At 45.3% G+C, this 129,154-nt stretch overlaps 1 protein-coding gene across 1 annotated transcript; it reads left to right on the top strand.

The window, feature by feature from the left end:
* Window positions 1–12,998: 12,998 nt before the first annotated feature.
* On the top strand, window positions 12,999–114,176 carry LOC148521180 (uncharacterized). Its single transcript, XM_088475545.1, has 15 exons — window positions 12,999–13,104; window positions 72,297–72,398; window positions 75,173–75,442; window positions 77,695–77,775; window positions 83,335–83,421; window positions 85,808–85,852; window positions 89,157–89,255; window positions 92,442–92,495; window positions 93,917–94,009; window positions 100,084–100,128; window positions 100,725–100,814; window positions 102,604–102,648; window positions 106,803–106,901; window positions 110,562–110,729; window positions 113,973–114,176. The coding sequence occupies exons 1-15, from the start codon at window positions 12,999–13,001 to the stop codon at window positions 114,104–114,106; spliced, it is 1,518 nt and encodes a 505-aa protein (XP_088331671.1). The 3' UTR covers window positions 114,107–114,176.
* Window positions 114,177–129,154: the final 14,978 nt, after the last annotated feature.

Raw genomic sequence — 129,154 nt, 5'->3', positions numbered from 1 at the left:
CCCATAACTGCATTCCAGGAGTTAGATATTGTTTCTTGTGATATGATAAATGTATACATTTTGTATGTTTTACACTTAACTTTAAATTCTGGGAATTTATTGACAGTGCATGGTACATTTTGTTACATGGTGCACATCCCACTTTGGTAGAAACCTTTAGTCCAAATCATGCCGGGATTGTCTCTCTCAGGAAGGGCAATTTTTACCAATTTGTTTTTAAGGTTATCTGCTTTTTTATAAATGAGTCATGATTGGAATGGGGATGGTAAGAATTTCCCAGAGATCTGACTAGCATCAAAAGTGAGTTCAATTTTCATCTCATTGTTGTTAAGGTATCTATAAAAATTACTCAGTTTATCTTTATCACCTTCCCAAACAAAAAAATGTCATCAATGTACCTATTCCAGGACACCAGACTTGCACCTTCCTCATTCCCAGAATACCATGAAATATTTGGCACATCTAGGAGCAAATCTAGTGCTCCTGGCTGTACAGACATTTTGGATCCAAAATGCAACCATTAAACTTTAATCACCAAAGAAAAAATAATTATTTAATTTTTTAATAAGAGTTGTGTCATGTAGGGATCATAGTTCTATTGTGCAAGAAATGACTTTGTGATATTAATACCTGATTGATAGGATCCTTACTCACCTTTGGGAGAATGTATATTGTAGGTACAGAGAGTTGTGTATATATAAAAATATTGTGCTACTTGTCATCTAAGATCCCTTCTTTATATTTGTTAATGAGTGTTTCACACAAAAATTTTATTAGAGTTTTAGGGTCTCCTAAATGATAAATATTTCCCTCCATCAATTGTCTATACACCTCCTCCTCTTACTTGACCAAGTTCATAACCACTACACATCCTCCTTTTTTATAGTTATGCTCAGATAACTGAGTTTTCAAAGCTTGGTTTATGGTCTATTGTTTATTATTCACCCAATTAAACTGACTATTTTTGCTTTTGACCATTTTAAGCATAAGATAGTCCCCACAGATGTCAAAAGCCTTTGTCCTTATACTTCCTCTTTTCTCCTCCTCTACCACAGTCCATGTTGAATGGTCATAATAGGTAAATTGGCTTCTGACAAAAAAATAACCCTACTGTGTATGTGAATACATGTGGTAGGGAATATAGATTAAATGACCAGGGAAAAGGGGAATAGGAGGATATAGTTTGAGCACAGGATCTAATATATAGGATATGATTAATCAAAGGAATAATGAATATCCACAATTATGAATATCAGACCCTAGTATGGGTATCAAAAAGAAATATTATAAAGTGTGGAGGTGCTCCCCATGAGAGTATAGATAAACGTAGTATGGGGAAGAAGAAGAAAACTCTCTTGTTTGGGGGCACTCAAATATAAAGGTTATAGTCAGAATAAAAAATAACTTTTATTAGATATGTATTAAAATACCAACAACAAGTCTAAGCCCATTACTTGATGGCCTTACTGTTGGAATAACAGCTGTGAATTGTCACCAGCAGAACACGAACATACATAGAACATAAGACAACATATAATACAATACTTGTCACAATTGTTTGAAGCTAAGTGAAATATTACCAATATGTCTCTAATTCTCTATCTCATACAGTATTGAGACCAATGTAAAACATTTTCTGGTTCAATGCCCTCATAATATCATCATAGCACAATGGCTAATCAAAATTGCAGCAGAAACATCCAAGGAAATCTTCTAGAAAAGAGTATGATAATGACAATACAATATTCAATATAAATTACGTAAGATATCACAGCACAATTCCACTGAACAGTAATTAAAGTAGTACAACGATAAGGGGGTCAGATGGAATAATAGCTGAACCTGCAAATATCAAAATAAATAAATCACAGGTTGTAGTGAGAGGCAGATCACACATAAGTCGCCTGCGATGCCACCCAGGTACTAGTGTAAAGTTATAGGAAAAGTAAAGCTACTCCTTTATATGGAGTTTACAGAATAGCAGCTGCTGCATGCCATTATACAACCATTGAATGGCATGTGAGCGTACTATAAAGGTACTCCCAGGGTAGGGAATAAGTATAGTGAGTATCTGCTGTTGGATTAAGTTAAAAAGAAGGTCCTGGTGTAAACATTGCAGGAACCTCTAATAGACGGACCCCAATGAGAGTGCTCATAGAAACAATAGTACTAGAAATCGTAATGGAATAAAATAACACAGCATAGGTTTGCGATCTGTGCTGCTGCCAGTCATGTACCAAAAGGTAGTGGTGAGTGGTGGGAAACCCAGATCGCATATGCAGTGATAAGAAAAAAGAATATGAGTGTAGCTGCACTATGGGTGTATTAGCCAATGGTTGTATAATGGCATGCAGCAGCTGCTATTCTGTAAACTCCATATAAAGGAGTAGCTTTACTTTTTCCTATAACTTTACACTAGTACCTGGGTGGCATCGCAGGCGACTTATGTGTGATCTGCCTCTCACTACAACCTGTGATTTATTTATTTTGATATTTGCAGGTTCAGCTATTATTCCATCTGACCCCCTTATCGTTGTACTGCTTTAATTACTGTTCAGTGGAATTGTGCTGTGATATCTTACGTAATTTATATTGAATATTGTATTGTCATTATCATACTCATTTCTAGAAGATTTCCTTGGATGTTTCTGCTGCAATTTTGATTAGCCATTGTGCTATGATGATATTATGAGGTCATTGAACCAGAAAATGTTTTACATTGGTCTCAATACTGTATGAGATAGAGAATTAGAGACCTATTTGTAATATTTCACTTAGCTTCACACAATTGTGACAAGTATTGTATTATATGTTGTCTTATGTTCTATGTATGTTCGTGTTCTGCTGGTGACAATTCACAGCTGTTATTCCAACAGTAAGGCCATCAAGTAATGGGTTTAGACTTGTTGTTGGTATTTTAATACATATCTAATAAAAGTAATTTTTTATTCTGACTATAACCTTTATATTTGAGTGCCCCCAAACAAGAGAGTTTTCTTCTTCTTCCCCATACTAGGGAATATAGATTGTAAGCTCCAATGGGGCAGGTATTGATGTGAACGACTAAATATTGTCTGTAAAGCACTGCATAATATGTGTGCGCTATATACAGTAAATGACTGTTAATAAATATAAATGACTGTTAATAAATAAATACATTTTTAAACATAAGTGCAGTGGATAATATACAGTAACACTAAATCTGATATTCAGAATTAAAGATACAGTAATATAGTAGATGCACTGGGCGCTGCTTAATCATTGGAATCAAAAGATGTATCTAAAAGGAATTAATAAATAAAAATGTGAAAACATTTCTGGTGTAGAGGTAAAAATAGAGCCTAATTTAAGTCTATTAAATAAAATGTACATATTGAACACAGTAGTTTCCATTATGGTTTGTGGATATATAATATTCCAAAGAAACAGGTTCAATTAAGTAGGATGAGTAGTACTATCTTCTATCCAATTATTACACCATGGCCACAACTTTTAGGAACATTTCATAGAAACAATATAATAAGAACAAACAACAGAGTGATTTAGTGATAGCGGAGAAACATGAATCTAACTTTCAAACAATGTCTTCCTACTTTCAGTTCTCCTTTTCTTCTATCCTCTATCAACTCTACAAGGTCCTTACAGAGATTTTTTTTTTTGATGACTCTCTTTGTTCAAGTTCCTTTCCTGCAGTGATACAATTTGCATTATTTTTTATATGTATTTTCTTTATATTTTTGTTTAACTCAGGGTGCTATGTATGGGAACCATTTTTTTTAAATCACGGTTTGTTTATTGAACAGTCTGCCTGATTCTGAGTCACTCATACATTTGAGTGCGGCTGCATCTAGAACTTTGTAGCAGATTGCTTGTGCGCCATAGCTGACATATGCATTTTTTGTACCTGATTCTGAGTTGGACACACCTTAAACATTTTTCCTTATTCATGAAATGGGCATTCCTGGGTGTCAACTGGGAGGGAACTAGGTGTAAGCATGGAAAATAACACGATGTAAACATGGAAAGTAACAATAGACGTAAACATGGAAAATAACACTAGGTGTAAACATGGAAAATAACACTAGACGTAAACATGGAAAATAACACTAGACGTAAACATGGAAAATAACACTAGACGTAAACATTGAAAATAACACTTGTTGTAAACATGGAAAACAAAACTAGGTGTAAACATGGAAAATAACACTAGACGTAAACATGGAAAATAACACTAGGTGTAAACATGGAAAATAACACTAGGTGTAAACATGGAAAATAGAAAAAAAAACCACTAGACGTAAACATAGTGTGTAAACTTGGAAAATAACACTAGACGTAAACATTGAAAATAACACTTGGTGTAAACATGTAAAAAAACACAAGACATAAACATGGAAAATAACACTAGGTGTAAACATTGAAAATAACACTTGGTGTAAACATGGAAAATAACATTAGAAGTAAATATGGAAAATAGTGTGTAAACTTGGAAAATAACACTAGACGTAAACATTGAAAATAACACTTGGTGTAAACATGTAAAAAAAAAAACACTAGACGTAAACATGGAAAATAACACTAGGTGTAAACATGGAAATTAACATTAGACGTAAATATGGAAATTAACATTAGACGTAAACATGGAAAATAACACTAGACGTAAACATTGAAAATAACACTAGATGTAAACATGGGAAAAAACACTAGACGTAAACATTGAAAATAACACTTGGTGTAAACATGGAAAATAACACTAGACGTAAACATTGAAAATAACACTTGGTGTAAACATGGATAACAAAACTAGGTGTAAACATGGAAAATAACACTAGGTGTAAACATGGAAAATAACACTAGGTGTAAACATGGAAAATAACACTAGGTGTAAACATGGAAAATAGAAAAAAAAACACTAGATGTAAACATAGTGTGTAAACTTGGAAAATAACACTAGACGTAAACATTGAAAATAACACTTGGTGTAAACATGTAAAAAAACACAAGACATAAACATGGAAAATAACACTAGGTGTAAACATGGAAATTAACATTAGACGTAAACATGGAAAATAACACTAGACGTAAACATTGAAAATAACACGGTGTAAACATGGTAAAAAAAACACTAGATGTAAACATTGAAAATAACACTTGGTGTAAACATGGAAAATAACATTAGACGTAAACATGGAAAATAGTGTGTAAACTTGGAAAATAACACTAGACGTAAACATTGAAAATAACACTTGGTGTAAACATGTAAAAAAAAACTCTAGACGTAAACATGGAAAATAACACTAGGTGTAAAAATGGAAATTAACATTAGACGTAAACATGGAAATTAACATTAGACGTAAACATGGAAAATAACACTAGGTGTAAACATTGAAAATAACACTTGGTGTAAACATGGAAAATAACACTAGGTGTAAACATGGAAATTAACATTAGACGTAAACATGGAAAATAGTGTGTAAACTTGGAAAATAACACTAGACGTAAACATTGAAAATAACACTTGGTGTAAACATGTATAAAAAAAACACTAGATGTAAACATGGAAAATAACACTAGGTGTAAACATGGAAATTAACATTAAACGTAAACATGGAAATTAACATCAGACGTAAACATGGAAAATAACACTAGGTGTAAACAGTGAAAATAACACTAGGTGTAAACATGGAAAAAAACACTAGACGTAAACATTGAAAATAACACTTGGTGTAAACATGGAAAATAACACTAGGTGTAAACATGGAAATTAACATTAGACGTAAACATGGAAAATAGTGTGTAAACTTGGAAAATAACACTAGACGTAAACATTGAAAATAACACTTGGTGTAAACATGTATAAAAAACACTAGATGTAAACATGGAAAATAACACTAGGTGTAAACATGGAAATTAACATTAAACGTAAACATGGAAATTAACATCAGACGTAAACATGGAAAATAACACTAGGTGTAAACAGTGAAAATAACACTAGGTGTAAACATGGAAAAAACACTAGACGTAAACATTGAAAATAACACTTGGTGTAAACATGGAAAATAACACTAGGTGTAAACATGGAAATTAACATTAGACGTAAACATGGAAAATAGTGTGTAAACTTGGAAAATAACATTAGACGTAAACATGGAAAATAGTGTGTAAACTTGGAAAATAACACTAGACGTAAACATGGAAAATAACATTAGGTATAAACATGGAAAATAATCAGTTTATGAGAGTGTTGAGGGCATAGTAGGTGCATAGCCGAGTTATGCCATATTCTGAGCTGAGGGGACGTCTATTTCAGACATATCTCTTACATCTAGCAGGTGGTAGATGTAAATGCCGATGATAATGAGGTTGGCTGTTCTCATGTATGAAAAAAGAGGGGCAGTGCGATATGCATGCATTTGGATGTACATATAGTCCAGAGGCATTTTATCAGAGGAGGGGCCATGTGTGTGATCTATGTGCCACCCCCTCGCACAGGCTCAGGTGCAGTGAAGACTCTGGCATTGTGCCAGTCTAAACCGACAATATCTGTAACGTGCATGCGCATATATCTGGGAAATTGGCATTGGCACCATATTCTTGGTAAATTCTTCAGCAGCGACAACAAGGTAAGTATATTTAATGGATGCTAGGTGCGTGGTGTGGGCTGCCCTTGACTCAGGGCATTGGCACATGCAGGGGGGTTTCTGAGTCCCCCTGACTGACAATAATCACAGTTTTGACCCATCGCAGCATAATGCTGTGACTTTAAGGGTATCACATTGATCTAATGTTGCAATCCACCTGGCTCCGCTCCCAACAAGAGCTGCAACATTGCATATTTCCTCTGAAGGTAAGTGTGTATATATGAAATCCTAAATATCAGAAATCTGAACAGGACCAGGTCAAGGTTTGGATCCACTTTAGTGACATGATTCGAACTGAGATCTGTTGCTGGTTCAGAACTTGGATTTAAAGACCGATCTTGAGTGTTGGAATCGGATATTTTAACTATTTTTATCGATTTTTATCCAAAACCAAAACACTTGAGGGTGGTTTTGCAAAACTAAAACATGAAGATAAACTCAGATCCAAAACTGAAACACGGGGCTTCCCGCACATGTCTAATATATATATATATATATATATATATATATATATATATATATATACACACACACACACACACACAGTACTGTGCAAAAGTTTTAGGCAGGTGTGGAAAAAATGCTGCAAAGTAGCTTTCAAAAATAGAAGTGTTAATAGTTTTTTTTTTATCAATTAACAAAATGTAAAGTGAATGAATAGAGGAGAAATCTAACTCAAATAAATATTTGGTGTGACCACCCTTTGCCTTGAAAACAGCATCAATTCTTCTAGGTACAGTTGCACACAGTTTTTGAAGGAACTCTGTAGGAAGGATGTTACAAGCATCTTGGAGAACTAACCACAGATCTTCTGTGGAAGTAGGCTTGCTCATATCATTCTGTCTCTTCATGTAATCCCAAACAGACTCGATGATGGTGAGATCAGGCCTCTTTGGCGGCCATATCATCACTTCCTGGACTCCTTGTTCTTCTTTACGCTGAAGATAGTTCTTAATGACATTGGCTGTATGTTTGGGGTTGTTGTCCTGCTGCAGAATACATTTGGAGCCAATCAGACTCTTCCGTGATGGATATGTTTCTGCCTGTATTTCTCAGCATTGAAGACAACATTAATGATGTCCAGAACCCCAACATTTGGTGAAATGCAGCCCCAAACCTGCAATGAACCTCCACCACAGTGGACAAGCTGAACAGAGCAAACGCAAGATTTAAGATATAAGGTTTAAGTCATATGTTGTGTCTTTCTTCCCAACTGACACAGATCTGAAAAGATGTAAAGAGCTGTTGGTAAGCAATTTGTCAGCTCAAGTGGCATGTGATGCAGCGATGGCTTCTCCTTCTATTTTTCCAGCAAGTGTATCTGCCGAGAAAAAACTAAACTTTCCCAAAAGACCCACTGGTGATTCAGATGAGTCAACACAAAACATAAACACTTTTTGGATGGATGCGCTGCAGATGATGTAACAGGGAGGAGATTCCTAGATAGTTAAGGTTCCTACCTCTACCTACTCTGGCTTTACAAAGGATACAGATGACTTGACAATTGTCTGGATTTGGGTAGAAATAATTCCACACATAAGTGGATTTTTTTGTCTTGTGCCCAGGCATGACAATGGGCTTTTCCTTATCATGGACAATAACTGTTTCTTCCACTGGTGCCTGATTTACACAAACAACATCCTCATCAACAACATCCTTATTAGCGTCAGCTAGACAAATATCCTGCTCATCCTGGTGCACTTCCACAGGAGCATCCTCGATTTCTATGTCAGCATGTTCACTTGTGCTTATATCATCATAAGAGGCAGAACCACTAGTCATAAATAAAGGCCAAGGCCTTAGCCTTTCCTTGCCACTTCATGTGGTGAAAGGCATAGTAACAATTTTATGTCTTACTGCAGCTAACTTTCCCTTTGATGTTTTTTTCTTTACCACTGTAAAAGATTGGTTCTTGATTTTAGATGCCCTGACTTATGCCCTGTATGCCTTTGGGCATCGGCTTTAGTAGATGATGTAGATGGACTAGAATCATCATGACTGGTGGCACTGGCAGCAGGTCCAGCACTAGTATGTGGTTCCTGCTCTTCTCTCAACTAATCATTTTCCATATCAACAAACATGAATGAACTGAAGTGGGGTACAGCACACATGTCAATTTGTACCAATTTTAAATATTACACAGTGGTATGAATGACCTACAGTGTCACAAGATTTTTTATGAATAAGAAAAGAATAACACACTGCGCTTCCACTTAGTGTCACAAGATTATTTATGATTAAGAATAACACACTGCGCTACCACTGACAGTGTCAAAAGATTATTTCTGAATAAGAAAAGAATAACACATTGTGCTGCCACTTACAGTGATGTCATCATGTTTTATATATAATGCATGTTATATAGCACTTTGTTGTGGTCTTGTAGTCAGCGTGTAGATCAATAATTTATTCATGATTGAGGAAAGAAGTGAAAAGTTGAATAATAGACTGCGCTACCACTTACACTGTCACAATATTTTTTATGAATAAGAATGACACACTACGCTATGACTTATAGTGTCACAATACGTGGACAATAAACTCCGGTTTGGCCAGCAGTGTCACCTAACAATAATAGTACAGGTAAGTTTCTAACACACAAAAAAAGTGTTATTTTTTTTACACTGGGGAAGAGCACCCCTGAATGAGGCAGCAGCCCCTTGATGAACAACACAGACAGCACCCCTTCTTTATGGACAACAAAGCACCCCTGCCGAGTGCGGACAGACCACCTGCAGAGTCACAATATACGTGGATGAAAAACTGCGGTCTGGCCGGCAGTGTCACCAAACAATAATAGTGCAACTAAGTTGCTAACACACACAGTCACGCACACACACACACACAAAAAGTACTTTTATTGTTTTTTTTACACTGGGGAAGAGCACCCCTAAATGACAGAGCACCCCTCCCCCCCGGGACAACACAGAACCCCTTTATGGACTGCAGCCCTGGACTGATGGACTGGACAACAACACAGCAGCAGCCACAGTAAACTGACAGGACAAGTGACACAGCAGCTGCAGCACCCACTAAAGGAAGCCCCCCTTTATATACTGCAGGCTAAGCCCCTTAATGGACAACACAGCAGCCGCCTTCAGCCCAAGACCCCAACTGGACACACACACTGAGTGACTGACTACACTTCTGCTAGCATCTCTCTCCACAGCTGGAGTGAAAATGGCGCCGATCGCGGGGACCTTTATAAAATCCAAAACCTGCGAGAATCAGACACGCGGGAGGATGATGTTTTGCCTCATTTTGACATCTGAGTCTCTCGGTGAAACCTCAAGCCGCGTTCGGATCTCGGTCCGGATCTCAAAGTTCGGGTGGGTCCGGTTCTCAGAGAACCGGAGCTGCTTATCTCTAGTCATAAGCATTCATTTTCCGATGAAAGTTCAGAAAATTCCCTCATTCAGACCTGTGTGCAACTGACGCCCAGTTTTGGTACTGAACTGAAGTGTGCAGCCCAAGACTCAATTATTTGGTTGGGATAGAGGACCTGATTCACACCTGCTCGCTAGATGCGGCCGCTCGCTCCCAGCGTATGGAAATTCAGCTAAGTGACATCAAGGCAGCCGATCGCACGACAAGACATAACCACGCCCACTATGTCTTGGTGAGCGATCACTTTGTGTTTACAGATGCCCACCAGCTTGTCTTTAGCCACCCACAAGCATATGTCATCTCCAGGAAGTATATACAACCATCAGAACATCGTGAACCATCGAATCAGACCTCAGCGCTTGTGGTTGACTGTACCCTACCGCAAGCACTGCGAGCACTTCAGTGTAAAAAACAACCAGTTGAGGTGTACTATGACGCTGCCTGTTAATTATGCATGCCTCTGAAACGGCGTTGAAACATCTGGCACGCCGGTGCGGCCGCAACTCCACTCCCCCGTTGGTACTGCCCTGCCGATGTTACCACCCACAAATGGCCTCTCCTGTCACTCATTCCACTGGGCTGTCATGGCAGGGCGAGCAAGCACATTCCGATCGCTCGTACTAGTTTGCGCACTGCAAACTACATGCATGCGCACATTAGCGAACATCGTCTGCAACGAGCGGCTGCTTGCTAGCGAGTGAGTCTGAATCAGGTCCACAGGCTGGTCCTGTTATCTCTGGAGGTCCTTTACAAGTAGGATATAATGATAGGAGCAGCGATGTTCAATTATAACTTATCCTAGTCTCAGCTGCTTCGTAAATGTTTATGGGCTTCATCACTTTTGCAGTTGGTGTTATTCTTTCCCTGAGTTTCCAGCTCTTTATCTGTCAGTAATGCAGATCTATTAAGGGGCCTATTCATCATCACTTAATATTCACAAAAGCAGGTGAAAAAGCAATTTTTCACCTGCAATTGTGAAAATTAAGTATTCGGGCCATTCATTAAGAAGGTAAAGCAGGAGATATCACAGATATACACCCCATACACTAGTATCACAGATATCTCCTACTTACCTTCTGTTTGCGGAATGGCCCGCTGTCCCCATACACCAGTATAACAGATATCTCCTACTTACCTTCCTCTCCCGGAATGGCCCGCTGTCCCCATACACTAGTATCACAGATATCTCCTACTTACCTTCCTCTCCCGGAATGGCCCGCTTTCCCCATACACTAGTATCACAGATATCTCCTGCTTACCTTCTGTTTGCGGAATGGCCCGCTGTCCCCATACACTAGTATCACAGATATCTCCTACTTACCTTCTGTTTGCAGAATGGCCCGCTGTCCCCATACACTAGTATCACAGATATCTCCTACTTACCTTCTGTTTGCGGAATGCCCCGCTGTCCTCACACACTAGTATCACAGATATTTCCTTCTTACCTCCCGTTTGAGGAATGACCCGCTGTCCCCATACAATAGTATCACAGATATCTCCTACTTACCTTCCGTTTGAGGAATGGCCCGCTGTCCCCATACACTAGTATCACAGATATCTCCTACTTACCTTCCGTTTGAGGAATGGCCCGCTGTCCTCATACACTAGTATCACAGATATTTCCTACTTACCTTCCGTTTGAGGAATGACCCGCTGTCCCCATACACTAGTATCACAGATATCTCCTACTTACATTCCGTTTGAGGAATGGCCCGCTGTCCCCATACACTAGTATCACAGATATTTCCTACTTACCTTCCGTTTGAGGAATGACCCGCTGTCCCCATACACTAGTATCACAGATATCTCCTACTTACCTTCCGTTTGAGGAATGGGCCGCTGTCCCCATACACTAGTATCACAGATATCTCCTACTTACCTTCCGTTTGAGGAATGGGCCGCTGTCCCCATACACTAGTATCACAGATATCTCCTACTTACCTTCTGTTTGAGAAATGGCCTGCTGTCCCCATACACTAGTATCACAGATATCTCCTACTTACCTTCCGTTTGAGGAATGGCCCACTGTCCCCATACACTAGTATCACAGATATCTCCTACTTACCTTCCGTTTGAGGAATGGCCCACTGTCCCCATACACTAGTATCACAGATATCTCCTACTTACCTTCCGTTTGAGGAAAGGCCCACTGTCCCCATACACTAGTATCACAGATATCTCCTACTTACAGAGCTTGACTGAGGGAGCATTCGCCATCTTCAGATGGCGAATACCCCCGCTTGTGGATCGCTACCCGCTCTTCCCTATGGGATCCCTCCGCCCCTGTCCAGCAGTGAAGCCGCTCGCGGGGGCAGCTGATTTCACATCAGCTGCCACTGCGCCGGAGCAATGCTGAATTGCTCCGGTGGCCGTGGCGAGTTATAATGTTAATTATCGGGATCCGTTCGGACCCCGATAACTAACATCATGAATAGGTCCCTAAATGTGGCTGGAATTCAGAATGAAGACCTATAGATTGTAAGCTTGCGAGCAGGGCCTTCCTACCTATATATCTGTCTGTTATTACCCAGTTTTGTTCTATTAATGTTTCTAATTGTAAAGCGCAACGGAATATTCTGCGCTATATAAGAAACTGTTAATAAATACAAATAAATAAGATCTGCCCATGTAAGTACACAGGTCCAGGCACATTTACAGGAAAGCTGCAGCACTTTTATTATTTTATTGCAGGATCCCATTAGATTCTTGAGGACATCTGTTGGCATCCTGTGCACGGATTGAGGGGCGCAGGAATTAGGAAGAGGACTCTGGTTTTCTAGAAAAAAAAAAAACATTTCCAAACTTTTTGAGAAACTTAGAGAAGAGACAAATGGAACCTTTTAAGTTTCTCAATTCATGATTTATGCAGACTACAAAGAAACTATTTTTGCAATGTGCTGAAATCGTCATGAAACCGAAAGGGTGGAGGGCACCATAAATATCAGATCCTCTTGTGGTTTTGGGCTGAAGATGGAAAATCCAGGTTGTGTTCAGCTAGATGAAGAGACTAAGGACAAGTCGCTAATTTGGGCAGAGAGTATGGCGGCTTCTGAGATGTCTACATTCGAATTGAACGGTATCTATGAATTCACCTTGTGCGAGGGAGTATTATTAGTAGTAATGGGATGTTCTGCAGGACTCTGAAGGACAATGTGGCCAATGTTAGGTGGTTGGTGGAGGTGAGTATGGGGTCTGACATTATGGTGGAGTTATAGGGGTATATTTACTAAAGTGCAGGTTTTAAGAAGTGGAGATTTTGCCCACAGCAACCAATCAGATTCTACTTAACATTTATCTAACACTTTATAGATTATAATAGCTAGAATCTGATTGGTTGCTATGGACAACATCTCTACTTCTAAAACCCTGCATTAGAGTAAATATACCCCATACCCATAGCCTCTACTATTGCTCTTGATACCGGGATTTTGTATTTGGCTGTTTCTTAGATAGTTTTGGGGAAGTGAAAGGACACGACATAGTGTGTTTGCTGGTTACATATAAGGAATATAAAATCTAAGTATATATCTGTGGTATCTGTTGTGGATGCAGTGATTGTCCAGTGTTATTCATGAGCCACTTGTACCAGTCTGTGAATACCCAGGCACATCTGTGTACTAGGGTGCCAGCCTCACACACGTCCCATGGCATTACCACTATCACTGCTTTGGAGCTTTAACACACTTGACAAGTAACATAATTTTCTCAAGTGGCAATTCCAATAAATCTCTGGAAAACATTTAAAGAGGCTCTCAAGCATTACACTGTGTTTTTTATTTTATTTTAAATATTCCCATTACTAATACAGATGTGTCCTCACTCGTCTTTGCAGCAGTAACTCCAAACAGCCCCTCTTATCGCTCCTGGGCCCATGTGAGTCTGCTATTTACAGAAAATGCGTCTGAGACACAATGTGCCATGAGAATGCGCTGATTAATATGATATGCGACACTTATATCTGTGTACAGCTGAGTTTCTCAATCTGCATGCTAAGTGCGACAATGTAGCATCCGCAGCTTTTTTCCACGCCAAGTTCCGTTTACAGATTTAGTTGCACACAGATATACAAGTGTCACATATCAGATTAATCCGTGCAAACTCCTATATACAGACTCGGGAGCACACAGATATACAGGTGTCACATATCACATTACTCAGCGCAGGCTCCCATATACAGACTCAGAAGCACACAGATATACAGGTGTCACATATCACATTACTCAGCGCAGTCTCCCATATACAGACTCAGGCGCACACAGATATACAGGTGTCACATATCCCATTACTCAGCGCAGTCTCCCATATACAGACTCAGGAGCACACAGATATACAGGTGTCACATATCCCATTACTCAGCACAGTCTCCCATATACAGACTCAGGAGCACACAGATATACAGGTGTCACACATCACATTACTCAGCACAGTCTCCCATATACAGACTCAGGAGCACACAGATATACAGGTGTCACATATCACATTACTCAGCACAGTCTCCCATATACAGACACACAGATACACAGGTGTCACATATCACATTACTCAGCACAGTCTCCCATATACAGACTCGGGAGCACACAGATATACAGGTGTCACATATCACATTACTCAGCGCAGTCTCCCATATACAGACTCAGGAGCACACAGATATACAGGTGTCACATATCACATTACTCAGCACAGTCTCCCATATACAGACTCAGGAGCACACAGATATGCAGGTGTCACATATCACATTTCTCAGCACAGTCACCCATATACAGACACACAGATATACAGGTGTCACATATCAAATTACTCAGCACAGTCTCCCATATACAGACTCAGGAGCACACAGATATACAGGTGTCACATATCAAATTACTCAGCACAGTCTCCCATATACAGACTCACAGATATACAGGTGTCACATATCACATTACTCAGCGCAGTCTCCCATATACAGACTCAGGAGCACACAGATATACAGGGGTCACATATCACATTACTCAGCGCAGTCTCCCATATACAGGCTCAGGAGCACACAGATATACAGGTGTCACATATCACATTACTCAGCGCAGTCTCCCATATACAGACTCAGGTGCACACAGATATACAGGTGTCACATATCACATTACTCAGCGCAGTCTCCCATATACAGACTCAGGTGCACACAGATATACAAGTGTCACATATCACATTACTCAGCACAGTCTCCCATATACAGACTCAGGAGCACACAGATCTACAGGTGTCACATATCACATTACTCAGCACAGTCTCCCGTATACAGACTCAGGAGCACACAGATCTACAGGTGTCACATATCACATTACTCAGCACTGTCTCCAATATACAGGCTCAGGAGCACACAGATATACAGGTGTCACATATCACATTACTCAGCGCAGTCTCCCATATACAGACTCAGGAGCACACAGATACACAGGTGTCACATATCACATTACTCAGCGCAGTCTCCCATATACAGACTCAGGAGCACACAGATCTACAGGTGTCACATATCACATTACTCAGCGCAGTCTCCCATGTACAGACTCAGGAGCACACAGATCTACAGGTGTCACATATCACATTACTCATTACTGTCTCCAATATACAGGCTCAGGAGCACACAGATATACAGGTGTCACATATCACATTACTCAGCGCAAACTCCCATATACAGACTCAGGAGAACACAGATATACAGGTGTCACATATCACATTACTCAGCGCAGTCTCCCATATACAGGTGTCACATATCACATTACTCAGCGCAGTCTCCCATATACAGACTCAAGAGCACACAGATGTACAGATGTCACATTAATCAGCGCAGTCTCCCATATACAGACTCAAGAGCACACAGATGTACAGATGCCACATATCACATTACTCAGCGCAGTCTCCCATATACAGACTCAAGAGCACACAGATGTACAGATGTCACATATCACATTACTCAGCGCAGTCTCCCATATACAGACTCAGGAGCACACAGATATGCAGGTGTCACATATCACATTACTCAGCGCAGTCTCCCATATACAGGTGTCACATATCACATTACTCAGCGCATGCTCAGCGCAGTCTCCCATATACAAACTCAAGAGCACACAGATGTACAGATGTCACATATCACATTACTCAGCGCAGTCTCCCATATAAAGACTCAGGAGCACACAGATATACAGGTGTCACATATCACATTACTCAGCACAGTCTCCCATCTACAGACTCAGGAGTACACAGATATACAGGTGTCACATATCACATTACTCAGCGCAGTCTCCTATATACAGACTCAGGAGCACACATATATACAGGTGTCACATATCACATTACTCAGCGCAGTCTCCCATATACAGACTCAGGAGCACACAGATATACAGGTGTCACATATCACATTACTCAGCGCAGTCTCCCATATACAGACTCAGGAGCACACAGATATACAGGTGTCACATATCACATTACTCAGCGCAGTCTCCCATATACAGACTCAGGAGCACACAGATATACAGGTGTCACATATCACATTACTCAGTGCAGACTCCCATATACAGACTCAGGAGCACACAGATATACAGGTGTAACATATCACATTACTCAGCGCAGTCTCCCATATACAGACTCAGGAGTACACAGATATACAGGTGTCACATATCACATTACTCAGCACAATCTCCCATATACAGAATCAGGAGCACACAGATATACAGGTGTCACATATCACATTACTCAGCGCAGTCTCCCATATACAGACTCAGGAGCACACAGATATATAGGTGTCAAATATCACATTTCTCAGCGCAGTCTCCCATATACAGACTCAGGAGCACACAGATATACAGGTGTCACATATCACATTACTCAGCACAGTCTCCCATATACAGACTCAGGAGCACACAGATATATAGGTGTCACATATCACATTACTCAGCACAGTCTCCCATATACAGACTCTGGAGCACACAGATATACAGATGTCACATATCACATTACTCAGCGCAGTCTCCTATATACAGACTCAGGAGCACACAGATATACAGATATCACATTACTCAGCACAGACTCAGGAGCACACAGATATACAGGTGTCACATATCACATTACTCAGCACAGTCTCCTATATACAGACTCAGGAGCACACAGATATACAGGTGTCACATATCACATTACTCAGCGCAGTCTCCTATATACAGACTCAGGAGCACACAGATATACAGGTATCACATATCACATTACTCAGTGCAGTCTCCCATATACAGACTCAGGAGAACACAGATATACAGATATCACATTACTCAGCACAGTCTCCCATATACAGACTCAAGGGCACACAGATATACAGGTGTCACATATCACATTACTCCGCACAGTCTCCCATATACAGACTCAGGAGCACACAGATCTAAAGATGTCACATATCACATTACTCAGCGCAGTCTCCCATATACAGACTCAGGGGCACACAGATATACAGATATCACGTTACTCTGCACAGTCTCCCATATACAGACTCAGGAGCACACAGATATACAGATATCACGTTACTCAGCACAGTCTCCCATATACAGACTCAGGAGCACACAGATATACAGATATCACATTACTCCGCACAGTCTCCCATATACAGACTCAGGTGCACACAGATATACAGGTGTCACATATCACATTACTCAGCGCAGTCTCCAATATACAGGCTCAGGAGCACACAGATATACAGGTGTCACATATCACATTACTCAGCGCAGTCTCCCATATACAGGCTCAGGAGCGCACAGATATACAGGTGTCACATATCACATTACTCAGCGCAGTCTCCCATAAACAGGCTCAGGAGCACACAGATATACAGGTGTCACATATCACATTACTAAGCACAGTCTCCCATATACAGACTCAGGAGAACACAGATATACAGGTGTCACATATCACATTACTCAGCACAGTCTCCTATATACAGACTCAGGAGCACACAGATATACAGGTGTCACATATCACATTACTCAGGGCAGTCTCCCATATACAGGCTCAGGAGCACACAGATATACAGGTGTCACATATCACATTACTCAGCGCAGTCTCCCATATACAGGCTCAGGAGCACACAGATCTACACGTGTCACATATCACATTACTCAACGCAGTCTCCCATATACAGACACACAGATACACAGGTGTCACATATCACATTACTCAGTGCAGTCTCCCATATACAGACTCAGGAGCACACAGATATACAGGTGTCACATATCACATTACTCAGCGCAGTCTCCCATATACAGACTCAGGAGCACACAGATATACAGGTGTCACATATCACATTACTCAGCGGAGTCTCCCATATACAGACTCAGGTGCACACAGATAAACAGGTGTCACATATCACATTACTCAGCGCAGTCTCCCATATACAGACTCAGATGCACACAGATATACAGGTGTCACATATCACATTACTCAGCGCAGTCTCCCATATACAGACTCAGATGCACACAGATATACAGGTGTCACATATCACATTACTCAGCGCAGTCTCCCATATACAGACTCAGATGCACAAAGATATACAGGTGTCACATATCACATTACTCAGCGCAGTCTCCCATATACAGACTCAGGAGCACACAGATATACAGGTGTCACATATCACATTACTCAGCGCAGTCTCCCATATACAGACTCAGGTGCACACAAATATACAGGTGTCACATATCACATTACTCAGCGCAGTCTCCCATATACAGGCTCAGGAGCACACAGATATACAGGTGTCACATATCACATTACTCAGCGCAGTCTCCCATATACAGACTCAGGAGCACTCAGATCTACAGGTGTCACATATCACATTACTCAACGCAGTCTCCCATATACAGACACACAGATATACAGGTGTCACATATCACATTACTCAGCACAGTCTCCCATATACAGACTCGGGAGCACACAGATATACAGGTGTCACATATCACATTACTCAGCGCAGTCTCCCATATACAGACTCAGGAGCACACAGATATACAGGTGTCACATATCACATTACTCAGCACAGTCTCCCATATACAGACTCAGGAGCACACAGATCTACAGGTGTCACATATCACATTACTCAGCACTGTCTCCAATATACAGGCTCAGGAGCACACAGATATACAGGTTTCACATATCACATTACTCAGCGCAGTCTCCCATATACAGACTCAGGAGCACACAGATACACAGCTGTCACATATCACATTACTCAGCGCAGTCTCCCATATACAGACTCAGGAGCACACAGATCTACAGGTGTCACATATCACATTACTCAGCGCAGTCTCCCATATACAGACTCAGGAGAACACAGATCTACAGGTGTCACATATCACATTACTCATTACTGTCTCCAATATACAGGCTCAGGAGCACACAGATATACAGGTGTCACATATCACATTACTCAGCGCAGTCTCCCATATACAGACTCAGGAGAACACAGATATACAGGTGTCACATATCACATTACTCAGCGCAGTCTCCCATATACAGGTGTCACATATCACATTACTCAGCGCAGTCTCCCATATACAGACTCAAGAGCACACAGATGTACAGATGTCACATTAATCAGCGCAGTCTCCCATATACAGACTCAAGAGCACACAAATGTACAGATGCCACATATCACATTACTCAGCGCAGTCTCCCATATACAGACTCAAGAGCACACAGATGTACAGATGTCACATATCACATTACTCAGCGCAGTCTCCCATATACAGACTCAGGAGCACACAGATATACAGGTGTCACATATCACATTACTCAGCACAGTCTCCCATATACAGACTCAGGAGAACACAGATATACAGGTGTCACATATCACATTACTCAGCGCAGTCTCCCATATACAGGTGTCACATACCACATTACTCAGCGCATGCTCAGCGCAGTCTCCCATATACAAACTCAAGAGCACACAGATGTACAGATGTCACATATCACATTACTCAGCGCAGTCTCCCATATACAGACTCAGGAGCACACAGATATACAGGTGTCACATATCACATTACTCAGCACAGTCTCCCATATACAGACTCAGGAGAACACAGATATACAGGTGTCACATATCACATTACTCAGCACAGTCTCCCATATACAGACTCAGGAGTACACAGATATACAGTGTCACATATCACATTACTCAGCGCAGTCTCCTATATACAGACTCAGGAGCACACAGATATACAGGTGTCACATATCACATTACTCAGCGCAGTCTCCCATATACAGACTCAGTAGCACACAGATATACAGGTGTCACATATCACATTACTCAGCGCAGTCTCCCATATACAGACTCAGGAGCACACAGATATACAGGTGTCACATATCACATTACTCAGCACAATCTCCCATATACAGAATCAGGAGCACACAGATATACAGGTGTCACATATCACATTACTCAGCGCAGTCTCCCATATACAGACTCAGGAGCACACAGATATATAGGTGTCAAATATCACATTACTCAGCACAGTCTCCCATATACAGACTCTGGAGCACACAGATATACAGATGTCACATATCACATTACTCAGCGCAGTCTCCCATATACAGGCTCAGGAGCACACAGATATACAGGTGTCACATATCACATTACTCAGCACAGTCTCCCATATACAGACTCAGGAGAACACAGATATACAGGTGTCACATTACTCAGCACAGACTCAGGAGCACACAGATATACAGGTGTCACATATCACATTACTCAGCGCAGTCTCCTATATACAGACTCTGGAGCACACAGATATACAGATGTCACATATCACATTACTCAGCGCAGTCTCCCATATACAGGCTCAGGAGCACACAGATATACAGGTGTCACATATCACATTACTCAGCGCAGTCTCCTATATACAGACTCAGGAGCACACAGATATACAGGTATCACATATCACATTACTCAGTGCAGTCTCCCATATACAGACTCAGGAGCACACAGATATACAGATATCACATTACTCAGCACAGACTCAGGAGCACACAGATATACAGGTGTCACATATCACATTACTCAGCGCAGTCTCCTATATACAGACTCAGGAGCACACAGATATACAGGTGTCACATATCACATTACCCAGCGCAGTCTCCTATATACAGACTCAGGAGCACACAGATATACAGGTATCACATATCACATTACTCAGTGCAGTCTCCCATATACAGACTCAGGAGCACACAGATATACAGATATCACATTACTCAGCACAGTCTCCCATATACAGACTCAGGGGCACACAGATACACAGGTGTCACATATCACATCACTCAGCACAGTCTCCCATATACAGACTCAGGGGCACACAGATATACAGGTGTCACATATCACATTACTCCGCACAGTCTCCCATATACAGACTCAGGAGCACACAGATCTAAAGATGTCACATATCATATTACTCAGCGCAGTCTCCCATATACAGACTCAGGGGCACACAGATATACAGATATCACGTTACTCAGCACAGTCTCCCATATACAGACTCAGGAGCACACAGATATACAGATATCACGTTACTCAGCACAGTCTCCCATATACAGACTCAGGAGCACACAGATATACAGATATCACATTACTCCGCACAGTCTCCCATATACAGACTCAGGAGCACACAGATCTAAAGATGTCACATATCACATTACTCAGCGCAGTCTCCCATATACAGACTCAGAAGCACACAGATATACAGGTGTCTCATATCACATTACTCAGCGCAGTCTCCCATATACAGACTCAGGTGACACAGATATACAGGTGTCACATATCACATTACTCAGCGCAGTCTCCAATATACAGACTCAGGAGCACACAGATATACAGGTGTCACATATCACATTACTCAGCGCAGTCTCCCATATACAGGCTCAGGAGCGAACAGATATACAGGTGTCACATATCACATTACTCAGCGCAGTCTCCCATAAACAGGCTCAGGAGCACACAGATATACAGGTGTCACATATCACATTACTAAGCACAGTCTCCCATATACAGACTCAGGAGAACACAGATATACAGGTGTTACATATCACATTACTCAGCACAGTCTCCTATATACAGACTCAGGAGCACACAGATATACAGGTGTCACATATCACATTACTCAGGGCAGTCTCGCATATACAGGCTCAGGAGCACACAGATCTACAGGTGTCACATATCACATTACTCAACGCAGTCTCCCATATACAGACACACAGATACACAGGTGTCACATATCACATTACTCAGCGCAGTCTCCCATATACAGACTCAGGAGCACACAGATATACAGGTGTCACATATCACATTACTCAGCGCAGTCTCCCATTTACAGACTCAGGAGCACACAGATATACAGGTGTCACATATCACATTACTCAGCACAGTCTCCTATATACAGACTCAGATGCACACAGATATACAGGTGTCAAATATCACATTACTCAGCGCAGTCTCCCATATACAGACTCAGATGCACACAGATATACAGGTGTCACATATCACATTACTCAGCGCAGTCTCCCATATACAGACTCAGATGCACACAGATATACAGGTGTCACATATCACATTACTCAGCGCAGTCTCCCATATACAGACTCAGATGCACAAAGATATACAGGTGTCACATATCACATTACTCAGCGCAGTCTCCCATATACAGACTCAGGAGCACACAGATATACAGGTGTCACATATCACATTACTCAGCGCAGTCTCCCATATACAGACTCAGGTGCACACAAATATACAGCTGTCAATTATCACATTACTCAGCGCAGTCTCCCATATACAGACTCAGGAGCACACAAATATACAGGTGTCACATATCACATTACTCAGCGCAGTCTCCCATATACAGGCTCAGGAGCACACAGATATACAGGTGTCAACTATCACATTACTCAGCGCAGTCCTCCAATATACAGACTCAGGAGCACACAGATATACAGGTGTCACATATCACATTACTCAGCGCAGTCTCCCATATACAGGCTCAGGAGCGCACAGATATACAGGTGTCACATATCACTTTACTCAGCGCAGTCTCCCATAAACAGGCTCAGGAGCACACAGATATACAGGTGTCACATATCACATTACTAAGCACAGTCTCCCATATACAGACTCAGGAGAACACAGATATACAGGTGTCACATATCACATTACTCAGCACAGTCTCCTATATACAGACTCAGGAGCACACAGATATACAGGTGTCACATATCACATTACTCAGGGCAGTCTCCCATATACAGGCTCAGGAGCGAACAGATATACAGGTGTCACATATCACATTACTCAGCGCAGTCTCCCATAAACAGGCTCAGGAGCACACAGATATACAGGTGTCACATATCACATTACTAAGCACAGTCTCCCATATACAGACTCAGGAGAACACAGATATACAGGTGTCACATATCACATTACTCAGCACAGTCTCCTATATACAGACTCAGGAGCACACAGATATACAGGTGTCACATATCACATTACTCAGGGCAGTCTCGCATATACAGGCTCAGGAGCACACAGATCTACAGGTGTCACATATCACATTACTAAGCACAGTCTCCCATATACAGACTCAGGAGAACACAGATATACAGGTGTCACATATCACATTACTCAGCACAGTCTCCTATATACAGACTCAGGAGCACACAGATATACAGGTGTCACATATCACATTACTCAGGGCAGTCTCCCATATACAGGCTCAGGAGCACACAGATATACAGGTGTCACATATCACATTACTCAGCGCAGTCTCCCATATACAGGCTCAGGAGCACACAGATCTACACGTGTCACATATCACATTACTCAACGCAGTCTCCCATATACAGACACACAGATACACAGGTGTCACATATCACATTACTCAGTGCAGTCTCCCATATACAGACTCAGGAGCACACAGATATACAGGTGTCACATATCACATTACTCAGCGCAGTCTCCCATATACAGACTCAGGAGCACACAGATATACAGGTGTCACATATCACATTACTCAGCGGAGTCTCCCATATACAGACTCAGGTGCACACAGATAAACAGGTGTCACATATCACATTACTCAGCGCAGTCTCCCATATACAGACTCAGATGCACACAGATATACAGGTGTCACATATCACATTACTCAGCGCAGTCTCCCATATACAGACTCAGATGCACACAGATATACAGGTGTCACATATCACATTACTCAGCGCAGTCTCCCATATACAGACTCAGATGCACAAAGATATACAGGTGTCACATATCACATTACTCAGCGCAGTCTCCCATATACAGACTCAGGAGCACACAGATATACAGGTGTCACATATCACATTACTCAGCGCAGTCTCCCATATACAGACTCAGGTGCACACAAATATACAGGTGTCACATATCACATTACTCAGCGCAGTCTCCCATATACAGGCTCAGGAGCACACAGATATACAGGTGTCACATATCACATTACTCAGCGCAGTCTCCCATATACAGACTCAGGAGCACTCAGATCTACAGGTGTCACATATCACATTACTCAACGCAGTCTCCCATATACAGACACACAGATATACAGGTGTCACATATCACATTACTCAGCACAGTCTCCCATATACAGACTCGGGAGCACACAGATATACAGGTGTCACATATCACATTACTCAGCGCAGTCTCCCATATACAGACTCAGGAGCACACAGATATACAGGTGTCACATATCACATTACTCAGCACAGTCTCCCATATACAGACTCAGGAGCACACAGATCTACAGGTGTCACATATCACATTACTCAGCACTGTCTCCAATATACAGGCTCAGGAGCACACAGATATACAGGTTTCACATATCACATTACTCAGCGCAGTCTCCCATATACAGACTCAGGAGCACACAGATACACAGCTGTCACATATCACATTACTCAGCGCAGTCTCCCATATACAGACTCAGGAGCACACAGATCTACAGGTGTCACATATCACATTACTCAGCGCAGTCTCCCATATACAGACTCAGGAGAACACAGATCTACAGGTGTCACATATCACATTACTCATTACTGTCTCCAATATACAGGCTCAGGAGCACACAGATATACAGGTGTCACATATCACATTACTCAGCGCAGTCTCCCATATACAGACTCAGGAGAACACAGATATACAGGTGTCACATATCACATTACTCAGCGCAGTCTCCCATATACAGGTGTCACATATCACATTACTCAGCGCAGTCTCCCATATACAGACTCAAGAGCACACAGATGTACAGATGTCACATTAATCAGCGCAGTCTCCCATATACAGACTCAAGAGCACACAGATGTACAGATGCCACATATCACATTACTCAGCGCAGTCTCCCATATACAGACTCAAGAGCACACAGATGTACAGATGTCACATATCACATTACTCAGCGCAGTCTCCCATATACAGACTCAGGAGCACACAGATATACAGGTGTCACATATCACATTACTCAGCACAGTCTCCCATATACAGACTCAGGAGAACACAGATATACAGGTGTCACATATCACATTACTCAGCGCAGTCTCCCATATACAGGTGTCACATACCACATTACTCAGCGCATGCTCAGCGCAGTCTCCCATATACAAACTCAAGAGCACACAGATGTACAGATGTCACATATCACATTACTCAGCGCAGTCTCCCATATACAGACTCAGGAGCACACAGATATACAGGTGTCACATATCACATTACTCAGCACAGTCTCCCATATACAGACTCAGGAGAACACAGATATACAGGTGTCACATATCACATTACTCAGCACAGTCTCCCATATACAGACTCAGGAGTACACAGATATACAGGTGTCACATATCACATTACTCAGCGCAGTCTCCTATATACAGACTCAGGAGCACACAGATATACAGGTGTCACATATCACATTACTCAGCGCAGTCTCCCATATACAGACTCAGGAGCACACAGATATACAGGTGTCACATATCACATTACTCAGCGCAGTCTCCCATATACAGACTCAGGAGCACACAGATATACAGGTGTCACATATCACATTACTCAGCACAATCTCCCATATACAGAATCAGGAGCACACAGATATACAGGTGTCACATATCACATTACTCAGCGCAGTCTCCCATATACAGACTCAGGAGCACACAGATATATAGGTGTCAAATATCACATTACTCAGCACAGTCTCCCATATACAGACTCTGGAGCACACAGATATACAGATGTCACATATCACATTACTCAGCGCAGTCTCCCATATACAGGCTCAGGAGCACACAGATATACAGGTGTCACATATCACATTACTCAGCACAGTCTCCCATATACAGACTCAGGAGAACACAGATATACAGGTGTCACATTACTCAGCACAGACTCAGGAGCACACAGATATACAGGTGTCACATATCACATTACTCAGCGCAGTCTCCTATATACAGACTCTGGAGCACACAGATATACAGATGTCACATATCACATTACTCAGCGCAGTCTCCCATATACAGGCTCAGGAGCACACAGATATACAGGTGTCACATATCACATTACTCAGCGCAGTCTCCTATATACAGACTCAGGAGCACACAGATATACAGGTATCACATATCACATTACTCAGTGCAGTCTCCCATATACAGACTCAGGAGCACACAGATATACAGATATCACATTACTCAGCACAGACTCAGGAGCACACAGATATACAGGTGTCACATATCACATTACTCAGCGCAGTCTCCTATATACAGACTCAGGAGCACACAGATATACAGGTGTCACATATCACATTACTCAGCGCAGTCTCCTATATACAGACTCAGGAGCACACAGATATACAGGTATCACATATCACATTACTCAGTGCAGTCTCCCATATACAGACTCAGGAGCACACAGATATACAGATATCACATTACTCAGCACAGTCTCCCATATACAGACTCAGGGGCACACAGATACACAGGTGTCACATATCACATCACTCAGCACAGTCTCCCATATACAGACTCAGGGGCACACAGATATACAGGTGTCACATATCACATTACTCCGCACAGTCTCCCATATACAGACTCAGGAGCACACAGATCTAAAGATGTCACTATCATATCTATACTCAGCGCAGTCTCCCATATACAGACTCAGGGGCACACAGATATACAGATATCACGTTACTCAGCACAGTCTCCCATATACAGACTCAGGAGCACACAGATATACAGATATCACGTTACTCAGCACAGTCTCCCATATACAGACTCAGGAGCACACAGATATACAGATATCACATTACTCCGCACAGTCTCCCATATACAGACTCAGGAGCACACAGATCTAAAGATGTCACATATCACATTACTCAGCGCAGTCTCCCATATACAGACTCAGAAGCACACAGATATACAGGTGTCTCATATCACATTACTCAGCGCAGTCTCCCATATACAGACTCAGGTGACACAGATATACAGGTGTCACATATCACATTACTCAGCGCAGTCTCCAATATACAGACTCAGGAGCACACAGATATACAGGTGTCACATATCACATTACTCAGCGCAGTCTCCCATATACAGGCTCAGGAGCGAACAGATATACAGGTGTCACATATCACATTACTCAGCGCAGTCTCCCATAAACAGGCTCAGGAGCACACAGATATACAGGTGTCACATATCACATTACTAAGCACAGTCTCCCATATACAGACTCAGGAGAACACAGATATACAGGTGTTACATATCACATTACTCAGCACAGTCTCCTATATACAGACTCAGGAGCACACAGATATACAGGTGTCACATATCACATTACTCAGGGCAGTCTCGCATATACAGGCTCAGGAGCACACAGATCTACAGGTGTCACATATCACATTACTCAACGCAGTCTCCCATATACAGACACACAGATACACAGGTGTCACATATCACATTACTCAGCGCAGTCTCCCATATACAGACTCAGGAGCACACAGATATACAGGTGTCACATATCACATTACTCAGCGCAGTCTCCCATTTACAGACTCAGGAGCACACAGATATACAGGTGTCACATATCACATTACTCAGCACAGTCTCCTATATACAGACTCAGATGCACACAGATATACAGGTGTCACATATCACATTACTCAGCGCAGTCTCCCATATACAGACTCAGATGCACACAGATATACAGGTGTCACATATCACATTACTCAGCGCAGTCTCCCATATACAGACTCAGATGCACACAGATATACAGGTGTCACATATCACATTACTCAGCGCAGTCTCCCATATACAGACTCAGATGCACAAAGATATACAGGTGTCACATATCACATTACTCAGCGCAGTCTCCCATATACAGACTCAGGAGCACACAGATATACAGGTGTCACATATCACATTACTCAGCGCAGTCTCCCATATACAGACTCAGGTGCACACAAATATACAGCTGTCAATTATCACATTACTCAGCGCAGTCTCCCATATACAGACTCAGGAGCACACAAATATACAGGTGTCACATATCACATTACTCAGCGCAGTCTCCCATATACAGGCTCAGGAGCACACAGATATACAGGTGTCAACTATCACATTACTCAGCGCAGTCTCCAATATACAGACTCAGGAGCACACAGATATACAGGTGTCACATATCACATTACTCAGCGCAGTCTCCCATATACAGGCTCAGGAGCGCACAGATATACAGGTGTCACATATCACTTTACTCAGCGCAGTCTCCCATAAACAGGCTCAGGAGCACACAGATATACAGGTGTCACATATCACATTACTAAGCACAGTCTCCCATATACAGACTCAGGAGAACACAGATATACAGGTGTCACATATCACATTACTCAGCACAGTCTCCTATATACAGACTCAGGAGCACACAGATATACAGGTGTCACATATCACATTACTCAGGGCAGTCTCCCATATACAGGCTCAGGAGCGAACAGATATACAGGTGTCACATATCACATTACTCAGCGCAGTCTCCCATAAACAGGCTCAGGAGCACACAGATATACAGGTGTCACATATCACATTACTAAGCACAGTCTCCCATATACAGACTCAGGAGAACACAGATATACAGGTGTCACATATCACATTACTCAGCACAGTCTCCTATATACAGACTCAGGAGCACACAGATATACAGGTGTCACATATCACATTACTCAGGGCAGTCTCGCATATACAGGCTCAGGAGCACACAGATCTACAGGTGTCACATATCACATTACTCAACGCAGTCTCCCATATACAGACACACAGATACACAGGTGTCACATATCACATTACTCAGCGCAGTCTCCCATATACAGACTCAGGAGCACACAGATATACAGGTGTCACATATCACATTACTCAGCGCAGTCTCCCATTTACAGACTCAGGAGCACACAGATATACAGGTGTCACATATCACATTACTCAGCACAGTCTCCTATATACAGACTCAGATGCACACAGATATACAGGTGTCACATATCACATTACTCAGCGCAGTCTCCCATATACAGACTCAGATGCACACAGATATACAGGTGTCACATATCACATTACTCAGCGCAGTCTCCCATATACAGACTCAGATGCACACAGATATACAGGTGTCACATATCACATTACTCAGCGCAGTCTCCCATATACAGACTCAGATGCACAAAGATATACAGGTGTCACATATCACATTACTCAGCGCAGTCTCCCATATACAGACTCAGGAGCACACAGATATACAGGTGTCACATATCACATTACTCAGCGCAGTCTCCCATATACAGACTCAGGTGCACACAAATATACAGCTGTCAATTATCACATTACTCAGCGCAGTCTCCCATATACAGACTCAGGAGCACACAAATATACAGGTGTCACATATCACATTACTCAGCGCAGTCTCCCATATACAGGCTCAGGAGCACACAGATATACAGGTGTCAACTATCACATTACTCAGCGCAGTCTCCAATATACAGACTCAGGAGCACACAGATATACAGGTGTCACATATCACATTACTCAGCGCAGTCTCCCATATACAGGCTCAGGAGCGCACAGATATACAGGTGTCACATATCACTTTACTCAGCGCAGTCTCCCATAAACAGGCTCAGGAGCACACAGATATACAGGTGTCACATATCACATTACTAAGCACAGTCTCCCATATACAGACTCAGGAGAACACAGATATACAGGTGTCACATATCACATTACTCAGCACAGTCTCCTATATACAGACTCAGGAGCACACAGATATACAGGTGTCACATATCACATTACTCAGGGCAGTCTCCCATATACAGGCTCAGGAGCACACAGATATACAGGTGTCACATATCACATTACTCAGCGCAGTCTCCCATATACAGGCTCAGGAGCACACAGATCTACAGGTGTCACATATCACATTACTCAACGCAGTCTCCCATATACAGACACACAGATACACAGGTGTCACATATCACATTACTCAGTGCAGTCTCCCATATACAGACTCAGGAGCACACAGATATACAGGTGTCACATATCACATTACTCAGCGCAGTCTCCCATATACAGACTCAGGAGCACACAGATATACAGGTGTCACATATCACATTACTCAGCGGAGTCTCCCATATACAGACTCAGGTGCACACAGATATACAGGTGTCACATATCACATTACTCAGCGCAGTCTCCCATATACAGACTCAGATGCACACAGATATACAGGTGTCACATATCACATTACTCAGCGCAGTCTCCCATATACAGACTCAGATGCACACAGATATACAGGTGTCACATATCACATTACTCAGCGCAGTCTCCCATATACAGACTCAGATGCACAAAGATATACAGGTGTCACATATCACATTACTCAGCGCAGTCTCCCATATACAGACTCAGGAGCACACAGATATACAGGTGTCACATATCACATTACTCAGCGCAGTCTCCCATATACAGACTCAGGTGCACACAAATATACAGGTGTCACATATCACATTACTCAGCGCAGTCTCCCATATACAGGCTCAGGTGCACACAGATATACAGGTGTCACATATCACATTACTCAGCGCAGTCTCCCATATACAGACTCAGGAGCACACAGATCTACAGGTGTCACATATCACATTACTCAACGCAGTCTCCCATATACAGACACACAGATACACAGGTGTCACATATCACATTACTCAGCACAGTCTCCCATATACAGACTCGGGAGCACACAGATATACAGGTGTCACATATCACATTACTCAGCGCAGTCTCCCATATACAGACTCAGGAGCACACAGATATAGAGGTGTCACATATCACATTACTCAGGGCAGTCTCGCATATACAGGCTCAGGAGCACACAGATCTACAGGTGTCACATATCACATTACTCAACACAGTCTCCCATATACAGACACACAGATACACAGGTGTCACATATCACATTACTCAGCGCAGTCTCCCATATACAGACTCAGGAGCACACAGATATACAGGTGTCACATATCACATTACTCAGCGCAGTCTCCCATTTACAGACTCAGGAGCACACAGATATACAGGTGTCACATATCACATTACTCAGCACAGTCTCCTATATACAGACTCAGATGCACACAGATATACAGGTGTCACATATCACATTACTCAGCGCAGTCTCCCATATACAGACTCAGATGCACACAGATATACAGGTGTCACATATCACATTACTCAGCGCAGTCTCCCATATACAGACTCAGATGCACACAGATATACAGGTGTCACATATCACATTACTCAGCGCAGTCTCCCATATACAGACTCAGATGCACAAAGATATACAGGTGTCACATATCACATTACTCAGCGCAGTCTCCCATATACAGACTCAGGAGCACACAGATATACAGGTGTCACATATCACATTACTCAGCGCAGTCTCCCATATACAGACTCAGGTGCACACAAATATACAGCTGTCAATTATCACATTACTCAGCGCAGTCTCCCATATACAGACTCAGGAGCACACAAATATACAGGTGTCACATATCACATTACTCAGCGCAGTCTCCCATATACAGGCTCAGGAGCACACAGATATACAGGTGTCAACTATCACATTACTCAGCGCAGTCTCCAATATACAGACTCAGGAGCACACAGATATACAGGTGTCACATATCACATTACTCAGCGCAGTCTCCCATATACAGGCTCAGGAGCGCACAGATATACAGGTGTCACATATCACTTTACTCAGCGCAGTCTCCCATAAACAGGCTCAGGAGCACACAGATATACAGGTGTCACATATCACATTACTAAGCACAGTCTCCCATATACAGACTCAGGAGAACACAGATATACAGGTGTCACATATCACATTACTCAGCACAGTCTCCTATATACAGACTCAGGAGCACACAGATATACAGGTGTCACATATCACATTACTCAGGGCAGTCTCCCATATACAGGCTCAGGAGAACACAGATATACAGGTGTCACATATCACATTACTCAGCGCAGTCTCCCATATACAGGCTCAGGAGCACACAGATCTACAGGTGTCAAATATCACATTACTCAACGCAGTCTCCCATATACAGACACACAGATACACAGGTGTCACATATCACATTACTCAGTGCAGTCTCCCATATACAGACTCAGGAGCACACAGATATACAGGTGTCACATATCACATTACTCAGCGCAGTCTCCCATATACAGACTCAGGAGCACACAGATATACAGGTGTCACATATCACATTACTCAGCGGAGTCTCCCATATACAGACTCAGGTGCACACAGATATACAGTTGTCACATATCACATTACTCAGCGCAGTCTCCCATATACAGACTCAGATGCACACAGATATACAGGTGTCACATATCACATTACTCAGCGCAGTCTCCCATATACAGACTCAGATGCACACAGATATACAGGTGTCACATATCACATTACTCAGCGCAGTCTCCCATATACAGACTCAGATGCACAAAGATATACAGGTGTCACATATCACATTACTCAGCGCAGTCTCCCATATACAGACTCAGGAGCACACAGATATACAGGTGTCACATATCACATTACTCAGCGCAGTCTCCCATATACAGACTCAGGTGCACACAAATATACAGGTGTCACATATCACATTACTCAGCGCAGTCTCCCATATACAGGCTCAGGTGCACACAGATATACAGGTGTCACATATCACATTACTCAGCGCAGTCTCCCATATACAGACTCAGGAGCACACAGATCTACAGGTGTCACATATCACATTACTCAACGCAGTCTCCCATATACAGACACACAGATACACAGGTGTCACATATCACATTACTCAGCACAGTCTCCCATATACAGACTCGGGAGCACACAGATATACAGGTGTCACATATCACATTACTCAGCGCAGTCTCCCATATACAGACTCAGGAGCACACAGATATACAGGTGTCACATATCACATTACTCAGCACAGTCTCCCATATACAAACTCAGGAGCACACAGATATGCAGGTGTCACATATCACATTTCTCAGCACATTCTCCCATATACAGACACACAGATATACAGGTGTCACATATCAAATTACTCAGCACAGTCTCCCATATACAGACTCAGGAGCACACAGATATACAGGTGTCACATATCAAATTACTCAGCACAGTCTCCCATATACAGACTCACAGATATACAGGTGTCACATATCACATTACTCAGCGCAGTCTGCCATATACAGACTCAGGAGCACACAGATATACAGGGGTCACATATCACATTACTCAGCGCAGTCTCCCATATACAGACTCAGGTGCACACAGATATACAGGTGTCACATATCACATTACTCAGCGCAGTCTCCCATATACAGACTCAGGTGCACACAGATATACAGGTGTCACATATCACATTATTCAGCGCAGTCTCCCATATACAGATCAGGAGCACACAGATATACAGGTGTCACATATCACATTACTAAGCGCAGTCTCCCATATACAGATTCAGGTGCACACAGATATACAAGTGTCACATATCACATTACTCATTACTGTCTCCCATATACAGACTCAGGAGCACACAGATCTACAGGTGTCACATATCACATTACTCAGCGCAGTCTCCCGCATACAGACTCAGGAGCACACAGATCTACAGGTGTCACATATCACATTACTCAGCACTGTCTCCAATATACAGGCTCAGGAGCACACAGATATACAGGTTTCACATATCACATTACTCAGCGCAGTCTCCCATATACAGACTCAGGAGCACACAGATACACAGCTGTCACATATCACATTACTCAGCGCAGTCTCCCATATACAGACTCAGGAGCACACAGATCTACAGGTGTCACATATCACATTACTCAGCGCAGTCTCCCATATACAGACTCAGGAGAACACAGATCTACAGGTGTCACATATCACATTACTCATTACTGTCTCCAATATACAGGCTCAGGAGCACACAGATATACAGGTGTCACATATCACATTACTCATTACTGTCTCCAATATACAGGCTCAGGAGCACACAGATATACAGGTGTCACATATCACATTACTCAGCGCAGTCTGCCATATACAGACTCAGGAGAACACAGATATACAGGTGTCACATATCACATTACTCAGCGCAGTCTCCCATATACAGGTGTCACATATCACATTACTCAGCGCATGCTCAGCGCAGTCTCCCATATACAGACTCAAGAGCACACAGATGTACAGATGTCACATTAATCAGCGCAGTCTCCCATATACAGACTTAAGAGCACACAGATGTACAGATGCCACATATCACATTACTCAGCGCAGTCTCCCAAATACAGACTCAAGAGCACACAGATGTACAGATGTCACATATCACATTACTCAGCGCAGTCTCCCATATTCAGACTCAGGAGCACACAGATATACAGGTGTCACATATCACATTACTCAGCACAGTCTCCCATATACAGACTCAGGAGAACACAGATATACAGGTGTCACATATCACATTACTCAGCGCAGTCTCCCATATACAGGTGTCACATACCACATTACTCAGCGCATGCTCAGCGCAGTCTCCCATATACAAACTCAAGAGCACACAGATGTACAGATGTCACATATCACATTACTCAGCGCAGTCTCCCATATACAGACTCAGGAGCACACAGATATACAGGTGTCACATATCACATTACTCAGCACAGTCTCCCATATACAGACTCAGGAGAACACAGATATACAGGTGTCACATATCACATTACTCAGCACAGTCTCCCATATACAGACTCAGGAGTACACAGATATACAGGTGTCACATATCACATTACTCAGCGCAGTCTCCTATATACAGACTCAGGAGCACACAGATATACAGGTGTCACATATCACATTACTCAGCGCAGTCTCCCATATACAGACTCAGGAGCACACAGATATACAGGTGTCACATATCACATTACTCAGCGCAGTCTCCCATATACAGACTCAGGAGCACACAGATATACAGGTGTCACATATCACATTACTCAGCACAATCTCCCATATACAGAATCAGGAGCACACAGATATACAGGTGTCACATATCACATTACTCAGCGCAGTCTCCCATATACAGACTCAGGAGCACACAGATATATAGGTGTCAAATATCACATTTCTCAGCGCAGTCTCCCATATACAGACTCAGGAGCACACAGATATACAGGTGTCACATTTCCCATTACTCAGCACAGTCTCCCATATACAGACTCAGGAGCACACAGATATATAGGTGTCACATATCACATTACTCAGCACAGTCTCCCATATACAGACTCAGGAGCACACAGATATATAGGTGTCACATATCACATTACTCAGCACAGTCTCCCATATACAGACTCTGAAGCACACAGATATACAGATGTCACATATCACATTACTCAGCGCAGTCTCCCATATACAGGCTCAGGAGCACACAGATATACAGGTGTCACATATCACATTACTCAGCGCAGTCTCCTATATACAGACTCAGGAGCACACAGATATACAGGTATCACATATCACATTACTCAGTGCAGTCTCCAATATACAGACTCATGAGCACACAGATATACAGATATCACATTACTCAGCACAGACTCAGGAGCACACAGATATACAGGTGTCACATATCACATTACTCAGCGCAGTCTCCTATATACAGACTCAGGAGCACACAGATATACAGGTGTCACATATCACATTACTCAGCGCAGTCTCCTATATACAGACTCAGGAGCACACAGATATACAGGTATCACATATCACATTACTCAGTGCAGTCTCCCATATACAGACTCAGGAGCACACAGATATACAGATATCACATTACTCAGCACAGTCTCCCATATACAGACTCAGGGGCACACAGATATACAGGTGTCACATATCACATTACTCAGCGCAGTCTCCCATATACAGACTCAGGAGCACACAGATACACAGGTGTCACATATCACATCACTCAGCACAGTCTCCCATATACAGATTCAGGAGCACACAGATATACAGGTGTCACATATCATATTACTCCGCACAGTCTCCCATATACAGACTCAGGGGCACACAGATACACAGGTGTCACATATCACATCACTCAGCACAGTCTCCCATATACAGACTCAGGGGCACACAGATATACAGGTGTCACATATCACATTACTCCGCACAGTCTCCCATATACAGACTCAGGAGCACACAGATCTAAAGATGTCACATATCATATTACTCACCGCAGTCTCCCATATACAGACTCAGGGGCACACAGATATACAGATATCACGTTACTCAGCACAGTCTCCCATATACAGACTCAGGAGCACACAGATATACAGATATCACGTTACTCAGCACAGTCTCCCATATACAGACTCAGGAGCACACAGATATACAGATATCACATTACTCCGCACAGTCTCCCATATACAGACTCAGGAGCACACAGATCTAAAGATGTCACATATCACATTACTCAGCGCAGTCTCCCATATACAGACTCAGAAGCACACAGATATACAGGTGTCTCATATCACATTACTCAGCGCAGTCTCCCATATACAGACTCAGGAGCACACAGATATACAGGTGTCACATATCACATTACTCAGCACAGTCTCCCATATACAGACTCAGGAGAACACTGATATACATGTGTCACATATCACATTACTCAGCGCAGTCTCCCATATACAGGTGTCACATACCACATTACTCAGCGCATGCTCAGCGCAGTCTCCCATATACAAACTCAAGAGCACACAGATGTACAGATGTCACATATCACATTACTCAGCGCAGACTCCCATATACAGACTCAGGAGCACACAGATATACAGGTGTCACATATCACATTACTCAGCACAGTCTCCCATATACAGACTCAGGAGAACACAGATATACAGGTGTCACATATCACATTACTCAGCACAGTCTCCCATATACAGACTCAGGAGTACACAGATATACAGGTGTCACATATCACATTACTCAGCGCAGTCTCCTATATACAGACTCAGGAGCACACAGATATACAGGTGTCACATATCACATTACTCAGCGCAGTCTCCCATATACAGACTCAGGAGCACACAGATATACAGGTGTCTCATATCACATTACTCAGCGCAGTCTCCCATATACAGACTCAGGAGCACACAGATATACAGGTGTCACATATCACATTACTCAGCACAATCTCCCATATACAGAATCAGGAGCACACAGATATACAGGTGTCACATATCACATTACTCAGCGCAGTCTCCCATATACAGACTCAGGAGCACACAGATACATAGGTGTCAAATATCACATTTCTCAGCGCAGTCTCCCATATACAGACTCAGGAGCACACAGATATACAGGTGTCACATATCACATTACTCAGCACAGTCTCCCATATACAGACTCAGGAGCACACAGATATATAGGTGTCACATATCACATTACTCAGCACAGTCTCCCATATACAGACTCAGGAGCACACAGATATATAGGTGTCACATATCACATTACTCAGCACAGTCTCCCATATACAGACTCTGGAGCACACAGATATACAGATGTCACATATCACATTACTCAGTGCAGTCTCCCATATACAGACTCATGAGCACACAGATATACAGATATCACATTACTCAGCACAGACTCAGGAGCACACAGATATACAGGTGTCACATATCACATTACTCAGCGCAGTCTCCTATATACAGACTCAGGAGCACACAGATATACAGGTGTCACATATCACATTACTCAGCGCAGTCTCCTATATACAGACTCAGGAGCACACAGATATACAGGTATCACATATCACATTACTCAGTGCAGTCTCCCATATACAGACTCAGGAGCACACAGATATACAGATATCACATTACTCAGCACAGTCTCCCATATACAGACTCAGGGGCACACAGATATACAGGTGTCACATATCACATTACTCAGCGCAGTCTCCCATATACAGACTCAGGAGCACACAGATACACAGGTGTCACATATCACATCACTCAGCACAGTCTCCCATATACAGACTCAGGAGCACACAGATATACAGGTGTCACATATCACATTACTCCGCACAGTCTCCCATATACAGACTCAGGGGCACACAGATACACAGGTGTCACATATCACATCACTCAGCACAGTCTCCCATATACAGACTCAGGGGCACACAGATATACAGGTGTCACATATCACATTACTCCGCACAGTCTCCCATATACAGACTCAGGAGCACACAGATCTAAAGATGTCACATATCATATTACTCACCGCAGTCTCCCATATACAGACTCAGGGGCACACAGATATACAGATATCACGTTACTCAGCACAGTCTCCCATATACAGACTCAGGAGCACACAGATATACAGATATCACGTTACTCAGCACAGTCTCCCATATACAGACTCAGGAGCACACAGATATACAGATATCACATTACTCCGCACAGTCTCCCATATACAGACTCAGGAGCACACAGATCTAAAGATGTCACATATCACATTACTCAGCGCAGTCTCCCATATACAGACTCAGAAGCACACAGATATACAGGTGTCTCATATCACATTACTCAGCGCAGTCTCCCATATACAGACTCAGGTGCACACAGATATACAGGTGTCACATATCACATTACTCAGCGCAGTCTCCAATATACAGGCTCAGGAGCGAACAGATATACAGGTGTCACATATCACATTACTCAGCGCAGTCTCCCATAAACAGGCTCAGGAGCACACAGATATACAGGTGTCACATATCACATTACTAAGCACAGTCTCCCATATACAGACTCAGGAGAACACAGATATACAGGTGTCACTTATCACATTACTCAGCACAGTCTCCTATATACAGACTCAGGAGCACACAGATATACAGGTGTCACATATCACATTACTCAGGGCAGTCTCGCATATACAGGCTCAGGAGCACACAGATCTACAGGTGTCACATATCACATTACTCAACGCAGTCTCCCATATACAGACACACAGATACACAGGTGTCACATATCACATTACTCAGCGCAGTCTCCCATATACAGACTCAGGAGCACACAGATATACAGGTGTCACATATCACATTACTCAGCGCAGTCTCCCATATACAGACTCAGGAGCACACAGATATACAGGTGTCACATATCACATTACTCAGCACAGTCTCCTATATACAGACTCAGATGCACACAGATATACAGGTGTCACATATCACATTACTCAGCGCAGTCTCCCATATACAGACTCAGGTGCACACAAATATACAGCTGTCAATTATCACATTACTCAGCGCAGTCTCCCATATACAGACTCAGGAGCACACAAATATACAGGTGTCACATATCACATTACTCAGCGCAGTCTCCCATATACAGGCTCAGGAGCACACAGATATACAGGTGTCAACTATCACATTACTCAGCGCAGTCTCCCATATACAGACTCAGGAGCACACAGATATACAGGTGTCACATATCACATTACTCAACGCAGTCTCCCATATACAGACACACAGATACACAGGTGTCACATATCACATTACTCAGCACAGTCTCCCATATACAGACTCGGGAGCACACAGATATACAGGTGTCACATATCACGTTACTCAGCACAGTCTCCCATATACAGACTCAGGAGCACACAGATATACAGATATCACGTTACTCAGCACAGTCTCCCATATACAGACTCAGGAGCACACAGATATACAGATATCACATTACTCCGCACAGTCTCCCATATACAGACTCAGGAGCACACAGATCTAAAGATGTCACATATCACATTACTCAGCGCAGTCTCCCATATACAGACTCAGGTGCACACAGATATACAGGTGTCACATATCACATTACTCAGCGCAGTCTCCAATATACAGACTCAGGAGCACACAGATATACAGGTGTCACATATCACATTACTCAGCGCAGTCTCCCATAAACAGGCTCAGGAGCACACAGATATACAGGTGTCACATATCACATTACTAAGCACAGTCTCCCATATACAGACTCAGGAGAACACAGATATACAGGTGTCACATATCACATTACTCAGCACAGTCTCCTATATACAGACTCAGGAGCACACAGATATACAGGTGTCACATATCACATTACTCAGGGCAGTCTCCCATATACAGGCTCAGGAGCACACAGATCTACAGGTGTCACATATCACATTACTCAACGCAGTCTCCCATATACAGACACACAGATACACAGGTGTCACATATCACATTACTCAGCGCAGTCTCCCATATACAGACTCAGGAGCACACAGATATACAGGTGTCACATATCACATTACTCAGCGCAGTCTCCCATATACAGACTCAGGAGCACACAGATATACAGGTGTAACATATCACATTACTCAGCGCATTCTCCCATATACAGACTCAGGAGCACACAGATATACAGGTGTCACATATCACATTACTCAGCGGAGTCTCCCATATACAGACTCAGGTGCACACAGATATACAGGTGTCACATATCACATTACTCAGCGCAGTCTCCCATATACAGACTCAGATGCACACAGATATACAGGTGTCACATATCACATTACTCAGCGCAGTCTCCCATATACAGACTCAGATGCACACAGATATACAGATATCACATATCACATTACTCAGCGCAGTCTCCCATGTACAGACTCAGATGCACAAAGATATACAGGTGTCACATATCACATTACTCAGCGCAGTCTCCCATATACAGACTCAGGAGCACACAGATATACAGGTGTCACATATCACATTACTCAGCGCAGTCTCCCATATACAGACTCAGGTGCACACAAATATACAGCTGTCAATTATCACATTACTCAGCGCAGTCTCCCATATACAGACTCAGGAGCACACAAATATACAGGTGTCACATATCACATTACTCAGCGCAGTCTCCCATATACAGACTCAGGAGCACACAGATCTACAGGTGTCACATATCACATTACTCAACGCAGTCTCCCATATACAGACACACAGATACACAGGTGTCACTTATCACATTACTCAGCACAGTCTCCCATATACAGACTCGGGAGCACACAGATATACAGGTGTCACATATCACATTACTCAGCGCAGTCTCCCATATACAGACTCAGGAGCACACAGATATATTGGTGTCACATATCACATTACTCAGCACAGTCTCCCATATACAGACTCAGGAGCACACAGATATGCAGGTGTCACATATCACATTTCTCTGCACAGTCTCCCATATACAGACACACAGATATACAGGTGTCACATATCAAATTACTCAGCACAGTCTCCCATATACAGACTCAGGAGCACACAGATATACAGGTGTCACATATCAAATTACTCAGCACAGTCTCCCATATACAGACTCACAGATATACAGGTGTCACATATCACATTACTCAGCGCAGTCTCCCATATACAGATTCAGGTGCACACAGATATACAAGTGTCACATATCACATTACTCAGCACAGTCTCCCATATACAGACTCAGGAGCACACAGATCTACAGGTGTCACATATCACATTACTCAGCGCAGTCTCCCGTATACAGTCTCAGGAGCACACAGATCTACAGGTGTCACATATCACATTACTCAGCACAGTCTCCCATATACAGACTCAGGAGCACACAGATATACAGGTGTCACATATCACATTACTCAGCGCAGTCTCCCATATACAGACTCAGGAGCACACAGATACACAGGTGTCACATATCACATTACTCAGCGCAGTCTCCCATATACAGACTCAGGAGCACACAGATCTACAGGTGTCACATATCACATTATTCAGCGCAGTCTCCCATATACAAACTCAGGAACACACAGATCTACAGGTGTCACATATGACATTACTCTTTACTGTCTCCAATATACAGGCTCAGGAGCACACAGATATACAGGTGTCACATATCACATTACTCAGCGCTGTCTCCCATATACAGACTCAGGAGAACACAGATATACAGGTGTCACATATCACATTACTCAGCGCAGTCTCCCATATACAGGTGTCACATATCACATTACTCAGCGCATGCTCAGCGCAGTCTCCCATATACAGACTCAAGAGCACACAGATGTACAGATGTCACATTAATCAGCGCAGTCTCCCATATACAGACTCAAGAGCACACAGATGTACAGATGCCACATATCACATTACTCAGCGCAGTCTCCCATATACAGACTCAAGAGCACACAGATGTACAGATGTCACATATCACATTACTCAGCGCAGTCTCCCATATACAGACTCAGGAGCACACAGATATACAGGTGTCACATATCACATTACTCAGCACAGTCTCCCATATACAGACTCAGGAGAACACAGATATACAGGTGTCACATATCACATTACTCAGCGCAGTCTCCCATATACAGGTGTCACATATCACATTACTCAGCGCATGCTCAGCGCAGTCTCCCATATACAAACTCAAGAGCACACAGATGTACAGATGTCACATATCACATTACTCAGCGCAGTCTCCCATATACAGACTCAGGAGCACACAGATATACAGGTGTCACATATCACATTTCTCAGCACAGTCTCCCATATACAGACTCGGGAGCACACAGATATACAGGTGTCACATATCACATTACTCAGCACAGTCTCCCATATACAGACTCAGGAGTACACAGATATACAGGTGTCACATATCACATTACTCAGCGCAGTCTCCTATATACAGACTCAGGAGCACACAGATACACAGGTGTCACATATCACATTACTCTGCGCAGTCTCCCATATACAGACTCAGGAGCACACAGATATACAGGTGTCACATATCACATTACTCTGCGCAGTCTCCCATATACAGACTCAGGAGCACACAGATATACAGGTGTCACATATCACATTACTCAGCGCAGTCTCCCATATACAGACTCAGGACCACACAGATATACAGGTGTCACAAATCACATTACTCAGCGCAGTCTCCCATATACAGACTCAGGAGCACACAGATATACAGGTGTCACATATCACATTACTCAGCACAGTCTCCCATATACAGAATCAGGAGCACACAGATAAACAGGTGTCACATATCACATTACTCAGCGCAGTCTCCCATATACAGACTCAGGAGCACACAGATATATAGGTGTCAAATATCACATTTCTCAGCGCAGTCTCCCATATACAGACTCAGGAGCACACAGATATACAGGTGTCACATATCACATTACTCAGCACAGTCTCCCATATACAGACTCAGGAGCACACAGATATATAGGTGTCACATATCACATTACTCAGCACAGTCTCTCATATACAGACTCTGGAGCACACAGATATACAGATGTCACATATCACGTTACTCAGCGCAGTCTCCCATATACAGGCTCAGGAGCACACAGATATACAGGTGTCACATATCACATTACTCAGCACAGACTCAGGAGCACACAGATATACAGGTGTCACATATCACATTACTCAACGCAGTCTCCTATATACAGACTCAGGAGCACACAGATATACAGGTATCACATATCACATTACTCAGTGCAGTCTCCCATATACAGACTCAGGAGCACACAGATATAAAGATATCACATTACTCAGCACAGTCTCCCATATACAGACTCAGGGGCACACAGATACACAGGTGTGACATATCACATCACTCAGCACTGTCTCCCATATACAAACTCAGGGGCACACAGATATACAGGTGTCACATATCACATTACTCCGCACAGTCTCCCATATACAAACTCAGGAGCACACAGATCTAAAGATGTCACATATCACATTACTCAGCGCACTCTCCCATATACAGACTCAGGGGCACACAGATATACAGATATCACGTTACTCAGCACAGTCTCCCATATACAGACTCAGGAGCACACAGATATACAGATATCACTTTACTCAGCACAGTCTCCCATATACAGACTCAGGAGCACACAGATATACAGATATCACATTACTCCGCACAGTCTCCCATATACAGACTCAGGAGCACATAGATCTAAAGATGTCACATATCACATTACTCAGCGCAGTCTCCCATATATAGACTCAGAAGCACACAGATATACAGGTGTCTCATATCACATTACTCAGCGCAGTCTCCCATATACAGACTCAGGTGCACACAGATATACAGGTGTCACATATCACATTACTCAGCGCAGTCTCCAATATACAGACTCAGGAGCACACAGATATACAGGTGTCACATATCACATTACTCAGCGCAGTCTCCCATATACAGGCTCAGGAGCGCACAGATATACAGGTGTCACATATCACATTACTCAGCACAGTCTCCCATATACAGACTCAGGAGAACACAGATATACAGGTGTCACATATCACATTACTCAGCGCAGTCTCCCATATACAGGTGTCACATATCACATTACTCAGCGCATGCTCAGCGCAGTCTCCCATATACAAACTCAAGAGCACACAGATGTACAGATGTCACATATCACATTACTCAGCGCAGTCTCCCATATACAGACTCAGGAGCACACAGATATACAGGTGTCACATATCACATTTCTCAGCACAGTCTCCCATATACAGACTCGGGAGCACACAGATATACAGGTGTCACATATCACATTACTCAGCGCAGTCTCCTATATACAGACTCAGGAGCACACAGATACACAGGTGTCACATATCACATTACTCTGCGCAGTCTCCCATATACAGACTCAGGAGCACACAGATATACAGGTGTCACATATCACATTACTCTGCGCAGTCTCCCATATACAGACTCAGGAGCACACAGATATACAGGTGTCACATATCACATTACTCAGCGCAGTCTCCCATATACAGACTCAGGACCACACAGATATACAGGTGTCACAAATCACATTACTCAGCGCAGTCTCCCATATACAGACTCAGGAGCACACAGATATACAGGTGTCACATATCACATTACTCAGCACAGTCTCCCATATACAGAATCAGGAGCACACAGATAAACAGGTGTCACATATCACATTACTCAGCGCAGTCTCCCATATACAGACTCAGGAGCACACAGATATATAGGTGTCAAATATCACATTTCTCAGCGCAGTCTCCCATATACAGACTCAGGAGCACACAGATATACAGGTGTCACATATCACATTACTCAGCACAGTCTCCCATATACAGACTCAGGAGCACACAGATATATAGGTGTCACATATCACATTACTCAGCACAGTCTCTCATATACAGACTCTGGAGCACACAGATATACAGATGTCACATATCACGTTACTCAGCGCAGTCTCCCATATACAGGCTCAGGAGCACACAGATATACAGGTGTCACATATCACATTACTCAGCACAGACTCAGGAGCACACAGATATACAGGTGTCACATATCACATTACTCAACGCAGTCTCCTATATACAGACTCAGGAGCACACAGATATACAGGTATCACATATCACATTACTCAGTGCAGTCTCCCATATACAGACTCAGGAGCACACAGATATAAAGATATCACATTACTCAGCACAGTCTCCCATATACAGACTCAGGGGCACACAGATACACAGGTGTGACATATCACATCACTCAGCACTGTCTCCCATATACAAACTCAGGGGCACACAGATATACAGGTGTCACATATCACATTACTCCGCACAGTCTCCCATATACAAACTCAGGAGCACACAGATCTAAAGATGTCACATATCACATTACTCAGCGCACTCTCCCATATACAGACTCAGGGGCACACAGATATACAGATATCACGTTACTCAGCACAGTCTCCCATATACAGACTCAGGAGCACACAGATATACAGATATCACTTTACTCAGCACAGTCTCCCATATACAGACTCAGGAGCACACAGATATACAGATATCACATTACTCCGCACAGTCTCCCATATACAGACTCAGGAGCACATAGATCTAAAGATGTCACATATCACATTACTCAGCGCAGTCTCCCATATATAGACTCAGAAGCACACAGATATACAGGTGTCTCATATCACATTACTCAGCGCAGTCTCCCATATACAGACTCAGGTGCACACAGATATACAGGTGTCACATATCACATTACTCAGCGCAGTCTCCAATATACAGACTCAGGAGCACACAGATATACAGGTGTCACATATCACATTACTCAGCGCAGTCTCCCATATACAGGCTCAGGAGCGCACAGATATACAGGTGTCACATATCACATTACTCAGCGCAGTCTCCCATAAACAGGCTCAGGAGCACACAGATATACAGGTGTCACATATCACATTACTAAGCACAGTCTCCCATATACAGACTCAGGAGAACACAGATATACAGGTGTCACATATCACATTACTCAGCACAGTCTCCTATATACAGACTCAGGAGCACACAGATATACAGGTGTCACATATCACATTACTCAGGGCAGTCTCCCATATACAGGCTCAGGAGCACACAGATATACAGGTGTCACATATCACATTACTCAGCGCAGTCTCCCATATACACGCTCAGGAGCACACAGATCTACAGGTGTCACATATCACATTACTCAACGCAGTCTCCCATATACAGACACACAGGTGTCACATATCACATTACTCAGCGCAGTCTCCCATATACAGACTCAGGTGCACACAGATATACAGGTGTCACATATCACATTACTCAGCGCAGTCTCCCATATACAGACTCAGGAGCACACAGATATACAGGTGTCACATATCACATTACTCAGCACAGTCTCCCATATACAGACTCAGGAGCACACAGATGTACAGATGTCACATTAATCAGCGCAGTCTCCCATATACAGACTCAAGAGCACACAGATGTACAGATGCCACATATCACATTACTCAGCGCAGTCTCCCATATACAGACTCAGGAGCACACAGATATACAGGTGTCACATATCACATTACTCAGCACAGTCTCCCATATACAGACTCAGGAGAACACAGATATACAGGTGTCACATATCACATTACTCAGCGCAGTCTCCCATATACAGGTGTCACATATCACATTACTCAGCGCATGCTCAGCGCAGTCTCCCATATACAAACTCAAGAGCACACAGATGTACAGATGTCACATATCACATTACTCAGCGCAGTCTCCCATATACAGACTCAGGAGCACACAGATATACAGGTGTCACATATCACATTTCTCAGCACAGTCTCCCATATACAGACTCGGGAGCACACAGATATACAGGTGTCACATATCACATTACTCAGCACAGTCTCCCATATACAGACTCAGGAGTACACAGATATACAGGTGTCACATATCACATTACTCAGCGCAGTCTCCTATATACAGACTCAGGAGCACACAGATACACAGGTGTCACATATCACATTACTCTGCGCAGTCTCCCATATACAGACTCAGGAGCACACAGATATACAGGTGTCACATATCACATTACTCTGCGCAGTCTCCCATATACAGACTCAGGAGCACACAGATATACAGGTGTCACATATCACATTACTCAGCGCAGTCTCCCATATACAGACTCAGGACCACACAGATATACAGGTGTCACAAATCACATTACTCAGCGCAGTCTCCCATATACAGACTCAGGAGCACACAGATATACAGGTGTCACATATCACATTACTCAGCACAGTCTCCCATATACAGAATCAGGAGCACACAGATAAACAGGTGTCACATATCACATTACTCAGCGCAGTCTCCCATATACAGACTCAGGAGCACACAGATATATAGGTGTCAAATATCACATTTCTCAGCGCAGTCTCCCATATACAGACTCAGGAGCACACAGATATACAGGTGTCACATATCACATTACTCAGCACAGTCTCCCATATACAGACTCAGGAGCACACAGATATATAGGTGTCACATATCACATTACTCAGCACAGTCTCTCATATACAGACTCTGGAGCACACAGATATACAGATGTCACATATCACGTTACTCAGCGCAGTCTCCCATATACAGGCTCAGGAGCACACAGATATACAGGTGTCACATATCACATTACTCAGCACAGACTCAGGAGCACACAGATATACAGGTGTCACATATCACATTACTCAACGCAGTCTCCTATATACAGACTCAGGAGCACACAGATATACAGGTATCACATATCACATTACTCAGTGCAGTCTCCCATATACAGACTCAGGAGCACACAGATATAAAGATATCACATTACTCAGCACAGTCTCCCATATACAGACTCAGGGGCACACAGATACACAGGTGTAACATATCACATCACTCAGCACTGTCTCCCATATACAAACTCAGGGGCACACAGATATACAGGTGTCACATATCACATTACTCCGCACAGTCTCCCATATACAAACTCAGGAGCACACAGATCTAAAGATGTCACATATCACATTACTCAGCGCACTCTCCCATATACAGACTCAGGGGCACACAGATATACAGATATCACGTTACTCAGCACAGTCTCCCATATACAGACTCAGGAGCACACAGATATACAGATATCACTTTACTCAGCACAGTCTCCCATATACAGACTCAGGAGCACACAGATATACAGATATCACATTACTCCGCACAGTCTCCCATATACAGACTCAGGAGCACATAGATCTAAAGATGTCACATATCACATTACTCAGCGCAGTCTCCCATATATAGACTCAGAAGCACACAGATATACAGGTGTCTCATATCACATTACTCAGCGCAGTCTCCCATATACAGACTCAGGTGCACACAGATATACAGGTGTCACATATCACATTACTCAGCGCAGTCTCCAATATACAGACTCAGGAGCACACAGATATACAGGTGTCACATATCACATTACTCAGCGCAGTCTCCCATATACAGGCTCAGGAGCGCACAGATATACAGGTGTCACATATCACATTACTCAGCGCAGTCTCCCATAAACAGGCTCAGGAGCACACAGATATACAGGTGTCACATATCACATTACTAAGCACAGTCTCCCATATACAGACTCAGGAGAACACAGATATACAGGTGTCACATATCACATTACTCAGCACAGTCTCCTATATACAGACTCAGGAGCACACAGATATACAGGTGTCACATATCACATTACTCAGGGCAGTCTCCCATATACAGGCTCAGGAGCACACAGATATACAGGTGTCACATATCACATTACTCAGCGCAGTCTCCCATATACACGCTCAGGAGCACACAGATCTACAGGTGTCACATATCACATTACTCAACGCAGTCTCCCATATACAGACACACAGGTGTCACATATCACATTACTCAGCGCAGTCTCCCATATACAGACTCAGGTGCACACAGATATACAGGTGTCACATATCACATTACTCAGCGCAGTCTCCCATATACAGACTCAGGAGCACACAGATATACAGGTGTCACATATCACATTACTCAGCGCAGTCTCCCATATACAGACTCAGGTGCACACAGATATACAGGTGTCACATATCACATTACTCAGCGCAGTCTCCCATATACAGATTCACAGATATACAGGTCACATATCACATTACTCAGCGCAGTCTCCCATATACAGACTCAGGTGCACACAAATATACAGGTGTCAATTATCACATTACTCAGCGCAGTCTCCCATATACAGGCTCAGGAGCACACAGATATACAGGTGTCACATATCACATTACTCAGCACAGTCTCCCATATACAGACACACAGATATATAGGTGTCACATATCAAATTACTCAGCACAGTCTCCCACATACAGACTCAGGAGCACACAGATATACAGGTGTCACATATCAAATTACTCAGCACAGTCTCCCATATACAGATTCACAGATATACAGGTGTCACATATCACATTACTCAGCGCAGTCTCCCATATACAGACTCAGGAGCACACAGATATACAGGTGTCACATATCACATTACTCAGCGCAGTCTCCCATATACAGGCTCAGGAGCACACAGATATACAGGTGTCACATATCACATTACTCAGCACAGTCTCCCACATACAGGCTCAGGAGCACACAGATATACAGGTGTCACATATCACATTACTCAGCACAGTCTCCCATATACAGACTCAGGAGCACACAGATATACAGATATCACATTACTCAGCACAGTCTCCCATATACAGACTCAGGAGCACACAGATCTAAAGATGTCACATATCACATTACTCAGCGCAGTCTCCCATATACAGACTCAGGGGCACACAGATATACAGATATCACGTTACTCAGCACAGTCTCCCATATACAGACTCAGGAGCACACAGATATACAGATATCACGTTACTCAGCACAGTCTCCCATATACAGACTCAGGAGCACACAGATATACAGATATCACATTACTCCGCACAGTCTCCCATATACAGACTCAGGAGCACACAGATCTAAAGATGTCACATATCACATTACTCAGCGCAGTCTCCCATATACAGACTCAGAAGCACACAGATATACAGGTGTCTCATATCACATTACTCAGCGCAGTCTCCCATATACAGACTCAGGTGCACACAGATATACAGGTGTCACATATCACATTACTCAGCGCAGTCTCCAATATACAGACTCAGGAGCACACAGATATACAGGTGTCACATATCACATTACTCAGCGCAGTCTCCCATATACAGGCTCAGGAGCGCACAGATATACAGGTGTCACATATCACATTACTCAGCGCAGTCTCCCATAAACAGGCTCAGGAGCACACAGATATACAGGTGTCACATATCACATTACTAAGCACAGTCTCCCATATGCAGACTCAGGAGAACACAGATATACAGGTGTCACATATCACATTACTCAGCACAGTCTCCTATATACAGACTCAGGAGCACACAGATATACAGGTGTCACATATCACATTACTCAGGGCAGTCTCCCATATACAGGCTCAGGAGCACACAGATATACAGGTGTCACATATCACATTACTCAGCGCAGTCTCCCATATACAGGCTCAGGAGCACACAGATCTACAGGTGTCACATATCACATTACGCAACGCAGTCTCCCATATACAGACACACAGATACACAGGTGTCACATATCACATTACTCAGCGCAGTCTCCCATATACAGACTCAGGAGCACACAGATATACAGGTGTCACATATCACATTACTCAGCGCAGTCTCCCATATACAGACTCAGGAGCACACAGATATACAGGTGTCACATATCACATTACTCAGCGGAGTCTCCCATATACAGACTCAGGTGCACACAGATATACAGGTGTCACATATCACATTACTCAGAGCAGTCTCCCATATACAGACTCAGATGCACACAGATATACAGGTGTCACATATCACATTACTCAGCGCAGTCTCCCATATACAGACTCAGATGCACACAGATATACAGGTGTCACATATCACATTACTCAGCGCAGTCTCCCATATACAGACTCAGATGCACACAGATATACAGGTGTCACATATCACATTACTCAGCGCAGTCTCCCATATACAGACTCAGGAGCACACAGATTTACTGGAGTCACATATCACATTACTCAGGGCAGTCTCCCATATACAGACTCAGGTGCACACAAATATACAGGTGTCAATTACCACATTACTCAGCGCAGTCTCCCATATACAGACTCAGGAGCACAGAAATATACAGGTGTCACATATCACATTACTCAGCGCAGTCTCCCATATACAGGCTCAGGAGCACACAGATATACAGGTGTCACATATCACATTACTCAGCACAGTCTCCCATATACAAACACACAGATATATAGGTGTCACATATCAAATTACTCAGCACAGTCTCCCACATACAGACTCAGGAGCACACAGATATACAGGTGTCACATATCAAATTACTCAGCACAGTCTCCCATATACAGATTCACAGATATACAGGTGTCACATATCACATTACTCAGCGCAGTCTCCCATATACAGACTCAGAAGCACACAGATATACAGGTTTCACATATCACATTACTCAGCACAGTCTCCCAAATACAGACTCAGAAGCACACAGATCTACAGGTGTCACATATCACATTACTCAGCGCAGTCTCCCATATACAGACTCAGGAGCACACAGATCTACAGGTGTCACATATCACATTACTCAGCGCAGTCTCCCATATACAGGCTCAGGAGCACACAGATCTACAGGTGTCACATATCACATTACTCAGCGCAGTCTTCCATATACAGACTCAGGAGCACACAGATATACATGTGTCACATATCACATTAGTCAGCGCAGTCTCCCATATACAGACTCAGATGCACACAGATATACAGGTGTCACATATCACATTACTCAGCGCAGTCTCCCATATACAGACTCAGGAGCACACAGATATACAGGTGTCACATATCACATTACTCAGCGCAGTCTCCCATATAAAGACTCAGGAGCACACAAATATACAGGTGTCAATTATCACATTACTCAGCGCAGTCTCCCATATACAGACTCAGGAGCAAACAGATATACAGGTGTCACATATCACATTACTCTGCGCAGTCTCCCATACACAGGCTCAGGAGCACACAGATATACAGGTGTCACATATCACATTACTCAGCACAGTCTCACATATACAGACAGACAGATATATAGGTGTCACATATCAAATTACTCAGCACAGTCTCCCACATACAGACTCAGGAGCACACAGATATACAGGTGTCACATATCACATTACTCAGCACAGTCTCCCATATACAGATTCACAGATATAAAGGTGTCACATATCACATTACTCAGCACAGTCTCCCATATACAGACTCAGGAGCACACAGATATACAGGTGTCACATATCACAATACTCAGCGCAGTCTCCCATATACAGGCTCAGGAGCACACAGATATACAGGTGTCACATATCACATTACTCAGCACAGTCTCCCATATACAGGCTCGGGAGCACACAGATATACAGGTGTCACATATCACATTACTCAGCACAGTCTCCCATATACAGACTCAGGAGAGCACAGATCTACAGGTGTCACATATCACATTACTCAGCACAGTCTCCCATATACAGACTCAGAAGCACACAGATCTACAGGTTTCACATATCACATTACTCAGCGCAGTCTCCCATATACAGACTCAGGAGCACACAGATCTACAGGTGTCACATATCACATTACTCAGCGCAGTCTCCCATATACAGGCTCAGGAGCACACAGATCTACAGGTGTCACATATTACATTACTCAACGCAGTCTCCCATATACAGACACACAGATACACAGGTGTCACATATCACATTACTCAGCACAGTCTCCCATATACAGACTCGGGAGCACACAGATATACAGGTGTCACATCTCACATTACTCAGCACAGTCTCCTATATACAGACTCAGGAGCACACAGATATACAGGTGTCACATATCACATTACTCAGGGCAGTCTCCCATATACAGGCTCAGGAGCACACAGATATACAGGTGTCACATATCACATTACTCAGCGCAGTCTCCCATATACAGGCTCAGGAGCACACAGATCTACAGGTGTCACATATCACATTACTCAACGCAGTCTCCCATATACAGACACACAGATACACAGGTGTCACATATCACATTACTCAGCGCAGTCTCCCATATACAGACTCAGGAGCACACAGATATACAGGTGTCACATATCACATTACTCAGCGCAGTCTCCCATATACAGACTCAGGAGCACACAGATATACAGGTGTCACATATCACATTACTCAGCGGAGTCTCCCATATACAGACTCAGGTGCACACAGATATACAGGTGTCACATATCACATTACTCAGAGCAGTCTCCCATATACAGACTCAGATGCACACAGATATACAGGTGTCACATATCACATTACTCAGCGCAGTCTCCCATATACAGACTCAGATGCACACAGATATACAGGTGTCACATATCACATTACTCAGCGCAGTCTCCCATATACAGACTCAGATGCACACAGATATACAGGTGTCACATATCACATTACTCAGCGCAGTCTCCCATATACAGACTCAGGAGCACACAGATTTACTGGAGTCACATATCACATTACTCAGCACAGTCTCCCATATACAGACTCAGGTGCACACAAATATACAGGTGTCAATTACCACATTACTCAGCGCAGTCTCCCATATACAGACTCAGGAGCACACAAATATACAGGTGTCACATATCACATTACTCAGCGCAGTCTCCCATATACAGGCTCAGGAGCACACAGATATACAGGTGTCACATATCACATTACGCAGCACAGTCTCCCATATACAAACACACAGATATATAGGTGTCACATATCAAATTACTCAGCACAGTCTCCCACATACAGACTCAGGAGCACACAGATATACAGGTGTCACATATCAAATTACTCAGCACAGTCTCCCATATACAGATTCACAGATATACAGGTGTCACATATCACATTACTCAGCGCAGTCTCCCAAATACAGGCTCAGGAGCACACAGATATACAGGTGTCACATATCACATTACTCAGCACAGTCTCCCATATACAGACTCAGGAGAGCACAGATCTACAGGTGTCACATATCACATTACTCAGCGGAGTCTCCCATATACAGACTCAGAAGCACACAGATATACAGGTTTCACATATCACATTACTCAGCACAGTCTCCCAAATACAGATTCACAGATATACAGGTGTCACATATCACATTACTCAGCGCAGTCTCCCAAATACAGGCTCAGGAGCACACAGATATACAGGTGTCACATATCACATTACTCAGCACAGTCTCACATATACAGACTCAGGAGAGCACAGATCTACAGGTGTCACATATCACATTACTCAGCGGAGTCTCCCATATACAGACTCAGAAGCACACAGATATACAGGTTTCACATATCACATTACTCAGCACAGTCTCCCAAATACAGACTCAGAAGCACACAGATCTACAGGTCTCACATATCACATTACTCAGCGCAGTCTCCCATATACAGAGTCAGGAGCACACAGATCTACAGGTGTCACATATCACATTACTCAGCGCAGTCTCCCATATACAGGCTCAGGAGCACACAGATCTACAGGTGTCACATATCACATTACTCAGCGCAGTCTTCCATATACAGACTCAGGAGCACACAGATATACATGTGTCACATATCACATTAGTCAGCGCAGTCTCCCATATACAGACTCAGATGCACACAGATATACAGGTGTCACATATCACATTACTCAGCGCAGTCTCCCATATACAGACTCAGGAGCAAACAGATATACAGGTGTCACATATCACATTACTCAGCGCAGTCTCCCATACACAGGCTCAGGAGCACACAGATATACAGGTGTCACATATCACATTACTCAGCACAGTCTCCCATATACAGACACACAGATATATAGGTGTCACATATCAAATTACTCAGCACAGTCTCCCACATACAGACTCAGGAGCACACAGATATACAGGTGTCACAGAGCACATTACTCAGCACAGTCTCCCATATACAGATTCACAGATATACAGGTGTCACATATCACATTACTCAGCACAGTCTCCCATATACAGACTCAGGAGCACACAGATATACAGGTGTCACATATCACATTACTCAGCGCAGTCTCCCATATACAGGCTCAGGAGCACACAGATATACAGGTGTCACATATCACATTACTCAGCACAGTCTCCCATATACAGGCTCAGGAGCACACATATATACAGGTGTCACATATCACATTACTCAGCACAGTCTCCCATATACAGACTCAGGAGAGCACAGATCTACAGGTGTCACATATCACATTACTCAGCACAGCCTCCCATATACAGACTCAGAAGCACACAGATCTACAGGTTTCACATATCACATTACTCAGCGCAGTCTCCCATATACAGACTCAGGAGCACACAGATCTACAGGTGTCACATATCACATTACTCAGCGCAGTCTCCCATATACAGGCTCAGGAGCACACAGATCTACAGGTGTCACATATTACATTACTCAACGCAGTCTCCCATATACAGACACACAGATACACAGGTGTCACATATCACATTACTCAGCACAGTCTCCCATATACAGACTCGGGAGCACACAGATATACAGGTGTCACATATCACATTACTCAGCGCAGTCTCCCATATACAGACTCAGGAGCACACAGATATACAGGTGTCACATATCACATTACTCAGCACAGTCTCCCATATACAGACTCAGGAGCACACAGATATGCAGGTGTCACATATCACATTTCTCAGCACAGTCTCCCATATACAGACACACAGATATACAGGTGTCACATATCAAATTACTCAGCACAGTCTCCCATATACAGACTCAGGAGCACACAGATATACAGGTGTCACATATCAAATTACTCAGCACAGTCTCCCATATATAGACTCACAGATATACAGGTGTCACATATCACATTACTCAGCGCAGTCTCCCATATACAGACTCAGGAGCACACAGATATACAGGTGTCACATATCACATTACTCAGCGCAGTCTCCCATATACAGACTCAGATGCACACAGATATACAGGTGTCACATATCACATTACTCAGTGCAGTCTCCCATATACAGACTCAGGTGCACACAGATATACAGGTGTCACATATCACATTACTCAGCGCAGTCTCCCATATACAGACTCAGGAGCACACAGATATACAGGTGTCACATAGCACATTACTCAGCGCAGTCTCCCATATACAGATTCAGGTGCACACAGATATACAAGTGTCACATATCACATTACTCAGCACAGTTTCCCATATACAGACTCAGGAGCACAGAGATCTACAGGTGTCACATATCACATTACTCAGCGCAGTCTCCCGTATACAGACCCAGGAGCACACAGATCTACAGGTGTCACATATCACATTACTCAGCACTGTCTCCAATATACAGGCTCAGGAGCACACAGATATACAGGTGTCACATATCACATTACTCAGCGCAGTGTCCCATATACAGACTCAGGAGCACACAGATATACAGGTGTCACATATCACATTACTCAGCGCAGTCTCCCATATACAGACTCAGGAGCACACAGATCTACAGGTGTCACATATCACATTACTCATTACTGTCTCCAATATACAGGCTCAGGAGCACACAGATATACAGGTGTCACATATAACATTACTCAGCGCAGTCTCCCATATACAGACTCAGGAGAACACAGATATACAGGTGTCACATATCACATTACTCAGCGCAGTCTCCCATATACAGGTGTCACATATCACATTACTCAGCGCATGCTCAGCGCAGTCTCCCATATACAGACTCAAGTGCACACAGATATACAGGTATCACATATCACACTACTCAGCGCAGTCTCCCATATACAGACTCAGGAGCACACAGATGTACAGATGTCACATATCACATTACTCAGCGCAGTCTCCCATATACAGACTCAGGAGCACACAGATCTACAGGTGTCACATATCACATTACTCATTACTGTCTCCAATATACAGGCTCAGGAGCACACAGATATACAGGTGTCACATATCACATTACTCAGCGCAGTCTCCCATATACAGACTCAGGAGAACACAGATATACAGGTGTCACATATCACATTACTCAGCGCAGTCTCCCATATACAGGTGTCACATATCACATTACTCAGCGCATGCTCAGCGCAGTCTCCCATATACAGACTCAAGAGCACACAGATACACAGGTATCACATATCACACTACTCAGCGCAGTCTCCCATATACAGACTCAGGAGCACACAGATGTACAGATGTCACATATCACATTACTCAGCGCAGTCTCCCATATACAGACTCAGGAGGACACAGATATACAGGTGTCAAATATCACATTACTCAGCGCAGTCTCCCATATACAGACTCAGGACCACACAGATATACAGGTGACACATATCACATTACTCAACACAGTCTCCCATATACAGACTCTGGAGCACACAGATATACAGGTATCACATATCACATTACTCAGCGCAGTCTCCCATATACAGACTCAGGAGCACACATATATACAGGTGTCACATATCACATTACTCAGCGCAGTCTCCCATATACAGACTCAGTAGCTCACAGATATACAGGTGTCACATATCACATTACTCAGCACAGTCTCCCATACACAGACTCAGGAGCACACAGATATACAGATATCACATTACTCCGCACAGTCTCCCATATACAGACTCAGGAGCACACAGATCTAAAGATGTCACATATCACATTACTCAGCGCAGTCTCCCATATACAGACTCAGGGGCACACAGATATACAGGTGTCACATATCTCATTACTCAGCACAGTCTCCCATATACAGACTCAAGAGCAGACAGATATACAGGTGTCACATATCAAATTACTCAGCGCAGTCTCCCATATACAGGCTCAGGAGCGCACAGATATACAGGTGTCACATATCACATTACTCAGCGCAGTCTCCCATATACAGGCTCAGGAGCACACAGATATACAGGGGTCACATATCACATTACTCAGCGCAGTCTCCCATATATATACTCAGGAGCACACAGATATACAGGTGTCACATATCAAATTACTCAGCGCAGTCTCCCATATACAGGCTCAGGAGCGCATAGATATACAGGTGTCACATATCACATTACTCAGCGCAGTCTCCCATATACAGGCTCAGGAGCACACAGATATACAGGTGTCACATATCACATTACTCAGCGCAGTCTCCTATATACAGATCAGGAGCACACAGATATACAGGTATCATATTACTCAGCGCAGTCTCCCATATACAGACTCGGGAGCACACAGATATGCAGGTGTCACATATCACATTACTCAGCGCAGTCTCCCATATACAGACTCAGGAGCACACAGATATACAGGTGTCAAATATCACATTACTCAGCGCAGTCTCCCATATACAGACTCTGGAGCACACAGATATACAGGCGTCAAAAATCACATTACTCAGCACAGTCTCCCATATACAGACTCAGGAGCACACAGATATACAGGTGTCACATATCACGTTACTCAGCGCACTCTCCCATATACAGACTCAGGAGCACAGAGATATACAGGTGTCACATATCACATTACTCAGCGCAGTCTCCCATATACAGACTCAGGAGCACACAGATCTAAAGATGTCATATATCACATTAATCAGCGTAGTCTCCCATATACAGACGCAGGAGCACACAGATATACAGGTGTCACATATCACATTACTCAGCACCGTCTCCCATATACAGACTCAGGAGCACACAGATATACAGATATCACATTACTCAGCACAGTCTCCCATATACAGACTCAGGAGCACACAGATATACAGGTGTCACATTACTCAGCACAGTCTCCCTTATACAGACTCAGGTGCACACAGATATACAGGTGTCACATATCACATTACTCAGCGCAGTCTCCCATATACAGACTCAGGAGAACACAGATATACAGGTGTGACATTTCACATTACTCAGCGCAGTCTGCCATATACAGGCTCATGAGCACACAGATATACAGGTGTCACATATCACATTACTCAGCGCAGTCTCCCATATACAGACTCAGGAGCACACAGATATACAGGTATCACATATCACATTACTCAGCACAGTCTCTCATATACAGACTCAGGAGCACACAGGTATGCAGGTGTCACATATCACATTACTCAGCGCAGTCTCCATATACAGACTCAGGAGCACACAGATATACAGGTGTCACATATCACATTACTCAGCGCAGTCTGCCATATACAGGCTCATGAGCACACAGATATACAGGTGTCACATATCACATTACTCAGCGCAGTCTCCCATATACAGACTCAGGAGCACACAGATATACAGGTGTCACATATCACATTACTCAGCGCTGTCTCCTATATGCAGATCAGGAGCACACAGATATACAGGTGTCAAATATCACATTACTCAGCGCAGTCTCCATATACAGACTCAGGAGCACACAGATATACAGGTGTCACATATCACATTACTCAGCGCAGTCTCCCAAATACAGACTCAGGAGCACACAGATATACAGGTGTCACATATCACAATATTCCGCACAGTCTCCCAAATACAGACTCAGGAGCACACAGATATACAGGTGTCACATATCACATTACTCAGCGCAGTCTCCCATATACAGACTCAGGAGCACACAGATATACAGGTGTCACATGTCACAATATTCCGCACAGTCTCCCAAATACAGACTCAGGAGCACACAGATATACAGGTGTCACATATCACATTACTCAGCGCAGTCTCCTATATACAGACTCAGGAGCACACAGATATACAGGTGCCACATATCACATTACTCAGGGCAGTTTGCCATATACAGACTCAGGTGCACACAGATATCCAGGTGTCACATATCACATTACTCAGCACAGTCTCCCATATACAGACTCAGGAGCACACAGATATACAGGTGTCACATATCACATTACTCAGCGCAGTCTCCTATATACAGACTCAGGAGCACACAGATATACAGGTGTCACATATCACATTACTCAGCGCAGTCTCCCATATACAGACTCAGGTGCACACAGACATACAGGTATCACATATCACATTACTCAGCGCAGTCTCCTATATACAGACTCAGGAGCACACAGACATACAGGTGTCACATATCACATTACTCAGCGCAGTCTCCCATATACAGACTCAGGAGCACACAGATATACAGGTGTCACATATCGCATTACTCTGCGCAGTCTCCCATATACAGACTCAGGAGCACACAGATATACAGGTGTCACATATCACATTACTCAGCGCAGTCTCCCATATACAGACTCAGGGGCACACAGATATACAGGTGTCACATATCACATTACTCAGCACAGTCTCCTATATACAGACTCAGGAGCACACAGATATACAGGTGTCACATATCGCATTACTCAGCACAGTCGCCTATATACAGACTCAGGAGCACACAGATATACAGGTTTCACATATCGCATTACTCAGCGCAGTCTCCCATATACAGACTCAGGAGCACACAGGTATGCAGGTGTCACATATCACATTACTCAGCGCAGTCTCCATATTCAGACTCAGGAGCACACAGATATACAGGTGTCACATATCACATTACTCAGCGCAGTCTGCCATATACAGGCTCATGAGCACACAGATATACAGGTGTCACATATCACATTACTCAGCGCAGTCTCCCATATACAGACTCAGGAGCACACAGATATACAGGTGTCACATATCACATTACTCAGCGCTGTCTCCTATATGCAGATCAGGAGCACACAGATATACAGGTGTCAAATATCACATTACTCAGCGCAGTCTCCATATACAGACTCAGGAGCACACAGATATACAGGTGTCACATATCACATTACTCAGCGCAGTCTCCCAAATACAGACTCAGGAGCACACAGATATACAGGTGTCACATATCACAATATTCCGCACAGTCTCCCAAATACAGACTCAGGAGCACACAGATATACAGGTGTCCACATATCACATTACTCAGCGCAGTCTCCCATATACAGACTCAGGAGCACACAGATATACAGGTGTCACATGTCACAATATTCCGCACAGTCTCCCAAATACAGACTCAGGAGCACACAGATATACAGGTGTCACATATCACATTACTCAGCGCAGTCTCCTATATACCGACTCAGGAGCACACAGATATACAGGTGCCACATATCACATTACTCAGGGCAGTTTGCCATATACAGACTCAGGTGCACACAGATATCCAGGTGTCACATATCACATTACTCAGCACAGTCTCCCATATACAGACTCAGGAGCACACAGATATACAGGTGTCACATATCACATTACTCAGCGCAGTCTCCCATATCCAGACTCAGAAGCACACAGATATACAGGTGTCTCATATCACATTACTCAGCGCAGTCTCCCATATACAGACTCAGGAGAACACAGATATACAGGTGTCACATATCACATTACTCAGCGCAGTCTCCCATATACAGACTCAGGAGCACACAGATATACAGGTGTCACATATCACATTACTCAGCGCAGTCTCCTATATACAGACTCAGGAGCACACAGATATACAGGTGTCACATATCACATTACTCAGCGCAGTCTCCCATATACAGACTCAGGTGCACACAGACATACAGGTATCACATATCACATTACTCAGCGCAGTCTCCTATATACAGACTCAGGAGCACACAGACATACAGGTGTCACATATCACATTACTCAGCGCAGTCTCCTATATACAGACTCAGGAGCACACAGATATACAGGTGTCACATATCGCATTACTCTGCGCAGTCTCCCATATACAGACTCAGGAGCACACAGATATACAGGTGTCACATATCACATTACTCAGCGCAGTCTCCCATATACAGACTCAGGGGCACACAGATATACAGGTGTCACATATCACATTACTCAGCGCAGTCTCCTATATACAGACTCAGGAGCACACAGATATACAGGTGTCACATATCACATCACTCAGCGCAGTCTCCTATATACAGACTCAGGAGCACACAGATATACAGGTGTCACATATCACATCACTCAACGCAGTCTCCCATATACAGGCTCAGGGGCACACAGATATACAGGTGTCACATATCACATTACTCAGCGTAGTCTCCCATATACAGACTCAGGGGCACACAGATATACAGGTGTCACATATCACATTACTCAGCACAGTCTCCTATATACAGACTCAGGAGCACACAGATATACAGGTGTCACATATCGCATTACTCAGCGCAGTCTCCCATATACAGACTCAGGAGCACACAGACATACAGGTGTCACATATCACATTACTCAGCGCAGTCTCCCATATACAGACTCAGGAGCACACAGATATACAGGTGTCACATATCACATTACTCAGCGCAGTCTCCCGTATACAGACTCAGGAGCACACAGATATACAGGTGTCACATATCACATTACTCAGCGCAGTCTCCCGTATACAGACTCAGGAGCACACAGATATACAGGTGTCAAATATCACATTACTCAGCGCAGTCTCCCATATACGACTCAGGAGCACACAGATATACAGGTGTCACATATCACATTAATCAGTGCAGACTCCGACGCCTGACGCAAGCAGAGCTGCACGGAACCTCACTCACGCCAGACATATTGTGCTGAATGGCGTATTGAGGCTAGATGGCCAAGGACATGTCTGTATATGTGTGCATTAATATACCTTTTCTATAGAATTGTATGTATGGCTCTGCCTGGTCCTAGCTTCTAACCTCCCAAGAAATGTTTGCTGGACACCGTTATTATCAATGTCTGGGGACATTGCTGTTATAATGGGTAGGAAATACAGGTATAATATAAATGGAGGTAGCTGTTGGTATGATAATGTAGGTATTTGTGACCCTGATGGTTTAATGTGTGTGGAAATATAGCGGCTATTATTGTAATGCTGATATAATGTCTGTGAGGGACATTACTTTTATAATGAGTGCGGTGGTCACTGCTGATAAAAAATAATATAGTTGCAGAACACGGAATACATACAGGAGATCGGCAGTCGGGACGCCGGCATCCCGATGCTCAGACGGAATCAGTATTTAATACCGATAGACGGGATCCAGGCTGTCAGAATCCTGATGCCTGGATCCCGACAGGGTTAACAAACCGACACATGTTGGTCGGTATGCTAACCCTCTCCTTCTCCCCACCCAAACCCTAACCCTCCCTCCCTGGTGCATGAACCTAACCTCCCCCCTAGTGCCTAAACCTAACCTCCCCCTCCCCGCACCCTAAACCTAACCCTCCCCAATTAGTGCCTAACCCTAACCCTCCCCTAGTGCCTAACCCCTAAACCTAACCCTCCCCCAACCCCGCTGCTTACCTACAGCATCCCAGTAGTTGAGATGCTGGCGCCTGTATTCTAACTGGCGTCAGTATTCTGACGCCGTATTGTAAGTGTCGGCAACCCCTCCACCGGGATGCTGAACGCATACCCCCTTTCCCTTTCCCCCCTCAGCCTAACCCTCCCCATAAGTGCCTAAACCTAACCCTCCTCCCTTGGTGCCTAAACCTAACCCTCCCACCTTAGTGCCTATTCCTAAACTGGTGGTGCATTGACCCTATCCACCCCTGCCAGCAGCCTAAACCTAACCTTACCCCCACCGCAGCCTAATCCTAACCACTCCGGTGGTGCCTAAACCTATCCCTCCTCCCCCACGCAGTGTAAACCTAACCCGGTCTGCAATACTTACAGTCGGAATGCCGGCTCTCAGGATTCTGGCGTTGGCATCTCAAGTGATGTCGGGATTCCAGCAACATTATTATGGCCGTGGGTCAGGATTCCAGTGCTGGGATTTCGACCACTGACATCTTAACTACATCCCCAGAACACTGTTGGCATAATATGTGAGGGTTCCATGCTGATATATATAAATTGGGCATTGCTAGAAGAATTATTGTGTTGGAAAATCTTTTGCTATACATGTATGGTTGTCACTTTGGGTGCAATCAGCATCTGCTGATATAGTATATGGGGGCACAGTGATGGTATTACTTATAAAGATCATACTGTTTGCGTAATTTGAGGGGGGCACACAGTTGTTAAAATGTGTGGAGGGCACACTGCTGGTGTAATGTTTGTGGGGCACACTGCTGGTGCAATGGGTGAGGGGCACACTGCTGGTGCAATGTATGAGGGGCACACTGCTGGTATAATGTGTAAGAGGCACACCGCTGGTGTAATGTGTGAGGGGCATATTACTGGTGTAATGTGTGAGGGGTACACTGTTGGTGTAATGTGTGAGGGGCATATTACTGGTGTAATGTGTGAGGGGCACACTGCTGGTGTAATATGTGAGGGGCATATTACTGGTGTAATGTGTGAGGGGCACACTGCTGGTGTAATGTGTGAGGGGCATATTACTGGTGTAATGTGTGAGGGGCACACTGCTGGTGTAATGTGTGAGGGGCATATTACTGATGTAATGTGTGAGGGGCATATTACTGGTGTAATGTGTGAGGAGCATATTACTGGTGCAATGTGTGAGGGGTACACTGCTGATATAATGTGTGAGGGGCACACCAATGGTGTAATGTGTGAGGGGCATATTACTGATATAATGTGTGAGGGGCACACTGCTGGTGTAATGTGCGAGGGGCATATTACTGATATAATGTGTGAGTGGCACACCAATGGTGTAATGTGTGAGGGGCATATTACTGGTGTAATGTGTGAGGGGCACACAAATTGCACCAGTAATGTGTGAGGGGCATATTACTGGTGTAATGTGTGAGGGGCACACTGCTGGTGTAATGTGTGAGGGGCATATTACTGGTGTAATGTGTGAGGGGCACACCAATGGTGTAATGTGTGAGGGGCACACCGCTGGTGTAATGTGTGAGGGGCACACCAATGGTGTAATGTGTGAGGGGCATATTACTGGTGTAATGTGTGAGGGGCATATTACTGGTGTAATGTGTGAGGGGCACACTGCTGGTGTAATGTGTGAGGGGCATATTACTGGTGTAATGTGTGAGGGGCACACCAATGGTGTAATGTGTGAGGGGCATATTACTGGTGTAAAGTGTGAGGGGCATATTACTGGTGTAATGTGTGAGGGGCACACTGCTGGTGTAATGTGTGAGGGGCACACCAATGGTGTAATGTGTGAGGGGCATATTACTGATATAATGTGTGAGGGGCACACTGCTGGTGTAATGTGTGAGGGGAATATTACTGATATAATGTGTGAGGGACACACTGCTGGTGTAATGTGTGAGGGGCATATTACTGAGATAATGTGTGAGGGGCACACTGCTGGTGTAATGTATGAGGGGCATATTACTGATATAATGTGTGAGGGGCACACTGCTGGTGTAATGTGTGAGGGGCATATTACTGATATAATGTGTGAGGGGCACACCAATGGTGTAATGTGTGAGGGGCATATTACTGGTGTAATGTGTGAGGGGCACACACATTACACCAGTAATGTGTGAGGGGCATATTACTGGTGTAATGTGTGAGGGGCACACTGCTGGTGTAATGTGTGAGGGGCATATTACTGGTGTAATGTGTGAGGGGCACACCAATGGTGTAATGTGCGAGGGGCATACCGCTGGTGTAATGTGTGAGGGGCACACCAATGGTGTAATGTGTGAGGGGCATATTACTGGTGTAATGTGTGAGGGGCATATTACTGGTGTAATGTGTGAGGGGCATACTGCTGGTGTAATGTGTGAGGAGCATATTACTGGTGTAATGTGTGAGGAGCATATTACTGGTGTAATGTGTGAGGGGCATATTACTGATATAATGTGTGAGGGGCACACCAATGGTGTAATGTGTGAGGGGCATATTACTGGTGTAATGTGTGAGGGGCATATTACTGGTGTAATGTGTGAGGGGCATATTACTGGTGTAATGTGTGAGGGACATATTACTGGTGTAATGTGTGAGGGGCATATTACTGGTGTAATGTGTGAGGAGCAAATTACTGGTTCAATGTGTGAGGGGTACACTGCTGATATAATGTGTGAGGGGCACACCAATGGTGTAATGTGTGAGGGGCATATTACTGATATAATGTGTGAGGGGCACACTGCTGGTGTAATGTGCGAGGGGCATATTACTGATATAATGTGTGAGTGGCACACCAATGGTGTAATGTGTGAGGGGCATATTACTGGTGTAATGTGTGAGGGGCACACAAATTGCACCAGTAATGTGTGAGGGGCATATTACAGGTGTAATGTGTGAGGGGCACACTGCTGGTGTAATGTGTGAGGGGCATATTACTGGTGTAATGTGTGAGGGGCACACCAATGGTGTAATGTGTGAGGGGCACACCGCTGGTGTAATGTGTGAGGGGCACACCAATGGTGTAATGTGTGAGGGGCATATTACTGGTGTAATGTGTGAGGGGCATATTACTGGTGTAATGTGTGAGGGGCACACTGCTGGTGTAATGTGTGAGGGGCATATTACTGGTGTAATGTGTGAGGGGCACACCAATGGTGTAATGTGTGAGGGGCATATTACTGGTGTAAAGTGTGAGGGGCATATTACTGGTGTAATGTGTGAGGGGCACACTGCTGGTGTAATGTGTGAGGGGCACACCAATGGTGTAATGTGTGAGGGGCATATTACTGATATAATGTGTGAGGGGCACACTGCTGGTGTAATGTGTGAGGGGAATATTACTGATATAATGTGTGAGGGACACACTGCTGGTGTAATGTGTGAGGGGCATATTACTGAGATAATGTGTGAGGGGCACACTGCTGGTGTAATGTATGAGGGGCATATTACTGATATAATGTGTGAGGGGCACACTGCTGGTGTAATGTGTGAGGGGCATATTACTGATATAATGTGTGAGGGGCACACCAATGGTGTAATGTGTGAGGGGCATATTACTGGTGTAATGTGTGAGGGGCACACACATTACACCAGTAATGTGTGAGGGGCATATTACTGGTGTAATGTGTGAGGGGCACACTGCTGGTGTAATGTGTGAGGGGCATATTACTGGTGTAATGTATGAGGGGCACACTGCTGGTGTAATGTATGAGGGGCATATTACTGGTGTAATGTGTGAGGGGCACACCAATGGTGTAATGTGTGAGGGGCATATTACTGATATAATGTGTGAGGGGCACACCAATGGTGTAATGTGTGAGGGGCATATTACTGGTGTAATGTGTGAGGGGCATATTACTGGTGTAATGTGTGAGGGGCATATTACTGGTGTAATGTGTGAGGGACATATTACTGGTGTAATGTGTGAGGGGCATATTACTGGTGTAATGTATGAGGGGCACACTGCTGGTGTAATGTGTGAGGGGCACACCAATGGTGTAATGTGTGAGGGGCATATTACTGACATAATGTGTGAGGGGCATATTACTGGTGTAATGTGTGAGGGACATATTACTGATATAATCTGTGAGGGGCACACTGCTGGTGTAATCTGTGAGGGGCATATTACTGATATAATATGTGAGGGGCACACTGCTGGTGTAATGTGTGAGGGGCATACTACTGATAGTATAATGTGTGAGGGGCACACTGTTGGTGTAATGTTTGAGGGGCATATTACTGATATAATGTGTGAGGGGCACACCAATGGTGTAATGTGTGAGGGGCATATTACTGGTGTAATGTGTGAGGGGCATATTACTGGTGTAATGTGAGGGGCACACTGCTGGTGTAATGTGTGAGGGGCACACCAATGGTGTAATGTGTGAGGGACATATTACTGACATAATGTGTGAGGGGCACACTGCTGGTGTAATGTGTGAGGGGCATATTACTGATATAATGTGTGAGGGGCACACTGCTGGTGTAATGTGTGAGGGGCATATTACTGGTGTAATGTGTGAGGAGCATATTACTGGTGTAATGTGTGAGGGGCACACTGCTGGTGTAATGTGTGAGGGGCATATTACTGATATAATGTGTGAGGGGCAGACCAATGGATGTAATGTGTGAGGGGCATATTACTGGTGTAATGTGTGAGGGGCACACTGCTGGTGTAATGTGCGAGGGGCATATTACTGATATAATGTGTGAGTGGCACACCAATGGTGTAATGTGTGAGGGGCATATTACTGGTGTAATGTGTGAGGGGCACACTGCTGGTGTAATGTGTGAGGGGCATATTACTGGTGTAATGTGTGAGGGGCACACCAATGGTGTAATGTGTGAGGGGTACACCGCTGGTGTAATGTGTGAGGGGCACACCATTGGTGTAATGTGTGAGGGGCATATTACTGGTGTAATGTGTGAGGGGCATATTACTGGTGTAATGTGTGAGGGGCACACTGCTGGTGTAATGTGTGAGGGGCACACCAATGGTGTAATGTGTGAGGGGCATATTACTGATATAATGTGTGAGGGGCACACTGCTGATGTAATGTGTGAGGGGCATATTACTGATATAGGCCCTCATTCAGAGCCGTACGCTCTGAGCAGAGCGCACGCTCTGAATGAGGGCCGGGCTCCATTTTCATGGAGCGTCCTCCTGGACGCTCTTATAGCTGTGGGTCACCACCCACAGGCTATACGAGCGTGCTTTGTGATGGCCGCAATGGTCGAGACCATCGCGACCATCGAAATTGCGAGCCGGAGCCTGCGGTTGAGGTTTTCAACCGCAAGCTCCGGAGTGATTTTGGCTCTATCAGAGCCAAAATCACTCCCACTGACATCACTAGTGATGTCAGTGGGCCGGCTTCTGACGGGAGGCGTTCCCGTGGGAACGCCCCCGTCAGGGAGGCACGCCCCCGGCACGCCCACCAAAGGGGGCGTGCTGTCAATCCACATTGACAGCACGCCCCCTTTGATCGGACACAACGAGCGAAGGACTTTCCTTCGCTCGTCGCGTCTGGTGCATGCGCACGACGGAGCTCCCTCCGTCGTGCGCATGCTCAGTGCATAACATCGACCCACTTGCGAGCGGACAGCCGCTCGCGAGTGGGTCTGAATCAGGCCCATAATGTGTGAGGGGCACACTGCTGGTGTAATGTGTGAGGGGCATATTACTGATATAATGTGTGAGTGGCACACTGCTGGTGTAATGTGTGAGGGGCATATTACTGGTGTAATGTGTGAGGGACACACACATTACACCAGTAATGTGTGAGGGGCATATTACTGGTGTAATGTGTGAGGGGCACACTGCTGGTGTAATGTGTGAGGGGCATATTACTGGTGTAATGTATGAGGGGCACACTGCTGGTGTAATGTGTGAGGGGCATATAACTGGTGTAATGTGTGAGGGGCACACCAATGGTGTAATGTGTGAGGGGCACACCGCTGGTGTAATGTGTGAGGGGCACACCAATGGTGTAATGTGTGAGGGGCATATTACTGGTGTAATGTGTGAGGGGCATATTACTGGTGAAATGTGTGAGGGGCATATTACTGGTGTAATGTGTGAGGGGCATACTGCTGGTGTAATGTGTGAGGGGCATATTACTGGTGTAATGTGTGAGGAGCATATTACTGGTGTAATGTGTGAGGGGCACACTGCTGGTGTAATGTGTGAGGGGCATATTACTGATATAATGTGTGAGGGGCACACCAATGGTGTAATGTGTGAGGGGCATATTACTGGTGTAATGTGTGAGGGGTATATTACTGGTGTAATGTGTGAGGGACATATTACTGGTGTAATGTGTGAGGGGCATATTACTGGTGTAATGTGTGAGGGGCACACTGCTGGTGTAATGTGTGAGGGGCACACCAATGGTGTAATGTGTGAGGGGCATATTACTGACATAATGTGTGAGGGGCACACTGCTGGTGTAATGTGTGAGGGGCATATTACTGATATAATGTGTGAGGGGCACACTGTTGGTGTAATGTGTGAGGGGCATATTACTGATATAATGTGTGAGGGGCACACTGCTGGTGTAATGTGTGAAGGGCACACCAATGGTGTAATGTGTGAGGGGCATATTACTGGTGTAATGTGTGAGGGGCATATTACTGGTGTAATGTGTGAGGGGCACACTGCTGGTGTAATGTGTGAGGGGCATATTACTGGTGTAATGTGTGAGGGGCACACTGCTGGTGTAATGTGGGAAGGGCATATTACTGATATAATGTGTGAGGGGCATATTACTGGTGTAATGTGTGAGGGGCATATTACTGATATAATGTGGGAGTGGTACACTGCTGGTGTAATGTGTGTAGAACGTTTTCAAAATTAGGGAAGGGGGAAACTGCCACCATCTCAGGTCCTTACTTGGGGCTCTATTTATCAATCCTTTTTTACTAAAATAATGTGAAAAGGATGTTTTCACACCCATTTCACTTTATTTTAGTATCACATAAATGTATTAAAGGGCTTCGTGAAAACTACTTCAAGCCCTTCAATTCATTTATTTTTAGTCAGCAAATCACAATTCCCATACTTGTAATTGGAAATGTGATTTGCTCAAATTTACTAAAATTAAGTTATGCAAAAATACCAGCGAAAGCCCTATGATAGTAACACCATCCTGCTCTGACAGGCAGAGCTGAGACGGGAGCTGGGCCTCTGTGATCATGTGTGTGATCTAAACAGACCACAAGCTGATTACTTTAAAAAAAATTGTTAAAAAACCCCAAACACTTACCTGTGTCCAGGGACAGGTGACCGGTGCTCAGGTGAGGTCCTCCTGGCCTCTGGCCTCCTGCAGCTTCTGCAGAGACCAGCTGACCAAGGTCACGGAAGACCAGCTGACCGTAACCCCAGATATCCTCACCCGAGCACCAACCACCTGGCTGGTAAATGTAAGCATAACAGTGTGGGGGGGCAGGAGGGTTGCTGGGGGTGAGCCAGCGGAAGATGCGCGGACACCTGCTCACTGTATTTTTTGCAAAAAATATAGTGAGAAGTGTGTGGAGTGGATTTGCGGGGACTTTATTGCATCTTCATATCATTTCTGTGATATTTCCTAAATAGGCGAAACTATCACATTACATTTGGAATGCGGATTGTAGTAATTAGGGGCCTTGGTGTAATCTCTCTCTGGGAGGTGAATGAATGAAGAACACACACGTCTAATAACTGTCTTCTTTTACTTGCAGATATAAAAGCTCCAAAAAAGTCAAAAGTTAATTTTATACACATTTTTCAATTTGCGTACTTGATACTACTGACGGGTGGATTTGTCTACTTGGCTTACAGAGGTAACTAGCCATACTGATGTAATATCACTGCCTGCTAACGTTAATTTACAGGAGGCTGAGCTCAGCTGACCATAGAACCATTCATCAATAATCACACATATTACAGGATACACACAACATACACACAACACATACTACAGGATACACACAACATACACACTACACATTCTACTGGATACACACAACATACACACTACACATACTACTGGATACATATACACACATACTCACCACACATACTACAGGATACATACACACCACACATACTTCAGGATACACACAATATACACACTACAGGATACACACAACACATACTACAGGATACACACCACACATACTACAGGATACAAACACACCACACATACTACAGGATATGCACAACATACACACCACACATACTACAGGATACACACACATACACACCACACATACTACAGGATACACATGCACACCACACATACTACAGGATACACACACACACATACACACCACACATACTACAGGATACACACCACACATACTACAGGATACAAACACACCACACATACTACAGGATACACACAACATACACACTACACATACTACAGGATACACACAACATACACACTACACATACTACAGGATACAAACACACCACACATACTACAGGATACACACAACATACACACCACACATACTACAGGATACAAACACACCACACATACTACAGGATACACACAACATACACACTACACATACTACAGGATACACACAACATACACACTACACATACTACAGGATACACACAACATACACACTACACATACTACTGGATACATATACACACATACTCACCACACATACTACAGGATACATACACACCACACATACTTCAGGATACATACACACCACACATACTTCAGGATACACACAATATACACACTACAGGATACACACAACACATGCTACAGGATACACACCACACATACTACAGGATACAAACACACCACACATACTACAGGATATGCACAACATACACACCACACATACTACAGGATACACACACATACACACCACACATACTACAGGATACACACACACATGCACACCACACATACTACAGGATACACACACACACATACTACAGGATACAAACACACCACACATACTACAGGATATGCACAACATACACACCACACATTCTACAGGATACAAACACACCACACATACTACAGGATATGCACAACATACACACTACACATACTACAGGATACGCACACACATACACACCACACATACTACAGGATACACACAACATACACACTACACATACTACTGGATACATATACACACATACTCACCACACATACTACAGGATACATACATACCACACATACTACAGGATACACACAACATACACACCACACATACTACAGGATACAAACACACCACACATACTACAGGATACAAACACACCACACATACTACACATACTACACACCACACATACTACAGGATATGCACAACATACACACCACACATACTACAGGATACACACAACATACACACTACAGGATACACACAACATATACTACAGGATACACACAGCACATACACACCACACATACTACAGGATACACACAACATACACACTACAGGATACACACAACATATACTACAGGATACACACAGCACATACATACCACACATACTACAGGATACACACACACATACACACCACACATACTACAGGATACACACCACACATACATTTTTACACATACTACAGGATACACACACACATACACACCACACATACTACAGGATACACACAGCACATACATACCACACATACTACAGGATACACACACACACACACCACACATACTACAGGATACACACACACATACACACCACACATACTACAGGATACACACAACATATACACCACACATACTACAGGATACACACACACCACACATACTACAGGATACACACACACCACACATACTACAGGATACACACACAGAGTAATGAAGGCAGGGGGACACATAGCGGCTACTTATGGACGGCACTTATGCCCAGCCTAGTCGGTGACTGCTCACTTTTTTTTTTTAGATTAGCAGATGGTTATTTGTAATTAGAGAAAAAAAAACCCAGCCCTGCTCACATTGTCTGGAGGGCACATTTTCGGCCTGTACCTCACACCTCGGTATTACTAGGCACATTATCTTCTTTAAGATCTTTTACATAGTGCTGCACAATCAGTGCTTTATTTGCGCACATCAGTTCCTGCTCCTCTGGAGCTGACAATCTGATTCCCCTCCCAGAGACACAAAACACCACCCCAGTAATATCCGCCACCCGCAGGGAGTGCCCGGCAGTGGCAGCGACTTCCAATTGGAATCACCCTCTCTGCTGATCACAGCCAGACAGGCAGTCGCAGGGGGAGGTGTTTTCTCCTTGTGGGACTGCCCATGGGAAGCCACGCCCCTGCTATTACGGCAACCCATACCGGCTTCTACGGGATGCAGATGATGCAATCCCTAGTAGTCAGCTGACTTGTTACTTTATACACATGATCGGGATGACGCTCCTACACACGCAATCAATCACAGACCTGCCGGCCAGTAAGAGCAGGAGCCGCCACTGCCCAGTAACCACATGCATTAGATAAACACATTATACTATATTTATAATATAATTAATTATAGAAAGTTATAATAATCTCAGTGGCATCCAATCAATGACGTCCTTCCCATCCGTCTGTAATAGTAATGTGCTCCGTTTACCAGATATGAGTCTGCACAAGGAGTTCGCTGCCTTCACAGAAGGATTCTGCCATCGGAAATGTCCGGATGAACCACAAAGTAGTGAAACCCTTGTTGGAGGAAAGGAGGAACCGATCCAAGACTCTGAGGTGGCAGGAGTGGGGCACGCACAGGACCCGTCAGCAGAGAGAAGGGGGACAGAACGGCTGAGAGACCTGGAGGACGAAATTCGACTCATCCAAGTCAAAAACATGGAGCTGACACTGAGAGTCAACAACATCACATTATTGCCGGGTACGGGTGCTGGTTCGGAGACCCACGCAGCAATTTCTATGCCCCTTTTATATATTTATTGTAAACTTAAATTTATCAGTAAAGCTGCATACACACACAACGATCTTGTTACCAACGATTTTATGAACAATTTTATGGGTAGCACAGAAGGTGTAATGGTTAGCATTACTGCCTCACAGTACTGAGGTCGTGGGTTCGATTCCCACCACAGCCCTAACTGTGTGGAGTTTGTATATTCCCCCTGTGCTTGCGTGGATTTCCTCCGGGTACTCCGGTTTCCTCCCACACTCCAAAAATATAATGGTAGGTTAATTGGCTCCCAACAAAAAAAATTAACCCTAGTGTGTATGTGTGTGAGCATGTGATAGGGAACATAGGCCCTGATTCAGAGTCGGACGCTCTGCATCAGGGCCGTCCTTCTCTTTTTTTAGAGTGGCCTCCTGGTCGCACGCATAGCTGTGGGTGACCACCCACAGCTATAGCGAACGGCCAGGAAGATGGTCACGATGGTCAAGACCATCGCGACCATCAGGCTTGCGACGAGACCCTTGTGGTAGGGTCTCGTTGCCGCAAGCCAAAGAGTGCTTTCGGCTCTGACAGAGCCAAAAGCACTCCCACTGACATCACTTGTGATGTCAGTGGGGCCGGCCCTAGATGGTAGGCGTTCCCATGGGAACGCCTCCGTCTGGGCAGCCACGCCCCCGGCCCGCCCATCAAAGGGGGCGTGCTGTCACTCAACATCGACAGCACGCCCCCTTTGGTGCGAGACCCGGAGTGACGGCTTGCCCATCGCTATCTGGGTCTCGCGCATGCGCACCACGGAGCCGGCTCCGTGGTGCGCATGCGCACTGGTCCACCATCGACTCGGTTGCGAGCGCACAGCGCTTGCGACTGGGTCTGAATCAGGCCCATAGATTGTAAGCTCCACTGGGGCAGGGACTGATGTGAATGGTCAACTATTCTCTGTAAAGCGCTGCGGAATATGTGTGCACTATATGAATAACTCATAATTTAAAAAAAAAATTTCTGTCTGATTTTTTAAAGTATAATGAACGATTTTTTTAACTACAAGTACAAACAATTTTTGCATATTCCCTTAATGAAAATCGTTCAGTTGGTCAGTCTGACTGAACTACAAACTACAAACGTGAACGCGTATGAACGATAATCATTCATCGTTTTAACTCAGAAAGTGAACGATTCTTACAACGATTGAACGATAAACTATATCGTTAACGATAATCGTTCAAAAAATCCTTGTGTGTGTATGCAGCTTTTTAGATGTTGACCTCACTCTGATAGTGTAACATCAGAGGGCCTGATTCAGACCCGCTTGCAAGCGGGTCGATGGCCGGGCAATGCGCACGTGCGGCGTGCGCGCTGCGCTTGCGCGAGCGAGAAATCACTCGCTACGGAGCTCGCATCCAAAAGGGGCGGCTGTCGATGTTGATCGACAGCTCGCCCCGTTTGGTAGGCGTGTCGGGGGGGGCTGGGCAAACGGAGGCGTTCCCGACGGAACACCTGCCGTTTTGGGGCGGCCCCACTGAGATCACGAGTGATGTCAGTGGTGAGCTTCCGGCTCACTGGGGCTTGCGACGGATGAGACCCTAAAACAAGGGTCTCGTCGTAAGCCCAATGGTCGTGACCATCACGACCATCATCTGGCCGCTCGCTAAAGCTCTGGGTGGCCACCCACAGCTTAGCGAGTGGCCAGGAGGCCGAACAAAAAAGAACATGCGGCTGCCCCGATTCAGAGCAAGCGCTCGCTTTGTGCGAGCGGCTCTGAATCAGGCCCAGAGCACACAGTGGGAGCTGCCATCTGTCATTCTTACTGTATTAATAGAAGCTACACACCAAGGCCCAGGTTTACATTTATCACTATACAGCAAGTTGTTTCTCTTGTAGTTGCTCCAAAACTCCCCCACCGACAGCACCCCCACCCCAGCGCTCCAGGGTCCGAGTTCATCTGTCTAAATGGCAGGAGAGTAATCCAGGTCTAATCATTTCATATTTCAATCACAAATCTGTTAAAAAAAAATGGAGTAAAGTGCCCCCAGGGGCCGCCCAGGATAATAGTATTTTGCTGAGCACCATGTTATGCTGTGGAGGAGATAAAGTACCAACCAATCAGCTTCTAACTGTCATTTATCAAACACAGCCTGTAAAGTTCCAGTTAGAAGCTGATTGGCTGGTACTTTATCTGTCTCCACTTTACTCTCTGTATTCCTAGAACTGTGTTTCAATCGTTTCAGGGGAGCCTGGAATCAGTGGAAAACCGGGAGACAGGGGTCCCCCAGGAATTCCAGGAAGCAAAGGAGAGAAAGGGGACGCAGGTGAGGACTGAAACCAGCAGATCCAGAGACCACAATGAACCTCCTGGTCTCAGACAGACAGAGGGGCTCTGTACACTCAGATTTATGAAAGCCCCATGTAACATTATTTGTTATCATTCATTTATATAGCGGCAGCATGTTCCATGGTGCTTTATAAGTGGTAACAAACACAGTCATAATATGAGACTAGGTATTAATAGACAGAAGAGCTTGCAATCTATAGGATAAAAGGAGCATTTGTCCAGCCAGATTACAAGGTTAATAAAGTGCCATACGGGCTATATGATGCAGTCACACTGCAGTGTTGTTCTGCAGGTCAGAGCATGAGCACAGTGTAGAAAGAGAACACACGTAAGTTTTATGTGAACTCTGTAGGAGGTGGTAATCAGGTGGAATAGAAAAGTGGGAGTATTATAAATTAGATTAGAAGAGTGGGGATATTTGAATAGTATAGATTACAGAGGTGTAAGTCGGGTAGTATATAATAAAGGGGGGTTATATTCAGGTAGAAAGGAATAGAGAAGGATAAATGGGTAGAATAGGATACAGGAGTTTTATCTGGTAGAATAGAAGGAAGGCTGAGTATTTGGGTAGAATTGCATAAAGGGTGATGGGTAATCAGTTAGAACAGTAATTGGGTGGAATAGATGTAAGAATATGAGGGGGAGTCTTAACTGGGTAGAATAGAATAGATGGGGGATAACCAGTTAGAGTATAGGGTGGGTGATCTGGTAGAATAGAGGCACATATGGCGCCGTGTTGCAGTGGGGTATGCACCAGAAGATGAGCACAGCTTTGAATATGTGCGGAAATGTGATATTTTTTCAATGTATTTTTATATAAGTAATTTACACCCACTTTTCTACCAACTCTGCAATAGCCACGTAATATATAACTAGTAGCGGTATTTACTAGGCGCCCAACAGAAAAATACATTGGGGCCCATTCATTATAACTAAAAGTTCTCTGGAGGTAATTAGGTTTAGAACTCCCATGGAGATCTACCTAATTACCGGAGGAATCCATCATTCCTCCTCCCCATAACTATCTATTCCGAAAAGCTGTCATTTTTGCGATTACAGTTTTTTGGGAAATAGATACTTTTCCCTGCCTACACTACCTTACCGCAGCTGTAATCAGTGCCGGATTAAGGGGGGGGGGGGGTCGTCAGGGGCGGTCGTCCCTGGGCCCCCACACACAGAGGGCCCCCACACAGGGTCGATGTGACCCTGCCGAGAACAGGTGCCGGCGGCACCTGTTCCCGGGAGGAGGGCGCTCTGCAGCTGCATGCAGCAGCACAGTCAGTGCTGCTGCATCAGCATGGGGCAGGGCGGTAGTGCGGACGGCACATAAGTGCCGTCCGCACTACACAGCACATACACACAGCCGCCAGCGCCGGCAGCTGTGTGTTTGTTTTAGCAGCCGATGAGAGTCAGTCAGACTCTCATCGGCTGCTGCTCCCACTGCCGGAGCCTCCGTCTTCCGGCTCCCGCAGTGGCTGATGGGAGATCTCCCATCATGCAGAGCGGGCCGGCCCGGGAGGACGACAGACGGAGGAGCAGACAGAGAGGGGATTAAGGTAAGTGGAAGTTGTTGTTTTTCTGTGTGTGTCTGGGGGGTACTACTACTAGGGGTACTACAAGGGGCACTGCTGGAGGGTACTACTACTAGGGGCACTGCAGGGGGTACTACTACTCGGGGCACTGCAGGGGGTACTACTACTGGGGGTACTAAAAGGGGCACTGCAGGGGGTACTACTACTACTCGGGGCACTGCAGGGGGTACTACAAGGGGCACTGCTGGGGGGGGACTACTAGGGGCACTGCTGGGGGGGACTACTAGGGGCACTGCTGGGGGGGACTATTAGGGGCACTGCTGGGGGGGGACTACTAGGGGCACTGCTGGGGGGACTACTAGGGGCACTGCTGGGGCTACTACTGGGGGGACTGCACACTGGTGGGACCACTACTGGGGGACACAGCACAGAGGGGGATTACTACTAGGGGTACTCCTGGGGGGACTACTGTTGAAGGGGGACTGCTACTGGGGGCACGGCTGGGCTCGACTCTGTGTGGATTGAAGGGGACCCCCGCAATTTAGTTGCCCTGGGGCCCCCACAAGCCTTAATCCGGCCCTGGCTGTAATCAGTGCTGCGCATGCGCCGTTACATCCGTAAAAGCAGTGCATGCGCAGCACTGCCTACAGCTGCGGTAATTGTGTGCCTCCCCCAACCTTCCCTCCACTCACCTCCCCCCTGTCCCCCACTTACCTGGCCACTGCAGCCGGCTCCGTCTGCTGTTCTGACACTGTCTTCTCCCGGCAGAGCACAGTAAAGTTTAGAAGAAAAAAAATAACTTTTTTTTTCGCTCTAAACTTTACTGTGTACTGCCGGGAGAAGACAGTGTCAGCACAGCAGCCGGAGCCTGAGAAGCGACCAGAGTGACGGAGGGAGCCGGCGGAGGACCTGTCCAGCTGACAGCAGGTAAGTGTAACCCACTGTACGCCACCTCAGAGTGGCGTATAGTAACACCATCAAAGTCCGAAAATACATAATTTTCGGAATTTGAATAGCCTAATTTCCATATCCCCATACTAATGTACTAATGTACTAATGTACTAATGTACTAATGTATGGAGAGTGTGGAAATTAACGCAGACGGACTTAGCAAGGAGATATCAGTGATATCTCCTGCGTGAAGTGTCTTCATGAATACTAAACTAACAGTAATTAAAGAAAATGTCCTTAAAAACATTATTTTAGTGTTGATGAATAGGCCCCATTGTCTGATAGGTTAAATTCATATCAACCATATGGGCTTGCTTTTCTAATGTGATAGTAATCAATTTATGGGGCCTATTCATTAAACCTAAAAATTCTCTGGAGATAATTAGCTTTAGAACTCTCATGGAGTTCTAGCTAATTATAGGTGGAATTCATCATTCCACCTCTCCATAAGAATCTATTACGAAAAGCTGTCATTATTGCGATGACAGCTTTTCGGGAAATAGATACTTTTCCCTGCCTACACTACCTTATCGCATCTGGAAACGGTGCTGCGCATGCGCTGTTACATCTGTAAAACCAGCGCATGCGCAGCACTGCCTACAGACGCGTTAAGTTTGTCTTGCGCATTCGCATCCCCGGAACTCCTTCCCATAGGAAGGAGCGGGGAACCCAAGAACAAGCGTTGTCTGAAGATGGCGCTTGTTCTTGGAAGCAAACTCCAAAAACTTTCCGTTTTTGGAGTTTGCTGAATACCGGGGGCATCCTATCGGACCCCTGATGATGAATGGCCCGGTAACCTAAACATGCGGACACTAGTGTTTCTGCATGGTTACTGGGCCATTTATCATATGATGAATAGGCCCCACGGTCTCTTCACTCAGAGCACATGGCAGGGGCAGGCTCCTTTATCATACATGGCGGCGGCACTATGATTGCATATAGAAGCCCCCAAAAGCAGCATGGAGGGATCTGGCAGCTGAGAGATGGGACAGAAAGCTCAGAGTTTGGGTCAGAATAGGCTGAGAAGCCAAAGGGGTCAGAGGCCTGGGGTGTGGTATAAGCGATAGACAGTAACTAGATAGACAATGTCTAGGTAGACCACAGATGTTAGACAGTCAATAGGTCGACAGGTACAAAGGGGTCGACACACTAAAGGTCAACATGTAAGAAGGTCGACAAGTACAAATGGTCGATGGGTTAATAGGTCGGTATGAAAATGGTCGACACAAAAATGGTCGACCCTAATCCCCGCCCTTGGTTCCTAACTCTAACCCTCCCTCCTGGTGCCTAACCCTAACCCTCCCTCCTGGTGCCTAACCCTAACCCTCCCTCCTGGTGCCTAAACCTAACCATCAGGGTAGGTGCCTGACCCTAACTGTCCCTTGTAGTGCCTAACCCTCCAATAAGTGCTTACCCCTAACCCTCCCTCCTGGTGCCTAACCCTAACTGTCTTGGTAAGTGCCTAACCCTAACCGTGGGGGTAAGTGCCTAACCCTAATCCTCCAGTAAGTGCCTAACCCTAACAAACAAAAATCATGTGTCGACCATTTTTTGTGTCGAACATTTTCATGTCGACCTTTTGACTAGGTCAACCATGTGTATCTGTCAACCTTCTTACATATCGACCTTTTGACTCTGTTGACCTTTTGTACCTGTCGACCTATTAACTGTCTAACATCTGGGGTCTATCTAGACATAGGGGTCTATGTACTAAGGAGTGATAAGTGGCAGAGTGAAAAGTGATAAATCTGTGATAAGGTGCCATCCAATCAGCTCCCAACTGTAATTTTCAAACACAGCCTGTGAGATGACAGTTGGAAGCTGATTGGCTGGCACTTATCACAGACTTATCACTTTTCACTCTGTCAGTTATCACTCCTTAGTACATAGACCCCATAGTCTATCTAATTACTGTCTATCTACAGTCTGGAACCCAGAGGCCTTAGCGGAGACGAGAGACTGGAAGTATGTTTGTTTGGCACAGTCCAGATCTTTTCAATACAAGTGGCAGATATCAGTATATGGGGATAATTCTGATGTGGGGTTGCATCATCACCTCTATCCATCTTACGAAAGTAGCTGCCATCACTATCGGCAAGCGCATACAGTAGCCCCCAAATTAGATGGATCTCTATGTAAACCCAATGGCCACAATTGCTCCTGCACATCCAGGACACGGCCTCACAACACAACCAACCTATGAAATCCCTCGTTGCCACACAGTTACCCCCATTCAGCCGCACGTGGAGAAGCAGCTGAGATTCCCACAACTCGTAATCAGCTCCTATGACACTAAGGGGGAGATTTAATAAAGTTTGTAGAGAGATAAAATTGGAGATAAATAGCACCAACCAATCAGCTCTTAACTGTCACTTTACAGGGTGTGTTTGAAAAATGACAGTTAGGAAATGATTGGTTGGTGCTATTTATCTATAATTTTATCTCTCTCCAAACTTTATTAACTCTCCCCCTAAGTCATGAGAAGTACGAGATTCACACCAAGGACATCCCTGCCTCGCGGATAGGAACGCGTTTCCTCAATGTGAGTACGTACAGTACAGGGGGTATAATATGCCATTATATCCTCATACTGAGTATTAGGGAAAAGGGTGGTACAAATTCTGAAGTCAGGTTAAGGTGAGAAAATACTTCTCTGATTTAAAATAATATAATGAGGGGCACTAATATACAAATACTAATTGGTGTTAATTTAAATAATCACTCATTATAACATTTATTACCTCTACTATTTTATTTATATAAACTCCTATATAACTGATGAGTACTTATGTCAAAGCCTTTGTATGTATTATAAGGATTAATGCGGTCCCTACTGTAAATCATTACAAATATTAGAAGTCACCCTGAATTTCTGTAACATGTATAGAGCGCTCCACCTATTGCCCTGTAGTTCTATATGGTCACAGAGGTTCTTGCAGAGTTCTAATACCCATATTATTTACAGTAGAGAATGCAATAACCCATACATTGTATACACATAGGTATATACATACTGGGTGAAATACTGATTGTATTGTGTTGATTGGATTTAGGGCTTTCAGGTCAAAAAGGAGATGATGGAAGCAGTATAGAGGGTCCCCCGGGCCCCGCAGGACCTCAAGGACTATCGGGACAGAATGGTGAGAATTGGTCACAACTTGTGGCCAACTATGTTGACATGACGGGGAGGGGGCTTATGCCATGTGACCCAATGTATGGATACGAGTGGAGGGGAGATAAGGTGAGGATTTATATTTTGCAATTCAAATGCATGAAGATGTTGGGGGTGAGGCTTGTTCCAAGTGATTCAGGGGTCTATTTACTAAGCTTTGATAGGTGATAAGGTACCAGCCAGTCAGCTCCTAACTGCCATCTCACAGGCTGTGTTTGAAAAATGACAGTTAGGAGCTGATTGGCTGGCACCTTATCACCATTCACTTTATCTCCTAATAACTTAGTAAATAGACCCCCTAATGTAGGTGCTAGGAAAGAATTTAGATAGTGGATAGTGGAATGGGATCTAGAACACAGAAGTTTCACCTGTGTCATTCTATGTCATATTATATTTGTATATGCAGAGCAGAATGCTGATCACAGAAATGTAGTATATGTGGGTCCTGCCTTAGAGTAGAAGGATGTAGTCTGGAAGCCAACGGTCTAAATCCCGACTGCCGGCTTCCAGACACTGTAATCCCGGAGTGGTACTAATGACAGGCGTAGAAAACTTGACGCCTGTCATTAACCAGACGCCGGAAGACCGACGCCCGGCGTAACGAATGAAGGTAAGCCGGGCGCGGGCAGCTGCGGGGGGAGGGTTAGGTTTAGGGCTCCCTGGGGGACTTAGGGTTAGGCACACCCCCCGGGAAGCTTAGAGTTAGGCTAGGGGAAGGGAGGGTTCGGGTTAGGCACCCCCCCGGGAGACTTAGGTTTAGGCAGCGGGGAAGGGGAGGATTAGAGTTAGGCACTTGGGGAGGAGGTTAGGGTTAGGCACCCCTAAGGGAGGGTTAGGGTTAGGGTAGGGAATTAGGTTAGCGATACTTACCTTAGGACGATCTTGATTTTCACCCTTGCCGGGCAGCCGAAGTCGGGATTTGAACCGCCGGCCATGCGTCCGGCGGTAATACTTGCCACACCCAGTGTGATTCAGAGACGGTCGGTATTGCACACCCACATGGATGCCGCTCTGCAATACCGCCCAACTAATATCCTAATGCAGCAGGAAGCGTTTGTAAGGAAAAGACGCCTCCCATCAGCATCTGCGATCCGAGTGCGGCCTCCGCAGACAGAGCATCGGATCACCATTGCGACCATCGGCTTAAGCAGAATGGACAGTGTACCTGCTCAGCCAGGCTCAGGAAGTGGACCCTGCACTCCTAGAAAGCAGGTGGAAACGCCCTCCCTTTTCAGAAACACAGGCCAATCACACCCCCACTCCACCCTCAAACGGCCACAGCATGTCAGTCAAGCTGCAGCTAAGGGGCACAGCATACGAGGACGCAGGACCCGTTCTGCAAAAGTGCAGTACGGATCCTGCGCATGAGCAGACCCCCAACAATCGGAGATGTACGTAAACCATCATGTTCGCGTACATCTCTGAATCAGGACCTATGGGCAGTGATCTAAAGTACAGTTTTGAAATTTAAAGCTTTGCCACCTGGAAGTGAGAACTGGCACTGCGGTGATGTATATGTTTTATTTACTTATTTGTTTATTTTACTTTATATTCTTATTATTCTTTCTTGACTCAAAGGATTTCAGGGTCTAATTCAGAGCCGGACGCTATTTGCGCTCGCTCGTTCAGAAAAAGGGGGTGGCTATTTAAATGAACCGTTCGCTCTTTGCGGTCTGTTCACGCCTCTATGTCTGAACGAGCGAACAAAACATGCGGTTGTATTTTGGAAAAAGACGCCCCCTGGCCGCTCGCATCATACGTCATGTCCGCTATTTAATAGATTAATTGAGTACATCGACCAGCGTATGAACTGCTCGCTATTCTTGTGGTTAGTTTTTCCTACCGCAATCATGCGAGCAGTTCTGACTATAAGACACCCAACTGACGTGGTCAATGACGCTGCTTTGTTAATTATGCACACCCTTAAAACGCCCGTTTTGACCTTTAAGCACGCCTGCGTTCTAATCTCCACTCCCCGTTTTCAAGCACCTTCCCCTGTTACCACCCACATACGCCTCATTCTGTCACTCAAAATAGCAGGCATTCGCTATTTTGCGAGCACACGATTTTCGGCCGCACTGACTGGTTCGCGCATGCGTATTACAATCCGTGCGCATGCGCAGATGTGCGAACATCGCTCGGAACGAACGAGCGGCCGCTTACGAGCAGCTCTGAATGAAGCCCTCAGATAGTAACATGTGAATGTTTGTTTCAGTATCGGGAACTCTGTTTATGATATAAATGAGACCATATTTATGTAACACTGGGCTATATTTGATATAAGTGACTAATATTAAAAAGGAAAAACCTGATAACCATTGATATTAGAAGATTGAGCATTCTGTATCCTGCAGGAATGAAGGGTGAGCCGGGACGGCCGGGACAAGATGGACAGAAAGGTGAAATCATCTCATGTTATGTATTCTCATGTCTGTATATGTGCAGGTTCCTGGCGTGTACTGGTGGCATAGTGTGGACCAACTGGGAAGGCAACCAAAAAGAATGAGATAATCAAACATCGTAGAATTCCTGCACTACAAGGAACGGCACCACAATTACCACCCCAACACAAAAGCCTCTTATTGTCCCATTTGGGTAATATGTCACGTGATGTTTCCTTGGGGTGAATGCGCTAAATGAGATCTCACCCAGTCACTTGGCCAACACAGATTTGCATCTAGGACAGTGGGTACTGTTAGGTTGCTGAAATACCATTTAGACACATAGCCAAATAAAACTTTAATACTATTTTATTGTACTACATACTACATAGTTACATAAACCACTATGTTACACGCTGTGTATAACATAACAAAATGCTGAGCAGAGTGATGCATATATAAGGAACAAATAACTTTTTCCTGACTATGCCCGACTATGGTGGCACTGATGAGAGCAAAGGCCAAATATCTGACTATGGAGGCACTGATGAGATCGAGGGTCAAATATCTGGCTATGGAGGCACTGATGAGATCGAGGGTCAAATATCTGGCTTTGGAGGCACTGATGAGAGCAATGGGCAAATATCTGGCTTTGGAGGCACTGATGAGAGCAATGGGCAAATATCTGGCTTTGGAGGCACTGATGAGAGCAATGGGCAAATATCTGGCTTTGGAAGCACTGATGAGAGCAATGGCCAAATATCTGTTTTTGGAGAAACTGATGATGGCCTAAGGTAATGGTGATGCAATTGGGCACTGGTGTTATAGATGGGTGTTGGCTTAAAGTATGTGCCCACAAGTATGTTCTGTTCCTGACACCTGGGCCTATACCGTTGGAGCTTCACTATCTTCACTGGTCTCCTTCTTCTGGCTCACATGAATGATCCTTCCATTCTTCACTTGCACATAGAGGGGCCAAGTGTCAGCAAAGAGCCCCTTGCTGCTACAACGTAAGCATCTTTCTTCTTTCTTGGTCTGGAGTCTTTTCTCAAGATCCCGCTGACCCCGCCATCATGTCAACAGATGTCTTCTTTTCATCTTGCTTGTAAATAAGTCATCTCTACGCCATAGACTGAGCCCCTCAAATATATGGCGGACACATGGTTGGGTGGAATGTCATGCTGTAACCCGCAATTGACTCGTCAGTAGCGCCAACTTTAAAAGGCAGATAGCAAGCTCTTATTGGAGAGCCACTTTGGCCTCTGAATGGGCAATAGTGAATCTTCTCAGATTTTGTATTCCCAATATTGGAAGACCGCCACAATATACTGGACCGGGCTCCAGTGACACCGACCTCCTCCGTGGGTGCACCAGTGATGACTTCAAGGTAAGTTCTTCATTTACCAGGGGCCTCTCCACCACAGCAGCATTTCCTAGGGCACAACTGTAAATGCTATCTCCATAGCCCATTATGGAGTTAATTTGTGTTTGCAATTTATCAAGCAACGGAAAGCGTTGCTTGTCATTGCTTGTCAGAGAAGCATAACGTCATCTTTGGTTGGCGTGATACTCTCTTACCTGCTGTCTTAGAGGGGAAACTGCGGGGAAGATCTCACTCCAATGCGGCCATCTTGTTAAGTGCAAGATGCGTATTTTTAGTCGGTTACATTTATATCTGTAGACATTTTTCAATGGAGTAACATATGTGTTGGTTTGTATGATATATGGCAGTAAGGTGTCATATCTATGTTTGTATTGGCATCTTTGTGCATGGACATAATGTATATATCTGGCAATATACCCATGTAAATAGTCTTGCAAAATGAATCGATGTTTCCTGGTAAGAGCCACATTCTTCAACCACATGAAAGACGGCCAAAAAGGCGAGTTAAAGATGCAGGCTGGGATAACCATCGTGACCATCGGTGACTGGGGGAGGGAGATATGGAGTCATACACACTGGGACATGAGGATGGAAATGGAGACGTACAAACTGGTGACTGGGGGGAGCGCAAAAGTGCCGCACCAGGTGTCACCATGCCCAGTGATTCCACTGCATGTAGGCATACACATCAATGACTGGGGGGAGGGGGCATGGAGACATACAGACAGGTGACTAGGGGAGGGGAATGTGAAGTCATACACAATGAGGCATGAGGGAGGGGTACATGGAGGCATACACACTGGTGACTGAGAGAGAACATGGAGACATACACACCAGTGACTGGGGAAGGGGGACATGAAGAAATACATACTGGTGACTGGGAGGGGAGGAGGACATACAGACATACACACCAGTGACTGGGGAAGGGGGACATGAAGAAATACATACTGGTGACTGGGAGGGGAGGAGGACATACAGACATACACACTGGTGACTGGGGGTGGGTGATATTGAGTCATACACACTGGGACATGAGGGTGGACATAGAGACGTACAAACTGATGACTGGGGGGATATAGGAGACATACACACCAGTGACTGCGGGGGGGGGGGGAGGAACATGAAGAAATACACACTGGTGACTTGGAGGAAGGGGGATATGGAGACATACGCACTGGTGACTGGGGGGAGGGGGACATGGAGACGTACACACTGACTGGTTACTGGGGGGGGGCATGGAGACATACACACTGACTGGTTACTGGGGGGGGCATGGAGACATACACACTGACTGGTTACTGGGGGGGGCATGGAGACATATGCACTGGTGACCGGGGGTGGAAAAGGAACAGAAATACACACTGGTGACTTGGAGGAAGGGGGATATGGAGACATACGCACTGGTGACTGGGGGGAGGGGGACATGGAGACGTACACACTGACTGGTTACTGGGGGGGGCATGGAGACATACACACTGACTGGTTACTGGGGGGGGCATGGAGACATACACACTGACTGGTTACTGGGGGGGGCATGGAGACATATGCACTGGTGACCGGGGGTGGAAAAGGAACATGAAGAAATACACACTGGTGACTTGGAGGAAGGGGGACATGGAGACACACTGGTGACTGGGGGGAGGGGGACATGGAGACATACACACTGGTGACTGGGGGGGACATGGAATCATACACACTGGTGACTGGGGGTGGGGGGAGGGGGACATTGGTGACTGAGGGGGGAACATATAGACTTCCACACATATGACTATCTGCAGTACTTGTTATAGTCAGGTAATATGTGATTACTCTGTTCAGGGTTTCACACCTTTTTACATATGACATCGCGTCAGTCACACGAGGCCTGTGTGGAACACTGCATACAGCCATCTATATAATCAAAATGGAATAACAGTATTAACCATCCATGTATCACAGGTGCTGTAGGAGTTCCCGGTGTCCCTGGCCTCCATGGTCTGCCAGGTGTACCAGGGCTGAATGGAAGCAAAGGTGATATCGGTGTCACTGGGATGCCAGGTAAGAAGTGATCAGTCATAGGAAGGATGCTTAGCCACAGGAAGGGTGCTTAGTCACAGGAAGGGTGCTTAGCCACAGGAAGGGTGCTTAGTCACAGGAAGGATGCTTAGTCACAGGAAGGGTGCTTAGCCACAGGAAGGGTGCTTAGCCACAGGTAGGGTGCTTAGTCTCAGGAAGGGTGCTTAGTCTCAGGAAGGGTGCTTAGTCACAGGAAGGATGCTTAGCCACAGGAAGGGTGCTTAGCCACAGGAAGGGTGCTTAGCCACAGGAAGGGTGCTTAGCCACAGGAAGGGTGCTTAGCCACAGGAGGGGTGCTTAGCCACAGGAAGGATGCTTAGCCACAGGAAGGATGCTTAGTCACAGGAAGGATGCTTAGTCACAGGAAGAGTGCTTAGTCACAGGAAGAGTGCTTAGTCACAGGAAGGATGCTTAACCACAGGAAGGATGCTTAGCCACAGGAAGGGTGCTTAGCCACAGGAAGGGTGCTTAGCCACAGGAAGGATACTTAGTCACAGGAAGGATGCTTAGCCACGGGAACGGTGCTTAGCCACGGGAATGGTGCTTAGCCACAGGAAGGATGCTTAGCCACAGGATAGAAAAGGTCAGTGACAGGAAGAAATGACCAGTCACAGGGAGTAATACTTAGGGGTCTATTTATTAAGCCTTGGATGGAGATAAAGTACCAGACAATCAGCTCATAACTGTCATATCACAGGCTGTGTTTGAAAAATGACAGTTAGAAGCTGGCTGGTTTGGACTTTATCTCCATTTGCAGAAGGAAGAGTCAATCACGGAAAGGAATGATCAGTTGCAGGAAGGAATGATCAGTCGCAGGAAGGAATGATCAGTTGCAGGAAGGAATGATCAGTCGCAGGAAGGAATGATCAGGCACAGGAAGGAATGATTAGTCACAGGAAGGAATGATTAGACCCAGGAAAGAATGATAAGTTCCAGGAAGGAATGATCAGTCACAGGAAGGAATGATTAGACCCAGGAAAGAATGATAAGTTCCAGGAAGGATTGATCAGTCACAGGAAGGAATGATCAGTCACAGGAAGGAATGATCAGTCACAGGAAGGAATGATTAGACCTAGGAAAGAAGAGTAAATCACGGAAAGAAATGAGCAGTCCCAAGAAGGAAGAATCAGTCACAGTAATTAAAAGTCAGTCACAGGAAGCAGCCTTCTTATTTACAAGAAGACTAGGAAACATGTTTTATTAATGCAAACATATCAGTCATTTCACTGTAATCTTACGCACTGATCGCAGCAGTGTTATGAAGGTATTAGCAGAATGGGGTGGAATTCAGTAAATCATATGCAGCCGCCAGTCGTAGTCACCGTCCTCATCTTGCACTAGCACCAGCGGTCTATCACCAGTAGTGAAACGCATATGCGTCTGTTTGGTTCTCAGCTTGGGACGCAATTTGAACAAACAACCTGTATTTCAGCAGCAGCCACATAGCGCCCACCCCCCCTGATGTAAGTGCAATATGTGACTTAGGGCCTGATTCAGAGCCGGACGCAATTAGCGCTCGCTCGTTCAGAAAAAGGGGGTGGCTATTCAAATGAACCGTTCGCTCTTTGCGGTCTGTTGACGCCTCTAGGTCTGAACGAGCGAACAAAACTTGCGGACGTTTATTTGAAAAATACGCCCCCTGGCCGCTCGCACCATACGTCATGTCCGCTATTTAATAGATTAATCGAGTACATCGACCAGGGTATGAACTGCTCGCTATTCTTGTGGTTGGTTTTTCCTACCACTATATTGCGAGCAGTTCTGACTATAAAACAACTAGGTGACGTGGTCAATGACGCTGCTGGATTAATTATGCACACCCATAAAATGCCCGTTTTGACCTTTAAGCACGCCTGCTTTCTTAATTCCACTCCCCGTTTACAAGCACCTTCCCCTGTTACCACCTACATACGCCTCATCCTGTCACTCAAAGTAGCAGGCATTCGCTATTTAGCGAGCACACGATTTTCGGCCGCACTGAGTGGTTCGCGCATGCGTATTATAAACCGTACGCATGCGCAGAAGTGCTAACATCGCTCGGAACAAGCGTACTGCCGCTTATGAGCGGCTCTGAATCAGGCCCTTAGTCAGCATGCGTACGGCTGTTTCACACAGTGCGAAAAGACACATTTTGTTAGGTTGATATAACTCAGCATTATCATTGCCATCATTCAGTGAAATTCCAATACACAACTGGATGTGATGACACTGCACAATACACAAGTGTATATGATACAGTAACACAACACATGACACAACTGGATGTGATGACACTGCACAATACACAAGTGTATATGATACAGTAACACAACACATGACACAACTGGATGTGCTGACACTGCACAATACACAAGTGTATATGATACAGTAACACAACACATGACACAACTAGATGTGATGACACTGCACAATACACAAGTGTATATGATACAGTAACACAACACATGACACAAATGGATGTGATGACACTGCACAATACACAAGTGTATATTATACAGTAACACAACACATGACACAACTGGATGTGATGACACTGCACAATACACAAGTGTATATGATACAGTAACACAACACATGATACAACTAGATGTGATGACACTGCACAATACACAAGTGTATATGATACAGTAACACAACACATGACACAACTAGATGTGATGACACTGCACAATACACAAGTGTATATGATACAATAACACAACACATGACACAACTAGATCTGATGACACTGCACAATACACAAGTGTATATGATACAGTAACACAACACATGACACAACTGGATGTGATGACACTGCACAATACACAAGTGTATATGATACAGTAACACAACACATGACAACTGGATGTGATGACACTGCACAATACACAAGTGTATATGATACAGTAACACAACACATGACACAACTGGATGTGATGACACTGCACAATACACAAGTGTATATGATACAGTAACACAACACATGACACAACTTGATGTGATGACACTGCACAATACACAAGTGTATATGATACAGTAACACAACACATGACACAACTGGATGTGATGACACTGCACAATACACAAGTGTATATGATACAGTAACACAACACATGACACAACTGGATGTGATGACACTACACAGTAGATTATCATAGACAACATCCATCTGGGTTTTCTCCTGTCCAGGTGCTGCTGGAAGTCCTGGGACTAACGGTCAGGAGGGACAGAAAGGTGACACAGGTATGGAACCCCCGTGTACTCACACGCAACTGGCACATACAACTCACTACTGTTACTCGTATTCATTGCTCTAACATACAACTCACTAGTATTTGTAATGCATGTTACTCACACATAGCTTTCATACACATCACACCCATCACTTACTCATTATATTCACAGTAATTACAACAATCATTAATAGCAATACTTTCCCCACACCATTAAATGTATGAAATGCAGAATATCATCAGGTACTGTGTATGGTAAATACGTTAGGAATGCATATACAAGTACTAGCTCTAGGTCTATATTATTTACATAAATGATCTGGAAAATGCATAAGGTAGTCTCCCAGCTCCTAACACTGCAAGTCCCAGCTCCTAACACTGCAAGTCCCAGGTCCCAGCTCCTAACACTGCAAGTTCCAGGTCCCAGCTCCTAACACTGAAAGTCCCAGGTCCCAGCTCCTAACACTGAAAGTCCCAGGTCCCAGCTTCTAACACTGCAAGTCTCAGCTCCTAACACTGCAAGTCCCAGGTCCCAGCTCCTAGGACTGCAAGTCCCAGGTCCCAGCTCCTAACACTGCAAGTCCCAGGTCCCAGCTCCTAACACTGCAAGTCCCAGCTCCTAACACTGCAAGTCCCAGGTCCCAGCTCCTAACACTGCAAGGTCCAGCTCCTAACGCTGCAAGGTCCAGCTCCTAACACTGCAAGTCCCAGGTCCCAGCTCCTAACACTGCAAGTATCATCTCCTAACACTGCAAGGTCCAGCTCCTAACACTGCAAGGTCCAGCTCCTAGCACTGCAAGGTCCAGCTCCTAACACTGCAAGGTCCAGCTTCTAACCCTGCAAGTCCCAGGTCCCAGCTCCTAGGACTGCAAGTCCCAGGTCCCAGCTCCTAACACTGCAAGTCCCAGGTCCCAGCTCCTAACACTGCAAGTCCCAGGTCCCAGCTCCTAACACTGCAAGGTCCAGCTCCTAACGCTGCAAGGTCCAGCTCCTAACACTGCAAGTCCCAGGTCCCAGCTCCTAACACTGCAAGTATCAGCTCCTAACACTGCAAGACCCAGCTCCTAGCACTGCAAGGTCCAGCTCCTAACACTGCAAGGTCCAGCTTCTAACACTGCAAGACCCAGCTCCTAACACTGCAAGGTCCAGCTCCTAACACTGCAAGGCCCAGCTCCTAACACTGCAAGGCCCAGCTCCTAACACTGTGGGACCATGCCCTTTATTCATTTATAGTTTTCAAATTTTTCTTAAAATACTGCTCAGTTTGGCCTCATATGTTCCATAATTAAACATGAGGGGAGAGTACGTAGAGACTGTCTGTATTACTGACCGAAAAGTTGCTCACTTTGTAGTTTGTGAATAACCTTAATGAATCGATATAGAGTTCACATATAACTGATGGGCATCTGACTTCTGCCTCACTGATTTTAGGACCTCCTGGTAAAAATGGAAGTGAAGGAAGCAGTGCGGGCCCCCACGGCCCCCCAGGAATACAGGGCCCTCCCGGACTATCAGGCCGAGATGGTGAGAAATGATGTTACTGTGTAACCCAATGTAATTACATCATGCAATCCAGGGAATCTTTACCATGTGATCACTGCATTTATACCGCTCCAGTGCACTTATACCATGTGATCCAAGGCATTTATACCGCTCCAGTGCACTTATACCATGTGATCACTGCATTTATACCGCTCCAGTGCACTTATACCATGTGATCACTGCATTTATACCGCTCCAGTGCACTTATACCATGTGATCCAAGGCACCATATATACCATGTAATCCAGTGCATTTACCTTTTATACAATGTGATACAGTGCACCTGTACCATATAATTCAATGCATCTATAATATGTAATCTAGTGCACATGTACCTTGTGATCCAGAGCATCTATATACCATGAGATACCTTCCACCTATAATGTGATCCAAGGTACCTATATATATATCACGTGATACAGTGCACCTATAACATGTGATCCAAAGCACCTATATTCCATGTGATAAAGTGCTCCTATACCATGTGATCCAAGGTACCTATACTTTGTGATCCAAGGTACCTATATACCATGTGATACAGTACACCTATACCATGTGATCCAAACCGCTGTCAGATTAATGATTTTAATCAGATCATTTAAAATGATATATACACATACATTAAATACAATATGATAAAATCTATGGCCATAACCCCCCCCCCAAAAAAAAAAAAAAAAAAAAGAAGAAATCTCTGAATCCAGAACAAGAAGGACAAATTTCTAATACCCCAATTGGGACGGTTTCTTGTTGTTGATTTGATTCCAAGCGCTTATATCTAAAATAGGATGACACGATCAAAAGTCTGTATCTACCAATGTAGACAAATGTGTCTAATAGAAAAATCAAACTTTCTTTAATCCAAATTGCAACATAGTAGCACAAAAGTGTTTCTTTATGTCACTTTGGCAGCGTAAATAGGTGAGCAGTTAAGGTGGGTACACACTACACGATATGCTCCCTGAGCGATATCGTGTAGTGTTGTCCCCGGCAGGCTGTGCTCAATGTCGTTCATGACATTGAGCACAGCCACTGAACGATATCATTAACGATATCGTTCAGCGCCGGGCTCTCTCCCCCATTCCCTGACATGCAGCAACCTGACGAGATCGTCAGGTTGGCCTGCATGTCAGCCCGATGAACGATGATGACAAACGACCCGCGGGAACGCACGTCGTCGTCATCGTTCATCTTTTTGGTGTTAAAAATGGACGATAAAGTGGACGACTGAACGATAACGATATCGTTATCATTCAGTCGTCCACTTTATCGCCCAGTGTGTACGCACCATTAGTACTCGGTTTGGATCTCACCGTCTCTGCTGCCCCGAATAGCAGTTCCTTCGGTACACGGCCAGGGGGAATGATGTCAGTATTGACCGGTCAATAGGGGCGGCAGAGAAGGTGAGATCCCAGCCGATTACTAACTGCTACTATGTTGCAATTTGGATTAAAGAAAGTTTGATTCTTCTATTAGATACATTTGTCTACATTGGTAGATACAGACTTTTGATCGTGTCATCCTATTTTAGATATAAGCGTAGATGGTATCAAATCAACAACAGGAAACTGTCCCAATTGGGATATTAGAAATATGTCCAGAGATTTCTTCTTTTTTTTTTTGTGGGGGGGGGGGAGGTTATGGTCATAGATTTTATCATATTGTGTTTTATGTATGTGTATTGGGACGGTTCTAGACATTGTGGAGCTCAGGGCGAAAGTTCCCAGTTGCATCCCCCCCATGCCAAAGAAATAAAGAAATAACTTATTTTTAGATGGCGTTCCTCTGCGCGTGCTTCCGGAAAGGGGGCGTGTCCTTGCGGAACACCCCCAATTCATCACATTGTGGGCCGTGCCCAGCACTTACAGAGGTACTGGGCTTTCCCCAAGCTCTCCCCTCATGGCGAATAATTGCCATGCGCAGTAAAGCGCCTTACACTGTATGTCTTACACAGTAATTGGCCTTTATAACACATAATGCCACACACAGTAATGCCCTGTATAACACATTATGCCACACATAGTAATGGCCTTTATAGCACATTATGCCACACACAGTAATGCCCTGTATAACACATTATGCCACACACAGTAATGGCCTTTATAACACATTATGCCACACACAGTAATGGCCTTTATAACACATTATGCCACATGCAGTATTGGCCTTTATAACACATTATGCCACACGCAGTATTGGCCTTTATAACACATTATGCCACAGGCAGTAATGCCCTTTAGAACACATTAAGCGACACACAGTAATGGCCTTTATAACATATTATGCCACCCGCCGTAATGGCCTTTATAACACATTATGCCACAATAGTGGTAATGCGCCCTATAGTAGTGCCCCCATTAGCAGTTCCCCCAGTAGTAATGCCCCCTGTAGTAGTACCCCCAGTAGTAATGCCCCCTATAGTAGTGCTCCATTAGCAGTTCCTCCAGTAGTACTGCCCCCTGTAGTAGTACCCCCAGTAGTAATGCCCCCTATAGTAGTGCCCCCAGTAGTAATGCCCCCTATAGTTGTGACCCCTATAGTAGTGCCCCAATTAGTAATGCCCCCTATAGTCCTGCCCACAGTAGTAATGCCCCTATAGTAGTGCCCCCAGTAGTAATGCCCCCTATAGTACGCCCCCAAGTAGTAATGCCTCCTATAGTCGTGCCCCCTATAGTAGTGCCCCCAGTGCTGGTGCTTCTGAAAAACAAAATACAATTAAAATACAAAACACTATACTTACCTTAAGTCTGCTCCTGCGTCCGCTGCCGTCTGGTCCGACTGCGGCTCCACGGGAGCCGGAGCTCAGGAGTGAGCTCCGGCTCCTCGGATCTATGGGAGAGATGTCATGACGTCATGACATCTCTCCCATAGATCCGAGGAGCCGGAGCTCACTCCTGAGCTCCGGCTCCCGTGGAGCCGCAGTCGGACCAGACGGCAGCGGACGCAGGAGCAGGGCTTAAAGTAAGTACAGTGTTTTGTATTTTAATTGTATTTTGTTTTTCCCATAGTGCTCTCTGCGGGAGCCGGAAGCCGGAGCTCAGGACTGAGCTCCGGCTTTCGGCTGCCACTGCGGGAAGGGAGCCGGGTGCCCGCTGGTAACAAATCTCAGCCGGCGCCCAGCAAATGGAGCCTCCCTGTAGCGGCTAGCGAGGGGGGGGGGGGACCGGTGCAGTTTTATTTTCTTCTGGGGTTTTTTCCTTTTCTTCTGGGGACTCAGTGGCGCCCTCTAGGGGCCGGCGCTCCAGGCGACGGCCCTGTTAGCACGCCCCTAGAACCGTCACTGTATGTGTATATATCATTTTAAGTTATCTGATTAAAATCATTAATCTTACAGCGCCTTAGAACTCTTTTCTATTCTTTTTTTGTTTTCAGTTGTATGCGGGTTGATATATCTCCCGCTGTGGTGTTCCGGGCTGCAGTTAGAATTTTTACACACATTGTCACCTTAAAGGCGCAGCGCCAAATTTCCAGTTTTTCTTTTTTGTTATCCAAATCACCTATATACCATGTGATACAGTACACCTATACCATGTGATACAGTACACCTATACCATGTGATCCAAGGCACCTATATACCATGTGATACAGTACACCTATATACCATGTGATACAGTACACCTATACAATGTGATACAGTACACCTATACCATGTGATACAGTACACCTATATACCATGTGATACAGTACACCTATATACCATGTGATACAGTACACCTATATACCATGTGATACAGTACACCTATATCATGTGATCCAAGGCACCTATATACCATGTGATACAGTACACCTATACCATGTGATCCAAGCCACCTATATACCATGTGATACAGTACACCTATACCATGTGATCCAAGGCACCTATATACCATGTGATACAGTACTCCTATACCATGTGATACAATACACCTATACCATGTGATACAGTACACCTATGCCATGTGATACAGTACACCTACACCATGTGATACAGTACACCTATACCATGTGATACAATACACCTATACCATGTGATACAATACACCTATACCATGTGATACAATGCAGAGAGAAGAACTAGTGAGGTAGAAGGACTTCTGGTGCCATATGGTTCAATGTGTAGAGGAGGAAATGTTGTACCATATGTTATATGTATCTTACAATGCATAGTGGCATATTTACTAATTATTAAGTTTTAGACCCGATAATTAAAATTTCTTATCATCGCTATACATGGCAAAAAGAAATTTACATTTCCCCGAATCTACTACAAATCACATGCAGGGACAGGGGTTCCGACAGGAGCGGGTTCACACGCAGGGACAGGGGTTCCGACAGGAGCGCGTTCACACGCAGGGACAGGGGTTCCGACAGGAGCGCGTTCACACGCAGGGACAGGGGTTCCGACAGGAGCGCGTTCACACGCAGAGACAGGGGTTCCGACAGGAGAGCGTTCACACGCAGAGACAGGGGTTCCGACAGGAGCTCGTTCACACGCAGGGACAGGGGTTCCGACAGGAGCGCGTTCACACGCAGGGACAGGGGTTCCAACAGGAGCGCGTTCACAAGCAGGGACAGGGGTTCCGACAGGGGCGCGTTCACACGCAGGGACAGGGGTTCCGACAGGAGCGCTTCACACGCAAGGACAGGGGTTCCGACAGGAGCGGGTTCACACGCAGGGACAGGGGTTCCGACAGGAGCGGGTTCACACGCAGGGACAGGGGTTCCGACAGGAGCGGGTTCACACGCAGGGACAGGGGTTCCGACAGGAGCGGGATCACACGCAGGGACAGGGGTTCCGACAGGAGCGCGTGCACAGGCAGGGACAGGGGTTCCGACAGGAGCGGGTTCACAGGCAGGGACAGGGGTTCCGACAGGAGCGGGTTCACAGGCAGGGACAGGGGTTCCGACAGGAGCGGGTTCACACGCAGGGACAGGGGTTCCGACAGGAGCGGGATCACACGCAGGGACAGGGGTTCCGACAGGAGCGCGTTCACATGCAGGGACAGGGGTTCCGACAGGAGCGGGTTCACACGCAGGGACAGGGGTTCCGACAGGAGCGGGTTCACACGCAGGGACAGGGGTTCCGACAGGAGCGCTTCACACGCAGGGACAGGGGTTCCGACAGGACCGCTTCACACGCAGGGACAGGTGTTCCGACAGGAGCGGGTTCACACGCAGGGACAGGGGTTCCGACAGGAGCGGGTTCACATGCAGGGACAGGGGTTCCGACAGGAGCGGGTCCACACGCAGGGACAGGGGTTCCGACAGGAGCGCTTCACACGCAGGGACAGGGGTTCTGACAGAAGAGCGTTTACACGCAGGGACAGGGGTTCCGACAGGAGCGCTTCACACGCAGGGACAGGGGTTCCGACAGGAGAGTGTTCACACGCAGGGACAGGGGTTCCGACAGGAGCGGGTTTACATGCAGGGACAGGGGTTCCGACAGGAGCGGGTTAACATGCAGGGACAGGGGTTCTGACAGGAGCGCTTCACACGCAGGTTCAGGGGTTCCGACAGGAGCGCGTTCACATGCAGGGACAGGGGTTCCGACATTAAGACATGAAATGATTACAGAAGCAAAGCAATCATTTCACCTCTATATCGTGAGCAGGGGCCGCTCTGCGCTTGTGCAGTCTGCTGACCACTAATGTGCGGTGGCCAATCCCAGGCAGGGTTCTGGAGGAATCCTCCCCTGATAAATTTAGCGAATTACCTCCCCGTTACCTCCCCATACGCTGACTACCTGTCACTCACTTCGCATGCGAATCCTCTGTGCAAGCGCAACTCAATAGCTGCGCGAGCGCAGTGCGGTTTTCATGCATGCGCAATGGCAAACAATCGCTCGGGGAGGGATACACGACGCAATGCATTCTGGGGCTTGATGCATATGAGAGATTGGGTCAGACCGCTTTTCTTGCTTTGCTGCATCCCGCCCACAATCTGCGCAAACATCGGCATTTGCGTGAGGATGTAAATGAGGCCCTGAGACCTGTGTATCCTGTAGAATGTGATATATGTGCCTTATAGCAGCCTGATGACCATTGCTGTAAGATGACTGAGCGTTATGTGTCCTGCAGGAATGAAGGGTGAGCCGGGACTGCAGGGACAAGATGGCCAGAAAGGTGAATCCATCTCATGTTATGTATTCTCGTGTCTGTATATATGTGGTGGCTGGTGGCGTGTGCTGGCGGCCCGCTGTGGGCCAAATGGGAAGGGCACCAATAAAGTTACATGATCCAGGATGATGGATAAGTGACAGTGATGGGCAATCGCCTCTTCTGTCTGCTAACCCGACATAGACACGTCAGACAAGGAAGGGACAGATTCACCTACAGTCATGAACATTGCGATGTCTGCGAAACGCTATAATGTTACATGGACACATAGATGCTGATTCTGAGTCACACGTAATGCCATCGCAATGGTGGACACCTCCAGATAACGGAAGCGCTATGACCGCCTGTATTCAGAGTCCTACGCCGCCCCCAATCCTCCAGCTGGGAGAGCAGCCGTCACCCCTAGTAACGGCGCTTACACCATCCCAATGCTTGGCATTGACTCTGCACATGCACCACTCATAGCTCGCAACTACATGCCCACGAACGCTCACGGGACTCTCAAATATGCAAGGTCATTGAAAAACATTGTGTACAGCCATGTATATACCCTAGTAGTAAACTGAAATTAACAGTATAATCATCAATTTACTGTAATATAGGTTCTACAGGAGCTTCGGGCATTCCAGGCTTCCAAGGTCTGCCAGGTGTACCAGGGCTGAAAGGAAACAAAGGTGATACTGGAATGCCAGGTAAGGAACGATCAGTCATATGAAGGAATGGCCAGCCAAAGGAATTAATGATCAGTCACAGGAAGGAATGATCAGTCACAGGAAGGAATGATCAGTCATATGAAGGAATGATCAGCCACAGGAAGGAATGATCAGTCACAGGTAGGAATGATCAACCACAGGTAGGAATGATCAGCCACAGGAAGGAATGATCAGCCACAGGAAGGAATGATCAGCCACAGGAAGGAATGATCAGCCACAGGAAGGAGTGATCAGTCACAGGAAGGAGTGATCAGTCACAGGAAGGAATGAGCAGTCACAGGAAGGAATGAGCAGTCACAGGAAGGAGTGATCAGTCACAGGAAAGAATGATCAGCCACAGGAAGGAATGAATAGTCATAGGAAGGAATGCTCAGCCACAGGAAGGAATGCTCAGCCACAGTAAGGAATGATCAGTCATAGGATGGAATGATCAGTCATAGGAAGGAATGATTAGCCATAGGAAGAAATGATCAGCCACGGGAAGGAATGATCAGTCATATGAAAGAATGATCAGCCACAGGAAGGAATGTTTAGTCATAGGAAGGATTGATTTGCCACAGGTAGGAATGATTAGTCATAGGAAGGAATGTTTAGCCTCAGGAAGGAATGATCAGTCATAGGAAGGAATAATAAGTCATAAGAAGGAATGATCAGCCAGAGGAAGGAATGATTAGTCATAGGAAGGAATGATCAGCCACAGGAGGGAATGATCAGTCATAATAAGGAATAATCAGTCATAAGAAGGGATGATCAGTAATAGGAAGGAATCACCAGCCACAGGAAGAAATGATCAGTCATATGATGGAATGACCAGCCACAGGAAGGAATGATCAGTTATAGGAAGGAATGACCAGCCACAGGAAGGAATGCTCAGTTTTAGGAAGGAATGATCAGCCACAGGAAGGAATGGTAAGTTATAAAAAGGAATGATTAGTCATAGGAATGAATGATCACCCACAGCCTGTCAATCAGGTGGCAGCTTGGGGAAACTACAAGCAATCTCGCAGAGGGAGACCTGCACATGCACAGTACAGATCTGTCTATAATCAGCCGGAACTTGCCATATGCGCACCTCGGAATAACCTGCAATTAAGTCTCCATGCCCATGGCACACTTATCCTAGGTGAGATTGCCACACATACGATTCTCACCACACACGTCACTCCAGTCATGGGAGCCCTCTCTTGATCCGCTCCGTGGTCACGTCCCCTGAGCAACCATTCTGGTCGCGGTGTGGACTGGAGGGAGAGCAGCAAACCCAGTGGGACAGAGCTGCTGAATTCAGGTCTAGACTGTACTGAGAAATCTCAGCCAGGGACAGAATGTTTCCGGTGGCGGTCCACGTTTGGCTGTCCCTGCTCTAATGCTAACAGGAAGGAATCTTCAGTGTCAGAAAGGAATGATTAGTCAGAGACAAATACAAGGTACCAGACAGGGGCGTTTTAAGAGAGGAGGGGGCCAGCAGTGAAATGACTCCCCAACGGTCGGCAGTGAACTGACTAGTCTGTGCCCAGAGTCTACTGTGCATGTTCCCGGCGATTACCCTACTGTGCAGCACAGTTACAATCATCACAGGACTTCAGAGAGGTATGTATTAAAAATATGTGCTCAGGGTGTGTGGTGTGGGCCCCCCATCCTGGACCCAGGGGCCCGTGTGCACAGCACACCCTGCACCCATTATAGATACGCCCCTGGTACCAAAAATAATTAGTTACAGTAATTACAATAGATTATCAGCTATAACTATTAGCTGCTTTCTCCTGTACAGGTGCTGCTGGAACTCCCGGGGCTGACGGTCAGAAAGGTGACACAGGTATTACAGCGAGTAATTACTCTGTATACTCACACACACGTTACTCATATAGACATTAGTCTCACTCATTATACACAGGTATTACTCACATAGGAATAAGGCAGAGCATGGGCGGAGTCAGGAGGGGGGCGATCAGTTTACTCTCCTCCCCTGTAACACCACTTCCCTGCCCACTACCACTGACAGCTGTATAGCAGCGCAGCGGCACATCATACATAGGCCCATATTCAATTATTTTCGCACCCGCGCTACTTTTTCACGTGCAGCACTTTTCGCTGATATCGCGTGTTTTGGCCGCAAAAACTTATCGTGCGTGCCCCCGATATTCACCGTATTCAATTCCAAAGGCCGCGAAAACACGTCTCAGCGAAACTCTAACAGGCGAAGAGTGCTGTCAAAAATGGGGAAATCAGACTGATACCCCCCAAAAGATGCACTAACATTGGGGATCAGTATAGATGTCCCTGAATAGCCCTACTGAAGCTATTTGGGGTACTTAAGTGCTGTCAATTGCCTCTAATTAGCGTCTTTGCACAAGTGGTGAAGAATAGCATTAAGCAGTTTTTTGGGGTGAAAATAAGTAGTCCTGTCAAATTTGGGGTACATGAAAATGGGTGCTAGCGTAGTGTAAAGTCGCTAAAGTGAAATTTTAAAAAACACACCTTCAGCAAGCACCTGCAATCAAAAAAACACCTCCCCTGTACTTGCAGGCCCCCCAAAAGTCTATATCGCTAGTTTAAAAGTTTGTACCCCCACTTTGCACTTTTTCACCCCCATTTTCAAAGTAATTTTTTGGGGTATTCCTCACTTTTTTTTTAGGGATTTTTTGATGCAGTTATGCTTTGGGGGTCGGTCCCAAGGGTGCTGAGTGGTTTCCCGATGTTTTTTACACTTGCTATTCATAGGCGAATCTTTTCCGCCGATTACATTGCAAGTATTTGGAATTGAATATGGCGAAAAGTTTCTGCCTGGCGAAATGACGTCATCCGCGCTACTTTTTCGCGGATTCCGACTCTTCGAGGCAAATTGAATACGGGTCATAAAGAGAGAGGAGACTGCTGCTGCTCAATGTCAGCAACCTAACTGGTCTCGCCGCAGCCCAGCACACAGCAGCATCCTGTCTCTGGCCCTGACGCAGAGTCCTGGGTGTAAGCGCGTCATTTTGGCACAAATCGCATTTTGCTTGTACTACACATCTTTGCCTCTGTAGGTTCGGATGCATATTACATTTGATCCTCCTTATGCTTAGAGCAGTGGTTCTCAAACTCGGTCCTCAGGACCCCAAACAGTTCATGTTTTCCAGGTAACCTGTGGATCTTTAAAATGTGACAGTTGGTCATACGCCTGTGCACCTGTTAGGTGTTGAGCGAAATGCGACCTTAGAACAAGTTTTTACCAATACCAGTAAATACGACTTCACGCCAATGTGTCCTATACAACAAGCCACAGGAAATATGCACATGTAGAACTATGTTAGCTCGATCTCTGGTGATGATGATTGGCCACTCCTTCTGATTGGCTGACTAATGCTGGCCATACACCAGCATGACCAGCATAAGATAAGATTCAACTTACGTTTTCCCTTGAACTGCCCCCGGCAGCTCTCTGGCAGTCTCGGCCACATGATTGACACACGCTGTACATACGATCACATGATACGATGCATAGTGCGTCCGTTTGTCTAAGCAGCGTCATTTGTAGAAATAAAAAAAAAAGACTGATGAACGCGTGGGGAGATCCGTGTTGCATGCATCTGTCTTCAATAAAATAAGCACAGATGGTTCAGTGAGAACCATCCGTGCATCTGTGAAAAAGAAAAAAAAAGTTTTGAAAAAAAAGTGGTGTGCCACCCCCCCCCCCAAAGAGCAACCAGCCCCGGGCTTTAGTAACCCATCGCCCAGGGGTGTCAGGGATAGCCCCGGGCTATCAGCCTGGGCCTGGGGTGCCCTGGAGGGGAGGACCCCTTTATTGGGGGGGCCCCCAGCTCCCCAGGGATCCCTGGTCTGGGCTGACTAGCGGTCAGGGTTAATGCTTTGGCTGGGGGGCCTGGTGAAAGGGATCCTCTGGCTGTGGCATTAGCCCCCCGCTAGAAAAAGTCCGGTGCTGGTTCTGGAAAATACAGGGGGACCCTACGCATTTTTCCCCCTGTATTTCCAGAACCAGGACCGGATCAGAGCCCAGTGCTGGTTGCGCAGAATACGAGGGATCCCTACGTCGTTTCTCCCCCATATTTTGGCAACCAGGGCTGGTTCTGACTAGCCCGCTGCTGGTTATGCTTACATATGGGGGACCCTTACGTTGTTTGTCCCCCGTATGTTGCCCAACCAGCACTGGGTCACTAAAGCCTAGGGCTGGTTGCTCTTTAAGGGGAGGGGGCACGCTGTTGGTTTTTTTAAACACTTTTTTTTTTTTATCACAGATGTACGGATGGTTCTCACTGAACCATCCCTGCATCTATGTTTATTTTATTACAGACAGAAGCATGCATCACGGATCTCCCCGTGCGTGCATCAGTCTTTTCTTTTTAAAAAATGACGCCACTCGGACGCATGATTTATCGTATGGTAAAAAAACAAGGCATGATCGGCATTCGGATCATATCCTACTTAAAAAATACACGATTTCTACATGATTCATCGTACGACGCATCGAAAATCTGGCAATCGGCCCGAAATCGTGCAGGTGTATGGCCAGCATTATTGTCTCCCAATTTGTGAACTGCATCATCTTGTCACCACCCCCTGTGATAATGCTCCTGGACCTCACGCCAGTCAGCTTCCAACTGTCATTTTTCAAACAGATGATAGTTGGGAGCTGATTGGCTGGAGCACCATTAACATACGCAATGAATTTTATCACTCGTAAATTATAACACTCATTGATAAATAAGGCCACTCGTTTGATGTTGTGCTATGTACAATTACTTGCTGGTTTATATGTTATAATCTTTGGTACCACTTCCCTGTGGAGTCCGTATGAAACAGTTAGGAATACTGTATTGCATATTGTACTCCTCTGCACCTTTTGATGACTGCCCGGCAGGTTACTTACACTACTCTATCACATCATGCATATATTCTGTATCACTGCCTACTGCGTTTGAGATATTATTGTAGACCTGATTGGTATTATTATGAGAGTAAACAGAACACCAATCTGTTATAAATCCTTAGTTGTGGCATCACTAGGGGGGAGCGGGCCGCACCGGGTGACACCATCCAAGGGATGACAGTAATATAGCAGGGCTGCAGTGGCACACATTAGGGGGTGTGGACATGAGGCAATGCACCTTTTGGCACGCACGAGGGGTATGTGAGTGCCGCACTTTCTAAGTAAGGTCTGTCCTTGTGCTATTGTGCGTGAGGCTCCGATGGTCCTCGGTGTTACCGAGTTGCATAGCGATCGCAATCATTAGCATATTTTTGCAGCGGGTCTGCATGCGTAATCGCAGCTGCGATCTCAGTTTCATTCCTTGCTGTATCAGGACCATCATACAAATACATTATATACGCACATTATACACATACATTAACATACACATTCTACATGCACACACATTATACACGCACATTATACACATACATTATCATACACATTCTACACGCACATACATTATACACGCAGATTATATACATAAATTAACATACACATTCTACAAGCACACACATTATACACGCACATTATACACATACATTATACACGCACATTATACACATACATTATACACATACATTAACATACACATTCTGCACGCACATTATCATAATACACACACATTATACACACACATTATCATAATACACACACATTATCATAATACACACACATTATACACACATTATCATAATACACACACATTATACACACACATTATCATAATACACACACATTATACACACACATTATCATAATACACACACATTATACACACATTATCATACACATTACAAGCATTACACAGGGCCCGATGCAGAGGGCAGAAGATTGGTAGTGTAGGTGAGATAGTTGGGATAACAATGATAGTTTTGCAGGACAGAGGGGAAATACAATCTACAGCTGAGAGATGTCCTTAAATAAACTGATATTTGTTCCAGGTTAAGGAGCCTACAATAGCTTCTAGTTCTTCACTTTAATTTATGTCTTTTACTCTTCAGGAGTTCCTGGACTTACTGGGAACAAGGGAGAAAGTGGAATCTCCGGTCTCCCAGGCCCAAAGGGAGAACCTGGGGAGAACGGGGACTCTAGATCCCAAGGTACATTGAAACTAGCACGGATGGTGTAATGGTTAGCATTATGGCCTCACAGCACTCAGGGCTTGGGTTCGATCCCCACCACGGCCTTAAGGTGTGTACACACTGGGCGATAAAGTGGACGACTGAACGATAACGATATCGTTATCGTTCAGTCGTCCTCTTTATCGTCCATTTTTAACCCCAAAAAGATGAACGATAACGACGATGCGCGTTCCCGCGGGTCGTTCGTCATTATCGTTCATCGGGCTGACATGCAGGCCAACCTGACGATCTCGTCAGGTTGCTGCATGTCAGGGAATGGGGGAGAGAGCCCGGCGCTGAACGATATCGTTAATGATATCGTTCAGCGGCTGTGCTCAATGTCATGAACGACATTGAGCACAGCCTGCCGGGGACAACACTACATGATATCGCTCAGGGAGCATATCATGTAGTGTGTACCCACCATTACTGTGTGGAGTTTGTATATTCTCCCTGTGTCTGCGTGGGTTTCCTCTGGGTGCTCTGGTTTCCTCCCACACTCCAGAAATATACTGGTAGGTTAATTGGCTCACAACTAAAAAACGTACCCAGTGTGTGTGCATGTAATAGGGAATATAGATTGTGAGCTTCTAATATTTGGACATAATGTGAATGTCAAAAATACCGCGATCTAAAGCGCTGCAGAATATGTGCGCGCTCTATAAATAAATAAATAACCAAATATAGAATCACAATTACACCATGTCTTTACCTTTCATGGTGCACACTACACTTTTATATCCAGAGACACCTGTTGATGGTAAATGTGCACCTAGTAATGCAGAGAGTCGAAAAACAATCTCCATTGGCTCATTGTGTAACTGCAAAAACACTGTATAAAAGTCCACCCTCCAGCCACTAAATGGGCGCGATGCACCAAAGCCAGAAAATGCAGTTTTCGAGGGTTTGACTGCATTCTCATATGCACCAAGCCCCGGAATGCATAGCTTGGATGCGGTGAGCAATGCCATCTTCAGATGGCGTTCTCAATAGAAGACTATGAGCTTCTATTCCGACTCCCCCCCCGGAGGGATCCAGAAAAGGCTGAGAGGTCCAGGGTTGGTTATGCCGTTTTCGAGGGATTGACTGCATTCTCATATGCACCAAGCCCCGGAATGCATAGCTTGGATGCGGTGAGCAATGCCATCTTCAGATGGCGTTCTCAATAGAAGACTATGAGCTTCTATTCCGACTCCCCCCCCGGAGGGATCCAGAAAAGGCTGAGAGGTCCAGGGTTGGTTATGCAGTTTTCGAGGGTTTGACTGCATTCTCATATGCACCAAGCCCCGGAATGCATAGCTTGGATGCGGTGAGCAATGCCATCTTCAGATGGCGTTCTCAATAGAAGACTATGAGCTTCTATTCCGACTCCCCCCCCGGAGGGATCCAGAAAAGGCTGAGAGGTCCAGGGTTGGTTATGCCGTTTTAAATGTTTTTTTTTAAACACTTTATATAAGCGTGTCTGTCTATCTGTCCGTCTATTTGTCCTTTATGTATGGCCAGAGTTTTATACATAGTTCAACCAAATTTGGCACGGTTTGAACTTTGTCAGGGCCAGACACTGTCACACATATAAAAATGGGGACACTCTTAAATTACACAGGTTCCTGGGCTGCGTTTAGTGGAAATTGGCAGTCTGCCAAAAACCTGTGAGAATGCAACAAAAGTATCCTTTGGAACTCAGTCTGAGCAAACTTGATGGCTCATGCAAGTTAATTTTAAATCCAGAGCCTCGGTGTTTGTACAATGTTCTAGTTACGCCCTTGCATGCACAGTAATACCCCTTACACATTATACCACATTATACCCTTTACAGATTATGGGGTCTATTTACTAAGCAGTGTTAAAAGACAAAGTGAAAGGAGATAAGGTACCAGCCAATCAGCTCCCAACTGTCATTTTTCAAACACAGCTTGTGACATGGCAGGTAGGAGCTGATTGGCTGGTACCTTATCTCATTTCACTTTGTCTCCTAACACTGCTTAGTAAATAGACCCCTATGACACATAGTACTAGTGCCCCATATAACACATTATTCCACACAATAGCAGTGCCCCTTACACATTATGCCCCCCCCAGTAATTCACCTCCCTGTGTCCCTCCAGCAGCCTCTCGCCTCCTCCTGTGTGCCACCAGCAGCCAGAAGGTGTGGATTTGGGGCCGGGCCGGCAGGCAGTGGCAGACATGGACAGACAGCGCCAGCGCAATTTGAATCTGACATCGGTCGCGAGCCAATCGGAGCTTGCAGACAAGCAGCCAATCAGAAGCCACCACTGCTGATTGGCTGCTGGACTGTGAGCTCTGTTTGCGTTGCGACCGGTGGCTCTGTCTCTACATGATTGACTGCCAGTGCACCAGCTGTAGCCAGCTGGCGGGCCGGTACCAAATCATCATCACTGACACCCAGACCCCCCTCGATAGCCCTGAGTGGACTGACCCACCTTACGTGCATGACTGGAGGCAGGGGGAGTGGTGGGCCACAGAGGCAGCCTGGGCACCATAGCAGCCACACCCACAGTAGTTACACCACTAATTGCATGCATGATAGAAAAAAGTGGAGTCCTTTTCAGGATCAATTGGATGGGGTTATAGGCGAGGACAATGGGAACAAATAAAGGCTGCAGGTGTTCTTCAGGGTCCAGTCTTCATCCCAGCTAGTTACACGTATAGCACACAGAAGCCTGCACAGAATTGCATATGGAATCTCGCGGATATCAGCATACCGCGCTTGTGCCGCTCACAGAATGGAGATTATCAATGCAGACAGATCAATCCACCCATCAATGGAATTCACCATTCTGTGCAACGGCAATTGTGCGGTGACCATATGGGCGCACAGTTCTGGTCATGGAGTTTCATGGGTGCGTAATCCGACATCCTTGTTCAATCTCAGCATGCGTACGGAGGTGGGACAACTGTGCCTGATGGATATCTTGCACCCGGCATGGGGGCAAAATCTGCATATCTGTGTACAGCGGCACTGCGAAAATATGCCGCAGCCGCTGTTATTTGTACACAGACGCCCACGTTGGGGTCTCTGACCCGCCATTTGCATAGACAGATGCCGCACCATCCCTACGGTTGCTCAGAATGTCTGTCAGAAGTAAGTCGCCAGATCATTTACCCCTGCGTACAGACATATTCGCTGGCCTAGACAAGCCCACAAACATCATGTGACACTAGCCACCCCCCCCGTTACCTCCCATAAACGCACACTGACTGTCACTCACTCTGAGTACAGATTATCACATCGGCCGCCGTTGGAATTCAATTGCAGCGTAATTAGACGCCTGCGCAGTTAAAAAAAAAAAAAAAATCACCCAACTCCGCAAACATCACGAATGCGACAAATTCTTAAGAACACTCCCAGCCAAATCCCCCAAAACGAACCTGCATATAAAACTCTCTGAGAAAAGTGCTGTATACATAGGCTCACCATACTGTCCCTTTAAACCGGGACATTCATGAATTACACAGGTTCTGGGGCTGATTAAAACCAGGTGAAATGCAGGCTTGAAGTCAGCCAGCCACAGAACCTGTGTAATTCATGAGTGTCCCAGTTTAAAGTGAGCCTATGTATAAATAAATATCGTTATTATTATTATTCCCAAATGATTCTTGAGTAACCTCTTTTCCTAGTTACCGATGTCGTGCGGATTGTTGGAGGATCAAGAGGTCGGGTGGAAATCAAACGGAATGGAGAGTGGGGAACGATCTGTGATGATGAGTGGGATAATAAGGACGGTATTGTAATCTGCAGGATGTTGGGATACTCACGAGTTGTGGCAACATTCCTTGCAGACGCAGGTAAGAGGGTTCTGCTTCCACCAGATGGTTCCATTGGTCTGTGCAGCATTGCCAATCAGCACTGTCATCTTCCTGCCCAGTGCAGGGGGTGAGGCCACCATGGGGACTGGAGGTGAAGGGGGCATGGCAAGTCACCCAAGCAAGGGTCTCATCTGACTGGTACCCTGTACATGCCCAAGAGCACAGCAGGGAGCCTGGGAGGCTAGATTGGCTATGTGGCCTGGCATGGTTACTTATCGCTCTGCAGCAGGGAGCCAGCACACGGGGGGTAGTACACAACTCTGATTATATTTCATCCCATCTTACAATAACACCATACGTGTGTGTGTGTGCGCGCGTGTGCGTGCGTGTGTGTGTGTCATCTTTTTTGCTCAAAACGTGCATCTTATGCACATAGTTTAAACACATGGGGCCATATTCAATATGGGGCGAAAGTCTGCCCTCATCGCTGTTTTTACGTGTTATAAAGTATCGGCCACGTGCCCGCTTATCACCGCATTTAATTAGGATCCTGCGAAAACGGGACCCGCCAGAAGGGTAAGTATCGAAAAGTCCTGGGAATTTTCGGGAAATCATCTTGCCCCCCCCCTAAAGATGGTCTGACATAGGGGATCACTATGGGAACCCCCGATTTGGCCTGCTGAAGGTAGTCAGGGTTTTAATAGCGGCAGCAGGTGCATAAATGCGGCTTTAGAAGAAGTGATGAAGAATAGCACTTAAGGGTTTTTTTGGAAAAAAATAACTTCCCATCAAATTTGGGGTACATGAAAATGGGTGCAAGCATATTTTTAAGTCCCTAAAGTCATTTTTAAAAATTCTTCAAAAATGCACCTGCCGCTACCAGCCGCATTCTAGAAAACACCTGCCGCATACTTGGGAACCCCCCCTAAATTAATTTGGCTATTTTAAATCTTTGATCCCCAATATATTTTTATTTTGCCCCCAAAATAAAAGTTAAATATTTTTGGGGTGTCCTGAGGACTTTTTTTAAACATTATTTGACACAGAACACTTTTAGGTGACACTCCCAGGGGTGCAGGCTATTTTTTTAAGCCTGCACCCCTAAACCCCAATTCTGCACTTTTTTTCGCCATATATTACATGGAGAAAAAGTCAGCGAAAAGTCTTTGAAATTGAATATCGGGATAATTGTAACAGGCGAGAATGATAATTTGTCACCGATAACTGACTTTTCGCCTCAAATTGAATATGGCCCATAGAAGGGAAATAACTGCATTGCTAACACACACAGACCAGAGGGGTGTGTGGCATTTGTACATCTGTGTGTGACTGAGTCTGAATCTGTGTAAGTGCTACGATGTAAGCGCCCGTGACTTTTCCACACGTCAAATTTCCTTGTGCTTTGTCTGTGACTTTATATGTGTGTACAACCAATTCCTGTGCGTTTAAAGTCGCAGTTTAGAATCTCTGGTGCTCTGTGAGCGGTGGTTTTGCTGCGTCTGCGATACAACTAAGGCACTTTTTTTTTAAAATAAATTCTTTATTTTGGAGTTTGTAAAGTCTCACTGCGTATGACAACAATTACATATCGATATCACATTGGTATAAAGGGTAATAAACCTTGTTTTTTCTTTTGGTCCAATCAGATATTGGATGAGAGCCATTGTCAAGGGTGTTTCACTCGCTATTGGCCCCAAAGTTTTTCTGATAACTTTTAAAGTAATTGACGTAATTTAGTGAAATTTGACACAGACTTACTTTGGACTATGAGAAACATGAGGAAGTGACGGCCTCAGGGGTGGGGCAAAATTCAATTAGGGGAACCTCACCAACTGCCACCCTCACTGGCAGTTGGTGTCTCTGCCCTATTTGAATTTTGGACTGCGCTGCTGACTAGGGCGGTGAACAGCTGGCCTTCACTTCACACATGTGTGACCAACTGGCCTGGACGCTAATGGTGAACACTTTCAGTACTTGCTATGACTTCCTCATGTTTCTCATGGACCAAGGCATGTCTGTGTCACATTCTACATAATTACATCAATTGCTTTAAAAGTTATAAGAAACACTTTGGGGCCAATAGCGAGTGAAACACCCTGTACGATCCCATTTACCAACATGTACACATAATACTTCGAGAAGTAGAGACATATAGATCATTAGCATTTCCAAAGAGGGCGACAAGACAAAGGAAGGAGGAGGGAGGAAAGTTCGGGGGTTTGGGAAAAACAAAGAGGTGCGAAGGTGAGTTAGAAGACTGTAGAAATTCAACGGTCAAATAGAACTTGAGCGAAATTAAATAAGTTTACGTCTGAGTCCTAGGGAGTTTTATTATTCGCAATGAGTGATAAAACCCGTTGCGTATGATAAATGGTGCTCCAGCCAATCAGCTCCTAACTGTCATTTTTCAAACAGAGGACAGTTGGGAGCTGATTGGCTGGAGCACCATTATTGTATGCAACAAATTTCATCACTCGTTGTGAATGATAAAACTCGTTGATAAATGACGCCCTGAGTATTATAAAACTTGTTGATAATTAGGCCCCATAGGGGAGAAACAGAAGGGAAAAACATATGTAATATTACTGGCCATCTGTACCACCTTGTCAAAAGAATATACATTTTTAGGACTTCTAAGCTAGAGGAGCATACAGAGGTCATTTAAATGGCCTTCTCAAAATGTATATGTATACCACAGTTTTAAAGGTCCCCGTCCCAAGCTTCACAGAATGATGGGTTATCAGGAAATTGCACAAGGCACAAGACTTTAGGAAATATACCTCTCTATCTCTGCTCAGTCTTCTTCTCTTGCTTCCATCTCTCTCCCTACATCTCTCTTGCATGTGTGTATGTATATACTGTATATGTATACAGTACACATACAATTGCATATGTACACAGTGCCTAGCCTATACAAAATCATCATACCCTGTCAAACTTACCTTTTATCACTTTACACCCAGGCAAATAAAATAAATGAAATAAAACTTTTTCCAGCTTTTTATTCACTAATTTCACCTTACAGGATTCACCTAATGGGACAAAAAGTTCTGAAAATTAATAAAAAATGAAAATCTACAAAAAGGGTTTTGGTGGATGGGAAGGGATCAGTCCCCTTATATAATACTTTGTACAGCCGCCTTTCGCTGCAGTTACAGCCATCAGACTATTTGGATATGTCCCCACGAGCGTTGTGTACTTAGACTGGGGAATGTCTTCCTTGCGGAATTGTTTAGTCACGTTTTGTGGGTTCTGTGTATGATATGTGGGTCTTCTCCACAGGGACCGGGAAGATTTTTCTGGACGATGTGAAGTGCAAGGGTACGGAACAAAGTATCTTAGAGTGTGAGAAAAGTGACTGGGAAAAACATAACTGCAGTCACAACGAAGACGCCGGGGTGGAGTGCGCATACTAACGTCTGTCCTGCGCTCAGCGCACGCCGCTTTCTATGGACCTGTTATGTGTATGAGCAGGAAGATGTCGGAGTAACCACAGAATCAGAATTCGTTGTCAACTATTTTACCGTGTAATTGTATTGGCATTAAACAATCCATTAAACAAAACACAAATACAGCGCAGTGTATGGACTACTTTGCGCAATGCTGCGGAAGACGTTGGTGCTAAAAAATAAATACAACATGTTTGACTACGCTTGAAGTCTCCTTCTCCGAGAGAAGCCCATAAAGGAGACGCAGCTGATCATTGTAGAGGGCGGGACCGGACTGTCACGTCTTTAGAATTGCATTATTTTAACCCCGCCCCCTCCCTATGGACCGGAGATCCTGCCCGTTCTCTAGGAAGTGGGCGGGAGGTGGGACATCCAGCCACTCTTCCAGGGGTGCGGGGGACTGGCCACAAAATCTGGAGCTTCCTGCTCCTTACAGGAGAGTGTGCAAGTGTCATTTATACTAGGGCCCAGCGATAGCCAAAGACTAGTAATATCCAGAATACAGATTGGGCAGGGCACGAGTGATTAGTACAATATAATATAAAGTGTTTTACTGACATGCTGCAAGCGTACCAATGCGCAGGGAACACAAATCAGACATTCGCCAATAAATTGGGAAGACCTAATGGCGCTTTATCACATATAATCATAATAATAGATATCAATAAATACTAAAAAATAAACATTCAAATAAGTAAATCAATGCACAATCAGGTCTGCAGCAATTATCAAGAGGTACTGAAATCCCCTCAAGTTATATGATCTGAACAAAAGAAAAAGAAACTGCGCTACACAACATAGGAGTCTGGTAATTCATAAGCAAATACGTTCATTATTAAATGGTCATAAAAGATCTTAAATGTGTAGGTGAATTTATCATATAATAACAATATTGCTTAAAAACTGTGAGCAACAAATAGTTGTACAAAGTACTTCTGGAATCTGAATACAAAGTAACAAACAAGTAGCTAATTATTCCAATGCACCACAATTGGATACTATGTGGTTTCTTTTATATCCAGATAAGAAAAACTTTCTCTCATAGCTAAGATGTGGTCATAATACCGACCGCAGGGATTCCAACGCTTAGAATACCGACACCGGAATCTCAGCACCTGTCAGAATCTTGGCGCTGGCATCCCGATGGTAAATAAAGGGGCTAGAGGGAGGTTAGGTTATGGTTAGGCACTAGGGGGGAGGGTTAGGTTTAGGCATCGGGGAGGGAGGGATAGGGGTAGGCAGAGGAGGAGGGTTACGCACTAAAGGGGGGAGGGTTAGGTTTAGGGTGTAGGAGGAGGAGGAGGTTAGGTTTAGGCACTAGGGGGGAGGGTTAGGTTTAGGGTGTAGGAGGAGGAGGTTAGGTTTAGGCACTAGGGGGGAGGGTTAGGTTTAGGGTGTAGGAGGAGGAGGTTAGGTTTAGGCACTAGGGGGGAGGGTTAGGTTTAGGGTGTAGGAGGAGGAGGTTAGGTTTAGGCACTAGGGGGGAGGGTTAGGTTTAGAGTGCAGGGAGGAGGAGGTTAGGTTTAGGCACTAGGGGGGAGGGTTAGGTTTAGGGTGCGGGAGGAGGAAGTTAGGTTTAGGCACCGGGGAGGGAGGGATAGGGGTAAGAGGGGGGGTTAGTATACTGACCAACAGGTGTCTGTATCCTAACTCTGTCGGGATGCTGACATTGGGATTCTGACTGCCAGGATCCCGAGCTTCGACATCCTATACCCAACCCGGTATTAGTACTCTGTCTTTTAAATATATATATATAATCTTCAGAAAAAATGTAAATACCCAATTGTGCTCTCCCACTTCAGGTAAGTAATCATTTATCAGATCCACCGTACATAGATGTCCCACGTTGTATTATGCCCAGTGATGCTCCGTACATGACAGACTCACTGAGAAATCGCTGCACTTGCTTTCCTCACCGGTCCGGCCTGTATAAAGTTATTACAGGGTAGCTGGCTGCCGTGTGCCATGCACCAAGCTCCGCTGCAATGATCCCGCACAATAGGAGTCCGGAAGGTATAGAGGCAGCTTATTACTGTGTATCTTCAATAACCGGCACAGTATCAATCTAGGAAATCGGGGGGTAGCTTGATACCACGAGTCCCCGGAGAGAATTTCTACACAGCCCCATTTGCCTTCATTGTGTAACCTATACCGTACCAGTCAATGCTGATTGGTTCCTCTATGTTTGCTCGGAAATCAGAGAATTATGGGGGCAATGTATCAAATCTTCTAAACAGTGAGAAGTGGAGAAGCTGCCAATCAGTTTCTACCTGTCATTGATAGAATGGACTTGATAAATGCTATCTAGAAGCTGGTTGGTTGTTATGGGCACCTCTCCACCGTGCCACTCTTTAAAAGTTTTGATACATTGTCTCCCTACATCTACATATCTACATAGTGTATCATTCCGCCAGGAGGTCCAAAGGGGAAGTGCGGTGCATGCGACAACGCAATTCATATCATTATAGCCATAAACTCCGACAGAGCAATGACACGTCTTCATGAGAAGGGGAGGTGGAACCATGGAGGGTTTCCTACTCTCCGGCAGAACACCACAAAATGTGTGAGTCTCCCGGTTGTTCTGCGTGAGTAGGCAATGATGTGATAATGAGGCTGTATGGGATGGCCGGAATAAACTTGTATGATGGGTATTATCCCCATATCTGCATCCTCCAGGCTTTTTCAGCAGATTACAAACATGACGGAAATATCTTTTCTTTACATTTGTTTTAAATGTCCTATTAGTTTAAAAGGACCAATACATCTAAAGTGCAGATTTATTTAGCATTAACAGGTATCTTTTAATTTTCACAAATGTCTATGGGCCTGATTCAGCAAGGAATGTACGGATGCAGACGCACGCAATCGGCCGATGTTCACAGTCTGAGTCGTGGTGCGCATGGGCGAACCGCTCACCGCATCCGCAAAAGCGAGCGCAGTGAATACGCAGACCAAGGGAAAAGTGATTGACAGGAAGTACGGTTTGTGGGTGGATACAGGGAGTGGTCGGCCGAACGCAGGCGTGCCAGTGCGTTCGCATCCCTTTACTGGGGCGTGCATAAATTAGCCACTGAGATGATGGACGCAGCCTGGCGTGCAGGAAGTCTCTCAACTCCTGTGGCAGGGTCTGCGTGCTGCTCTAATCTTACTCAATGTTCCCGATGTTTTCTCAGCCTTGCGCATCAGTACGGACGTTAGCGGATGGTAAAGGGGGCGGCATTATGTAGTGCTGGGCGTCTGCATCTTTGTGCTGTGATTGCCGAGTGTATGCATTCATTAGCATATTCTCGCAGCTGCCGGGTGCATGCGTCTGCCTCCGTGCATCCCTTGCTGAATCAGGGCCTACGGGCCTGATTCAGAGCCGCTCGTAAGCGGCCGCTCGTTCACTCCGAGCGATGTTCGCACATCTGCGCATGCGTATGGGTTTTAGTACGCATGCGCAAACCAGTCAGTGCGGCCGAAAATTGTGTGCTCGCAAAATAGCGAATGCCTGATAATTTGAGTGACAGGAGGAGGCGTTTGTGGGTGGTAACAGGGGAAGGTGCTTGAAAACGGAGAGTGGAGATCAGAACGCAGGCGTGCCAAACGGTCAAAACGGGCGTTTTGAGGGTGTGCATAATTAACAAAGCAGCGTCATCGACCACATCACTTGGGTGTCTTATAGTCAGAACTGCTCGCATGATTGCGGTAGGAAAAACCAACCACAAGAATAGCGAGCAGTCCATTCGCCTTTCAATGTACTCGATTAATCTAATAAATAGCGGACATGACGTATGATGCGAGCGGCCAGGGGGCGTTTTTTCAAAATTACGACCGCATGTTTGGTTTGCTCGTTCAGACATGGAGGCGTCAACAGACCGCAAAGAGCGAACGGTCAATTTAAATAGCCTGCCCCTTTTTATGAACGAGCGAGCGCAAATAGCGTCCGGCTCTGAATCAGGGCCTATGTTCCCAAGTAGCACGTACTATTTCCTTAGTATCAGCCCTAGTCAATAATACCCCTTTTACATCAACTAAAAAATCCCGGGTTGATGCACGTGAACGCGCATCACCCCAGGATTTGTGTCAGTGTAAACGGATCAACCCGGGTCCAGTGACCCGGGGATCCGACCCGGCTAAATTGCAGGGTTGAGCACGGGTCATTCCCGTGTCACCCTGCAGTGTAAATGGCGCGACCCAGGTCACAATGACATGGGTCACGCTGCATGCCACCCCATTGTCCAGCTTCAGTGGCGGTTGGAGATTACATCATCTCCAAGCGTCCACTGCCGGGCCGACCAGAACGGAGCAGCACACCCCACCCGCCTAGTGCCTCCGGACCGCTTTCGTAGTAAGGTAAGGAGGGCGCGGAAGGGGGAGGGAGGGTAAGAAGCATTGCTCACTTGCGCTGGAGAGCCGGGTCAGTGCTGACCCGGCTCCGGTGTGAACGGCACCGCGGTGTAAAAGGGGGTCTGTCCCGGGTTGGAACGGTGTTCCAAATCCTGGGTCAGACCCGGGACTTTGGTGTAAAAGGGGTATAGGCCTCCACTATATATTTTAAGCGCTTGGTAGATGACAGAGATATCTCGTACGCCCTGACATTGTGGTCCTCCCCTGCAGGAGATCTCAGAGGGGAGGTCCAAAGGACAGTGTGGGGCGGAGCCATGATGACGCAATGTAGCAGAAAGTGAAGCCTAATCTGCCAGGAGTCTGGGACGCTCTGGAATCGGGCGTCTCTCAGACATAGCTATTAGATACCCATAATGGCCCTTATTTACATTTAGGGGCCCATTTATTAATGATCGCAATTGGAATGATATTATCGCCCATGATCGTATTGCAAGATGTGATCATAGTGCAGGAATATATTATCCGGCACCCGCACAGGTACAGGGGCTCTGAAAGGAGCCCGTCCCTGCGATGCGTTCGGAGTGCTGCGAGGGGCTACTGCTCACTGCACATGCGCGGCTGCCATTGCTGGGGAGGGTTCCGGGGGAAAAGCAGTCGGGAAGCCAATGGATGGAAACCCGACCGTCTAATCCCAGCAAGGGGTTAAATGACTGGTGTCGATATCCCGACGCCTGTCATTTTACCTATGCCGGGAGCCCGACCCCTGACTCACCGATCGGACAGCCGCGCGCGGGGGGGGGGGATTAGGTTTAGGGTTCCCGGGGGGGGGGGACTTAGGGTTAGGCAACCCCCGGGAGGTCAGGTTTAGGCTAGGGGAAGGGGGGGTTAGGGTTAGGCGCCCCCGGGGAACTTAGGTTTAGGCGGCGTGGGAAGGGAGGGTTAGGTTTAGGCACTTGGAGGGGGGATTAGGGTTGGAGGGGGAGGTTAGGGTTAGGCACCCCTAAGGGAGGATTAGGGTGAGGGGGGGGGATTAGTTTAGCAAATACTTACCTTTGACGATCGGGATTTCCTCCTCTGCCAGGATGCCGCTGTCGGGATTCATTATTTATTCCTCCGGGAAAGCCCTCTCCCGGCTAATTATGTGTATTGTAGCCCGTAGGCTACAGCGACTAGAGCCATTTTCAGCAAAACACAATACATAAGAAAGCCCTATCAGTGTGTCTTCATCAACAAGTAGATCTTACTGACTGATTTGGGGCTCATTTACATTTGGATGTAAGTCAGTTATATGACACGCCTCCCAGATGTAGCTGTACACGCCCATCACATGTATGTCACGCCTCTCAGATGTAGCAGTACACGCCCATCATATATATGACGCGCCTCCCAGATGTAGCTGTACACGCCCATCAAATGTATGACACGCCTCTCAGATGTAGCAGTACACGCATATCATATATATGACACGCCTCCCAGATGTAGCTGTACACGCCCATCACATGTATGTCACGCCTCTCAGATGTAGCAGTACACGCCCATCACATGTATGACACACCTCTCAGATGTAGCAGTACACGCCCACTTTACCGCTGCGCTCATAGGGAATACTTTCACAATCTCCCTGTAATGCTTTTTCAAAAGTAGGCAAGTCTGGTGTAAGTAAATATGTTAACTACTAATAGAACCCTTGCTAGATACTGTATGACAGCTGGTCTCCATCAGGCAACATCTATATAATATTTGGGAAAGATTCGATCACTCTTGAATTAGCATCTGCACAGCTGGAAAGCCGAACCGACCACTGGCACAGAAGGTGTTAAGAGAAAAGCACGTTTCTGCCAGATATTGTGGATGCCGGCTCACAGGCACAGGCACAGGCACAGGCAGGTTCTACCTTAACTGAGTTTTCTCCGGGGAGTAATACAAATACCTTCTTCTCCTGTCTGCAAATTATACAGAGCAAACAACCAGCAGCTTGAGACCTTCTGCAATTGATTCTGGCTCTGAGTCCTCTGAAGAGAAGATTAATCAGACAGGGGAACAATAACTGCAGTGTCATCTGTACAGAAACTCTCATTGATCTGACACAGACTGGATACACGCTGAATAGCCAAAATACAACAGGTCTCATTCGGAGATAGGCACATATATACGCTCAAAGCGTACGTAGGACAAGAGACAAGTAACTAAAAAGGGGTGTATTTATGGGATGTAGTTACTGTATGAGACCGGCGGCCGCGATGCCGCCAGTCTCAATACCTACGTTGAAATCCCGACGAGGGACTTAAGATAGGCGTCGAAATACTGATGCCTATCTTAATCCTGACGACGGAACGCCAGCCCGAATGAGGTAGGTCTGGGGCGCCCTTAGCGTTAGCCGCGGGGTAGGAGGGTTAGGTTTAGGGAGCATAGTGGGGTCAGGGTTAGGTTTGGGGGGGGGGGGGTAGTACCGGAGGGTTAGGATTAGGCACTGGGAAAGATGATTATGGTTAGGCACTTACCCCGACAGTTAGGATTAGGTGCTAGGAAGGGCGGTAAGGGTTAGGCACTAGGAGGGAAGGTTGGGCTTAGGCACCAAAGGGAGGGTTAGGGTGAAGATTAGGGTTAGAAAAAATCCCATGGGTCGACCATACCCATGTCGACCTACATCCATGTCAACCTTTTGTGTGTCGACCTAATGAACCACATTTTGGAGTGTGGGAGGAAACCTACGCAAGCACGGGTAGAGCATACAAACTCTACACAGTTAGCACTTTGTTGGGAAGCAAACACAAGACCTCAGTGGTGTGAGGCAGTGATGCTATCACTACTCCATGCCTGCTTCCTTGCTTCTGATGCATCCAGCTAAGGCACTGTAGCTTTTGCTCTAAGCGTATGTGAGGATTACAACTGTATGCACTTACCCCCCACAATAATGTAGGGATCGCATAGAGAAAAAGTAGGGATACTGTGTAGAGATTCATCTTAATAGTAAACGCTAAAGTTGCATTTCTCTATTTGTGTGATGGATTATATACACAAAAGAGCTGGAACTGTGCTAGTCATAAATGCAAAATTAATGTTATTAAATATAAAATACAAATTAAATTAAATGAAACACAAACATCTATTGTTTCTCCATTTAAAGATGAAATGGCTGTCTTCTTGCCTGCAGTAATCCAAATGGAAATGTCAAATTATGTGAATAAATGACAATGACTTGAAATAATATGGCCACTAATGCTTTAAGCACTATCCGCTGGAGGGGTCAATCCATGGGTGTATCTATAATGGGTGCAGGGTGTGTGGTGCACAAGAGCCCCCGTGTCCACTGTGCTGTCGCATCATCATGAATGCATCAATGCACCAGCCCCGCAGCAGCCAGGATGTAGTCAATATCCCTACGATCGGAATCCCGGCGCCGGAATCCCCATCACCGAGAAAATACCGGCGCCGGAATCCCGACATGACTGGGGATGCTGACGTTGGTATCTAAGGGGGCAGGGTTCGGGTTAGGCACTAAGGGGGGAGGGTTAGGGTTAGGCACTAAGGGGGGAGGGTTAGGGTTAGGCACTAAGGAGAGAGGTTAGGGTTAGGCACTAAGGGGGGAGGTTAGGGTTAGGCACTAAGGGGGGAGGTTAGGGTTAGGCACTAAGGGGAGAGGTTAGGGTTAGGCAATAAGAGGGATGGTTGGGGTTAGGCACTAAGGGGGGAGGTTAGGGTTAGGCACTAAGGGGGGAGGGTTAGGGTTAGGCACTAAGGGGAGAGGTTAGGGTTAGGCACTAAGGGGGGAGGGTTAGGGTTAGGCACTAAGGGGGGAGGTTAGGGTTAGGCACTAAGGGGGGAAGGTTAGGGTTAGGCACTAAGGGGGGAGGTTAGGGATTAGGCACTAAGGGGGGAGGGTTAGGGTTAGGCACTAAGGGGAGAGGTTAGGGTTAGGCACTAAGGGGGGAGGTTAGGGATTAGGCACTAAGGGGGGAGGTTAGGGATTAGGCACTAAGGGGGGAGGGTTAGGGTTAGGCACTAAGGGGGGTGGTTAGGGATTAGGCACTAAGGGGAGAGGTTAGGGTTAGGCACTAAGGGGGGAGGTTAGGGTTAGGCACTAAGGGGGGTGGTTAGGGATTAGGCATTAAGGGGCGAAGTTGGGGTTAGGCACTGAGGGGGTAGGGTTAGGGTTAGGCACTAAGGGGGGAGGGTTAAGGTTAGGCACTAAGGGGAGAGGTTAGGGTTAGGCACTAAGGGGAGAGGTTAGGGTTAGGCAATAAGGGGGGAGGGTTGGGGTTAGGCACTAAGGGGGAGGTTAGGGTTAGGCACTAAGGGGGAGGGTTAGGGTTAGGCACTAAGGGGAGAGGTTAGGGTTAGGCACTAAGGGGAGAGGTTAGGGTTAGGCACTAAGGGGGGAGGGTTAAGGTTAGGCACTAAGGGGAGAGGTTAGGGTTAGGCACTAAGGGGAGAGGTTAGGGTTAGGCACTAAGGGGGGAGGGTTGGGGTTAGGCACTAAGGGGGGAGGGTTGGGGTTAGGCACTAAGGGGAGAGGTTAGGGTTAGGCACTAAGGGGGGAGGGTTAGGGTTAGGCACTAAGGAGGGAGGGTTAGGGTTAGGCACTAAGGGGGGAGGATTAGGTTTAAGCACTTACCGGGAGGGTTAGGGTGCGGGGTAGGGAGGGTTAGTTTGAGAGTACAAAAAAGGAAGGTTAGGGAGTAAATAGGACAGGGGAACAGTACTCACCGTTCCCCTGCAGGGATTTGAACAATCGGGATGCCGCTGTGAGTGTGCTGAGAGCAGACATTCCCTCCGTCGGTATTTCATACCGATTCCCAGCACCCAAAAGAGGTACACCTGGTACAGAGCATCGCTGGGGAGGCACATAAACCTAAGGTTCCTCATACCTTCCTGTCTGCCTGTACAAGCATAAGGTAAATCATATACCGTCATAGGGCCTGATTCAGCATGGATCGCAGTTGCGAATACGCACCCAATAGGCCGATTGTAGCGTTATGCGTATGCATTGTGCATGCGCAAACTAGCTATTGCGATTGGAACCGCGATCGCAGAGGCTACGCAGTCCCATAGCAGAGTGATTGACAGGAAGTGCCGTTTTTGGGTGGTGACGGGGGGTGGTCGGCCGAACGCAGACCTGCCAGCGCTCAATGTTACTGATTGTTTCGCTGTATTGCTAAGTATTGCGGATGTGAGACAAGGGAAAGTGGGCGTCCTTATGTGAGGCTGCGATCGCACTGTTATACTGCAAACGGATGCATTTGCATATCACCACTGATATTAGCAACTGCGTTGCGTACGCATTAGCAAAATAGTGATCCGTAGTGAATCAGGCTCACAATTTGTTGTTCATGAGCAATACGGAGACGTGTATCTTACGGGGGAAAAAATCAAATGGACGTACATCCAACTCTATAGGAGCCCCAATAAGCTCATTTCCTCTCATCACTATAATCATTTACCTCTAGTTACTTTTGCTGGTTTATAGTCACAAAACTGCCAATTTCCTAAAAGCACCGGAAAGCAGAACTAATACAGACCACAGGCAGCACATTCCCTGATTTTCTCAAATAAATGGGAACTGAAGACAGAAAGTAATAAGATATTATAAGTAGCAGGTGTTACTAGTGGCGTAATAGTGCTGAATACACCAGATACGCTGTATTTCCATCCGGCTTAACGCCAGGGGGTCTGTATAACAACAACCTCACAAACACGTATCACTCTGTCTCTTTCAGTTTTCGCCCACAGATGCAATAAACAGCCGAGTAGTCGAAAATCACCCGACGTGCACACAGGGGGGAAATGCAGAATATGGCGCCCCCACCCCGTCTCTCAGTGCCTGGGGGCTATTATCGATATCCGCCCTGCCAGCAGCTGTCTCACCCTGTAGAGGGGAATAAAGACAAAGAGCTGGTAGACCGCATTATCGCTTCAGGTCAAGCAAAATAACCGTATAGAATAAAAAAGTTATACAATCCGTGGAAAGTTTTATTTTTGGATAGCAGAACAGAATGAGACAGTATACTGTATAAAGAGCCTGCTTCTGATCGGCACTTACTGCTGATGTCGGACGCAGTGAAGCGCCAAGATCTTTTTTGCGCATGTGTCTATATCGTACCGCGCATGAGTCCAGACAGAGCGCACTTGAGTAAAACTTGAAATTGAGGCGCATGGAAGACGCACGGTTTCAGAAGTGTGTTGAAAATGTTCTGTCCGGTCCTGGGCAGTGATACGGAGGTGTCTTAACGAACGCACGGAGAATGTCTGTCTTATGGCCGTTCTGTGGGAGTGTCGGTGCTCCACCGCTTACATGGTAGGCCGTATACGGACGGAGGAACGGAACCTGCCATAGGGCTGGTGTAAGTATTGATGGTGCGACCAACGGTGCTTTAAAGTCCGACCAATCGGTACCGCAGCACCTGCGGGCGCTGACAGTGGGCGTCTCAGCCCTTGCACATTTGGATGTAGAGATGTACACTAGGGAAGGGCCTTAAAGCGCCATTTACATAAAGTCACAGACGGGCTAATGCCAATTGACGCAGACACGGTCATGGCAGTGTCCAACTCAGGAACAGACCCATTGGCCCATATTCAAATAGCTGTATTCAATTCAATTGTACTTTCCGCCACATTCGCCTGTTTGGGACGCAAATTTGCGGCATGCGTGTCCCCGCATTTCGCCCTATTCAATTACAGAACAGGCAAAAACGCAAATAGGCGAATACATAACTGGCGGAAAGTACTGAATATATTGGGGGAATCAGTCTGTACCCCAAATTAAGACGCACTGGAGATCATTACAGATGTGTACTATTAGCACTAATAAAAGTACTTTGTGTCCTTAATTTGTGTTAAATGCTTTCTAGAAGCATATTTGAAAAAGTGGTGAAGAATGATTAAAAACAGTATTTTTTTATTTAAAATATATGGTCCAGTCATATTTGGGGTACTTGAAAATGGGTTCTAACTTCTAGCATATTTTTGTGTCTCTAAAGCGCACTTGTAAAAAATGTGAAAAATCCACCTGCTGCAAACACCTGCAATCCTAAAAACACCTGTCCCATCCATACAGGCCCCCAAGAAACCTATTTCACTACTTTTTATCCTTGTCCCCCCAGTTTTTTAATTTTCGCCCCAAAAATGACATGTCTTTTTTGAGGTGTTCTGAGGTATTTTTTTTTTTGGCTGATTTGTCCAAAGAGTTCTGAAGAATGTCTCCTTCCTTTCCCTAGTACTGAGCAGATATATACAACCTGCAGATAGTATTTTATATGGATAGTACTGAGCAGATATATACAATCTCTACATAGGGGTCTATTCAGCAAGAGTGACGATGTTGCCGAGAATATTATCGGGCAACATCGTCACAAGTTTTTATCAATTATGATCAGGGCCGGATTAAGGGGAGGGTGACAGGGGCGGTTGTCCCGGGGCCCCCACACACAGAGGGGCCCCCACCACTAGAGCACACAGGGGGGGTTTCTTATGGGTGGCCATAAGCAGCCAAAGCACTGATAGCGTGCGTGGATGTTAGCAATTACTGAGTAAGGCCTGACCTTGTGCAAGTGTGCGTGAGGCTGCGATTGTACTCGATGTTACCGATGGTTTTGCTGCTTGCTAAACATTACGGATGTGTGTAAGGCAAGGTGGGCGTCCTTATGTAGTGCTGCGACGGCATAGCGAATGCAATGGATTAGCATACTATCGCAGTGAGACTGCGTGCATAATCACAGCTGCGATGTCTCAACCCAGGCTTGTTACCCCTGCCGCTGGGTCACTTACCGCTCCTGTGGCCAGCTGGCTCGCTCCCTGAACTCAGTTGTGCATCCACTGTCATCCCTGTGAGAGACACAGGCTTCATTTGTTTCTGGCCTGCTAGGCCGCAGTCCACATCAGAGCCTAGCCTGGAGTACTGCTATGACAGGTCCCGATCACCTGACCACAGTCCATCCAATCCTATGCCAGACTGAGCCTTCCTGAACCACCTGATTCTGCTCAGCCTCTCACATCTAACCCAGGGGTATAAGTACCATCCACTGGCTCTAGCAAATTGCCAGTACAACATCTAAGCTCCGTTCCTACTGAGGCAATGGCATGAGCTGCTGTGTTATTTGCCTTGGAGTAGTAAGTGTTCTGAGCCCAGTCCTTACTGGGTGAAGTGACACCTGTACTATCTGACTAATTTTCTAATTGGTGTCTTTCCTAGCAACTGTAATATTTGTTCCGGTATCCAGATTGCTGAAATCCTCACTTCAATACCAGAATCCAGAGCCAGCTATCTATTTGTTTGCAAGATTCCAGCACTGCTAGAGCCTGTGGAGAGTCTCATTACTATCCATATGATTCACCTGAACTACCTCTCTGCTACAAGAAATCCTGAAACCAGGGCAGTATCATTAACCTTTTGTCTCCCAGCTCTGATTCAGCATTGCTTCACTTCTGCTTCACCTGACTCTCCATCAATCAACTGTGTATTGTTTAGCTCAGTCATTACAGAGTGAAGCTCAGCTGTGCTCCGGTTACACTCCTGTGATTCTGCTGGTGCAGTTCATGTTGTATTTACTGCACTAACCTGCTCTTCTGTTCTACTCCCATCTATCAGCATCACAAGTTGCACAAGCCATTCCAGCCTGACCCAGTGCGCTGATTCCGTGTTACCTCACTGCAAAGCATACACCTGTCTGCTCAGGTAATTCAAACTGTTCCTGTTTATACCACAGCTACTGTACCATCCATTCCGGTGTTTGGTCTGTGGGCCTGATTCAGACCCGCTCGCGAGTGCTATCTGCTCGCAAACGAGTCGATGGTGGCCCAGTGCGCAAACCGTCGCTCTGGGTCTCGCACCAAAGGGGGCGTGCTGTCAATGTTGAGTGACAGCACGCCACCTTTGGTGGGCAGGCCGGGGGAGTGGCTGTCCAAATGGAGGCGTTCCCATGTGAACGCCTCCGTTTGGGGGTGGCCCCACTGACATCACTCGTGATGTCAGTGGGAGAGATACCGGCTCTGTTAGAGCCGAAATCTCTCTGGGGCTTGCGGCCACGAGACCCTACCACAAGGGTCTCGTTGCAAGCCCGATGGTCTGGGCCATCGCGACCATCTTCCTGGCTGCTCACTATAGCTGTGGGTGGTCAAAAAACAAAAGCCCGGCCCTGATTCAGAGCGAGCGCTATGTCAGAGCGTCCGGCTCTGAATCTGGGCCTGTGTCCGGTCCTGTCATCCTTGGAGTACTACCAGACTACAGAGAGAACTCAGTTCGCGCCTTGTAAATCCTTCTGCTAAAGTTCTGCCACTCAAGTGTCATGGACTAGAAGAGTATTATTATTATTGTCAAGTAACCACCCAGTTCAGCCTGGTCAATATACTGTTACTCTTCACCGCTACTTACATCAGATCAACACAACACCAACGTCCCTGGCAGTGGCGTAAGTTCGTCCCAGACGCCCGGAGGCAAGCTATAATTTGGTGCCCCCCCCCCATCACAGCCGCTGACACTGTAATGTAGCAATTCACACGCAGACAGGCTATAGATAGACGAAGGCAGCAGCTGATGGCCTGGCATGGGGTTCTCCACTAGTGTATGGTGGCTTCTGGGGTGCCATGTATTAGGCGGCCGTGACGGTACACTCCAGGTACATAGTTTCAGCCCTAAGTGGGGTGAATATGTTGTGTACAATGGAGGAGGTGCCCCTTCAGAGCTGGAGCCCGGCGGCAGATGCCTCCGTTGTCTCCCATAGTCCTGCCCCTGGTCCCTGGTGGTCTAGTGGTTACGATCCGGCATCTCTCTGCTGAGGCCTGGGTTTGATTCCCACTCAGGGAAGCATCTATAATATATTCCAAGGGGGCTCCCCAAGCCTGCCAGCTTTGCTCACACACCTCCCACCTCTCAAACAGACATCTACCAGACCCCGGATCCACAAATAAATACAGGTGTGACACGCAATCGCAGTTGTGATCTTTACTGAATCAAGCCCTATGTTTGGATGGTACTGATCAGATATATACAATCTGTAGATAGTATTATGTTTGGATAGTACTGAGCCTGAATGGCTACATGAAGGCTCCTGATAGCCAGTGAAGGGTGTAGGGAGCCCAGCGTGGAAGGAGGAGTACAGAAGTCACGTGACGTGAGTCACCCTACACTGTGCCTTCATTTCTGCTTATGCCTAAATTAACTGAACTGAGAAAATCCACAACTCTGAGAACAGAAAAAGGAACCTGTTACACAGGCACGTACACATCTACAGAACACGTCTACACATCAATACAAAATACAATGCAGGCGCTATAATATACGCAATGACAGGTGGCTGCTTCAAAACAAGAGGAAAAACTGGAGCCCTCTAATTGTAGCCAAATAAATAAATGAAGCGCTGTCAGACCACATAAAGTATCTACATAAGGGGACTGGCTCTGAGCCGGGTGCCAAGTGGATGCGCTTGTGTGATGCAGCGGGAGCCTGATTTACTAACTTATGCTCATGGGGCTTCCATAAGGCTGACACGGGGATCTGCGTGGCTTCAAGCGGGAAGCCATGCCACCCACTGTTTATCAGTCCACAGCTGTGACAGTCACTATTCGCATCGGTGCTTGCACCAGCCCCATGCTGGGTACAAGAGATCCATCTGACAGGTGTATTTAGGGGTCTGAGCACTCCTGGCAAAGTAAGGGACTGGCTCCCCCCACCACTCCAGGCTTCTTTGTGTC

The sequence above is a fragment of the Taudactylus pleione genome, unplaced genomic scaffold (genome assembly GCF_031769625.1).
Source record: "Taudactylus pleione unplaced genomic scaffold, aTauple2 ptg000173l, whole genome shotgun sequence".
Taxonomy (NCBI): Eukaryota; Metazoa; Chordata; class Amphibia; order Anura; family Myobatrachidae; genus Taudactylus; species Taudactylus pleione.
This window is presented reverse-complemented; position numbering and strand designations above follow the sequence as displayed.

Coding starts and splice junctions, on each gene's coding strand:
- LOC148521180 (XM_088475545.1), top strand. CDS start 12,999: ATGGAAAATCCAGGTTGTGTTCAGCTAGATGAAGAGACTAAGGACAAG. Junction 75,443..77,694: donor CAACATCACATTATTGCCGG/GTACGGGTGCTG, acceptor CAATCGTTTCAG/GGGAGCCTGGAATCAGTGGA. Junction 77,776..83,334: donor AGGAGAGAAAGGGGACGCAG/GTGAGGACTGAA, acceptor GATTGGATTTAG/GGCTTTCAGGTCAAAAAGGA.